Here is a 144179-nt window from a genome sequence, read left to right on the forward strand (position 1 = left end):
CGAGTCACCTTGAGGTCGCGCTAGGGGTATGACGCCAGAAGGGAGAGCTTGTTAACTAGGTCAGGTGTCCTGGAGAGGGTCTGCACTAGGCTGACTAAGAGAGGTAGACGCCCAGTACTGCATGGAAGCCCCAGAGTACTCTAGCCATTCCAGATCACTTACCGAAGGGAGCACAGACTGGGAGGAAGGAGATACAGTAGACACTGAGAGAGTGAGCCTAGCCTGAGGTAGTGCAACACGAGTTAGACATATGTTAGGTACACGAGGTGGTGCACAAGGCATGTTTATTGTACAGATGTGGTAGCTGCCCCGCAGAGCGGAGCTCCATGTACAATAATCCAGTATACCGTGAGCAAGAAGTGACAGTCAGAATGGAGGATCTGCAAGAAGCAGAAGGTCCAGGATGGCGGCCGGAAGAAGAACAAGCTGCAGGAGAGACTCTTGTGTGTTTGTTATGGAATGGCGTGAAAGCCGTGGCTGCGCCGTGTTTGTCATGCCTATGTTCTCGGGATGATACCCCTGAGAATAGTGAGGACGACAGCCTTGCGAGATGGGAGGAACGAAATGGACTTTGTTACACACCAATTAACAAACAGCCAGACGCTACCTCAAATACAAAGAAGGACAGTGCTTACCAAAATGGCGGTTCCCGCGTTCCCGGGACACCGCGTGGGCCAGCTGCAGAAAGTCTTGCAACTCTGCGATTTGCAAATTGTTGGCCCGGATTGGCGGCAGCGAGGAAACTCCACCCAGTTGGGGAGTTTGGCGCGAAAGCTGGAGCCGCGCCCTCATGGACTATGACTCACTCTGCACCTGTGCTGGGTCAGCCTACAAGTCTACGAGACATCCCCCTAGTTTCAACCAGGGGGAGTGGTCTGCCGTTTCACCGGAAGCTGATGGAGGAAGTGAAGGGAAGGTTTGCTCAACCATCCTCCGCACTTCAGTTGCGAAGAGCCATTGATCAATACAGACCGCTAGGACGAGTGCTGCCGTTAGTGACCATGGCTGAGCAAGCGGAGAAAATGGAACAGAGTCCCTTGATCTCTACCCATCCCTATTCGGCTCCAGGAGGCTTCCTGATTATCTGAGTAGAGGGTGTGGAGACAGTGGTCTGTCTCTGCCTGCAGTGCAGACTGCCGGGTGGAGCCGTGCACAGCGAGGCCCGATGCCCTCATTGTGGACTGCAATATATGTGGCCTATGACGACCTTTGTGCCAGTACAAGCCGTGGGGATGAAAGATTCTACCCCGAGGCCGGTAGCGGAGCTTCCGGGTGCACTGTGGAGTGCGAGTGCATGTCCCGCGGAGCCGGACTCAAGCCGAGTTATTAAAAATGAAAAAAACAGTCATCGGAGGGGTGACCGAAAGGGGGCCCATCGGCGGTCTCCTAATGCAGGGGTGAGCAAACTTTTTATGCCGAGCCCCCCTTTTAATCCATAAAATTTCTCGGGCCCCCCCTGCCTTATGTAATCAAAATCACATGACGTCAGTGCACGTGAGCTGGTTCAGCCATTGAGGGCGAACCAGCTTTGTAACGCTCCCGCCACGCGTCTACAAAAAAAGTATTTATAGCTGAAACTACATAACTTAAAAATAAATATTATAATATTTGTCTAATAGCGTTCCCATTTCTGCTGTATTATTAATCTCTCTCTTCCCGCCACATTAGAACCTCTCAGGACCTCTCTCCCCTCTTCCAGTCTCTCCCTCTCCCTGTATTTCTCACTCCCCCTCCAGTCCCTTTCTATTCCTCCCCTCAGTGTCTCCCCCTCCATCCCCCCAACTCTCTTTCCCTCCAGCCAGTGTGTCTCTTTCTCCCTCCACCCATTGTCTCTCACTCTCTCCCCTCTTCCAGTCTCACACTCCTCTTCCAATCTCTCCAACTCCCTGTATTTCTCACTCCCCCTCCAGTCCCTCTCTATCCCTCCCCTCAGTGTCTCCCCCACTCTCTTTCCCTCCCCGTGTGTCTCTCTCTCTTTCTCCCTCCCCCTAGTGTCTCCCTCCCTCCATTGTCTCTCACTCTCATTCCAGCCATTGCCTCTCCCTCCAGCCATTGCCTCTCCCTCCAGCCATTGCCTCTCCCTCCCTCCAGTGTCTCTCTTGCACTCTCCAACCAGCTATTGTTTCTCCCTCCACCCGGTCTCTCTCACACTCTCCCTCCAGCCATTGTGTGTCTCTCTCCCTCCTGCCAGTGTCTCTCTCATCCCCATCCCCATGTAGCTCTTTCACCCCCCCTCCCCATGTCACACTCACTCTCACCCCCCTCCCCATCTCACACTCTCACCCCCCTCATGCCACTCACACCCTCCCCATGCCACAGTCTCACACTCACTCCCCCATGTCCCAGTCTCACTCTCCCACCCCCCATGTCCCAGTCTCACTCCCCCCCATGTCCCAGTCTCATTCCCCCCATGTCCCAGTCTCACTCCCCCCACATGTGCCAGTCTCACTCACCCCCCATGTGCCAGTCTCACTCACCCCCCATGTGCCAGTCTCACTCACCCCTTCTCCCCATGTCACACACGCTGATACAGGAAGCAAGGAAATGCTGCTGTGTACTGTAGCACAGCGGAGCACAGCGCCACCTAATGGCCAAAAGAAAAATTGCAGCTGCAGACGGCTTTTTTTCCTCTGCTACTGGCAATATCGCCGCTGCTTCCTGCACCCCCCCTAAACAATCTTGCGCCCCCCCAGGGGGGCGCGACCCCCAGTTTGCGCACCGCTGTCCTAATGGAATACCCCGGCCGAACGCCAAGCTGGAGTCCTCGGACGAGGAGTGTGCCCGGTTGGCGGATGCACAGGACTTATTAACGGAGTACCATGCCAGTGGTACCCCTTAGCGAGATGCTATACCTCGTGGTGCGGAGACGCGGAGTCGGGTGTCTCCCGTACCGCGCCGATCCGATCAGCGGAGTACCACGGCTGTGGTGACTAGTGGGTCGGAAGGAGGTCGTTCTACACCAACCCTGCGCAGTGTTACCACAAAGATAGGCTTGTCGCAGGCTCCGGTGGTGATTAAAGAGGAGCGGAACCAGGCCCAGACGGGATCGCGCCGAGGCAGGGCGTTGCCGGATATCCTCGTGGAGGAAGAGGTCTCGCTTGGGGACCCAACCCAAGATGGCGTCGCAGCACGTGCGGATCCCGAGGCAGTTCCGGATGACCTGAGTGGTGTCGAGTGGGAGGCGATTGCACCGCTGCGGTCGAGCAGTGGGAGTCGATCCCCTACGGACAGCAGACGGAGTGGGCGCTCGATTCGTAGAACGAGAGGATCCACTACTGAAGGACAGAGCGAACATTGTGGCGAACGTGAGTCAGGTGTTGCGGAGGAGCAGGCCGTGACCCTGCCGGAACCTACCGTCCAGCCCCGTTCCCCGACACCGTCCATTTCCAAAGTTAGCCCCAAGGCCCTAGTTCAAGCCCCTGTCCCGGTCACCTGTTCCTTCGGGTCTACCTCTAGTTTGGGGGTGTCAGGGGATTCCCGGGGTCCAACCACTGAAAGGACTGAAAGCCTGGACTGGGGAACTTCGGACGATGGATCGGAGGGTGGAGGGAGGATTTCGCGACGAGGGTCGATAGTTAGTGAAACACATAGTGTGCTGAGCCTGCCGTGTGGACACTGGTCACAACGCAAGGACAAGGTTACGCGATCGGAGGGTACTTCAGGGGTATCATCGGGCGGGCCTGAGGAGGACGAGCCACTAGAACCTAGCTCAGACGAGGTACGGGAAACTAGGTGGTGGGCACCCTTATATGTCGCCTGGATCGACCGCACTATTCTAGAGAGGGATGGGGTGGTTGACCATTGGTGGGCCCCTGGGGAGTTTGACGATGCGGCCTATCTCAAGGAGCTACGAGTACGGTGGGACCGAATACAAGTAGGTCTTATTACCCCAAAAGGATCGGAAGGGTTAGATGATCCGGTGGAGCCAGATGAGCCCCTATCATGGGTGTTGCCGGGAAGGGCTGGGCAAACTAAATTGACCCGGGCATGACGAGCTGAACGGGCTATTGCGGCTAAATATAAAAGATCCCATGGGCTCGAATACCCATATGTCCCTGAACCTCTGATGAGGGAAATAGAGGACAATCGAGAGAGGTGGCTTCGCAATGATATAGAATATTATATCGTGAATAAGGGAGGTGAAATTAAGGGAGTTCAGGCAGAGCAGAGGGTGTCCCAACTCATGCGGGTCTGGAAGATAGGGCGCAGCGTGTATATCCACAAGGTGGTGTACTGCAATGAGCGAGGATTACCCCGAGAATTTAGTGTAACTGTCTATGATGCAGCGGGGCGGGAGGTGAAGAAACCAGACCCTCGACACTACTATTAGGTCCGTCAAAGAGTGGTCTGCCTTTCCCTTTGCTGCTTACTGCTGGTCAGTGAGCGGATGTTCTGTCATTATTATGTGACTGTGACAATGTTTAAACGCTAAGTTTGTGTGTTCTTTTTCAGTGTTTCCTGGAGCAAGGTACACCAAATTTAGGCCCAGCCGGGGCGGTGGGGATTCACCAGGGGGAGTATATAGCATGCATAATAATGGTATATTGCTTTCCTCTCTGTTGGCAGTAAATCCTGGTAAGAACAGGTCTGCCAGCAGTAGTTATGGAGGTTTTCCCTCACCCAAAGGTGATGTGCCCTATGTATGGAGGGGAGTGGCCGTATGCTCTGAGTCCCTGGATAGTGACATCAGGGATGCGCCTGCCTCCTGAAGTATATAAGGCACAACAAAGTGAGTGTCAGTGTGTTCTAGCAGCGTGGAAAGCTGTTGGGAAGTTGTAGTTGCCTGCATAAGGGATTGTAGGAACACTTTGTGACCCTAGTGACGTAACTAGCGGTCCAGGTTGACCAATCAGCCTGTCTAAGCCACTCTGTGTCCAGGGACCTGGCACAGAGAGGATCTCCCTAGGAGAAGAGGGGATCCCACGCCAATTTGGGAGGGCGTACCTGACGAAGGGACAGCACGGAGAGATGTGCGGCTAGAGCCGGCAGCTGCATGGGGCAGTCTGCTACATCACCGTCTACAATAAAGATGACCTTGTTAACGATATCCCCACTGTGTGAGTGTGAAATTACTCCGCAGTGGATGGCTCCACCAAGAAGGAGTTCCTCACCAGGACCATCTCCCTGCGGAAGCACAGACCCTGATGAGGTGGAGGCGCTGCACATGATGTAAGTTGAACTCGCACCCACTACCTCAGCTGCTTGTTCTGATGACATCCCCTACTAACATCAAGCGGGAGACTCAGGAGTTTTGTTGCCTACAGGTGCACCATCAAACACAAAACGTAATGGGGGTTGGTTGTTAGAGTACCCGGGCCAATGTGAGATTGGGGGGGGGAAACCCGTTACAGATATAAATAGCACTTGGGACTCTGATAGAATATTTAAGGCGTAGCACTGGGTTAATGTTATTTGCTTTATTGCATACAGTAGGAGTTATGATTAATCTCATGTTAATTTAGGTTAATATTAAGTTAAATAGCTTAACAGAGCTTAGTACATCTGGGCCTAAATGAACCAGGTCTGAATGTTAAACAGATCATGTGAGATGTAGCAAAAATATTATTACGTTAATACCTGTAAGTTACCTTATTGCACTTTGCTAGCTAAATGGCAGATGAAATTATCTCTCTATACAGTAAGTCACATATTTAAAGGTGGATTTTCGCCTAGATTTTTTTTTGTATTATATGGGAAGCAGGGGCTTTCCGAAGTTGAGCCACATTAATTTCAACTCTGGAGAAGCGAGATCTTTAAACATGAAGAAGATACTTCCTGGAGAAGTTCATCTGAGTATCCTTTTTGTACAATTTTCTTTTAACTTTTTGTCTATGATCTAATAAAGTACCACGCCTTTTCTCATTGAAGTTGGGTTGCCGTGCTTGTTTTTACCAGCTGTTGCTCCGTATTTCTCTTCCTACCTGCCAATATCTCGGGAAGCAACCATTTTCCAACTTTAAAAAAAAAAAAGGAAATGCTTCTTTAAAATGACTCTTGTTTTTTTTTTTTTTTACTAGGTTTGAAGCACCGGGTACCCCCTTCTTCCTTAGATATTTACATCTGAAGGGGCTGCCGGTAGGCAGCAGCTTTGGCTGGGCACAGATAATGTCTGCTTAAAGGACCCGCGTCCCTCAGGCCAATAGGAAGCCAAGATGTCATCTCTTGTGGATTACTATTGTCCCTTGTGACGTGGGACCTTTAAACAGATGTGAGATACCGGGCATCACCTTGAGATGTAAGTATCTTGGGTAGCAAAGTGTCCCCGGAGCTGAAATTAACATAGATTCATCCGAGACCCCCTGCTTCCCACCTAGATGGAATATATATAATGTATATATATATATATATATTTTTTTTTTTAATTTTATTTAAGGCAAAGCTCATTTAAGACATATAACTTTTTCATTGCATTTTAGAAAATTTAAGTAATGATGGCTCCATCCCGGGTCCTTCATCTGGACACTCAGCAGTTTTGCTTGTAAGTAGATATGATTAGCAGAATATGTATATCTAGTTGTTGCTGTTGGAAGACAATATTTTTGTAAAAAGGCATAAGAAATCAGTATGCAAAAATATAATATTACCACAAAAATATAATATTACCCATGCTAAACAAAAGAAAATAGCAGCAACTATTTTGTATCATAAAAAAAAAATTCAGGAAACAGTATAGGTCTCACTCAAAGGTGACAACATTTTGGAAATATTGTCCCATAAGTATTTGAAAATACTACAACATGAATGTGAACGATCTCCGCTATAAACCTACTGCCCTTCAATTTAACATTGTATCACAATTCATATATAAACAAAACATTATAAGTTAGGAGCACTCAAATAAATAAGAAAAAAAAATTTAAAAAAAATATCAAACCACTTATTTTTCTGGTCCAAAAAGTAATACAGGAGTTCAAGGAACCACTGCACTCACCAATAGTATAAAATGAAGATCTGTGACGTTTCAAGTCTACATGGCTCTTTGTCAAACATACCTTTGACAAAGAGCCACGTAGGCTCGATAAGTCACAGATCTTAGTTTTGTAGTATTGGATGGAATACATTTATATTTTTTACAATTTGTGAGTGCAGTGGCTTCTTAGACTCACAATTCACATCACAGATACACATATTTCTGAACATATAATTTTAGCTCAAATTTAGACCGTTATAAATAGAAGACATGTTAGGCATTAGAAGACATAATGGACACTAGAAGACATGATAGACACTAGAAGACATGATAGACAATAGAAGATATGATAGACAATAGAAGACATGATTGACGTTAGAAGGCATGATTGACGTTAGAAGGCATGATTGACGTTAGAAGGCATGATTGACGTTAGAAGGCATGATGGACATTAGAAGGCATGATAGACATTAGAAGGCATTATTGACAATAGAAGACGATTGACATTAGAAGACATGATTGACATTAGAAGACATGATTGACATTAGAAGACATTATTGACATTAGAAGATATGATATCATCAAACAATTCCAGAAAACTATTAGGATATTATTGTAGTTCTTGAGACCCACTTTTAATGTATCTAAGTTTAAAGGTAACTAGAAGAATGATGTTCATAGGGTCATACAATATTTTCTTTCTAATTTCTTATGAACTTGCACTTTCCATTCTGTATCTGCTTTGTTTAAAGGTTTTTACAATTTTAATACAGTAGTTTTTGAATGATGTACTGGCTTTTTAATTAAGTTGAAACAGGGTAACAAACAGGAAATGTTGAGAAGGAATTAATAGATTCACAAAGTGATATATATTTTACACCAATGAAAGAAATAACACCACATGTTTTATGTTTTTTAGGAAAGTAATTATAGTACACCATGCAAATCACAAAGGTAGGTATATTGATTAAATATTTGTGAAAAATGAATGTTAAAAACAAAATTGGAAAAGGCTCACTAGAAACAAATTTAGGGTGAAATACCATATGCATTAATGACCTGGTAAAACCCTGTTCTTCTGGGATTATTACCTAAATAATGTTCACAGGATCAGTATATAGTACAGTGGAGAATCCATAGTTACTCACTATAAAGCAAATTCCCATTGTTGTGACACTCTTTAAAGTACATACCTATATTTGAAAGCAAATATATAGTTATGATGTCAAAACATGGCAATCCTATAACAAAATAAACTGTTAAGCACCACCCAAATAGCTGTACCTACTGGAGGGCACACATACTGTAATGCTAAGCTGTTTATACTGAAGTTATTTTTTCTTATGTGATTCGGGTCCCTTCTTTCACTTTTTCTTTTCATATAATTTTATAGTTGCGCGGCAGAGGCAGGACATAGAAATATCAATTAGTTTTGTGTGTGTTTTATTAGCAAGAAACAAAAATTGGCACGTGGCTCTTTAAAAAAACAAAACATAAAATAAAAATCCAGCTGTGACGGTGAAGGGGTACCCAGGCTCACTAATAAAGGTTCAGCCCACTTGGGTACTCCTGATCTGTGTGTTGAGGTCCTAGAGTGTCAGCTCTTGGGCCCAGATGTCAGAAATGCATTACTGTGACTGTGTGCAAATTTTGCGACATTAAAGATTTTTTCTGTGTTTTGCCTTTCTCGGGGTGCTGGGACCAGGAAATTTCTAGGCTGTAAGTTTCAGGGTGGGTTTGCCGGAGAATGTCTTCACAGAATGTGTCTATGTATCAGGGTTCCGGAGTTATAGGATACCCCAAAAGTTGGATCTGGGAATCGAGTGAGATTCTCAGATACAGCCAATCACATTGCTCCGGGCAAACTCCTATCCTGAAAACGTCCTGGCGACCGACCGCCAGGATTCCTGCTGCAACATAATCCAGACAAGGTAAACGGGGCATGAAGAGGTTAATGTAAACCTGCAACATACAGGGGATCCCTAGTATAAGGAGAGGTGCCCAGCTACATGCCCAGGTACCCTGAACCTAGTATAGGGGTTCAGGGGATGCTCCAGCTATATGATAAAGCTGAGAGTGTTTTTTGTGTGTGTAAAAAAAATAAAAGTTATTGCTAGAGTGTGGCAAGGATGAGGCTAGTGAGTGTAGACAGTATATACCCTTACTCCATCCCTGACACCAGAACAGGGACTTACACATATTTATCACTCAAGCTACAGGACACAGTATATTTTATTAAAGGGTTATGTTTAATAGGTATATGTACTGATAACCTGTGAATGAACTGTGGGATTTCCAAGTCATGGATTCCGAGGGACCAGGTAGCTACCAAGCTTGGTGCCTATGGGTCTGTTCGGAGTCCGGACTTGAAAGCCTCAGGGATGCCAAGGTGTTAGACCAGGAGGGGAACTACAGTCATGCTGAGTACCTGCATCCTGGGCAAACACAGGGCTATCCGGCCACCATTTGCTAGAGCCCAGACTCTTTGGAGCCACGGGGGGCACGGTATGCATAGAGGTGCCAGGTTGGCGCATGCCCCTTTGCAGAATGAAAAAAGGTGCCCACCCGGCTTTACAATACTGGCAAATCAGTGATTGGCTGGCAGGAGAATTCCCATGCTCTGATAGGCTGTAGAGGTTTGTGAATGGGACACTGAAACCCATCAAAAACACTGCAGCCAATCAGGAGTGCAGATTCCAAGCACCAAACCAACAGAGGCAAATTCAAAGATGCTCTGTACTGAATAGACGAGAGCCTGCTTCAAAGATTTTGAGTGAGAAATCTACAAACATGACTCATTCTGTGAGTACCCCTACAGCCCCACCCTTTCCCAGCACTGCCCAGAGATTACACAAGCGCTCCTCAAATTAACTATTAACTCTAATAAACTAAGCAGCCAATGTGGACCTGGCCTATTGCAATCTAAGTTCCTACGACTTGGTGCCCCAGCCATTGCCAAGCCGCTTGCCTCCGTAATCAACTGTATTTTGGCTGCAGGCTATATCCCTAAGACCTGAAAAACTGTCAATCTTCAAAAGTGAGGACAAAAACACTCTCAAACTACAGGCCAATCTCTCTTCTCCCAATACCATCCGAAGTCATGGAAAAATGTGTTCATTCCCAATTAAAACTGCAGTTCAAGCTCCCGTTTTTTTTTTTTTTTTTTTTTTTTTTACTTCAATAGTTTCATGTGGGCAATCTCTACTTACCTAAAGAACTGCATAGCTGCCGGTCAATTCGTTCTCCGTCTATTGATCGGCGAAGTTTGGCGACATCTTTAGATCTGGGGAATGTAAAGGGTTGCTATAGGAACAAACATGCTTGTTAAAATAGAATACAAGAAAATTGGTCTTTCAAAGTTTTTGTTTTTTTAAAACAGAAAATGCTAAAAGTATTTTTTCTTACTACAGAACTGATTTATTTAAAAAAAACCACATGCAGGATATTGCTTGAACTGCCGGGACGGTGCTGTGGGGGGCTGCATTCTTTTCAATAGTACCTCCCACAGCGTTATTCCTTCTGGGCCACAATCTGGGCAGCCACGCAAACGGTATGGCTGGCTACATCTGCAATGTGTTCTTTAAGCTAGATGTGCACAGAACTTTTTTCTTTGTATACTTTAAGATGCCGCATTGGAGGTTAATCTTCTACTGGCGCTGCTTTCTAATTTGTTGGTAATACCCACAGGGGTATCGCACCAGAGCACACTAACCTTGACATTCATTTCTACAGTACATTAAGCAGTAGTTCGGATTCAAGCAATTCCTTGTTGACTCCGAGATCAACAACACCTAAATTGACGTACGTCACTTCCCTAGGTGGTAAGTATATACTTTTCCAGTTCTACTTAGTCCATATTCAGTTCTCTGTTTGTACAGTAGCGGCCGGGCTAACTCTAATGCGGCTGCCCCCTCAGTTTAAAAATAGCGCGGGCTGTCTTCGGCCGAAACCCGACCGAAGCCGGCCGGGTTTTCCCGCGCCTCGGGCGCTTTCAATAGTAAGCGCAATTAGCACTTATCTATTGAAGCGGCCGCCGCGCGGTAAACTCAGTTTTTAAACGGAGAACAGACCCACGGCTAGCCCGCTACGCTGCCGGCCAGCTCCCAGCAAGCTTTAGAATGAGCTTAGCCGGGACAGTATGAACATGGTTTGCCGTGTGTGGAAGGGCGGTTAAAAATGCCAACCTTTGAAGGATGGGCACAGGTCTCCTGCCATAAGCATGGCAATTCCATGATGAAGAGACCACTAGCAGCCAAGAAGCACATTTGTAACAACGTGTTCCTAGTATTGCATTTTAGATAAAGCATGTCCGTTTTTAAAACTCCAGAACAATATGGTACGTTCTATGAATTAGGAAGGGAGGAATTATTTTCATCTTGCAAAAAAATGTACATTCTGCATTGCAGTAATAGCGTGTGTCTCTATGCACTTCCATCTCTCCAGAGTTCCTTCTTGGAAGCCGCAGTGAGGAAGGGAGATAAAAAATCCTGCACACTATCAGGGCTAAATGTCCAAAAACAACACATAAGAGAAAGAACCCTTAGCGATGCACTCACCTCTACTGATATTTCAAAAGAAATTAATTTTAATTACATATCAAAGAAAACACTAACTAATGTTAAAACCTCAAAAGTAAACGCCTGTGTGTTTCACCATTAATGAAGAAAAAGATAATTTCCCACATATAAAGGATATAATCCTAAGTACATTCACTGGACTGAGTCCTGTATGAATAAATATACATATACTACTTTGCATAAACACAGGGGGGTGTAATCCCTATGTTTGTATGCACTGAGAGCGCAGCTATGAGATTTGCACATAAAAGCCTGATGTAACTGTGAATGGCTACAGTCTAAACATATATTGTTATCAGCAATAAAGAAAAGAAAATGCCTACACACATCCCTTATATTCCATGCAATGCTGTGTCTCACAATTAACTGTACTCATATAGATCCACAAAGTATTAGTATAATGTGACTTCCTCAGAGCATCTACAAACGATACATAAATGTGTTGCCAAAGATTCAGCTGGGAGAGCTGCACACAGAGCTACAAACTGATACCTAGTGCCGCTATTAATAGCTACAGTACAATACAGTATAGCATCCCTGGTACAGTAGATGCAAAGCAAATAAAGTTTTCAGCAGTAAAGGAAGGAAGTGCCCTCGTATACATAGGTCCTTGCTATAGCTAGATCCTGCACCTCTCTCTGAATCTAGTGGGTTCCTTAATCGGCCCACATCTTTGTGAAACTGGTTAGGATATTTACAAACGGTGCACGGAGCAAGTTGCCCAGTGTTCTCACACACATCCGACTAGACCTTTTGTCTTAGTCGCGCTACTGACGAACTACTGATGTCATCACCCGACCGCCGTTTTGTTCCATATTCTGAACTTCTTCAGGGGTGGGCGGGTCACTGCAACTGGCGGCTATTTAACTCCACCGTCGCCATGGTAACCTCCAAACAATCCATAGGAGCATTTTGGCGTGAAGGAGTCAGCCAATCGGAAGGTTTATCAATAAAGGAATTGACACATCGCGCCGTGCGTGCCCTTAAAAGCAGAGGTAAACTAAAAATCATTATATGCATATTAAAATATGAATGAAACGGCCTACTGCTTATGTAGGCTAGAATTTGGGACTATGCGTTTTTGTTTCTTTCTTGCTGGAAATTCCCATACTGTGTGTATATGATTGCCCACATGCCCCACCACTGTTTCACTGCTACCAGTGTCAGTGCATGGTGACATATAATCACTAACAAATATATTTATAATTATATACGTTCTTATTGTGCATTATCCATGTGGGTAAAGGTGTCACTCAGATACCTCACTGTCACTTCCAAAACACTGTCATTGTAATTCTCATATAAGGAGTCATGATGTTATGTCCTCAATATACACTTAATCAGCTGCAGAGATACTATGCTGAGATGGCTATGATTTTTTGTTCGAGTATACAAGCCCAAGTTGTTCCCATATTTATTTTGGACTACAGGAAAGTGGAATATACTGTACAAACCCTTCATTCGGGCCTTTGGGTGATAGTGTCCCTAGGCTATACAGTTGTGTGAAAAAGAAAGTACACCTTCTTTGAATTCTATGGTTTTACATATCAGGACATAATAACAATAGCAGTTCCTTAGCAGGTCTTACAATTCGGTAAATACAACCTCAGGTGAACAACACATGACATATTACACCGTGTCATGATTTATTTAACAAAAATAAAGCCAAAATGGAGAAGCCATGTGTGAAAAACTAAGTATACCTTATGATTCAATAGCTTGTAAAACCACCTTTAGCAGCAATAACTTGAAGTAATCGTTTTCTGTATGACTTTATCAGTCTCTCACATCATTGTGGAGGAATTTTGGCCCACTCTTCTTTACAACGTTGCTTCAGTTCGTTGAGGTTTGTGGGCATTTGTTTATGCACAGCTCTTTTAAGGTCCAGCCACAGCATTTCAATTGGGTTGAGGTCTGGACTTTGACTGGGCCATTGCAACACCTTGATTCTTTTCCTTTTCAGCCATTCTGTTGTAGATTTGCTGGTGTGCTTGGGATCATTGTCCTGTTGCATGACCCAATTTCGGCCAAGCTTTAGCTGTCGGACAGATGGCCTCACATTTGACTCTAGAATACTTTGGTATACAGAGGAGTTCATGGTCGACTCAATGACTGCAAGGTTCCCAGGTCCTGTGGCTGCAAAACATGCCCAAATTTCAGATTTCTAATCAGTTTGTAGCTCTGTGTGCAGCTCTCCCAGCTGAATCTTTGGCAACACATTTATGTATCTTTTGTAGATGCTCTGAGGAAGTCACATTATACTAATACTTTGTGGATCTATATGAGTACAGTTAATTGTGAGACCCAGCATACCTTGAGAAAGCGCTCTGTGAAGCGTGAAACGTTGGTAGGGCTCTCCATTGCCCTGTTTTTCCATGACCAATAAATAATCTTTTTATGGGATACGCACCCTCGTATCTACTTTTTTGATACCTTCAGTAGTGCTCTTCCAGTTTTTCTCCTTCTCTACTAGCCTACCCCTTGGACGGAAGCACACCTGGGGACCCCTCACCTTTGGATCGCATGGACTGTGCAGCACTCAGAGTGAGTCAATCGCTTGCTACATGTTTTCCTGTTCAGGACTTTATTTAGACAATTGGTACGTTATAGGGTGTTATTATGCTCAATCTTCCTGGTGTTATTGTTAACAACAGCGTCACTTATTAGTGAGCTTTCCATCCGGGACTGCAACCCAGTACCTCTCTTCTATCAAGTTTATGTTTAGGGGTCCCCCCTACAAGTATCTGGTTATTCATTCATTCATTTATCCTACTGTTGGGGTCTTTAGCATTACGCAGTCACATGGTCTACTTAAAAAGTGGGGAGGAGTGAGTTTAAACCCAGGGAGGAGGGGCCACCAACCTCCAAACAACTGATAACAGTTGAAAATGAAAATCAATGAACACACAATTCCAGCAAGCTCTAACCCCAGAACCCATCCACCATAACATAACTGTGTGGTGGATACTTATCCAAAGCTTCAAATTGCAAAGCCAGTATAACCAGCCTCACACTAATGAGACCCAAAAGGTCGAAACAGCTGTCTGTTGGTAGGTTTACTGGCTATGCATCTAGTCGGTGCTGAAAAGCTGTGCAATGCAGAAGAATAAGCTTATAGGGGACCATGTCAAAATGGATTTGAATCAAAAGGTGGCACTGTGTTCTCATTTGCATGTAATTTCGCAGAATCCCTTGCAGTGGAAACGCCGTGTGCTGGGTGATAATAGTGAAAGATAGTAATTCATTATCTGTCCCAGAGATTCAGCCGCAGGGTCCTCAACTCGATAGGCGCTGAGAGAATAAGTGATGAGAACAGAATGATGTAGGCGCAGACCAGGAGACAAAAAGAAGAAAAACAAACATAGGGTAGTATATCTATACAGTTGCAAAGAATCGATCTGTGATTGGTAACAAACTCACATTTTATAGCATAAAGGAATGCATTTCTCCAAACATATGTTGTAACTGGAATCAAAGATATTCTGTAATTCACCACCGCAATCTGGATATTTTTCGGTTCTGGCCGGAAGCCCCACTCCAGAACCGTCTATGTTGAGGCTGTATCTGGTGTTCTCTCCTGGGTATGCAGATTCATTGGCTTTGTGATCATGAGTCTCAAATAGGAGTGCTACTGAGCGTGGCCAAATGTATACAACAAAAGACAAAAATACCCAATGCTACATCCAATGTGATGAAATACATAGTTAAATACTTCAATGTTTATACCTGTGCAGGACAGATCTACCAAGACCATTCTGAACACTCTGCAGCTGGGAGCCTGGGGTGTACCTGATTCTTATGGTGACAGCACCTCCACCTGCAAGGGATCCCAACTTGGTGGGATGTGCCCCTTACAGGAACAATACGAATAATACACACACTCAAGTATATGCTAACAACCTTTACTGAACAGGATAATACTGGTACCATGTACTGTACCACACAGTAATATGGACCCAACCTGATGCCAACAGTGAATGTCCCCAAAGTACATTGGGTGCCAGGCACCAATACTTTGATGTCCCTTTTCCCAGCACTGCTCCCTGGACACTACCTGCTCTTCAGAGGTCCCTCTTCCGACTGGCGTGGCTTGCAGCACACCAAATGTATCTTTCTTGTTTCAGGGGATTGTGGCAGCCTCATTGGTTGTTGTGCACTGTAGTCCCTGACACAATGAGCCTTCCCCTATTTGCCTCTGCTTGCCCTTTCCTGCGCATGCGCAAAGCTCCTCACTGGCCACTGCACAAAGGGCATATCTCCGCATGCGCGCATGTAGCAAGATGGCGCCCCCGCTAGCCGGGTGCGCCGCGGACATCCGGCGACCCGGTCGCCTTGCCTGACAGCCTCCAATTCTCTTTGCCACTACCAGCGCTCGACGGGTGCACGCGCACTCCTCCGCCGGCAGCGGCGCACCCCCGCAGCACTCCCGAAGGTAAAGGGCCGAATGGGGGACCAGGGCTACATCGGTATGGGAATAAATTTGTTACCAGAGTTTAGCAGCCTTTTCTGGATCTGGGCCATAGTGTTACAATTCAACAAACATTCACAAATGTGTTTGCAGTCTGTTCCCTGGGCTTCTATCAATTTACGCGCATGCTTCAAGGCATCTGTTGAGCTCCCGCTACCTTTCAGCGCCTAATGGAGAAAACCATCAGCAACATGAACCCTCGGGAGTGCTTGCTTTACCTGGACGATATCATCATCTTTTGTAAAACCTTGGAGGAACATGAAGAACGGCTGCTTAAAGTGCTGGACCATCTGGGTTGAGCAGGCCTGATACTGTCCCTTGACAAGTGCCGATTCTGCCACACTTCGGTGACCTCTGTGGGACACATTGTGCCGCCAATGGGATCTCCACTGATCTGGCCAAAGTGGAAGCTGGGGTGAATTGGCCATGACCTGGGAACGTTATGGAACTACGCTCTTTCCTGGTTTTCTGTGGCTACTATCGCTGCTTTGTGGAGGGGTATTCAAGTAGAGCCAAACAGCTCAACAATCTCCTCAAAATATAACCAGAGGATACAGGGCAAAAGGCCACCTCTGCTCAACAACCGTTAGACGATAAATGGACGACTGACTGCGAAAGGGCCTTCCTGGGCCTGAAGAAAAGCTTACGGAGGCACCCGTCCTCACTTATGCAAATCCGGAGCACCCCTACATTCTTCATGTAGACGCAAGTCTCAATGGTCTAGGTGCAGTCCTGCACCAGAAGTATCTGGCTGGCCTCCGACCAGTGGCTTACGTCAGCCGCAGTCTGACCCCCAGCGAGCAAAATTATCCGGTATATAAGCTGGAGTTCCTCGCCCTCAAGTGAGCCATCGGGGATAAACTCCATGACTATCTTTATGGCGTCACTTTCGAAGTGAGGACGAATAACAAGCCGTTAACATACATATTAACCTCAGCCAAGTTGGATGCTACCGGCCACCAATGGCTGGCGGCTCTATCAAACTACCAGTTCACCCTGAAATAGAAAAACCAGGGCCTCTGAATATCGGAGCAGATGCCCTATCCCGAAGACCTGAACTGAGCACTGCTGTAGATGATGACCTCTGGGAGGAGATCCCTGGACCAGAAATGCGAGCTATGTGCAACACGGCAGCTATCATAAAAGATTGAGAAGGCCACTCTGAGTTGAGGGTCCCAGATTCCTTAGGATGTCACTCCAAGGCCATCCTTGCCATGTACTGTGACCCCGAAGGGATGAATGTCACCCAAGACAAGATCATTAGATGGAAGGATATGATAATATATCAGATGCAGGATCCAGTAGCCGGCATTATCCGACAGGCCATTCAGAAAAACAAGCCTGAAATCCTGAAACATGGTCGCCATACTCATGCGAGAAACGGATAAATTTGAGATCGATAACTGTTTACTCTATCGGGTGGTACAGTACCACAAGCACCCAGATAGAAAGCAACTGGTCCTGCCCCGGAACCCACAACATATGGTCCTGAAAGCTTTGCACGACAACCATGGCCACCTCGGCGTAGAAAAGACCCTCGGACTGTGGAACGACTGGTTCTTCTGGCCACAGATGAGAGAGGCCGTAGAACAGCACTGCCGCCGATGCTCCCGGTGCATCCAGCACAAGACCCTGCCTACTTGAGCCACACCAATGGCTCATTTGAAGAGTTCGGGCCCCATGGATTTAGTGTGCATGGATTTTCTGTGCATTGAACCCGACGCCCGAGGCATCGGCAACGTGTTGGTCATCACGAACCATTATACACGATACGCTCAAGCCTTCCACACCATAGACCAGAAGGCCATCACGGTGGCGAAGATCCTGTGGGAGCGATACTTCATCCATTATGGCCTGCCTAACCGCCTTCATTCAGATCAAGGCCGGGAGTTTGAGAGAAAATTAATCCGGGAGATACTCAAGCGCCTCAATATCACTAAGTCCCGAACAACCCTGTACCACCACGAGGAAGACGCTCTGCCGGAGCGATTTAACAGGACACTGTTAGACATGCTCGGTACCCTGAAAGGCGCAAGCATGTGGAGACCCTGGTACATGCGTACAACTGTACACGCCACGAGTCCACAGGATTCTCCCCATACTTCCTTATGTTTGGGCGAGAAGCCAAGCTGCCTGTGGATGTGCGGCTGCTGGAGTCAACAGATGGGATACACAACGCGATACATTTCAGATACGTGCAAAGACTCCAGGAAACTTTACAACAGGCTTATCAATTAGCCGATAAAGCGGCCGCTCACCTGAACGCCAATAACAAGAGGCGATGCGACCACCCGGACATTCAGCTTGGAGACGCAGTGCTTCTCCGCAACCTTGGAATTCCCGGGAAGCACAAATTGTCCGACTGTGTATTTGAGGTCGAGTGGCAGATGCCAGGCCTCCCGGTCTACTGCATAAAATACACAGACATCCAGGTAAGGGTCTGGCACCGCAACCACCTTCTCCCTATTCCGCAAGTGGGAGATGACAAGCCAGAAATACCGGCTACACCACTGGACGGTGAGCCAGAACAATCAGAAACTAACAAAGAGACTATAAATGAGACCACCAATGATCATACAGACAGTGAAGAACCCGTCAACGAGACTGTAGAGGATCCTATGGAGGTACCCTCTCAAAGGGGACCCCAAAGTCACAGAGATAGTACCTCCCAGAGGAGCTAGGGGTGAAGGGCCCTGACGCACAACGCCTACTAGGGATCCAAGAAATCCCTGTTTTGTGCCACAAAGAGACTTTTCAGAGACATTTGTACCCTCAATGGGAGAGGCTGAGCATCAGGACTATGTATATTACTCCTCAGAGGGAGTAGAACAAGAGCTTTGTTGAAGCCAAAGAATGAGGTACCCTCCAAACCGGGTAGCCTACGATTAATTTGGGGCACCCCACTGTGAGGCTCAGCAGTGGTCTCAGAGTAAGATACACTCCATTATTGTAATGTTCACTGAAATGTACAATTTAATGTAGAGCATTGCAATGTGTTAAGTTATATACCTGTACCGTATTTTTATTATATAATTCATCGTGTGTATACAGTAGTTATGTGTTACGCTGTTTGCAAGAGGGGTATTTTTCACCAGGGGGAGAGTGTAGCCCTTGTCCCCCATTCATCCCTTTACCTTCGGGAGCGCTGCGGGGGTGCGCGGCTGCCGGCGGAGTGCGCGTGTACCCGGCAAGCACCGGTAGTGGCGAAGAGAATTGCAGGCTATCAGGCAAGGCGACCGGGTCGCCGGAGGTCCGCGGCGCACCCGGCTAGCGGGGCCTCCATATTGCTACATGCGTGCATGCGGAGATATGCCCTGAGTGCGATGGCCGGTGAGGAGCTTTGCGCAGGAAAGGGCAAAGAGAGGCAAATAGGGGAAGGCTCATTGTGTCAGGGACTACATGTACCATGAGCCTTAGGAACAGACATCACGGGGTGAACAACAACCAATGAGGCTGCCAGAATCCCCTAAAACAAGAAAGATACATTTGGCGCGCTGCAAGCCACGCCAGTCGGAAGAGGGACCTCTGAAGAGAAGGTAGTGTCCAGGGAGAAGTGCTTCCCTGGACCAGGCCAGATCTTTCCCGTTAAGCCCCAGCTAGGCCCTGACTCACTGTAGTTTGTGGCTGCTATAGAGAAAGCCTATAGTTAGGGACCTTTCCCCAGTAGCTGCATATAGTCAGGTACAGCACCGGTGATACGCCACGCGGTGACTGCGGCCTGTGGTCTGGGACCAGACCACGTAAAGGTTATAGACGGTAAGGTGATATTATCCACACCGGAATTCACTCCACATGGAGGAGGACGCCATCGCAGACGACAACGTTGGATCAGACAGATCCTCTGTTCTTCTGCATCACCCGGATGCTGGAGCCCCGGGCAAGTACCCAACTAAGTGCACCAACACTACAAGGGATAGCGCTATCTCCGACACTTTGGGTGGGCCTTGACACTGGGAAATGGGACCAGTGTATTGGTGCCTGGCACCCAATGTACTTTGGGGACACTCACTGTTGGTATCAGGTTTGGGGCCTATATTACTCTGTGGTACAGGGTACCAATATTATCGTGTTCAGTAAAGGTTGTTAGCATATACTTGAGATTGTGTATTATTGGTATTGTACCTGTAAGGGGCTCATCCCACCAAGTTGGGATCCCTTGCAGGTGGAGGCGCTGTCACCATAAGAATCAGGTACACCCCAGGCTCCCATCGGCGAAGGTTCAGGCCTTCTGTGAGCCACAGGTAACGCACCACCCACACCGTAGCCACAATATCTCGCATGGGGGGGGGAGAGGGTTGTGCGCTACACTGATATGCATGGGAGTAAGAGAAAGCTTAGCACCCTTTTGTGGATCTGGGCCTATGAATTTCAACTGCAGACTACAAACAATGACAAATACAACATTAATACAATCAGATAACGTGCAGGTTGTAGCACTTGATTAATAAACTTTTACCTCAAGACTTAAGGCTTGATTCAATATTCAATGAAGATATTAAATTAGCCCCCTAGACTTCAATAAACACCTTAACTTTAATTTATAAATGAACAATCAGTAACATAAACTGGTATTTCTAATGGCAGGTGGCAGAAGACCTGGGTCCTGTAAAGATAGAAGAAATGATGATCTATTCTGAGCCCCGTTTGGCGCACAGCATAGGTAAGTCTTAATCCTTATGCATCCTGTTGAACAATATTTATGAAATTCAGGCAGGGCCGCAAACAGATTTCCCGGGCCCCAGGACTACAGTTCTGACCGCCCCTCCCCCCAAAAAAACCTTCCGATACCCCAATGCAAAAAAAAATCCAACAACCAAATGTATACAACCTCCCCCACCCCCCAAATACAAACAAAAAACCCACCTAACCAATCCATATAAAAACAATACATTTAACCCCCCATACACACACACACACACACACACACGCACGCACGCACACACACACACACACACACTCACACACACACACACACAACAATAGATATACAAAATAAGCAATACATATACAAAAAAAGCAATACATATAAAACCCACCCAAATACATCTAAAAAAGACCCCAATGCATCAAAAAAAAAATACCCCAATACATCTACAAAAGATCCCAATACATATAAAAAAAAACAACCCTCCCCAATACATATAAAAAAATACCTCAACACATATAAAAATACCCCCAAGCCCCCCAATACATATAAAAATTTCCCCAAGCCCCCTAATAAATATAACAATACCCCCAAGACCCCAATACATATAAAAATACCCCAAAGCCCCCCAATACATATACAAATACCCCCAAGCCCCCCAATACATATAACAATACCCCCAAGCCCCCAATACATATAACAATACCCCCAATACATATAAAAAAATCCCCCGAGCCCCCCAATACATATAAAAATACAGACTTACCTTGGGTCAAGCCAGGCCCAGTGTCTGTGAGGGTCCGCTGGCTGGGGATACTTGGCCTGCGTTGCATATTTACCCCGACCTCTGGCAAGACCCTGCTGCCGGTCGTGGCCGGACCCCGACTCTCGCTGCTTGGAGGACCTTTCCTCTCTCTGTCTCACGCCACCGAGCTTCCACTGCCGGCACGCACCGGGGCTCTGACGCGCACTGGCAGTGGAAGCTCATCGGCCTGGGAGAGAGACAGGAAAGGTCCTGCCGGCAGCTAAGAGCCGGGGCCCGGCCGCAACCGGCAACAGGGCTTGGCCAGAAGTCGGGGGAAATTTGCAGCGCCGGACGGCTGGGCCCCCCAGCCAGCGGGCCCGGGACACCAGCCCCAACTGTCCCACCCTCTCGGCGGCCCTGAATTCAGGAGCATGCCTTAGATCACGGGTGCTCAAACTTTTCAGTCTGCACTCTCCACCTGTTCGCGCCCCCCTCACCTTGTCTCGGGCATCACGTAACCCCGTGGTGGCATTTGACGCTACGTTGCCATGGCGGCGTGTCACTGAATACAAGGTAAGGGAAGTTCCAGAGGCCTCACACGATCCCCCTCTATTAATTTAAATGCCTTTGGGGGACAGCGCGGGCCCTCTGTAACTACCGTGCCCCCTGGAATATCTTGCCCCCCCTTGTTTGCACACCCTTTTGTTTTCAGAGTGGCAGGGATAAAAAGGCAATGTCTTAGGGGGGGGGGGATTAATGCAAGGACGTATAAGACCTATCCATTATGAATTCTTATATTGAGCTGGTATATGTGGGCAGTAGTAAACACAAATATCTGCTGACCATCAAACAGTACATTTTGATTAATATATCCCTGATACAATACAGCAAAGTCATTAATGCTCCCAATTACTCACTTCTCTTTGCAATCTTTCTTCTCCACTCTCCCTATTTTATCTCCATCCTTACCATATTTTCCCCTATCGCAGCCTACATAATCTACACCATTTCCCAATTTTTCCTACCTCTTACCTATTGTTCACCATCCCTTGCTTATTTCCTCTATGATCTGTAGAAATAGGGCCCCATGCATACAGTACACAGCAGATAGGAGAGAGGCCATCAGTCAGAAGTATCCTGCAGTTTATTCCTGTGGGCTAGAATGATAGAATTTCTGCAGTTATGTCCGGATTCTCCTTCTTGTGCCTATTAGTTCAGACAGAGCTCAAGTGATGGAGAGGAAAGATTAATCCACATGGACTAGTAGTTTTACTGTGATCTGGCCCATAACCATGGGTTGCCAGGTGTCCGGTAATTCAGATGCCTGCTGTCCGGTATAAAATCGGATGTGTCTGATATTACCATTTTTGCGGTGGCAAGCGTGAGGGCGGCGGTCGGATGCGGCGGGAAGCGCGAGGGCGGCAAGCGCAGCTGGAAGAGCTGGCCTGGAACTGACTGAGGCAAGGGCGGGCCGCGGTTCGCGGACAGTGGCCGGGGGCAGTCAGAGTCAGGTCAGGAGCACTCGTGAGTGACATCATGTGCAGTGCTGCTGTCCCTGATTGGAAAAGAGGATGGCAAATCAGAGGACATCAGGGGTGGAGCCCACAACCCGTCGGCTCAGAGACAGATTCCCGAGAAGTCTGAGTCCTTGTGTTTTATTAAGTCTGAGTCCTGCCAGGAAATAAGGTAAGGACAACATGTTGGGGATTGGGGGGAATGATGATGTTGGGGCCAGCCTGGGGAGATGATGATGATATGGGGGGGATAAAATGATGATGGGAGCCAGACTGGGGAGATTATGATGATGGGAGCCAGGATGAGCTGAGGTGATGATGGGGGCCTCCCTGGGGCAATTAGATGTTGATGGGGGGGCCAGGATGAGATGATTATGGGGGGAGGTGGGGGGATATTTGTTATGTATTGGGGAGGTGGGGATATTTGTAAATGTATTCGGGGGGCGTGGGGGTATTTTTTATATGTATTGGGGAGGTGGGTATTTGTTATATGTATTCGGGGGGCGTGGGGGTATTTTTTATATGTATTCGGGGGCGTGGGGGTCGCATCTTTTACCATTGTATCCAGCATTTTTGGACAAGCCACCTGGCAACCCATAAGTAGAAGGCAAAAAACAAACCAAGGTTTTGCCTTCAACAGGTATTGTTCTTTGTAATGCAATATGTTTCCATTCTGTTTTTTTGCTCTAGTTTTGCCCTAATTTTGACTTTGAGATTATTTGCTGATTTAACACTGTCAAAAATGTTGTTGGTTGAGCAAAGGTCAACAATCATTGAAAAGATGATTATAGCACCTGCAAACTAAAAAGCATTGACTGCATTTCAGTGTGATAATATATCTTAAGGCTATGTATTGTGCATTTATTATTTACATATACCGTGTACTGTATGTGTCTGTCTTCTTGATTACCTTGCAATACACACAATCTTCATTGGTAATATATTTGGTACATCACACACCTATAAGCTTCTTGTGCAATATTTGAATATTTTTTACTTGCATAAGTAGAAGAAATTATCACACAATTCCTATGTCTAAATTTCTTCTAAATGAGCTGGGCAAAAAAAAAGTATGATAAAAGGAACAAAGGGCACAACGGATTTAGAATATCCAAACTCATTTATTGAGCCAACACAATGTTTCGACCGTACTGGTCTTTATCAAGTGACATAGTGGCATGACTGCCACTATGTCATTTGATAAAGACCAGTACGGTCGAAACGTTGTGTTGGCTCAATAAATGAGTTTGGATATTCTAAATCCGTTGTGCCCTTTGTTCCTTTTATCATCTATCCAGGACTGATCACAGGCTTTCGTACAAACATTGGAGCACCGGTAACTGTATCTATTTTGTTTACAATTTAAGGAGTGCAGCATTTTCCCTATCTGTCAAAAAAGAAGTATGACACGCTTAGGAGAGTGTGCCTCTAAAGTACAAAATCCACACTAATAACCTCAAATGTATTAACATTACTGCAAAATTACCTTACTTATGTGCGTGTATTTTTGTGTGTACAGTATGTACAAATGTGATCAGCACCCTTGTCAAGAATAACAGTGACATCACATGCAAAATCTGTGTAAAAAATAGTGATTTGTTGGAATACCAGTGTAACCAATGCCATATTCCATACAGTAGATGTGTATTTCTTCTAATTAATATACAATTGAAGTCCTCTACATTAGATACAGTATGTGCAAATGTCTTCAAATTTGTTTTGCAAAATTTTTGCAGTTTTAATTTCAATTCTTCAGTGAGATTTTCGCAAAAAAATTCACATTGATGAGGAATACACGAAAATAAATTTAAGAGCACCATTTTCATCAGATTGCAGTAAAAGGTAAGTATCCTAACCCACACGCCTAACTGGAATGATCCCACATGCTTCAGTGAAGATGCAAACGCAGACTTGTGTCCAGAAGAATGGTGTGTCTATAATAAGGGTCAGGTCCTGAATAATATCAGTGTGGATATATTATGTGACTCACGTGACCTTTCGGAGTCCAAAATAGAAATCCTGTTGTCCTGAGGTACCCGGTGTGCAATTCGCTGAAGGTAGAACTGGAAATAACGAGAAAAACGGAGCACTACTCAGTGCAAGAGGTCAGAGAGATGCGTATCCTAATAGTGATAAAAATATATCACATTTATTGGATCATGGAATAAAGGCGATAGGCCCAAACCAACATGTTTCAAGCATGTTTCATTTTAGCGAAAACTACAGTAAATGTCAGTATATAAACGGACCACGTGACCTTGCACATGGACTTTTAATGTTTGCTCAATTCTTTTTGCACTAATTTCACCTGATCTGTGAACCTCTGAACATTGTGCTCATCTTAACTCTCCATACCCATTTTTGGGTGGCACACACATTTTCTCGTCCATGGAAGGGCATTGATATATGGATGAAAGAATGTATTTGTCCCACCCGCAAATGAAAATGGTGAGAAATGAACTTGTGTATACAGTATGCGGAGAGATACTGGCCCACATTTACACAGCTATATAAGACATCTTCCTGACACAGAAGATAACTTATGTGAATGGGCCATAAGGGGTCTTCTCGGGCCGGAACTTGTCTTATGGAATGCACAGCATAGCATAGCAAGTTTGGGCCAAGAATTCTAAATGAATTATTTGTAAAATATCAATTACCTCTTTATATTCTTAGGAAAAATAAATCGAAAAAATATTGTGAAAAAGCGCTAAAGTGTCTACAGTTAAATAAATAAGTTTTTAAACAGTGATAAACTCTTATATAAGAATAGGCTGCCTGGTAACTACTGCCCTGTACAGACAGAATCAGAACAAACAACAAAATAACCTGGCGCCAAATAATGTCCAATAGTGATAGGTCTTGAGATCTTCAGTGGATATGCACAAGTGCTTGCAGATCATGAAACGAGAAAAACAGAGAAGGGATAAAACAGCGTAAAACTGCTGGGTAACGTCAGCCTACACTAAAGACAAAACATACACACTCTTAGTGACTGACTATAAAATAAATTTAATAAAAATAATGAACTATGTCAATAAAACAAAGACCACAGAACTGACAATGGAGGACAGCTGGTCATCCGAAGTTGGTAAAATCAAAACCCTATGTAGCCAGGTCACCTTTTTCCCCCTTCGACCTCCCAGGGAGCCTCCGTGGCCACGGACGCTGTCGGGTACTGCCAGAGGCCAGCGGCAGACCCGCCGGCCATTCCGGAGGGTGGGGGCCGAGGAGGGAGCTCGCCGGAGTGCAGGAGACCTCCGGCGGCTCTCGCATAGGGCGCCGCCATGTTGCGCCGGTTTGCGCATGCGCAGTGAGTCCCCGGCGGCCCGAGATAGTCGTGCATGCGCAGAAGATCGCGCGAGAGTACGGACAGGGATAGAAAGGTTGCGGCGGCCATTAAGGGTTTGTGTAGGCAGAGGGAAGGCACGCACGCGGCCCCAATGTTATTATAGGTGCCCCGGGACTACAATTCCCATAGTGCCTAGCGAGGGAGGCACCAGGTGCCTCATAGGGGCCAATAGGGCTGCAGGACTGCCAGGAGAAGTGGATACATTTGGCGGGCTGGCAGCTACGTGTCAGTCAGAGCAAGGAGGCAGACAAGGGAAGGAGGTAGGGTACAGGAGAGAGGGATCCCCGGTACTAGGCCAGCACCCCCTTGGCCCAAGATAGCTCTGAGTTACCCTATGATAGGAGTGTTGCCAGGGACTGCCCTAGAGTAAGGGACCCTGTCACTCAGGTTAGTCAGTTGTTAGTGGGAGTCAGGACTGGGAACAGTTAGGGGAGTAAGCAGGCTATTAACCCCTTAGGTCCCAGATAGGTCTCAACCCCCAAATGGTGGTACTACAGGGACAGGCCCTAGGTGAGGGTACCTGTCACGTTAGTGCCTAGTGTAGTTAGGGACTCAGCGGATGCTGCGGTTCGAGTGACGGAGTTCGGACCCACGTTGGGGTCCACAGAGACTGTTCCAGAGTGGGACCGCCCTAGCGGTCCGCACGTGCAGGAGTTCGGTTGAAGGAGTCATCGCCGACTGAGCCTTTGCGAAGACTGCTGACCCGAGCATCGGAGTGCTCGGCAGGTATCAAATATATATATGTGCACCACCGGGCCCTTAGCGTAATTAGTGACTGCGCAGTCACCCATTGACTCTCTGTAAGAGTAAGGGACATTGGGTGGGGTTCTTTGGACACTGGGTGGGATCACCTAGTGTTGGGGAAGCGTCCTGCGGGATGTCGCAGTAAGTGTCTCCTCTAGAGAGGGACACCGGTTATGTAAGACAGTTGGTATTATGATGTCATGATGTGTTATCTTATGTTCCTAATGTTCCTTAGTAAATAGTATTAGTTATTATATATCCCTGTGTGTGTGTATTGATTAGTAGTGATTGTCCTGCGAGGAACCACTCCCCCTCTGGTGGGAGCCATCGCAGGTGGAGGCGCTGCATTGTGTAAGTGAATACCCATAGTGTTGTGTTATGCCCCAGGTTCCCCGTGGCGGAAGCTCAGCCCTCCTGCGAGCCAACAGGTAATGCACCACACCGATGGTAACATTGTATGTTCCCTTGCACCCCACACCATATCTGCGATTGGGGGGGGGAAAACCCGTTACACCTACTTACAAGAAGCAGGGTGACAACAAGCGAAGGTGGATAGAGGTAAGTGTCCAACAGGCATCAGGAAAAGTTCCAACAGAGCTCTACTCTGTGACGCTGGTGCTGTCACCGGAATAGCCTGATGCCAATCACAGGGAAGTGCCGGTGGGGGAAGCAGGCTCACTGGAGTACTCACGACAACACCGCGTGGAGCTACTCCTCCTCCCTCACTCCTCTCCTCCTCTCCGCCTGGCTTTTGATTTTACCAACTCCGGATGAGCAGCCGTCCTCCATTGTCAGTTCTGTGGTCTTTGTTTTATTGACATAGTTCATTATTTTTATTACATTTATTTTATAGTCAGTCACTAAGAGTGTGTATGTTTTGTCTTTAGTGTAGGCTGACGTTACCCAGCAGTTTTACGCTATGTTTTGTCCCTTCTCTGTTTTTCTCGTTTCATGATCTGCAAGCACTTCTGCATATCCACTGAAGATCTCAGGACCTATCACTATTGGACATTATTTGGCGCCAGGTTATTTTGTTGTTTGTTAGGAAAAATAAATGTTTTTTTTAAAGTTTCACAAATGAGTGTGCACAGTTAGCAGTACACACATACAATTGTGATTTACCTATGATATTCTTCTCTTGAATAATAACAGATTCTGCAAACTGTGACGTCTCGTCTTTGCACCTCAGTACTGATCAAAAAGTAAGAAACAAATATTCTCTTTGATTTCTTTATCAATGTTAACAATGAGGAAAAAAACAGCTGTATAATTAACAATTTGTATATTTCTCCATCTGGGTACAATTAATATGCAATGTTGTGCTTATTATCAATTTGTATTCATTTGTTTGACATGAAAAACGTCATAATAAAAAGGGGAAGGTTTTCTAAGATTCAAAATGTTAATTAAGTCGTATTTTCTACAGTGGATGTCTGAAACAAAAGTGGTCTTTGAACAAGAATGCAGTGTTACTATACAACTCAGTAAGATAGTGCCTGTGATACTTTTTAATGGACCAACATATCAATCTTTCAAGGTTATGTTGTGCATAAGCTTTAGAGACTGTAGAAACACCTTTATCAGAGACCTCAGATTACATCTAATGGCGACCTCTCCAGTCTCTCATCAATAGTAAAAAGTTGTCTTGGGCATATGTTGTTCCATTAAAAGGTACACACAGCCCCTGTATGCTCAGAACCAAAATCCACCACAATATATGTGTGTGTGTGTGTCAACAGGAGCACTACTAGGATTGTGACCTCATGTATAGAACAAAGGCAAGAACGCCTAGTGCTACATCTAACTTGACAAATTATATAGTTAAATACTTAATTGTTTATCTTCGCATAAGCAAGGGTCATTTAGGTAAATTCTTTGGCCAAAGTATTTTAAGCCTAAAACCGCGTCACGGTATGGCCCATCTGTGGGTCCTTATGAAAAATGGTGAATGCTGCACACCAAATAAGAATAAATGTACAGTAATTACCGGTGATCCTGCGTCTGGATAAGAGCCTGCAGCTGATCCAACAGTACAAGAGGAGAGGATACGTGGGCACAACGGATTTCCAAATGATCTTATTTATTTAGCCAAACAGAAACACAACGTTTCGACCATAGGATAACGTTGGAGCTAGGGCTCGGCTCCAGCACTACAGATCGTGAGTTAGATGTAAACAAAGGACTGGATTGGATTATAATGACTGTCATGATCGGGGTATAAGGGGTTAATGGGATCTGTGTATATGTTGATCTGCATCCTCCTGCTTCAGCAGAATTGCCCCAGGTCTGAGCTGTATTCCCCCAGCAGTCTGTGTTATATTCCTGTATGTGTAGAAATCATGTCGGGAGGGAAAGGGTTAACCATATTGTGTATATGTTGATCTGCATCCCCCTGCTTCAGTAGAATTAATTGCTATGTTATGTATTAACATGGAGAGAGGGTTAACTGTGTATTTGTCATAATGTAAACCCCATAGAACCATATCTCTGTATGTGTTTGTGCTACAAGTCTGAAATTTGGATATGCTTTCCTATGCAACTAACGCAGGTTGCATAGATATTGTTAATCTGATTTAAAATATGGGAGAAATAGTTATGTTATCACTGTTTTTACTATAACTTTAGATATGTTTGGAGGCTCGCCAAATGGCCCCTTTGATATGTAATTGTACAATCAAAGGAGGCCACTTGAAAGGCTTCATTGCATATGCAGCCAGGTCCCACAACTAGGTGATAACCATTTCACCTGTCAAAAGTGACACCCTACATGAATGACCCCTGCCCCATAAGCATTTTTGCTAGACAGGATGGCAACGAAGGCATCATGTCATAGTTTTTTATAAATGGGCTGGCCAAGTAGCCACAGGGGAGGGTTGTATTAATGAGGAGCTGGGTAAACCCAGCTTTTGCGTTACCTGGCAACCTGTGATTGGGTCAAGATTTGTCTTCACCAATAACTGAACTGCCATGGTAGGAATGGGGGTCTGCGTCTATATAGTTGCGTGCACCCCTTATTCCTGTGTTGGTTGCTTGTTGCTGTCGTTTTGTCGTGCTTGTTGTGACCTATAACAACTAAGGAGCTGTAATTCGGCTGAATATCTCCTTGTCCAACCTCAGTAAGTGTAAATATTTCTGTAATGTTATTTGCTTGATGTATTGTCTATTCTGCTCATAGGAAATAAACTCATTCAGTTTACTATATCCTAGTCTTGTTCAATCTGGCCCGGTTATTGTATATATGTGCTGTTCTCTCGTGACATGTATATATAAAAAATGGTCGCAGCGGTGGGATACAGATTGAACCTGTGTTTGCAGTTTAATGCGAGACTCTGCAACACAGTGGTAGCCGCGTAGATTGCGAGCTCCTATGACTAGTGATATCAGACAAATACGTTTTGCAAGATATAACAAGAAATATTACACTGTTTCCCTGTATTCACCCCTGAGCCCTTCATCCCATCATGCGTGATCGGGCTGAGCAGTACCATGCTTGGACTAGAATCCAGGTAGTGGAGCGATGTGACGCTTATGGACTGCCGGCGGGACACAAGAGCAAAACACAGTTGGAGCTGGACATATTGGCTCATGAAGCCCAGATGACCCCACCGTTAATGAAGGGGGACCACCTGAATATTGGTGGCTTGACATCAGTGGAGGCAGAGAGACTGGCTGTTACAATTGCCGGACTTGCCATCCCTGAGCTCCTAGCTTTCCTGGCTGTATTGGGAGAGGGAGCTACGCACGCAGAACGTCTCCAGCTGCTGGCCCTGGTGAAGGCCACTCCAGCACAGCGTATCCAGATACTGGACCAGCTGGTGGGAAAAGCCTCCTACTTTCCCCTTGTAACAGAGGAGTTCAAGCAGGAGAGGCTGGCAGAGGAGTGTGTAACCAGCAGAGCCTTGGTGAGCAACGCAGCAGTCCCCAGAGAGGTAGCCATTCCGGCTAGGGGGGACCAGTCTGCACCTCAGCGGATTTCCAAACATACAGTGGGTAGCAACACGCCCTATACTGGGGAGTTCAAGCTTGAGATAAGATGCCATCATTGCCACAAGGTGGGCCACATCCGGCCACATTGCCCAGACCGTGAGCGGTCTGGGGGACCCCATCAGGGGCAACGTTCACAAGCTGCTAAGGGGTCAGGTGCCCGTGCCTGGCTTACCCCCACAGAGGATGCAAGCCCATCCGTGGAAACAACCCCCAGAGGGACGTCCCACGGAGAACCTGTCCTTGTCTCCCCCGTGCCAGCCACAGTGAGCAGAGGATGTCCAAGTGCATCAGTCGAGATGCAGCCTGCTGATGTCCTGAGCAGGCACCCATGGAGGGTTACCTTTGGTGACCGGCAAGCAGGGAGCTTGCCAGATTTGTGTGCTGCTGTTATTCTGGTGCGGCCAGAAGATTTTCTCCCGGGCACCGGGGTGCAAAGAACCATGCCTGATGGAGGGCTGCGGTCAATCCAGGGTGCCCAGATCATTTTGGATGGGTGTGCCAATCATGGCATGAGGGAGGTGGGGGTTTTGTCCAGGGTAACTGCTGAGGTGCGCCTTAGCAATAACCTGGAGCTTGTGATCTGTATGTTTGCTGCGGAATTGCCTGCTGTTGCGGCGATTCCTAGGAGCCTGTCATCAGGAATCACAGCAGAATCAACCTCTGTCCCCCTGCATTTGGGACCAACGGTTCCAGTGGCCTCTGCGGAGACCAGACAGGTAAGCCAGACAAAGTCGCAGACTGATACTGACTTATTGTTCCCTTTACCTGTTCCTGTTCCCCCTGACTTAGAGACTAAAGGTGGGGGGATAGTGTTAGGAGCAGACTTTAGGGATGCGGTGCGAGCTGACCTCAGCTTAGAAGGTAGGAGACTGCGGGCGTCCGCGTCTTGGGGTCAGGCCACTGGTTGTGGCACTGGTGAGGGGTCAGGCCACTGGTTGTGGCACTGCGGGCTCTGGATGAGGGAGCCATAATCTACCAGGTTAGACCGAGTCTAGACAGGTAGAGGAGAGCTAGTGGTAGCCAGGGAGGTGAGGCAGCAGTTAGAGCAGTTAGCCTTTCCAATTGCCCTGGCTGAGCGTCAGGGGGTTTCTTGGACTAGAGCCCCGCTGTTGCAGCCTTGCTCTGAGCTGGAGGCATCAGGGGCGGTAGCAGAGTTCTGCCATCCCAGTGAGGCCTGTCAGCCAGGGGGTAAGGCGGGTGCTTCTGCACAGATACCCCTGAGTTTGTCCCTGGTAATGGGGAAACCTCTGCATGGGGTTGGGCAGGCACAGTTAGTCACCTTGGCTAGGATAGGATTGCCTAGGGGGGGCTGAGTGAGCTAGTGGTAGCCGGGGAGGTGAGGCAGCAGTTAGAGCCTTCCCCATTCCACTGGCGGGGCATCAGGGGGTCTCTCGGACTAGAGCCCAGCTGTTGCAGCCTTGCTCTGAGCTGGAGGCATCAGGGGCGGTAGCAGAGTTCTGCCACCTCAGTGATGCCTGTTGGCCAGTGGGTAAGGCGGGTGCTTGTGTACAGGTATCCCTGGTCTCGTTCCTGGTAATGGGGAAGCTGGGGCAGGGAGAAGTGCATGCACAGGTAGTTCCCTTGGCTAGGTTAGAATTGCCTAGGGGGGGGCTGAGTAAGGTAGGGCTGTGGGTATGTAGGCAGCCAGGAGCAGTAGCCAGAGGTATCTGCAGAAGGATAGGGCAGCATAGTGAAGGAGATGTTGAGGTATGTAGGGATATACCTGCAGGAAGGGGCTGGATGCAGTCAGCCCAAGGATTTACAGGCAGCCACAGGGCAAGCGCAGAGGGGGTCCCTACTAGCTAGGATTGCGACTCCAATTTTGACTGACTTGACTCAGGGGCGACGGTCTGTGCTGCCTGTCTGGTTTCCTGCCTGGGGAGGGCGCTCCCAAACTCTGAAGCTGGCCCTGGCCAGTGAACCCCCTGGGGTGTATGTGAAGTGCACCCTATTTCACGAGTAGTGGCTTATGCCACCTGGGGAAATGCCACCCTGCCGCGGTGGGGCTGGCCTCTACAAGACTCAGACTTTACCATCCACCCTAAGAGGAGCAGAGGGCATAGCCCTGTTAATGGCGTTGCGCGGCAAAAGAACCCCTCTGACTGTGAATCCTCAAAAGCTGCCATGGCCCAGGCTGAGGTATCTGGCCCAGTGGGCACCGTTTGAGGAGGGGAGGTGTCATGATTGGGGTATGAGGGGTTAATGGGATCTGTGTATATGTTGATCTGAATCCCCCTGCTTCAGCAGAACTGCCCCAGGTCTGAGCTGTATTCCCCCAGCAGTCTGTGTTATATTCCTGTATGTGTAGAAATCATGTCGGGAGGGAAAGGGTTAACCATATTGTGTATATGTTGATTTGCATCCCCCTGCTTCAGTAGAATTGATATGTTATGTATTAACATGGAGAGAGGGTTAACTGTGTATTTGTCATAATGTAAACCCCATAGAACCATATCTCTGTATGTGTTTGTGCTACAAGTCTGAAATTTGGATATGCTTTCCTATGCAACGAACACAGGTTGCATAGATATTGTTAATCTGATTTAAAATATGGGAGAAATAGTTATGTTATCACTGTTTTTACTATAACTTTGGATATAAGTTTGGAAGCTCGCTAAATGGCCCCTTTGATATGTAATTGTACAATCAAAGGAGGCCACTTGAAAGGCTTCATTGCATATGCAGCCAGGTCCCACAACTAGGTGATAACCATTTCACCTGTCAAAATTGACACCCTACATGAAAGACCCCTGCCCCATAAGCATTTTTGCTAGACAGGATGGCAACGAAGGCATCATGTCATAGTTTTTTATAAATGGGCTGGTCAAGTAGCCACAGGGGAGGGTTGTATTAATGAGGAGCTGGGTAAACCCAGCTTTTTGCGTTACCTGGCAAACTGTGATTGGGTCAAGATTTGTCTTCACCAATAACTGAACTGCCATGGTAGGAATGGGTGTCTGCTTCTTTATAGTTGCGTGCACCCCTTATTCCTGTGTTGGTTGCTTGTTGCTGTCGTTTTGTCATGCTTGTTGTGACCTATAACAACTAATGAGCTGCTATTCGGCTGAATATCTCCTTGTCCAACCTCAGTAAGTGTAAATATTTCTGTAATGTTATTTGCTTGATGTATTGTCTGCTCTGCTCTTAGGAAATAAACTCATCCAGTTTACTATATCCTAGTCTTGTTCAATCTGGCCCGGTTATTGTATATATGTGCTGTTCTCTCGTGACAATGACACTCCACCCCCATGGGTTCCCGCCCCCTTCTCTTCCCCTCATTCATCATTATGTACATCACGTGAGGGCAGCAGCATTGGAGGAGTTGCTACTGACTATGATGCAGCAAAGAAGGAACGTCTAATCACAGCTGTTTGAGATCAATGATAATGAACACAGGGTGTTGTGGGTTGGTGAGGGGTAGTTAAAGACTCATTATTTACTTTATTCACTATGCCATTATACCTCACTTGAAAAAGACCTTATGGTCGAAACGTTGTGTTTCTGTTTGGCTAAATAAATTAGATCATTTGGAAATCCGTTGTGCCCCCTCGTATCCTCTCTTCTCCTTCTGTAGGTCCTAACACTGCTGTACCTGCAAAAAGCTCTCTTAACCTCTCTAATAGAGTGATCACTGTCTTTATAGGCTGGTCATTCCCAGGTGCTTAGCAAGTGTTTGGTCATTTTAGTTGAAAAAGCAATTTGGAGGTTTAGTGAACCCCTCATCCCTTGTTTCCAACTCACCCATTCCACCTTTTTAATTACAGTTCTTGCTATAAGCACCTATGAATGACCAGTCTATAAAGACAGCTCTCCTTTCATTAGAGAGGTTATGAGAGCTTAGTGCAAGTACAGCAGTGTTAAGACCTACAGATGGGCCCTACCATGAAGTGGTTGTAGGCGTAAAATAGTTTGGCCAAAGAATTGTACTAAATGACCTTTGCTTATGAGAAGATAAACAGATAAGTATTTAACTATATAATTTGTCAAGTTGGCTGTAGCAGTAGACCTTTTTGTCTTTGGTTCCATTAAAAGGTATCACAAGTCACAGCCTGCAAAGTATCTTCCTCTTTTTGGGACCAGTATGGCTAGTAGCACTATACTACTCTAAAAGTCCTAAATCAGACTTATGACAACTCAGTCAACATACTGTACCTAGTTTTTCAGAATAAGGAGAACTGAATGGTGTGGTTAATAATCACACAAACCAGAATCTTTTTAGAAAAAGTATTTTATTCTCCGATTAAGGTCCTTCTGTGCCAGAAAAAGGCATGGAACTGTTGTGGTGGCAAATTTACTGGGCAGCCTTTTCCAATAAAAGTTGACACAGCACCAAACATGAAGAGGCTCAGTCAGCATCACATGGAGAGGGAGCCCCTCCCCTTAAATATAATTGGTAGTTATCCTAAGTAGACAACTGTCTGTGTGATTTCCTATAGCTGAACATGTCCCTGCACATTTTGCACAATGTACGTAGCTACACAGAGTTGCAGGAATTCCTGCCCTCTCTCTGCTATTCAGTGTATGGGGTCTGTATACTGTAGTTGCACCACACCTCTTTAGATTATTTTTTTAATGCTTGGCGAAGCCGTCCATTGCTAGTAATGCGAGCAAACACAGTTTAAAATGTAAAAAAATCAAAAAGGATAGACACAAGAAGAATGAAGCCAGGTAAAATGTCATTATTTCAGATAAGTAAGTGGGGAGGAAGAAGGCTCTACCTACTTACAGGTACTGTAGGACAAATGGTCTCTATCTGCAGATCATCTTATAGATATCTATGCCCTGAAACCTTTCTCTTCCTATGCAATGCATTGTAGGCTGTCTTGGGAGCAAACAGGTTACATTTTAAATTCTTAGGAGTAGTATCGAATTGGAGTCATAAATATAGATGAAGAACTATTTCAGAAAGCTTCCTCACATGTGTTATTTTTGATTTTACTTCCTCACAAAGTAGTCTTTTCTTTGCAGTGTCATGTTTTAAGTATAGAAGTGATTCTGATTCTCTAATCTAGATTGAACTTTTTATTGAATACAAGAAGATTCAAAAACAGATATCCAGTTCAGGAGATGGTGGCTTTGAAGCAGGTAGGTCCACCTGATGGTCCTTATGTATTTTAACCCTTTCAGTGCCAGAGTGCTACCCCTTGGGCAAGTCACAGCCATGTAATTGCTCCTCTGCCACCAATGGGTGAACGGAAGAAGAGGTCCCTCCTCTTCCGTTCAGATCGCGTTCACTGAACGTGATGTACCTTAGAAAATGAGCAAACACTGAGTACATGATGATCGCCTGGGTGCTGGCCCCCAGAATGTCCATAGTCAAGCAGTTAAACGTAAAGCAACTCAGGATTACAGGAGCCACTTTATAGGTAATGTATAATAAGCTTGTACAGGTTATTTAGATACAGTCTGATGTACTTCCCAATTGAATAGTTATAACCAGTTTGGAGAGAGCTATGACACGTGTGCATTTATTGAAATATTCTGTGGTGTCTGAAGTTTGTCCTTTCGACTGTTCTTTAGTATGACTTCTTCCTTAACTGTAACCAATGTGGTTTACATTATCCAAAAGATGAAATAACATTATATATTACAGTAGCTGAGAAACTGTGTGAAGTTTTCTACACAGAATATTTGCATACAAGACATTTTTAATTTTAGTTTCACACAATTTTTATTTCTCTAGTTTTTTATTATTTATTCTTTTTTTTCTACGGAGTTCAGCCAAATATATTTTTTAACAAACCCATCTATTTCGTTGAGTAACAAGCCGCCTGCCGATTGTCCTTCCTTTTACAGGAACACTAGTTATTTATAGATTTTTCTATGTGAGACTGTAAGATCACAGAAGCCTCTTCTACTGAGGTAACAGTGCGGTATAACAAGGGAAGGAGGGATATAATCACATTTACGTGTTTATTATGTATCTATAGAGGGGTAGAGATTTTCGAGATATACACACTAACTTTCTCTCTTAAAGCAGCGCGTGTGCTGATCACCATTTTTTTAATCTTATTATTTTATTTTAAGAGATCACTTTGTACCCTTTACAAAGCCGTTTTATTTTTTTTAAACTGATGCTTTGAGAAACAAGCTTTTAAAATATTAAGTGTTCGGTAGATAAAATGAAGTTTCCTCAGAGCTCATTGCTGTCTAAAGGTTACCATTGTAAAATCTAAAGATAGAAATGAAGACTAAATTAAACAGAGTAGGTTTCTGTTACCTGCCTTCAATTTTATTGCTTCAGTTTTGTAGTGTATCATGGCAAATGTCTGTTTCTCAACAAAGTAATAAAAAAATAAAAATTCCCAACTGATGTATATTTTTATAAGCGTTATATTTTTGTTTGCATTTGGTTAAGGTCCCGCAAAGACATTCTGGAACATGTGCAAAGAGAAGAACTGTCTGGAGGATTTGCTATTGCAAATTAAGTGTACCTTAAAATCAGTCTCACACAAGATACTTAGTGGGAATGCTGTGGACCAAGGTATGTGAAACTTAACATGACGATGCATACATGCGATACAGAGTTTAATGCTGTTCTGCGCAATGAGGCTTCAGCAACTAAAAGGCTAAGGAACATTGAGACGTTTGTACTATTTAAGCCAGAGCAGCTCTGTACATTAAAGATAAAGGATATCTACTCTTGTGTTCTAGGCTATATGCCAATCAGCATGTAATGCTTATAATGTCTTACACTTATGTGTGAAAAGTAGGAGTATTATGCTTTGGAGCATTAAGCGCTATCCTTGTTCAAGGCTACTGGTTTCTAACCACTGCCAAGAAAATTACTGCCCTGGAGGTTCTTTGCAAAACATGAAAGTATTATTTTAAGTGGAGAGTATTAATGTATCTGCACTAACAGGTTAAGTGCTCATTGCCCGCTGTCCTCATTGTATCTGTGTGTAATACACAGAACAATGCTCGACAAAACACTCCTGGAAGGACAATAATACATTGTCAAGCAGTAAGCAGTGAGCTTCAGGAGGACTCACAGTTCATGTGTTGTCAGTGCGTATCTGGTCCCTCCAGAAGAAAGTATAGACAAAAAGACAAAGAGTAGAAGTGCTTGTGTATGACTTTGTGTCAGTGTTATAATGCTAGTTTATAGGTAAACTGATATCTTCTGTTTTTTACAGACTATGAACAAGCATTTGCATTTCTGTCGGGAAGCAGATGTCTTGATAGAGTGGTGTTAGAAGAAAAACACGGTAAAAATACCTTTACATGTATTTTCCAGGATCTTGTAGGTTACGCTTAAAACATAGACTTTGATGGAAGATAAAACCACTTGACCCACCTTGTCTGCCCATCTTTTGTAAAATCTTGCACTCTATTTGATCCTTGGGTTTCTTTCATATCGAGGATAGGCTTATTTCTAACTGAACCATGTTTGAATTCCCTTACTGTATTAATCTCTACCACATCTGCTGGGACGCTATTCCATGAATCCACTACCCTTTCCATGAATAAGTACTTCCTCACATATCCCCAAAGCCCACCACCCACCAGCGTCAGAGCATGTCCTCTTGTTTTAGCGCTCCTCTTTCTCTGAAATATGATGCACTCCTACTGAACCGCTTTTTATATTTTAAAGTGTCAATGATATCCTCCTCTCTCTCAAGCTGTATATATTGAGGTTCCATAAGCTTTACTGGAAAGTTTTATGCTGTAGACCAGTGGTTCCCAACTCCAGTCCTCAATAACCCACAACAGGTCAGGTTGGTGATATTCCTGCTTGAGAACAGTTGGCTCAAGTCATTTTAACAGAACCACTTGGGCTGAAGCAGGGATATCTTTAAAACCTGACCTGTTTTGGTTCTTGAGGACTGGAGTTGGGAAACACGGATATAGACCATGCACCATTTTTGTAGCCCTTTTTATTTTTTTACAATCTATACTTTACTTATGTCCTTTTGGAGATATGGTCTCCAGATCTGAACACAGTATACTAGGTGAGGTACTAATAACGTACAAAATGGCATCACTAACTCTCTCTGACTGCTGTTAACAACTTTCCCTCTAGCATGCTGCTGGCTTTCCCCATGGCTTTGTTACATTGTTTGCCTACTATGAAGTCAGGAAATTATGACTCCCAGGTTGCTTTCATCTATAGCAGTTGACATTATAGTGACATTATTCCCCAACATATTTGCCTCCTCTGATCACCCCCCACCAGACCCCATTGATCACTGGAGCAGAGGGCGATCCCTATCAGACACGTGCACTGTCTTCATGTAGCGTCTGTGACCTTCAGAAGCTGCCTGTGGCACTGGCTCAGCCCTGGGGTTGAAAAGGTCTGAGCCAGCACCCCACTTCGCGTATTTGTGGGAATAGGCCAGTGAGAATTAGATTGTGACTGCAAGAGGGCTCCTCAGCTATGTGTAAATGTGCACGTGAGTTACATAATTTAATTGGCATATTTAGCGTATCTCCCCATGTGGAGTATAGGTTAATCTATTTGGAGGTATACAAGTCAATGGGCCTCTCATACATTAGTCTCACTCTCTCCTCTCTCCCCTTCTCGAAAAAGACTTTAGTGGTCTGGAGAAACACCACTTTTAAGTGAGATTCAATAGCATATTAGTATTTCCTGGTATTAACCTTAATGGTGCTTAGTAAATATTTAAAAGCGATTTTAGTTTTTTTAATTACTGTATTAACATACTATAAGAAATAGCTCACTGAATGATGATGTAACATTATACTAGAAATCAATACGCTGTCTCTCTTTTTCTTAGCCATCCAAAACAAGATTCAAGCTCTTGAAGAGGAGAAACAAGAACTGGGCGTGGCAAAGACATTGCTGGAGCATTTATTATGCCAACCTCAGTGATCGATCACACACGCACCTTTTATTTATATGTTGCAAACATATTCTGCAGCGCAGTACAATGAGGGGTTAAGAACAAAACATAAAATACACATAACTTAAAACTTAATTAAATAACACGGAAAGAGGTCCCTGCTCCAAGAAGCTTACAATATAAAAGGAATGGGAGAGTATTGCTTATTGCAACGTTCTTTTATCTGGTCTACCTGACTCGCACATCTCTCCCTTACAAACCATTCAAATGTTGCTGGAATCATTTCCTTTTCTTCAAGGCGCATATCTGCTTCGGACCTCCTGAACACTCTCTGCTGGCTTCCTATTAATCTCTGTATAAACTAGAAAATGATTCTCCTTTTCTTTAAAGCTCTACACATCTCCATATATCTCTACTCTGACCTCCCGCTACACCTCTACCCCTCTCTTACGCTCAACCCAAGGTTGTCTCACCGTTGCACCATTTATCTCTACTGCCTTATCCAGTCTTAAAGAAAACAAATATTCAAACCCTGAACTTCTCCCTTTTTGGTGTATGCAGCTAGGAAAATAGTTGCATCTTTATTTTTTTATAACTCAAATTTTATTGAAGTTTACCACCATACCGCAGGGGAGCAGAGGCAGAGACGGAGGAAGACGGAGAGTCTTGGGATGGTGAGCCAGCTGGCTGATGATATCCTCCTGTACACTTAAGTGTGACATGCCCGTTTTTATTCAATATATTGTGAGTGCATTTTTTACCTAAGATAAAAGTTTTTTTATACCTTGGTTGATCTGCGCTATGCAAGTTTGTCTTCTCTCTTTTAATTGGGACATACCCACCTGAGTACCTGAACTGCCGTGACGATTGCCACACTCAAACATTCACCACTGACTGATTGTCAACACTGCTGATATTATGCTTACATTTTGTAAGTAGCCATTTCTCAGGAGCCAAGATTCAAAGAAACCCTTTTCCCATTGCACTTAGATCTGTTTTTGTTTCTTCCCTATGCTCCCCCTGGATATCGTATCTACTGCTGCTTACTTTGGGGAGGAGTGAAGACTACCCTTTCCAGTGGGTCTGAGCAGGGGGTGATACTGTATATATTTCATATTGATATCACATATTCACTTTGTGTTGCTTGATTGTTTTATTTACTTATTAGAAGTATTTATCAGTTTTTTCACTTTATATATAGTGAATACCCTTTTGTATCTGTTTGCACCTTTTTTCACTTTACCACTATACCACCATACAACATGACATAACTTTTCATTCATATGAAACACAAATGTTATAAAAAAATAAATACGTACAAGGGCTCTTATTGTAGAGGCTAGTTTATTTTCTAAGTCGTCAGTCCGTGTCCCTATGCTAGAGATGTCCCGTCTCAGTTCTTGCATCTCCGACTGAAATAGGGATTTAAGATCTATAAACAGACTCTTCAGGTCTTTCTTCAGGTCATTTTTTGTGACCAACTCACTTTCTAAACCGACGCTGCCTTCCCGCCCCGATTCATGTTCTGAATCGGACCCATACTGTGGTGCTGCAGCCGCCTGTCTCCACACACAAGCCATTCCTGGTTTATGGAGGTAGTTTTTCAGTTCCGATTTCTTCCTTAGGGATCTCGATGGCATCCTGGAGTGTTCCGCTACCGGGATCTATGTTTTTTCACTATTTATTTGCAGTTTATTGGATTGCTTTGATGTTTAATTTCGCTAGGTCAGACAGAGCTTTAGATCTTTGCCACTATACCCTTAATAGCCGTGCATGCACCTCTAGTAAATATACGTCTCCACTTAAGGGAGCACTACAATACTTTACAGTCAGTTTGAGAACAACTAAAATGAAATACAATTATTTTGTTACACAAGAGTCGAACTGAAATAGCCAGAATTATCATAAGACATGGTTGCACTAGATGAACAGAGGATATACATTCAACTTCAAAGGTTGGACATCTTTTTAGAAAGGAGAGGTATACAGGCATATACCACATAAGTAAATATGGGAAGGATGTTGATCCAGGGAGTAATCTGATTCCTTCCTGACTCCAAGAATTGGCAATGTATTTTTCCCCTTATGAAATATCACATCACATACTGAGGACTTTGATGGTTGGATTCTCTTATTTGCAAGTGCAGTATACAGCCCCTTGTTGGATCGGGACTATGCTCTTTTAGCCTGTACTTGTTTGCATTTATATCAGTATTATCAATCTGTATTTGTAGGTTTGTGTAGTTTGCTGGGGATGCAGGGTTTAGGGAAGTACCTTTGGTTCTATTGGGTGTGGGGAAGGGGTCTTTACCCCAAAACTTTGCCCCCCTAATTACCCTCTTCTCCATTTAAACCCCCATACCCCCCACCTACATTCATACACAGAGAAGTCCCGCTGCCAGAGTTCATAGAGGTGATTCAAAGTCCTCCACACAATGTCAATCAAGAAAAAAATGGAGTCCTCCAGCGAGTGGTTATACTCGTGGTTCCCAAGACATGTAGGGAGAAAATTAAAACAACAAACCAAAGAGAAGGGGTGGTTAAAATGGAATTAATATGCCGCCTAATGTTGATTGTTATTAGACAGAAGAACACTTACATAAACTGCAGATTCTTGAGAAGGAGATTCTTCTTAAATGTGAAACGACCATAGGCATATGGCATTGAAAGGGTTTTCACTCTGGACACCACAAGCCACTCCCTTGTATCTCAAGGCGTCGGTGCGGCGTTTGTCTCGGCGTAGGAAGTGATGTCAGCTGTCGTTGTCAGCGGGGGACTCGCCTGGGGTCGTGCACAGCTCTGGTTGCTCCCTTCACTGACCTCCTGCTTCAGCTCTGCTCCTGCACATCGGCAGTAGTTCAATCCTAAAGCCGGGTAGAGCTTTTTCCTTCCAGCTACGGTGGCCTGGAATGTCCAAATTCTGTCAAACTAGTTTCGCCTTTGTCACTGAGGAAAAAAAGATCTTCAGCGTTGGAATGATCTACAGATCTCCTGGATAGGTAGAATAGCCACAGTAAAAATGAATATAGTACCAAGATTAGTATACTTATTTCAAACAATCCCGGTAAAAGTCCCACTGGTGGAACTTAAAAATATCCAGAATAGAGTGTTCCAATTTATATGGAAAAATAAAAGACCAAGAGTGGCGAGATCAGTAATGTCATCTTCTAAAGATAAACCAAATATTATCTAGCGTCCCAGTTAAAACAAGTGGTGTCATGGAATAATGACCCCACATCCGCATGCTGTCTGGAGATGGAGTCGACCTACGTGTTCCCCCGCTACCTGGTAGCGACTCTTTGGGGTGGGGCAGGGAGTGAGGGACCTACTGGATGGTTTGAGTTGGGATCGATGAGGTGTACGTGGTAAATGTGGTCCAAAAATAAAAAGAAATATTCACTTAATTTGATTCCTTCATTGTTAACCCCTATATATAACAACCCCGAGTTTCCCCCAGGGTGTATAAAAAACTCCTTTATTAAAGAAATTAAAAGAACTCAATATTGTAAGATTAGATGATCTAGTGGACGGAGGAAAACCAATGACATTCCAAGATGTGCAAACAAAATACCAGGCACAGGATATCCCAATTTTTGGCTTCCTACAGATTAGACACTTTCTGCAATCAGTATCGCAGAACAAGAGCTTTCCGAATTTAACAACATTTGAAAGACTATGCAAATTAGGGGTGCATCAGAAAGGACTGATCGAGGATATACACGGGACTGACTTCGACGTCAACCCCTCAAAACCATAACTATATGTTGAAATAGGCTGAAGACCTCGGGATAGAAATAGATAGGGAAGACTGGGGGGGATGTCTGGGAATCGGCAGCTAAAACTTCAATTTGCACGACCATGAAAGAGAATATTTACAAAATCTTATTTCAATGGTACCTAACCCCGAGTAGGCAGAGCCAGAGCTTCCCAGGCACACCAGATCTATGCTGGAGGGGGTGTGGTCTGAGAAGAGATATGGTGCACATATGGTGGACCTGCCCAAAGATACAAAAATTCTGCACGCATATCCAAAATATGCTACAGTAGTCCACGGAGCTGAGAATCCCTTTGGACCCTTTGATATATCCATTAGGTAAACCTATTGAGGAGGTTCCCTCTTCAGTGGGAAAATTGATTAGATTCATACTAATAGCAGCTGCTTGGAAAAATATAAATGTGCCATCCAAGCAAACAATAAATAAAAGATTGAAAGGAGTCAAAGTGATGGAACAATTGTCGGCCCAACTTAACCAAAAACTAGAGGAATTCCACAAAGTTTGGGATATACAGTATGGACCCCATCCTAGCCTCAAATCAGAAGGGGGAAAAAAGGGGGGGGGGGGGGAACTTGACGGGCCTTCAGAGGGTTATGAGATCAGAACCCTGGATCCTGTTTGTATGTGCCTCCACCCCCCCCCTCTTCTCCCATACCTCCTCCCCCTCTTTATCTATCCCTAATCTTAATCTTTCCTATCCGACAAAATAAGTATAATTTAGGAGATGGAAAATTTAAAGGTACAAATCTGAAGTCACCTCAATGCAACACACAACATATGAAGAGGTACACAGTTAATATAAAACATTAGGCTATGTTAAGATAAATGTGAAGTTATGTTTGTAAAACAATAAAAAAAATTGAAACAAAAATTGCCTCAAGGAGCTTACAATCCATAAGGCCGGGTAAATTGAAACATTGGCTACAAGGGATAAGCGGGCTAGTGAGTTTCAGATTGCTGTAGAGCAACATTACCAAACATCAGCGGACGGCAGCAAATGGAGACACCCATTGGCTGCCGTCTTTTGGGTCGATTTAGGTGTTATGTCCTAGAGATCCTTTGGTAGAAAAGTATTCAAGCACACTAAGGCTGCGCTTATAGTGCCGGCTACAGCTACGGATGACGTCTCCCGTCTCCGTAGCCCAAGCGAAAGCTGAAATTTGAGTTTGGGAGACGTCTCTAGCTACTAGAGGAGTGACAGAAGGCAAAGGGGTGGGGACAAGAGCAAGGGGGAAGGCTGAAATGGAGAGCAGTTGTAATTTCTGTTTGTATGCTGAATTTACAGTACTTTTACTTAAAATTACGGGAGAATCTACTATTTTAAAGTTGTTTATATAGTGTGTTTCACTTGACAAACACACACACACAATCAGAGCCACCAACAGAAATCATGGGGCCCAGGACAAAGTGAAAGCAGAAACCCCCTCCCCCCCCAACCCATAGCGCACCTACCACAGAAAAACACATTTTAGCGCACAACTTTTACTTAACCCCCTATACATATAAAAATGCACCCCCCCAATACATATAAAAATACAACCCCAATAATAAAACGTTCTGCAGCGGCGGACGTCAGCTGGGCTAAGCTTCCGCCTCGCCGGCGTGAGAGGGAGGCCCGGCACACACACGAGCAGCCATTGTGGGACTGAGAGGTGCCTGCAGCAGGGCAGGGCCGGCAGCAACTGCTGTGGCCTGAAGCCGGGCCCCTGCCACCGCCAGCCCCCCGCTGTCCCACCAGCCCCCCGCTGTCCCTCCAGCCACCAGGCTACCGCCACCCACTGGCCCCCCGCAGTTTCGCCAGCCACCGTGGCCTCTCCCCTCCCCACCACACGGCCCTCCCCACCACACGGCCCTCCCCCCTGCAGCCACCGGTCCGACCTGTGATAATCCCCAAGGCAAGCCTGATTTGTATGTGTATTGGGGTGTATTTTATATATGTATTGGGGGGAGTGGGGTATATTTGTAGATGGATTGGGGGGGAGTGGGGTATATTTGTAGATGTATTGGGGGGGGTGGGGTGTGTTTTTGTATGTATTGGAGGGGTTAAGTAAAAGTTACGCGCTAAATAAATATTTCCGTGGTAGGTGCGCTATGGGTTGGGGGGGGGGGGTGAGGGGGGCTGCTCCTTCATTTGTCCTGGGCCCCATGATTTCTGTTTGCGGCCCTGATCCCACACAATCACACTCAAAATCTCACACACACACACACACACAATCCTCCCACACACACACACACACACACACACACACACACACACACAATCCTCACACACACACACACACACACTCCCACCCCCCCCTCTCCCTGCACTCACACACACCCCTCTCCCTGCACTCACACCCCCCCTCTCCCTGCACTCACACACAGACACATTTCCCCTCTCCCTGCATCAGATCAGAAGCTATCTGATTGGTTACAGCCTGTCACATGAGGAGACCGTCTCTGTAAAAATCAAAAATTCTACTGACTACAGAGATTCGTGTCTCTTCGTCGCCCCTACTATAAGCGCATGCTACAGATTCAATGCATTTGTTTTGAAGTGACGTCGCTGTCGCCGATGCCAGCACTATAAGCGCAGCCTAACCCGGGAAGGTAATCTCCATTTCAGCAGGTCCTTACAGTGGTGAGAAAAAGTTTGAGAACCCCTTAGGATTTTCACACATTTCACATATTTCAAACCTAAAATGTTAATAGATCTTAATCTAAGTCGTAATAATAGATCAAGATAACCTGATCAAACAGATAACACAAAAACATGATACTTTTTCAACATTTATTTATTCACAAATTATTCAATATTCAATATACTGTACATGTGTGAAAAAGCATGTGAGCCTTTAAATTCCGTACCTGGTGGCACCCGAGCAGCAATGACTTCAACTAAGCGTTTCCGGTAACTGCTGTTCAGTCTCTCATATTGGTTATGAGAAATTATGGCCCATTCATCCATACTGAACTGCTTTAACTCCGTGACATTTTAGGATTCCTTACATGGACAACTGGCTTTAGATCCTGCCACAACATTTCAATGGTGTTTAGTTCCAGACTTTGACTAGGCCATTCTAAAACGCTGATTTTTGAAGTGAAACTTCTTTGCTGGGACCAAATCTCTTTTTCTTGAGACGGAAGTGGGTTATGGAAGTGGTCACTGCTGGCAGAAGAGGCCGTCGGGCCGTGCATACGCAGAAACTGCCCTCAACATTGAAGGGTCGAACATGCGCAGATGTGTCCATCGCCGCGATCAAGAGCATGCGCACTGCACAGAAGGGTCCTCGGGCCTTTGCGCATGTCCAGAAGAATGCTCTGGCCAGTCTCCGGCGCGAATGCGCAGAGGCCTCTGGAGTTCGGCAGCCATCAGCATGTCGCACTTAGGCAGCAGCAGCACCAGAGGAGAAGAGACCACCCACACACTGTCACACACCCTGTCACATACACAGTTGCACACTGTCACACACACACACACACACACACACACACACACACACACACACACACACACACACACACACACACGAGGAATTCACAGTTAGTGGTAAAATATTTTATAAATAAATAAAATAGCTAATACAGCTAAAATAGCTATTATGCGACAAGTACGCGGGTTCTAAGTCACATTTCTTTGCGTTTTGTCAATGAAATTGTATTCAGATTTTTAATTAAAAACATCACAAACACAAATTCAATTTCTGTAACAAAACAGTGACAAAAGACAAAGTAGTTTAACTTCAAATGCGCGTGCTCGGCACACGCACTTTTCTTTGTTCTGCAGCTATTCATTTGTAGATCTGCTTGTATGTTTAGGATCGTTGTCTTGCTGCATTATCCACTTTTGCTTCAGCTCATGGATGGATGGCCCGACATTCTCCTCTAGAATCTTCTGATACAATGCAGAATTCATGGTTGTGTCAATGATGGCAAGCCATCCAGGTCATGAGGCAGCAAAGCATTCCCAAGCCATCACACTCCCACCACCATGCTTGATGGTTGGGATTAGGTTCTTCTGTTCAAACGCAGTGTTTGGTTTTCACCAAATATAACGTTTCTCATTGACGCCAAAAAGTTCTACCTTTTACTTGTCTGTCCAGAGTTTATTGTTCCAGAAGTCTTGTGGATCATCTATGTGCTCTTTTTGTCGTACTTCAGACAGGCAGCAATGTTCTTTTAAGAGAGCAGTGGTTTCCTCATGAACACAATTTTTGTTCAGTCTTCTTCTGATAGTTGAATCATGAACACTCACAGCCAAGGCAAGAGTGGCCTGCAGATCCTTGGATCTTACTCTGGTGTTCTTTGTGACTTCCTTAATGATTTGCCAGTTTGTTCTTGGAGAGATTTTGGTAGGACGACCGCTCCTGTGGTCTTGAACGTTCTCCATTTGTAGACTCTCAATGACAGTGGATAAATCCTTAGAAATGGGTTTGTAACTCTTTCTAGACTGATGAGCAGTAAGAACTGCTTTTCTGAGGTCCTCAGAGATTTATTTTGACCGTGGCATGTCGTGTTTCCACACATGGAATTGGTTAATATAAACCCTATTAGATATTTAAGAGAAGACTGGTTTTGATACAAGAAGGTTATCATGGAAAAACTATGGAATTTCTGTAATTATCCTTGGGGTTCACAAACTTTTTGTCGCCGCTGTATACTTAAAGTATATTTCTTATTGTCCTGTGGACTGAACTTCAAATCTGTGAAAGTGCCTAAAGGTTTAAATGAATGAAGCTTAATGCCATCTGTGATGCAGTGCAATAAAAACATTACAAAATCCAGAAACAAGGTTTCTTGAGTCACCTAACGTTATTCCAATGAAGTACGTTTGACATACGAAAACATGTTATGATGTGTGTTGACGATCTGGGTCATATGTTCCTGGTCCGGTCCTTGGCGATTCACACACCCTAAATATCAATTGAAGCTTCACCAACTGCATGCAACCATATTTTATATATTTTTTTCTTCAATTTTTCTTGAGTAGCATGATATTTATCATCTAACTTGAACGGGACACGAAAAAGTCTACAAACCCTGAATAAATGTTATAAAACATTAAACTAAACAATATGGTAATAAAAAAACTCCAACAAATAATTCATTAAATATAAAATAAACTTTGGCCTTGTAGACATAACCTTAAACACATCCTTTTGTCTTAAGCAAAGAGGAGGGAGGTGTCATCTACCACCACTAACTGTCCCGTAGACAGCAGGTGCTGCCTTACTGCCACGCAACAGCATACCTTCTCCAAGAGGTCCAAGGCCCCCAAAATTACATTGCCAAACACCAAAAACCCTTGCAAGGCCCTGCCATTGCCCAATCAAATTGGCTTCAGTCACCCAAGAAATGACAATTGCTTCTTGAAGGCCCACAAATGTTTCAAGCTACATTTGATAAAAATGGACTCTATTCCCTCTAAATAAACCCCTACAACCATCCTTGATTTCACAGTGCCTTGCCACAAAACCACTGAAACTGAACAAAAACTGCTATGTTTAGCTTCCTTTGGCAACATTGCAATACTTTACAGAACCAAATACAAACCCACTTATGCCCGAGTACTACTTCCGACTAATGCAAAGTTGTTATGGGAAAAATGATGCACATTGCATTAAATCCTTACACACGCTACAGATTTTGTCATCTGTTTTACCCCTCCCCAAATCATTCCCCCTGCATGAATAAAATAAACAGCATGATTAGCTTTGTAACCAGCCAACTCTGGTCAAATGTAATCCAAACATAAACCTCTATGACTCAACCAACAAACTGTGGAACTCGACCTGGGCAACCCCTGGCAGTGGGGCGGAGTGGTACAATAGAAAAGAATAAACCCTCTTTCCCCTGCACATTAACACACTCACAAAATCACATTAAAACATCTCTCACACCATCAGTTGTGCTCCACTGATCGTCTGGTTCCGCCTCCAGCACTTGCAGCATCACACCCATCTAGAAGAAATTCTTCTTACCAGGGACTGCATGTTGGGAAATCGGGGTAGACCCGCACAAAATGAAACTGTTGGACGGAATGGTTTGTTTTCTTCTAGTTGATATGAAAAAGCATGTATATTTTCCTTTTTTATTACAAAGAAATAAAGTTCTGCAAACATCTGTTATACATTTCTGCCTTGTTGAAGACCATTTAAATATTATATAACTGGAACAATGAAATGTATACATGGCATTATACAATAAAAGTGACAATTTATTCTATGTTGATACCCTTTTCATGAAGTGTAACCTAGACACAGAACCTACCTACCATGAAGAGATTACAATATAATTCTTGGTACCCGACATGCAGGAAGTAGAAGCATCGTGGCCTCTGAACTCTTGTTCTAGATCCAGCAATTGTTCGGTCAGACATTAGGGAATTTATATTACCGCCGTGGCTACCACAAATAAACCAAACTATTTGGAACAGGGATTTGTTGTTCCAGTTTTGACATTCTATGTACAAAGTTACACACATTAGCAGTGTTATACAAAAATCGATAGTGGAGATAAAACAAAGTCTGTGATCTTGGATTTTTAAGTCTAGGACTGGCTAGTATTTCCTGAAAATTGATATTAAAAAAAGGGAACAGAAAAAATACAATAATGCACAGTGTACAGGTGTATTATCCATGATAAAGAACACTTATGGTTATGAGCATATTCACGTCTCAGACAGGTCCCCAAACCTGTTTGACAGCATAATCACACAGTATACATTGCTTCCACTGAGGCCAGGGTTTCTGGGTAATGACATGCGAATGAGTACTCTCAGTGCATCACATTTTGCTTCTTAGCCACATTAAGGTGCATATCACATTCTAAATATCTGCAGCTTATCAATGCAAAGTGACCAACATGCCTGTACTGTAGAATGTGTGAAAGGTTCTCTCTTCCCCGGGACTTTTTTTTAATTTTATTTTTAGAAATTATGCTCAAAATAAGTGTTTAATATAAAAATGTACTTTATACCATTACCATTTTCTTTAAATACCATGTGAAAAGTGGAGTAGAGATGTGTATGTGTGCGGTCTATTAACCTACCAGCCTTTGATTCCACTTTACGCTCATACCTCTCCTTTCTGTTCTGCTCCAGACCCCGACAACCTAGTCAGGAACTACACCTCTGCCTTATCCTCCTCTCTTGATCTGCATGCCATGCTTTCTCTCTGCCGTCCTCGCCCTTCTAACCCCAGACCCTGGCTAAATTCCCACACGAGCATGCTGCGTTCCTCCACTCGTTCCACTGAACGCCTCTGGAGGAAATCGCAGACTTCCTTCACTACAAATTTATGCTTTCCTGTTTCAACTCTGCCCTCTCTCAGGCAAAACAAACCTACTTTTCTTCACTAATCAACACGCACAAATCTAACCCACACCGACTCTTCTCTGTCTTTGACTCTCTACTCAGACCACCCTCAGCAGCCTCCTCCTCTTTCTCCATCTCACCTCAGGACTTTGCTGACTATTTTAAGGAAAAGGTAGAATCCATACTTCAGAACATCCCCTTTGTTTCCTCCCCCCATCCTCCACCGCTTTCAAACTCTCCTCCTGCCTTCCTTGACTCTTTTTCCACTGTCTCAGAGGAGGATGTGTCACTGCTGATCTCTTCTCCCTCTTGCCCCCATTCCCTCCCATCTCCTAAAACCTCTTGCTCCTACTATAATCCCTATCCTCACACACATTTTTAACTCCTCCCTCTACTCTGGTACCTTTCCATCTTCCTTCAAACTTGCTACATTTATACCATTACTCAAAAATAGCAAGCTTGACCCTACCTGTCTTTCTAACTATCGACCCGTCTCTCCTGCCTTTTGCCTCTAAACTCCTTGAACTTGTATTCTCTCACTTGCTTCACTTTATCAACACCTATTCTCTCCTAGACATTCTACAATCTGGTTTCCACACTGCTCACTCAACTGAAACAGCCCTCACTAAAATAACTAATGACCTCCATGCTGCCAAAGACAGAGGCCATTACACTCTGCTCATACTAATCGACCTCCCTGCAGCATTTGACACCATGGACCACCCTCTTCTCCTTCACATTCTCCATACTCTTGGTATTCATAAGAAAGCTCTATTCTGGATCTCCTCTTACCTCTCCCATCGTTCTTTCAGTGTCTCTTCTGCCAACACCTCCTCCAATCGATCTCTCTGTGGGGGTAATCAGCAAAGAGATTTATGTGATTGGAAAAAGATCAAATTCTGAGTTCTTGTATTATAGATATCAAATTCTTGTACAAAATATTAAAGTCAAATCAAGAAAAAAAAAAAGTTGTCTCCAACATGCTCAGCTGAGATACCATCCACATGAACTGTGAAAATATCTGTAATAGGACTGTGCACCCTGAAAGCAATCTTAAATGAGGCTAGAGGAAGTTTTGATCCCTTGAGGATGTGCCAAATGTTCAGGAACCACATTTTAGATGTCCTAGTTGGGTAAACTAGCACTAGTACTTTGACCTAAACTACCCTGAGCTTGTGAAGTACTCTCTGTAAGAGGGATGGTGGGAAAAGGCATAGGTGCCTATTCAGTAAGCGTTCATAAGCCACTTGTCAAGCACTTATCACCCAAAATGCCTACTCCTATTCAGTAAGCGGTGATAAGTGGGTGACAAAAGACTGAATCGCTCCCAAAAAATTGCTCATAAAAAAAAAAAAATCACTGAGGCAACGGTGATAAGCCACTTCTCACCTCTTTTCGGCATGTTCATAAACTCGTGCAATTCTAGTAGCAGTGATAAGGCTATGAACGCCTATCACCGCTATAGAATGGTGATTTTATCACAAAATCCTCACGCCAGAAAAAGTTGGTGTAAAGGTGTTGGTAAGCTGCAGAGAAGCGGCGAGATGGGACTTAGAAAAAAAATGAATTTTTCCTGCATAGGATTGATGCTGGGAATTGCTGGAGCTGATATCCATTAATATTAGCGCCAGAGACCCCTGGCATGAATCCTATGCAATATAAATGCATTTACAGAAAACTTTATTACCATAGCGGATAGCCTCAGGGACCTCCTTCTTCCCGAGATACAGGCCCCGTTATGGGGTGTCGGTATCTCCTATGCATTTAAATGCCCGCGTCACGTGATCATGGGAATAAAATGCATAGGAGATAACGGCACCCCATAACGGGGCCTGTATCTCGGGAAGTAGGGCGTCCCTGAGGCTGAAACCAATGCAGTTCGGCTCAGGAGACCCCCTGCTCATCTAAACTATTAACAAAATTACAATTTATACACATACATTTCGGGCGATATTTGCACAGGGAGAGACGGCTCTCTCAGAGCAGCTCTCTCTGCAGCAGAAACAACTTGCCGGGTTAGGCCTTTTCAGAGGGTCGTTCATCAGATCACCGGCTAATCGCCTGTTTTGTGAATTTTGCCATGACAGGTAATGAAGGCTTTCTGAATACAGTGACAGCAACGCTCATAAAAACGGTGATTAAAATGGCCCGGTGATTTTTTTTATATGAACCTTTAGTGCATAGGCCCCATAATGTGAAATTAGGTCAGTCTATGGGAATGAGAAGCGGACCATACTATATGCCCCTGGAGTTTATACTGTTGACACAAACTCTGGAGTCAGGGCAACAGATTTAATGACAAATACAGTCCAGTTCCCTCTTGCCAAAAATCTTGAGAGATATGCTAAATGTTAGCTTCTGTTGTGTTAAGGTGTCTGTTAGCTGGTTGGACTTCCCTGCGAGAACGATTGCTGAAAGTCATACCTGTCTTGAGAGCACAACTCCAATTTTCTAGAACTTCCATGCAAAGGATTTTGGATCGTGTTCCGCCAATCCGGTTGATATGAGACTGCTGTCCATTTGTAAGACAAATGAATGATTGGTGAAATGTGTGGGAATTACAGCTTGAAAAACTAACTTGGCTGCTCTTAACTATAATAAATGTATATGTAAGCCTGTCTCTGCATGAGTCCTCGCCCCGTAGTGCCTTGTCCTGGGGAAAACTTACCCAGCCTAGTACAGTCGTGTGGCATATGTGGTCGTGAGGATACGCTATGAGGGTATTATGGAGGCTTATTTTTACCTGGTAAATGTGTGAGATTGCCACCAAATCATTGTTTTTAATATAGAAATTCTGTACGATATACACTATGTTCCGTCTCTTTACTGGAGTGATTGGTGGTATCCTATGCCAGTGTGGACCTAGGGAGACAGAAAATACTAATCTCCTGCCACTCTAAAGCTTGCAAACGTTCTACCTACTACATTGCGAGTTCATGGAGAAGGGCATTTTTTTTAGTTTTATATGCATCACAGGTCTTCACTATAACAATTATTTTGGAACTTTATTTTGCGCTTCATCAACCCCAATTGCACGTCTATTATCTAGAAGACTGAACAAAGTCTGCTAAAGGTTGGAGCAAGAAAAAGGACAAAAATACCCAATGCTACATCCATATTGAAAAGAAGAGGGAAGACAATGCCCACTTACAAGATGAATAAAATAAAGGTACATTGAAAGGTTTCTTTGATACCGGTGCCGCTGTAGTTAACAACCGTCTGCTAGGGGAACCTCCAGATGGCATGCCTGGTGGAGAGTTAGAGTCCAAATTGCCTCCTGCTAGTAAAGCCTGACGCTGTGAGAGTCCTCAGAATCCAACATCAATAGCAGCAGCAGATGTAAGTAGCAGTATAGGCACGGCTCAGACACTCACACGAGCAGCTGTGTTTGGAGGAGATCCCGATCGGTAGTATACAGCTGAGCCAAGATAAGTGGAAGTACTATAGTAATGTGTTAGATGCACACACATTTCTATTTAGCAGAATAAATATTTAGTAGATAAAAAAAAAAAAAGTTGCAGTAAATAACGAAATGCTCCTCGAAGCACAAATAACCTATTCCTTCTATCGCGTACTTCTGTTAAGACCTCACTTGGCTCATACAGGTCAACTTCGTTAGATCAAAACTAAAACGTTTGTGCGGTTTTAGTGATCGGGACTCTTTAAATGGCCAAGTCATTCAATACAGCAACAGTCAGGACTAATGTAGGTGGAAATGTATCATTTTTTTTATAAGAGGGACTAATGTACAGTAGGACAAAATAAAGACATACAAAAGATTTACTGGCTTTATTTTAATCAAGTTACATTTAACATGAGTTAAAGTGCAATAAAAATGAACAAAAACAACACAACACATTTTCTGCCCATACAGGTAATTGCATTTACTGATTTGCTATAAAAAAAAGTGCAAAGGCTGATTAATATATAGGTTATAAAGTTTTGTAATGGAGTGCTGATGTTCCCACAGATTTTATATGGAAAAATACCTGGTTGGGTGTGTGCACCCCTACAATTTTACACGTTTGAGGTGTGGGATGTAACAAACCCCCAGAGAGAAATCTGAGCGGGTTTATAAAAGTATCCTATTGCAAGTACAATTTTGGTTACATCTACACAACCATGTTTTATTTGCTTCAATTACTGCTCAACACTACTTTAGAACATTGGGTTAAAAAAAGCAGGTAGCTTTAGTGACTGCAAATGGCGCAGAAACTTTTTTTGACCAGATAATACAAGACCAAGGCTGGGGTTTTCTGGCCACCGAGTAGAGCCCCTGGTTGCAACAGAGATGAAGGTATTGGAAACAGGAGACATGCTGCTCAAACATCCAACTACAGTAAAGATGTACAGCAGTTTCTCACAACAGTTAAGCTTAAAATATAATGGCAAAATAACCGCAGTAGGACGCATTAGGATCACGCAGACACACAGATAAACAGTAAGGTGGGCATAATTTTCTGCTTCCTTTTATATTTACACTCATTTCACATTCATTTTTTGCCCCTTGTTAGCACTCTCTCGTTGAGGTTTTGAGTGTTCATCAAATCCTTTTGGCTTACAACTGTATTTACACACTTGGGATTTTCACACCTTAAGGCAATAGCTATTGTAGCAAATTTATAATCTCATTAAAAGATGCAAAGATTACAACCTAAATATTTATGGTGGCCAGTAATTAAAAATACTATCCAATCTCTATTGTTGTTATCGGATACATGGGGGGGATTCCAAGTAACTGAAGCCAACAACAATCAAATGATCCTTTATGAAGATCTATTAATATATTCGATTAACTAAAAAAATAAACTAGAGAGGTTATTCACTGAAATGCTTTGGCAAGCAACTATGGCAGAACAGCTTGGCGATTACCTTTACAAACCTTTCGGTAAACTTCCACAGCAGTGCCCAGTACCACAATGAAAGTAATGACATGGATTCATATTTAATAGATCTTGATTGATAATTAGTATGTCACATAAATCTTTTTTTTACACCTTTTCACATGGACCTTAGTAATAACATTTTTCTTTTTATTTAAAAACAAATATGTTTAGCTGAGCTTACCCAGCAGCCAATGATTTGACGTTAAACAGATCTCTGTGTAGAGGACCTTCATAATGACCCACTGTGACGAAAACCGTGTTTAGTTTTTTTTTTAACAGATAATTGTGCATCTGAAGTAACATGTTAACTATACATAACTTGGTTCTTAGAAATATGCCGGTTCCTCAAGATTCACAGGTCTGAGAATGCTTCTACCAACAAATGTATAACATAACAGGTAGTATTATCTGTCTCTTGTATGTAGAACACCTTTTACAGCTACAGGTTTTTAAAAAAAAGCTCATCAGAAAACTACTTTTTTTCATAGCTATACATTTGGATAAAGACTAGACAATGCCCAATGCACAAAATGTGCCTACACAGTCCTCCAATATGGAAATACAGTACAAGTGTCAATTCTTAAAGCCTCCATTTTTACCGGCCTTCAAAATGAAGTCCTTCAGCAGCAGTCCATCCATTTGCCAGAATGCTGAAGTTTGCGTGACGTCTGTCAAATGATTGACACAAAACTTGAAGCAAAATTCTTCTAAATCCTGAAGATGGAGGCGGGGGGGGGGGGGGTTAGGGGGGGAGAGAAGAGGGAGAAATAAAATAAATTTTTAAATGGTTGATCATACAACGACAAATAATTTTGACAAATGTAGGTTTTCCCAATGAGATTTTCTACAATGGCTGCAGAGGCAAGTCAGATTGCAGTTCCCTTAAATAATTAAAAGGTGCTGACATAACTTGCTTTTAATTTCCTTTGGCCTCCCACCCATCTGCCCAGCAAGTGCAAAAGTCTACAGACCTGCGACACTGTTCATATCAAGTCATACTCCGAGCAAGACACAAAATAGTGGCCTGCAAACCCTCCCTGGTAGGCCAATTAGAAAAGGTCAGGAAAGCCTTCCAGTGTTTGGCCTTTTAATTCAGGGGGATAATACTTTGCCCACTGATTACGAGGCAGCTGGCACTGCATGCATGTTCTTTCAAACTTATGCGGGAAGGTATCCGGGTGGAAACATACTGATGGAGCGGCCGTTATTCGAACACATCTCGGCGCCGATTTTGAGTTCTCTGCTGTTCCTCACGCAGCATGAAATGCGGCCAATCGCCCCGGGCACCCGCGCTTATCGCGGATGTTTTGTTTGAATTTCATGGCTTCTGTTTCTTTGTTTGCAATAAAATGGATGAATTGTAATGTGTACAGTACAGTGCTACTGTGTCAATTTCATGTTTTTAATAGCCAGAACACTCAAATTCGTTTTTCTGCTCTCGCATCTTAGTGCGGGAAGGCTGGAATTCATCCCGCGGTTTCAAATCGGGATTCCGATGTACATGACGCGTGAAGTGTTCGAATAACGGCCGCTGCATCAGTACACTGTACACAACCTTATGTCTCTAGTTTTGAGGATTGTATAACTTGTCTTTGAAGCTACTCCATCCAGTTAAGCATCCCCCCTATTGACAACTCTGGACACTTGGAAACAATCTTGTCACTTTAATATAAACATTTCCCTGATTGTGTCATTTCTACTTAAGCCATGAGACAATAACTTTTTAGGATCCAGTCCTTCATGCGAGGCAGAACTTAGTCAGATTTTGCATGAAGATGAATTATACAATCACTGTTTGAAACTGTGTATACAGTACATTCTTTTGTATGGCTTTACACTCAAGGATGCGCCTCTTGACAACAGAACATCTCAAATGAGAAAGGTTTTACATTTGGGAGAGCACAAAATGCTTGAAGCGAAAAACTGTAGAACTGTCCGAGAATGGAAAGGGCATTAAAAAAATAAATACATTCCTGTCAGCCTCATACAATTGCAGTCATGAGTGGAGAGGATTTTTTCATTAAAATTTGCAATGCTGCCTGAAGTACTGAACACTGGGGATAACAGCATGCAACACAGTAAGCTGCAACTCCTAATGTTTGCCATTGAAAAGCTTATTTGGGGTTTTGATTGGCATAGTAGGAGCAGCTGGAATGTTCTTGGGGAATGGAGTTAAAGGTTTACATTTTAGAGAATGAGCAAAAATGAAGCGTTTTGAGCCGAAAGGATATACAGAGAGAAGGACAATATAACGTGGTACAGAATGCCAAGGAAGAGATGATTAAAAAAAAGAAGACTTTTGCAGAATACTTTGCACTTCTGTGGTATCCCCCTGCAGATTCAAATAAAAAGCAAAAACAAAAAGAAAGCGCTGCGCAGACAGCTTTGAAGCGGAGTTGATGGGAACAGTCCATTAAATGAATATGAAAGGGATAAGAACTGGAAATTAGAGAGGGGAAAGAAGCAGACCAAGAAGGCAAATGCATTTCTTCAAATTCCGTATCCGAGAATGTCAAAAGTGACCGATTTGTCAAAAGACGAAATACATTTGGAAGGATTACCTCTGCCTCATATTTGACAGCAGCAGAAAGCAATAAGAAAGCATTGTCCACAGTTATTCCTCTTTTGATAATATGCTGACACAACTTCTTCAGTCTGTTTTCGCAGTAAGATGTAGCTAAATCCAAAAGTCCTAGAAATGCAAGAGACAAAATGCATATTCGGCACATAAATCAAATAAAATAAAGGCACATTTCCAAATAGTCTTTAGTAAGAAAGTAGAACTAAACCCAAATGCAAACAAGCGTTAGCTGGAGGTAAACCTGTACCTATAGCATCTTCTGGTGGCAGGTCAACGTTATCTGTATACAAGTACTCAAGAAAGGCACGGTACACGGGATACGAAAACTGGTCAATTTCTATCACCTCCTTGGTGTTTTCGTTCCAATACGACTGGAACATTGTACGAAAATGTTCACACCTACAGTAAAAACAGTAAATTAACTCCATTTAACAGACTTAAAAAAAAGGTGCAAACTTTGGAAAACCATTATATATAGTGTGTGGCGTAAATAGTAGTCATTTGTTTTCATCCCCAAACAATATTTTTTTCCCCCTTAGATCTAGAGCAGTGGTACTCAATTCCAGGTAAAGACTGAGTCACTGATTGAGCCACTTGTGCTGAAATTAGGATATCCTTACCTGTTGGGCGGGTCCTGAGGACTGAAATTGAGCACAACTGCTCGAGCACAAACGTAAATGTTAACCTTGCTAATACACCGTATAGTCATTCCAACTGAAAGGTATCCGACATACACCTTTGAGTGTTTTGGAAAATATGAAGTACAATGTACTGACTGCTATTTTTAGCTCCAGGAAATGCCTGGTTTCCAAAATACTTACCGTTTTAGTTGGCGGGTTTGAAATGAGATTCGGAAAATAAAAATGTCAACCAAGTTAGCCTTGGTCCCGCGGACCAATAGAAAGCCGTAACGTCATTGGGGGAATAATGTTGCGACTTCCTATTGGAGTGCAGGTGCCATCTCAAACTCCCGGAGTCGACACAGGCAACTAAAACGGAAAGTATATCGGGTACAGCGGGAGAAGCCCCAGGTTCGAATCCTGTATATTTTTTTTATTATAAAATATACATACAGTACAGTATACAACAAAAGGCTGTATTGCTGCCTTAAAGATGTACCCCATCTTATGGCCAAGTCATTTCAGGGACATGTACAGTACTTTGTCCAAAATGAATTAATGAATTTACAATCTAATCTGCTTTTTTTTATGGTGTGTAAATTACTGGTTACCTTGGTAAATTGTCGATCCAGTTTCCCTTTTGTTTAGCTTTATTATTAGTTTAACAAGATATTGGGATTCAGGGGCGAACAATAATTACCAGATAAGATTATAATGTTGAATCAACCAGAAATGCACTGATTTTGTACACAAGTGTGAGAATACTAATTTAAGGAAGCCAATTATATTCATATCTGGTTTTAAATAAAGTGGTTTGCTAGGGTGGAACTGCCAATTTCAATTATTTGAGAGTTGTATGTCTTTGAGTTACACTGTAACCACTCAATACATCTTACCCCTTAAACATTTTGACCACAGAATACTAGAGCTACTGAAAAATATATAAACAATCTACAAGGTGGTAAATAAAAAAAATATATACCTTATTTTCAAGACTGCCTTATGCACATATACGTCTTTTCCATCAACTCTGAATTTTAAGTCTGATGTTTCTTCACTGTCAAATTCCTTTTTTAACGACTCTGCAACTGTTAAGAAGTCTTCATGCTCTACATGAACAAATTGAAAGCACAGAGCATGAGCAGACTGAGGGCCAGAGGAAGACAGGTAGTAACCACCATTTATTGCCTCACAAATTCAGCAGATGAAAAGGTACTTTTCCCAGATTATACAAAAAAGTGGACTCGGCTTAGATTTTTTTGGGGGGCCATTACATGACAAGCAAGAGTAGCATTTCTGCATGGATGAATCTGTACTTAATATCATTCTCTTCCTCAGTAAATTGTTTAGGGGGTCACACCTTATTTAACGAACGTGCCCATAACAGTAAAGTCCTAAAAGGGTATGATATTCTGGAATGTAAACACACAATATATACATATACACACATATACATGTGTGTATGTGTGTGTGTGTGTGTGTGTGTGTATGTGTGTATGTGTATGTGTGTGTGTATGTGTGTGTGTGTGTGTGTGTGTGTATGTGTGTGTGTATGTGTATGTGTGTGTATGTGTGTGTGTGTGTGTGTGTGGTGTGTATGTGTGTGTGTGTGTGTGGTGTGTATGTGTGTGTGTATGTGTGTGTGTATGTGTGTGTGTATATATTTTATGTATTATACATACATTTATGTTTTATACATAGATACATACATAATTTTAATTAATCTTAAAACAGTCCTCTCCAGCTGTACTGATGGCAGGTTTTAGATCCCATTCTAATCGTTAGACCCTCCCCTCCCCCAATAAATAAGATACAGACACCCCTATGAAGAGTAAGAACCAGAAGCTTGACAAACAGAAGTTTGAAAAACAGATTGATATATTCAGTACATTCACTGCGTACGCTCCCAGTGCCATCTGTCAGCTGATATTTGTATATGATCAACTCTGCCCCGGAATTCAGACTCTGGTGCTCTCATTCAAGTTATCAGAACAGTCAAAACATTTTTCGTAATTGGTACTCACCTACAGAGAGAATACGCCACATTACAGGTGGGTTAGAAAAACAGGCAAACACATCATCTGTGCAGGTGAAGTGTGTGAGGTGTGGAACAAGGACAAGCTGCCCCCGACACAGTCCCCACATGTAAACCTGGCCACTCTGAGACTTGGCAGCAGATGTGTGGGACGAGTGACACGCAGCTATTTCCACCATCCTGCAAAAAGAAAGCAAATTCTACAACCATATTTTACAGAAACAGCTGTATTTTGTTAAAATCCACATTATGGAATTGCCAATGTCCAGTATTTGATAAACAAATTGTATTCCTAAACTTCATACTTTAGGAGGGGTTTTGAGGCACGAGTTTGCATGCAAAAGTGCAGTTAACCAAGGCGTACTGAAATTGCCCCTTCATTTAAAAGTTGAACAAAAACCTTCAATTATAATTATCCATTTCTTGTTTCTAAATTCCATTTGGCATCATTAACCTTTTTAGATTTGTTACTTTATATAGGGGTTCTTTAGTTGTACATTTTGGCTAAGAAAATGACAATTCTGCCACAGCACCAAGTTCATTCTACACGATCTTTACCTTGTCTCAAGTTGATTTCATTTTTTGGAATTAAGAGTTCAGACTTCAACAACAGAAGTCAATGTCTGTGTAGGTTTAAGAGGGGCTCAAACCAACATCAGGTCACAATTCTCCACTGCATAAATCCAGATTCCAGTTTATGGCCACACAGTATAACATTTTATGACTAAGGCTCGGGTTGGTGCCACTTTACTAGTGCTATCGTTGTGACCTCGTATACGAAAGTATGGAGTTCAGAAATTCCAGTGGTGGAAGTTTGAAAACCTAAACAAGTTGATTAAACCAACTCTTTAACCCTTTGGGTGCCCTATAGACATAGGTACTACGCAATGGGGCATGGCACTACAAAGGCCTCATAACGTACCAGCTACATCAATTTACCTGCTTGTATTTGTAGAGGATCGCGTCTTACGCGATCAGGAAGTGGTCGTTGCGACAGAGTGACGAGTGCCAGAGAGGCGTGACACTGGTGCCGTGGCACATCCGGCCCTCTAGGCATTTAGCCAGTATTTAGGATATCAGAATATACATTTTTCTTTAGAATACTTTTTTTGATGCACATACATTTCACAGTATGGCTTCCCACCAAGGGTCTTGATTAATTCTGCTCTCTTAGGTCGATTGTGGACATGTACAGCTGCTCTAGTTTATGCACAAGAGACGACAATGCTCTCATTTATAACATTTGACAAGCTGAAAGTTTATAAATGACCAACAGAAAACTTTAACTTGGCAAGGTAAAAGTATCTGGAAGTACTTTGTTTTGATTGGACATTGGATACACAGTTAACTCCTGTTATTCCATACATGCATGTTAAAACAAAACAAATTATACAAGTACTCTAGTTTTAAAGTGAATTGACGTTATGAACAGGGTATTTCATTGGAAATTAATTATATCCCGCTGCGCCATTAGTGACAAACAGAATTTGGCACGTAACAACCAGAGAAGTTAACCTACTGCTTAAAAGGGAAATGTGGTGAAACTTCAAATAGTTTTGGCCCTGTGGTAGATTTCGAACCCTTTAGAGTAATGAACCCGACATGCAGTACTTGTTCATAGATTGTTGAGACCTGAGATCATGTGCACAGGGCGTTAGGCTTCTTTCTACTAGTAGTAATCCGTTGCTCTTTCCCACGTCGCATTTCTTTCCACTTACACCCCTCCCCCACCAAAAAAAAAAGTTGGCCGCTGATTGCTTCAGCTCCTGAGTGGATAAGGGTTATGTTGAAACCACAGTTTGGTAGGAGCAGCTGAGACAGATGGTATTTTGGAAAATAAGAGCTGAAGTAACAGTAGGTGAATCTTGGCAGACTCTACAACCCCCCCTTCCCCTTCAGAAGTAAAGGTAAAAAGCAAGGGACATTTTCAGAGCCCTTGGTTAAAGTCTCCTAAGGCCACATGGTGCGAGTGGGAAGCCAACAACTGGTAGTCTGGTCCCTCTTCCTAGGGCAGCACGGTCTAATCTATGAGGTGGGAAGTGGCCTGCTGACCAGGGCTGTGCCTAGATGGATGAGCCTCACCACGGGTGGTGGTTGGTCGTCTTCCAGTAGCAAAGGGGGATTCAGTCAGAGCACTGGTGTCTCGTGACCGGCAGCTGCTGTCAGGAGCCAGACGATCCAGATTGATGCATGCAGAGGGAAAGGAGTGCTACAGAGACCAAGTGGGTGTTGGGGATCCATCTCCTGTCTGCACACAAGTACCATGGGGGGGGGGGGGGGGGTGTCTCTGGCATGGCCTCCAGTCAATTAGGGCATGTGTTTGCCGGTCAAGCACCCTTCAATGGTGCAGCAGAGAAGAAGAATATGGTGTCTAATCTGATGAGGTAAAGCTCTGTCCCTCGTTGAGCATGTGGAGGTATCGCCCGCCTAAATATTGGCAGCAAAAAGGATACCTGGGGAGGAGACACAGGGAACCAGTAGTAAGAGCTAGCAAAATAGGCATAGCCTAATGGAAATAAAAATTATCTTCACACAATTTAGGCAGGAAGTTACTGACCGCATGTAAGTGATCAAGAAATTGTTGGGAGCTTGGGGAAAGCCATTTTTTTCTATGCAGATATAACAGAAAGAAGAATTACTCGGTTTAATAAATTTTTAAAAAAAAAAGTATTTAAACAATGAATCACCCCTCAAATGATAGCGAACTCCGTTAAATGGAAACATTCCTATAGTAAACACCTTTGGAGAGTAGACTGCATGCAGAAATCTAACAAGTCTGAAAAACACTAAACAAATTGCATCTGAAAATTCTAGTCACAGTCCAGCAGAATCTGAGGTACATCTTGAATCTACTGGAGGGGAACCCATTAACCCGATTAAAAATCAGAAACTAGAGAATTCAGAACTATTGAAGATTATATAACCAAATTAAAGATCTCTGGTGAGTGAGCTCACCTCAGTCCAGAGCTTCTGGAAGGCAAACGTACATCTAGAAAATAGACCCAGTAGCTGTAATCTGAAATCTGGATATGGCCAGGAATTCCTCCAGCAAGAGGTGTCGCGTTCATCTACAATAGCGGACGAAATACCTTGTTAATTTGACCTAGACCCCAAGGGACTGCCACGAACAATTGACTGTTAGAGTTGACTCCCCGAGCGACCCAAAAGAAAAAAATAGTCATCCGCTGCCTATCACAAAGTTTACCAACTATACAGACAAGAAGGCCCTGCATGGCTACAGAAATAGTGGAAAACTGCAGATACAAGATTCTCCAAAATACGTTTTTCAGGACTTTTGATGGACTTTCCAGGTTTGGTAAATGTGGTCCAAGTTGTGTGTAAAAAAAATAAAAAAAATTCGTACATTTATTTTACCTTATCTAGCCAAACTGAACATTTTCACGCAAAACAGGATCACCGTTATTTTACACTCGCAAAGAGGAGGCCTTCCTGAACCCGATTCCACCTGCCACTTTGGAAGATCTGTCATAACTTCAGCGTTGAGCAGCCGGATTGATGTGTTCATGTGGACATCTCCAGACTTTTTTTCCTTCTCCACATAAATCGCTTTGTTTCACATAATTTAGACAGGAAGATACAGTTTAGGTCCAATGACGAGGGGATGGGTTTGTGTATTTTCATGGATATCAATTTTTTGTTTTGCAGAGTGGCAGATCCTGGAATTCAGACCCAACTTCTGGTATCGGAGCACTGGGGCTGATGTCCCTACTTTCTCTGTCGGCAGGAGACAGCTGATCTCCACATTCCCCATCAGGCTGTGCCCGGGGGAAATTGCCCTGCTGACCACGCCCTACTTCCACCTCTGCCAGCACAACTTCAAAAATGCATTCAGGACAGGTATCTAAAATATCTGATCTGATGCCACTTTTATAGATGTCTCTGGAATTATGGTCAAAATCATACATTCCTGGGAAAATTAAACTTGTGGGCAAATTGTTAAATATAAATTGAGATACAGGTTATGGTCCTCTCGTTTTGATGTCACGTCTACCTGGTCTAACCATTCAAGCTTTGATAGATATGATCCTTCTAATCCCCAAAAAATGCATCATTGATTACAGGATTAGGCTCAACTAATGCCTCAAACAAATACTGTAGGTCAATAGCAATGCTCAGCTGGGAGTTTTTTTTAATTTTTATTAAAACAAGCATAATAGTTTAGGCTTAAATTATAAATGGTCTGAAATTAAAGAAAGTTGAGAAAGCCCATAGCAGAGAAATTGTTTTGTAGCAGGGTCTGAGAGACTATGGATAGGAAGTGGATTATAATTCATGTACAGTAGAACTTTTGTTTTTTTCTTTTTAAAGATGTGACAACAGCACCCAATCTCCACGGAAACTAAAAACAAAGGGCAAATTAAAACAGAAAATAAGATTAAATCATATCAATGTCACAGTATATTGAAATTATTGGATTTATTGATTAAGATATTTATTTACGTCCTCCCTTAGATGCCATCTATGCTCAAGTATTGGTTTATATTGTTTTACTATTATATTTGTTCTATATCTATGTAAACATAAGTTAATACGTGGTTAATCAATCATTAGCCTTGGGCGAGAATAAAACAAAAACATACATATATTACGTCGCTAAATGTTTGATGCAACTAAAATCTGATTATTTGAGGTTAAGTATATGTTTATGATATAACCATGTGTACGTATGTCATGATAATATCATGCGACATTGGGTATTTTGATCAATCTGGTGCTTCAGGGGGTTAGTGTGGGTACAGTTTGATTTAACAAATACAAAGAAATGTTTAATGGCCTGCTTGCCCCTTGACCAGGCCTGGTTATAGGACTGTTATAGAATATAGAGATGCAAGTAAAATGATGGTTCTCCCGACACCAACGTAAACAGAACCCTGGCTCAAAGTATTTCAAAGCTTAAAGTCATTTGGTAGAAGAGTTTTATTTCCCTCCGTCATAAAACGGTCAATCTCACAGCCCATTTACCACAGGAGTCGGGTTTATGTTGTTGCAAGGGGGGAAAAAAAATACTACAAAAGAGAGCAAGGTTTTATGAAAAATCAGATTCTAACAGAGGTGTGTTTGGACTAAACACGTGATATCTCATATTCCTGAACCAGTGGCCTCCCTGGGAAAATCTATGGCATTTGGAAATAGGGTTTCAGTCTGTTTATCCTTTTTATTTTGAGAAACTGTTCTGCAATAATAGGTTTCTTGTAATCCTTTATTCTGTAACCTAAACACTGTATGTTTAGATATATTAAAACATTTAATAAGTAATGCTTTGGGCTCTGAATGAACTGTTGCACGCTCTGGAGAGCGTATTTATGTTTTTGGACACATTTGGCTACAACGTATTGTGTGTGTGTGTGTGTGTGTGTGTGTGTGTGTGTGTGTGTGTGTGTGTGTGTGTGTGTGTGTGTGTGTGTTAAAGTGCATTCTTTTTTTTCTATAATAAACAGGGACCTGGGGCCTGGCAAATATTAATTTTACATATTATTTGCATATTTCAGGTGCTGGCAGTGGATAGATATTTGTCATCGAGTAAGGGGTTAATATTAACTTATTGGAGGTACCTTTGCAAAGGGGAAAGGCAAGTTGGCTAGAGTAGCTGTGTGTATTAGCCCTAATTGCATATCTAAGTCATGTGCTCCTTTATGTGCTTTTCGTGACAGTTGGTATATTGGGACAGCTTTAGGGGAGACGTTAACTCATTTGAGGACCTTTGCGAAGGTGAAGAGTGAGGCAACTTGTGAGTTGTGCATTAACCCTAGTCCTGTAAGGGAGATATTGTCCATTTGAGGGGCCTCTGCGGAGGTGAAAAGTGGGACCGCTTGCGAGCGGAGTATTAATCCTTGTCCCGTATGCAGGTCATGTGCTCTCAGGTGGGCCGTACGTGACAACTTACAACAAAGATTGTTTGGTTTTTTTAAAGTATTTTCCGTTAAAATTGAGCTGGTTCTCTCTAACCTTTGTTCACCCTCGCCTAACTTTTTTTGGCTTATGTAACCCATAACTTCTAAAAATCAATTAAAAAAAAATATGGCTATTAAAACTGCATTAAAATTACACTTTACAAACACCCTCTTTCCATTACCAAATGGTCCCTATTCAAAAGGTAGAGCCGTGATTGGCATCACAAATGACAATGCGACAGCAGAAAGATGCTGAACATGGCAGTGCAGAGAGGAAAACCATGTCCATTATTCTTTAATCCTTACTTGACATACTAAAGAACGTTAGCCTAAATGAAAATATCCAGATTCAAGTTTCTTAATTAGGATGTAGCCTACCTTTAATGTGACAAGGCTGTAGGGTTAGAATAAAACACAAGGGTGACACCCCCCCCCCCCCCCCATTCCAGCACTCAAATATAAAATAAAATCACCACGTTAGGATAAGCCAAAATAACTTTTCTTGTGAGATTAGAAACAGGTAAACCTAGCCATCAGATGCGAATACATAACATAAAACAAGATTTATCATAAACGAGAACAGCATTAACCTGAAACATCTTGTATCAGAATAGGTATTGGAAGAAGCATGCTATATACAACAAAACTGCACCCAAGTATATAGTACTTAGTAGAAAAATAGTCAAGGCAAAAACCAGAACACATGAAGAAATACTATATACAGTACAACAGTGGAAATTTATCCCTCATCCGGAGGCCGATTTTTCCTGAATCAATGGATGACTATTGAACTTGCCTAATCTCCATTACAGTGCTGGGAAAATATGGAAGTACAGAGTATTTTGACACGTGGGAACAGGCCTGAAGAGGGGCTTCCATCCCAAAAAATTGCAGGTGCCCCCCCCCCCCTTTATTTCTCTTCTATTTCCCTGTTCACCTTTCTCCCCCCACTTGATTTCAGCAGAGTGGATACTTTTTGCTACAATTGCTTCAGTCTGTACCTTTGCTGATATCTCTGCTCCGACTCCGGATGGGGGACTAGTATCCAGTATTGTATATATTATTTCTTCATGAGTTATGATTATGTTGCTTTGACTGCAATATTTTTCGATTAAGTACTATATACTTGTGTACTGGGTGCAGTTTTGTTGTATATAGTATGCTTCTTCCGATACAAGATGTTTCATGTTACTACTATTCCCGTTTATGATGCATCGTCTTATGTGATGTATACACATCTGACGGCTAGGTTTACCCCTTTCTAGTCTCTCACAAGTAAAGAATTCTTTATTTTAACTTATCCTTATGATGATTTTTTTCTATTTGAGTGCTAGGTCACCCTTGTGCTTTGTTCTAACCTTTAAAGGGAATTGGGGTCCCTTTTAGTTGATGTATGACCTATACCTTACAGCTCTACTTTAAAGCTACACTGCCTGATCTCTATATGTTGGTTAAAGCTGTGGGGTTACCCAAATTTTGTCATCAGCCCAAATATTTAGCAAACATACCAACATTTGATAGTAAAACTACAATTAAGGTCTGTCTAACCACACAGTAAACGCTAACAATTATGAGAAATCACACTCCCAGAACCAGTGTTCTCCATATAAACGTATGTTATATCCAGCTACATTACCTTTCCTTTGTAACGACTTTTACAGGGGAAAATTGGTTGCTTTTATTGCCGATTCCCAACTGCCCGTGTGCATTTGTTCCCCAGGTATACAACACACCCTGATCGGTTAGTCCTAATGTGTGGGAATGGCCAAAGACAATCTGCAAGTAAAATCACAAGGTCACTTTTAGAAGTCAAACATGCCTCTGTGTACACTTTGGAGATTATTTGAAGACTGATGCTTGAAATATGGTCTGAATAAACATTGCATTTTTATTTTGCCAAACTTGGGTGAAAAGAAAGTTGTCCATCCTTACGGGGTTCCTGTGAAGGAACCAAAAAGCCAAGCATGACAGCCATGTTCATTCATTTGTATGCTACTACAAAGAACCTTTTGTTCGATAGCCAGTTACAGTCTTTAAAGATCCCCGAGATTTCAAAAGCTCTAAAAAACTACAAATGTTACTTTATCTATGAATGAGACACATTGACCAATTGAACATTTTAAATGTTTGAGAAAATAGTTATTTCTAGCTTACCAGAGCTTTCTTTTCCTGGTTAGTCCATCCATGACAATGCACACAAAATAGTTACGTTTCACGCTTAGCCGTGATGGGAGAGAAAGAAAAATTCTACCTGGAGGACGTATAGTCAACTTTCCAGGTAGTCTTGTAGTTCCCAAGCTGAAAAATAGTTATATTAATACATGCCAAAACATGAAAATCGGACAGGAAATTGGTTTGCACTGCCATAGATGGACTACCCAGGAAGATAAATTACAGCAAGATAGAACCATTTTTTCCCCCTGGTCATCCCATGGCAGTGGGAACGAAAGGGAACTGCCCAAGCAGGGTAAAGTAATAAAAGGAGAACCAAATGGCACTGTAGATCGTGTTCACATTTATTTGTAGCTACAACACACTGGAGGACCTTTCGATCAAAGAATATACATCCATTTGATACTTTAGTAATGTATTTATGGAAGTCCAACCTGCTGCCCTGCATATTTCTAGAAGGATGTGGCCATGGCCCTGCCTCTTGAACGGTATAAACTTGATACCCACTATGACACAATGGCTTATATTTAAAAATAGCCTGTCCGACTGCTCCCCATCAATAATAGAGAGCCATAGACATCTCAACGTCCAGTAAATTAAGGATGTGTTCCTTATTTGACGGATTCTGGCAAAAAATAGAATTTCCTGAGTTAGACGAAAGATGGAAATGACTTTAGGCAAAAACCTATCTTGATGGAAAATAAGAAAATGTTCCTTAATAGAGCACTTAACTCACAGATTCTGCATGCTGTCATAGCTACTAAAAGAATATTTTTGACAGTGAGATTTGTATCTGACATTTGCTAAAGCGGTATGAACAAAGATCTAGTAAGGGCTTGTAGGAATAAAGATCTCAGGAGGAAACTGGATCATTAAATTGTGGTTTAACTATGTATTGCCTGAAAGAACGGTGTTACCAGATCCACCGATGCCAGATATCTCCCCAGTAATTCCAACAGTTGTTACATTGACCTATAGGGAACTGACACAAAGTCCCAACACAAGGCCTATTTGAAAAATTCCAAACTTTATAGAATGGATGGGTTATATAAAAAATAATATATATATTCTGGACACCGAGACAGGAGATCTGGAGACACTGGCAACCGCCATGGCTGGGCCTCTAGCATGCCGCTAAGCAGAGGGAACCATGTTCTAGGAGGCCAAAAGGCGACTATAGCCACAACCTCATTGACCTGCCTTCTCTTCAGTACCTTTGGTTTAAAAGGTATTGGTGGCAACACCCAATATAGATGTTCTGTCTATCTGGACGAGAAGGCGTCTATGCAAAAAGCTTCTTGAAGGAAACTTCTTAAAAACAATTTTCCCAGCTTTTCATTCTTGATGGAGGCCCTCATATCCATTTGGGGTAGACCACATTTTTTTAATAAACTGGGTGAAAATTTAATCTACTAGAGCCCATTCTCTGCAATTTGTTTCCCGACTCAGGAAGTCTGCTTCCATATTGAATCTTCATGGAATATAGATTGCCGATAGGTGTTCTAAAAGGTGCTCTATTTTCAGTTGGGCAGTGCAACAGTTGGAAGTGCCCGATTTCTTGTTCCGCCTTGCTTCCTAATGTAGGTTGCAGTGGTCAGATTGTTTGACCTAATCTAAACTTCCTTTAATCCCTGCTGAGAAGATGGTCTGCATTACTGCCTTTAATTATGGATTTGCTGCTGCGTCGCGATACATAATAGGCCATTTGGCCTAAGCTACTTTTGACCCGAGATGGGCATCCCATTCTGTGCCACTTGCGAGTAGAATCCAATTCTTGCATAGAAAATCCTAGTTTTAGATTCTCATTTTTCCAATCACAACAAGCAATACCCTGCGTGTTTTGAAATCCAAAATTTTGATGAAGCTCTCTTTGTTTGTCCCACTGACAAATAAAAATATATTTTACACTCATGTGTTATCTTACCCACTTTACAACCTGAATGGTTGAAGGTGGCCTATTAGCTTCATGCATTGTAGATCATTGGATTTTTCTTTTGTTGTGGGGAACGGTGACTAAACCCCACACAATACTGAACTGTACTCTTAAGAATCTTATTTTTTGAGATGGGACGATGTGACTGGTTGACTACCCAGCCATGGAGACTCAAATGCTAAACTCTTGAAAGGTGCTGCAGCAAAAGATGTTTATTTATTTATTTATAAAATATTTTACTAGGAAGTAATACATTGAGAGTTACCTCTCGTTTTCAAGTATGTCCTGGGCACAGAGTTAAGACAAATAATACATGTTTACAAATACAGTTACATAATGAGCAGGGTATACATTATATACAAGACATTGCATGCACAGTTAAAGATAATTTGTATTATGGGCGTATGGTTACAGACCACATTAAAATGTGTGACGGCCTTAGATTTGAAAGAACTTAGACTGGTGGTGGATGTAAGAATCTCTGGTAGATTGTTCCAGTTTTGGGGTGCATGGTAAGAGAATGAGGAGCGGCCGGATACTTTGTTGAGCCTTGGGACCATGAACAGTCTTTTGGAGTCTGATTTTTGGGCCTTGGGCCTTTGTCAAGATATCGTTGAGTTCGTGAAATATCTGAATGGACTGTTCTTATTTCAATCATTAAGGTTACCAAAACCTCTGTGAAAGTCCTCCAAGAGGTTGCAAGGCCAAACAGAAATTTGAAATATTCCTGTCCCACTGCAAAGCTTAGAAATGTTTGCCGACTGTAGGACATTGGTATATTAAAGATAGGAATCCTTTACGTCTACTGACCTCATCCGGTTTCCTGGTTCTACTGCTGCAATGACCATATTCAGTGAACATTTCATTACCGTTATTTTTCTTGAGTGCCACCATGACAGTGGGGTAGAACAATTATTCCAACTTAAAAAAAAAAACACGACATAAGAACCTAACACCTTAGTTGATTACACGTCTAGACAAGCTACATAGGTATCCAAACAAACCCTTATGTCAGAACAAACAATCTTAATTTCCCATAATTCCTCTTCGAGATGGGATAGTGCACGGTCATGGAGGGATTCAGAGGAAAATAGCGGCAAATCTCCCTTTTCTCAGTCATCCCCCATGACAGTGCACACAAATGGGGGTGTACTCAAGTATCCCCCCCTAACTAGGGTGGGAGTGATCTGGAATCACTGCATGCAGAACATTGCTCCCACTGGAGGGAAATATGGCCAACTTATAGTGCCTTCAAATTTATTTTGGGAAGCCAATGTTGCTGCCCTGCAAAGATCTTCAGAAGAGGCTTGTGCTCTTTTAGCCAATGACGTTGCCATGGCTCTTGAAGAATGCGCACACCAATTGTTTTGCCTTGTAAGCTCTCCGAAAAAAACAGATACAGACCGGCGCCTTATAGTCCAATTGGATGGTAAATAAAGTCCAATAGATGGCTTGAAATGTCCAATAATTGGTGTTCTAGTCCAGTGGACAGCAGATTCCTCAGCAGCAGAAGTAATATGCCATGCAGGGAAGACAAGAGAACAAAATCATAGTGTAACACAGTTGGTTAAAACTTAACATATATAGACATACACAGACAAACACAAACACTTAAACAACACTAAACAATAGGCTGACTAATATTAATGATTTTAATGAACACAGTAAAATCCAGCACACTGGTGACGAGCGGATTCGGGTTCCGGTGTTTTAAAACCGGAATCCTACTTACAGCAAGTCCACAGGATACAGGCAAATGGATATTGAATCGATCATCTTTCGGTAGATGCTTGTGAGCTTGTGAGTCCTGCAGGTCACTCCTCGTGCTGATGCCGAAAATGGCGACTCTGCCTCCTACTCCACAAGACGCCTTCCGTTTTCGCCCGGAACTGCGTCACAGCAGGCGGGACAGGGATACCGGATCGCACTCCAAATGCCAGCTCCTTAAGATCTCAACTCCAGAAACTGCTGCAAGGCTCCGCTCCTCTCTCAGTGATGCTGGTAATAAACTCTCAAAGGCCCAACGCGTTTCGTGCGCATGCGCACTTCTTCAGGGGATAATGAGCACAGTTCATGACGGCTTGATATACAGACAAAGCGCTCACCATTGGCTCAAAAAGATGTCACTCAAAACAAATTGGTGTTAGCCCTAATTGGTGTCACATTCTGTCAATCATGTCCTGTGTAAAAGGCAGCCTTAACACACAAATATAACTACATAAACACAACAAACATATATACATAAAAACATATATCATTTCAATCATGTTACTAAATATACCTATTACATCTTATTCTAACAGACTGAACTACACATCCTAAATTAATGATGTAATCTTATTCCACATTGATGTAGCACACTCTGCACACAAATGGCTTTGGGAATTGCAGCAGCTATTATGAATTTAAATACCCATTATATTAGAATGTTTAAAATTTATGATGTTAAAAATTAATTAAAAAACTATCGATTAATTTATCTAAAAATGTATACTCATAATTTATTTAAAAAAGGTTTAAAAAGGTCTTTTAAGAATCATTTAAGAAAAACACCTAGATCAAAATCAATGTTGAGACCGTTAGGTGAGAGTGTTTTTAATTCATAGATCCAGTAGGCTTCACGCCTACTGATCTGTTTAAGTAAATTCCCTCCTCTCCAATGTGTTTGTACGGTTTCTATGGCTTGACATTTTAAACCCATCGGATTCTTATTATGATGAATTTTGAAATGATGTGAAACACTGTGTGTATCTAAACCTCTTTTCATGTTATAAATGTGTTCATACACTCTTCTCTTATAACATCTTCCTGTTCTGTCTACATATTGTAGGCCACAGGGGCACTGTAACAAATAGATGACAAATGAAGTGTCACAATTGATATATGTTTTTATAGTGTATATTTTTTCTGTAACATTTGATTTAAAGGTATCGGTGCTTCTACTAAATGAACAGGCCATACATTTGGTGCATTTAAAAAAAACCTTTCTTTTGCTATTTATTTTTAATTTTGTATTTTCCAATGGGCAACTTGGTGCTAGACGCATTTTAATATTTGGTGCTTTTGTAAAAATGATTTTAGGTTTTTCGGGGAGACATTTAGATAAAGTTGTATCACACAAGAGCATATGCCAGTGTTTGTTAAAAATCTGGCGTATTTTTGGCGCCATCTCATTATACTGGGTTATAAATGAAACTTCAGTGTTTTTATTTGATGTATTTTTATCTTTGTATTCCAGTAATGTATCCCTCTCAATTTCTTCCACCTGAATGGATGCTGCCTCAAGTAAATGTTCTGGGTAACTTCTATCGCGGAATTTATTTTTAAGCTCATTCGCCTGAAGCTCAAACTCCCCAGGATTTGAGCAGTTGCGCTTCAGGCGTGTGAGCTGACCCTTTGGGATATTCCGGATCCAGCTAGGATTGTGCTGGCTGTCTGCCCTTAAATAGTTATTAGCCTGGACAGACTTAAAGAATGTTTTAGTTTCTATTTTATTGTTACTAATATACATTTGGAGGTCTAGAAACTCTATATGTTCCTTGTGGTGGTTAAAGGTAAATTTCAAATCCCTGTCATTGGAGTTTAAGTATATAAAAAATGTCTCCAACTGTATCTGGCTGCCAGACCAAACAAATATAACGTCATCTATGAAACGGCGCCAGAGCACCAGGTATGCCCCGAGAGGACAGTTGTTCCAAATGTAATCTTCTTCCCAACTGTCCATAAAAAGGTTGGCATAACTCGGGGCAAACCTCGTGCCCATCGCCGTTCCACAGACCTGTTTGAAAAATTGTGAATTAAACTGAAAGTGGTTATGCGTTAAAATAAATTTAATACTATCTACCAAAATTTTTTTTAGTGCTGTTGGTGTGGTGTTATCCGATTCTAACCTGCGTGCAATGGCCTGACATCCTTTCACATGATTAATGGTGGTATACAATGATGTCACGTCTGCTGTTACCCATGTATATTCGGGTTTCCACTCCAGGTCTCTTAGTAACTGGAGGACATGTGTGGTATCACGCAAGTAGGATCGGATCTGTTGAACCAAGGGTTGAAGGTGGTGATCTATAAATAAAGATAAATTTGAAGTGAGTGACCCTATACCTGAAATGATAGGCCTACCAGGGGGGTTCGTGATACTCTTGTGTATTTTAGGGATGAAATAGAAAATGGGAGTGCGCGAAAATTGTGTGTTTAAAAACTCTAACTCTTGTTGTGTTATTGCTCCACTTTCCAAACCATTATCTAGCATACTAGTTAACTCAATCTCAAATTGGTTCAAAGGATTACTGGCAAGGGGGAGGTATGTGGCTGTATCTCCAAGAAGTCGCATTGACTCCCTGAGATAATAATCAATATCCATCACCACTATACCCCCCCCTTTGTCAGCAGGTTTTATAACTATTTCCTTATTTGCTTCCAGTTGTTGTAGAGCTGCTTTTTCTTGAACATTTAAATTATCTTTATGTATTTTATAAGCCCTACTGGATTCTTCCAATTCTCTGGTTACTATCTCTATAAATGAGTTCTCACTAACTGTGTTTGGGTTAGATGTTCCTGGCAGCCTTGTTTATTAATTAATTTAATATTCACACTGTTGTCCTTACAATCACTAATATATTTGTTTCGATTAGTTTTTAGCGCTATCCACACCACTCTTTTTTTCTTGTACTGTTTTTTCCATCACAGGTGTAGCTGCTTTAAATTTATAATATTTATTATTATATTTATATAATCACATTCATATTTATCTTAATATAGTTTATATCACGTTTTTGGTAATCACTATATATTCAATATGAGTACATTATTTCACGCAAGATCCCGTAGAAACATCAATGTGGATCTGATTTTTAAAGACCCCCATACTGTCCCTTTAGTGGAGCCCAAGGTGGCAGACTTTCATCCAATTATGGTTGAATTAGAAAAAACACTAGTCACTGAGAGCAGACAGTGGTGGGAGGTTACCACTCTAAGTAAGTACTTAGAAAATCATAGAATCCCACGTGGACTTCGTGTCCAAAAGGTACCAACATTTGACACAAATAATGTGCCATTTATGCAGGAATGGAACGACATTTTAGATCAGTGTTCATTTGCGCTGATGAAAACATTAATACATCAGCGTAAGAAGACACTGATTGAATTAGACACTGAGATTGAAAATCTAAAAATAAAATTGGACCCTTACCTTACTAATAAAGAACTTTTAGATATGGAGCCTACGGTCAAAAAAAGACTTGATCAAATTGAACTAGAGATAGTGGGCACCAAACAGAGTAAGTTTTTTAGGGATAAAAATGACTACGATACAGGTCGACAGAGAACCTGGAATAAAAAGAGTAAAGAGGAACAGATTAAAAAACAAGAACAGAGGAATAGTAATCCATCTGTAGGGACTAAGAGGATGAGGACGGATAGGGGAAACCCCATTCCGAATAATAATTCAACTAGATCTAGAAAACCACATACTCTTCCCCTTATACCTATTCCTGTTCCCATCCCCCAGCCACAGAGGGTATTACCACAACATGATACCAACCAATACCTTAGACAAAAAAAAGCTAAGGAGATGTATGACGCACAGATAGCACCTAAACATGATGTCATTTTGACTAACAATAAATATCATGTGCTATCAGAAATTGAATCAGAGAGTGAACCTGATAGTGCATCATACACCCCCCTACCGACACCGACAGTAAAGACTTCTCTTTTTTAGAATGGAGGAAGGAAAGAGAACATATCTTTCCTCAAATAGAAATAAGGAATCCCAGTGTAGAACTTCCGCCTCCCACGAATCACAAAAAAAGAAAAAACGCACCAGAGGGAGAAGAGGAGGTACTAATAGAAATAGGTTAGGTGCCAATAATGCCTATTTAAACATCTTCAATCTCAGTCGACACACCCTTACACCCGTGGAAAAGAAAGTGTTAGGTAAGGGCCTCACTTTTGCGCCAATATGTGGCCCTAACAGTTTCAACCTCCATATTGATGTTCATAAGTTTGCACGCAAATTGGCACTCAAAAAATATTTTTTGAAAGATGCAGTAACCCATCAGCTAGATCAGAAAGCTTTCAGTGTTGAGGATAATAAATCGTGCACTAATTTTAAAGTTAAATCTACATTTTACCCCAAATTTGCGCAGGGTCACCTGGTGAACTCATTTATAGAGATAGTAACCAGAGAATTGGAAGAATCCAGTAGGGCTTATAAAATACATAAAGATAATTTAAATGTTCAAGAAAAAGCAGCTCTACAACAACTGGAAGCAAATAAGGAAATAGTTATAAAACCTGCTGACAAAGGGGGGGGTATAGTGGTGATGGATATTGATTATTATCTCAGGGAGTCAATGCGACTTCTTGGAGATACAGCCACATACCTCCCCCTTGCCAGTAATCCTTTGAACCAATTTGAGATTGAGTTAACTAGTATGCTAGATAATGGTTTGGAAAGTGGAGCAATAACACAACAAGAGTTAGAGTTTTTAAACACACAATTTTCGCGCACTCCCATTTTCTATTTCATCCCTAAAATACACAAGAGTATCACGAACCCCCCTGGTAGGCCTATCATTTCAGGTATAGGGTCACTCACTTCAAATTTATCTTTATTTATAGATCACCACCTTCAACCCTTGGTTCAACAGATCCGATCCTACTTGCGTGATACCACACATGTCCTCCAGTTACTAAGAGACCTGGAGTGGAAACCCGAATATACATGGGTAACAGCAGACGTGACATCATTGTATACCACCATTAATCATGTGAAAGGATGTCAGGCCATTGCACGCAGGTTAGAATCGGATAACACCACACCAACAGCACTAAAAAAAATTTTGGTAGATAGTATTAAATTTATTTTAACGCATAACCACTTTCAGTTTAATTCACAATTTTTCAAACAGGTCTGTGGAACGGCGATGGGCACGAGGTTTGCCCCGAGTTATGCCAACCTTTTTATGGACAGTTGGGAAGAAGATTACATTTGGAACAACTGTCCTCTCGGGGCATACCTGGTGCTCTGGCGCCGTTTCATAGATGACGTTATATTTGTTTGGTCTGGCAGCCAGATACAGTTGGAGACATTTTTTATATACTTAAACTCCAATGACAGGGATTTGAAATTTACCTTTAACCACCACAAGGAACATATAGAGTTTCTAGACCTCCAAATGTATATTAGTAACAATAAAATAGAAACTAAAACATTCTTTAAGTCTGTCCAGGCTAATAACTATTTAAGGGCAGACAGCCAGCACAATCCTAGCTGGATCCGGAATATCCCAAAGGGTCAGCTCACACGCCTGAAGCGCAACTGCTCAAATCCTGGGGAGTTTGAGCTTCAGGCGAATGAGCTTAAAAATAAATTCCGCGATAGAAGTTACCCAGAACATTTACTTGAGGCAGCATCCATTCAGGTGGAAGAAATTGAGAGGGATACATTACTGGAATACAAAGATAAAAATACATCAAATAAAAACACTGAAGTTTCATTTATAACCCAGTATAATGAGATGGCGCCAAAAATACGCCAGATTTTTAACAAACACTGGCATATGCTCTTGTGTGATACAACTTTATCTAAATGTCTCCCCGAAAAACCTAAAATCATTTTTACAAAAGCACCAAATATTAAAATGCGTCTAGCACCAAGTTGCCCATTGGAAAATACAAAATTAAAAATAAATAGCAAAAGAAAGGGTTTTTTTAAATGCACCAAATGTATGGCCTGTTCATTTAGTAGAAGCACCGATACCTTTAAATCAAATGTTACAGAAAAAATATACACTATAAAAACATATATCAATTGTGACACTTCATTTGTCATCTATTTGTTACAGTGCCCCTGTGGCCTACAATATGTAGACAGAACAGGAAGATGTTATAAGAGAAGAGTGTATGAACACATTTATAACATGAAAAGAGGTTTAGATACACACAGTGTTTCACATCATTTCAAAATTCATCATAATAAGAATCCGATGGGTTTAAAATGTCAAGCCATAGAAACCGTACAAACACATTGGAGAGGAGGGAATTTACTTAAACAGATCAGTAGGCGTGAAGCCTACTGGATCTATGAATTAAAAACACTCTCACCTAACGGTCTCAACATTGATTTTGATCTAGGTGTTTTTCTTAAATGATTCTTAAAAGACCTTTTTAAACCTTTTTTAAATAAATTATGAGTATACATTTTTAGATAAATTAATCGATAGTTTTTTAATTAATTTTTAACATCATAAATTTTAAACATTCTAATATAATGGGTATTTAAATTCATAATAGCTGCTGCAATTCCCAAAGCCATTTGTGTGCAGAGTGTGCTACATCAATGTGGAATAAGATTACATCATTAATTTAGGATGTGTAGTTCAGTCTGTTAGAATAAGATGTAATAGGTATATTTAGTAACATGATTGAAATGATATATGTTTTTATGTATATATGTTTGTTGTGTTTATGTAGTTATATTTGTGTGTTAAGGCTGCCTTTTACACAGGACATGATTGACAGAATGTGACACCAATTAGGGCTAACACCAATTTGTTTTGAGTGACGTCTTTTTGAGCCAATGGTGAGCGCTTTGTCTGTATATCAAGCCGTCATGAACTGTGCTCATTATCCCCTGAAGAAGTGCGCATGCGCACGAAACGCGTTGGGCCTTTGAGAGTTTATTACCAGCATCACTGAGAGAGGAGCGGAGCCTTGCAGCAGTTTCTGGAGTTGAGATCTTAAGGAGCTGGCATTTGGAGTGCGATCCGGTATCCCTGTCCCGCCCGCTGTGACGCAGTTCCGGGCGAAAACGGAAGGCGTCTTGTGGAGTAGGAGGCAGAGTCGCCATTTTCGGCATCAGCACGAGGAGTGACCTGCAGGACTCACAAGCTCACAAGCATCTACCGACAGATGATCGATTCAATATCCATTTGCCTGTATCCTGTGGTCTTGCTGTAAGTAGGATTCCGGTTTTAAAACACCGGAACCCGAATCCGCTCGTCACCAGTGTGCTGGATTTTACTGTGTTCATTAAAATCATTAATATTAGTCAGCCTATTGTTTAGTGTTGTTTAAGTGTTGTTTGTGTTTGTCTGTGTATGTCTATATATGTTAAGTTTTAACCAACTGTGTTACACTATGATTTTGTTCTCTTGTCTTCCCTGCATGGCATATTACTTCTGCTGCTGAGGAATCTGCTGTCCACTGGACTAGAACACCAATTATTGGACATTTCAAGCCATCTATTGGACTTTATTTACCATCCAATTGGACTATAAGGCGCCGGTCTGTATCTGTTTTTTTCTGTGTCTCACTAACTGTGTTTGGGTTAGATGTTCCTGGCAGCCTTGTTTATTAATTAATTTAATATTCACACTGTTGTCCTTACAATCACTAATATATTTGTTTCGATTAGTTTTTAGCGCTATCCACACCACTCTTTTTTTCTTGTAAGCTCTCCGATACAAAGTTTAATCCATCTTGCTATAGAAGATACTGAGGCAGCATGACTCTCCTCTTTCCAAAGCGAAGTATAAATAATTTCTGAGATATTCTATAATTCTCCATATGGTTACCATAATGAAAGTGTCCTAACCACATCCAGATAGTGAAGCTTTTTCCCCTTTGGGATTGGGACAAAATGAAGTCAAATATTTATGGATTCATATGAAAGTATGATACCACTTTAGGATTAAATTGTAATATTGTGCGCTTGATAATCTTATGTATTCTGAAATATGGTGATCTGCAGGATAAAGCTTGAAGTTCACCAATTCTTCTGGCTGAGGTAATGGACGTAAGAAACACCTCTTTCAAAGTCAGCCATTTATCTGACAAATGCAATGGTGGCTCATAGGGAACATTCAGTAAAGCATCAAAGAAATATTCAGATCCCAAGCTAGAAATTAAGGAAGTATGCTGGGCCTCCTTTAGTACATCTGTATGAGGCATCTGAGGGAGCAAACTTGCTACAGAGTGGTAGGACCGAAAATAACAAAGGTTATTTAGTTCTGAACTCTGAGGTCTATAAGTTAGGACTGTCTACCCCGAATTTGGAGAAGTGAACTCACCATGTGTGCACTGTCATGGGTACGATAGAGAAATAAACCTTTACACAACTCATGGGCCTTACCTCAGACTTGGTGACAGCATTGTATTGAGGCAGTATGCACTACAGAAATAACTTTGGGCGTGTCCAAGGGAAAGGCAGGGCAGCAGTGTAGAAGTCAGGCTTGCTGTCTAAATACTTCTGCTCCAATCATGTGACGTCGCTTCACATGCCGCAGAGGGGGAAGGACCGCGCTATAAATGCAAGCGGCAGATCGGAGGGGAACACTGAACAAGCACTATCACCATGATGAGGGAACGGCCTAATCCACGCCATACAGCTGCCACGAGAAATACACCCCCATCCATCCAGGGCAACTCTGAAGTGTGACTGTCAGTGCTTCAGAGGGAGAGGGGCGCCAAGGACTCCCCTGAATTGAGTGCCAGGGCAGTCAAGTAAGCCCAAATCTTTCAGGTGCCATCTCAGCTAGATGGTGGGACCTAGCCTTTTGGTGCCCACAGCCATGGGACAACCACACAAACATTTAGTAATATACATAAAATGTATGGAAACAAGAAACTGTTGAGTGAAGAAACTGTTGAGTGAAATAACAGATGTTCCATTGTGTTTAGGGGAAATGCACCAAAGTTGTCAGATTCTTTGGCCAGCTGTGTCAGATACTTAAATGCATTAGTGTCTTTTTCAGGTGATCCCAATTGCATGAAATCCACACTGTTTGGAGTTCGAGTTTCTCTTCTTAAACACATGAAACTAAAAAGTATCTACATTCATCATATATTGGATATTGTGCTATATATGCAGCAAAACATCCGTTCTTACTGCAATGTAGAGATGTGTAACCTTTTCATATGCCGAACTTTACAAATGTCACCCTTTTTAGTGAAGTGAAAATGTTTCTTTGATACAAAAATTTCACAAGTTTGCTTAACACTTAAAAGGGCAATGCATATTTCGATTAAATCGGATTAAGTTTGCTTTTTAAATTATATAACATAAAAAGGTAAAAAAACATTTTTTTAAATAGCTGAAGGGCTGCCATTTTGTCACTTATGAAAGTGAAAGGAATCAAACAATTTAGGTGTCAAAAGTTGTAGCAAAATTTTTGCCGATTTTGCAAACATTTCAATGTTTGGTGGGGACACCCGACGACCCACTCCCCCCCGGGACAACCACACACATACTGTACATTGAGGCTGCAAACTTACTCCTATACATCTTCTGCAAGCATGGACCTTCTTTCCTATTGGACAGTTTATCTCAATTTACATGTACTCTGTTTATTCATCTCCCTCCCATATTACACTGCAGAATACACTATAAAAGATAATAATCAATCACAATGGATTATGTCTGCATAGGGAGTACTCTTGGGACCACTCAGAGGGGACATAAATGAAAAGGTTTTAAAAACCCACAATGCCTACTTTAAGGATGCAAACACAGATTATGTTAGAAGTGAAATGGAGCTACTGTAGCTGCAACTAATCAGCCACCTCTATTCTGTCTTGATGGACATGTGGACAGTCAATGTATAAAACTGAAAAACGTATATATATATTTTTAAATCATCACGTACTACATTTGTTAGTTGTAATATGTTAAACCTTAGAAGTATATAAAAACAGTTCCACAAGCTTACCTGAATTACACATTCTGAATGTAATAACACCATTCGGCAAGGCGTGAGTTGGTTTCCAGTACTTCCCACTCCTAGCTGACCTGAGCCATTATACCCCCAGCCATAAACCTTAGAGCGAAAAAGGAAAACCACCACATTACAAACATTCCACATTTCCAGATATACAGTGACAGAATCAAGCAGTTTAGATACAAACACCCCTCTCCACAGAGAACAGACATGGGAGGAAAGGAAGATCTCTATTGCCAGATTGTCTCCTTACACACTGCATTACTGTCCGATACTCTCCACAGGCCTTCATGGTTCCTCATGACTGGTCTTATTCTCACAGCTCCAACATTTTGAGAAGCCAATTGTGAAGACTGCACTGTGGAGATGGAGAACTCAAAATGGATACCAGTTCGAGAGATAAATCGGGCGAGAGTCTGAATGTCACTGCAGAGCCCATTCTAGTCTATACAACAATCATGCTAGAGGTAAATGGCGTCCATTATGCTGCACTAACCTGTGATTTGGACAAAATATTCTTCCCAATCAGGAATGCCCAGATGTAGCCAACGTTATTACAACCCGTGGCGCTGTAGTGGACTATATACACAACGCGCCAGTTGAAGCAGCCATTGTTTTAAATCATAAAAAGAGAAATAAACAGTGTAAAATATCAGACAGTAATTCCGTTTTCACTTAGACGTTTATATAATGGAAACATTTGTAGACAGAAGAGTCCAATACCAGAATTCAGTGGTTTTTAAATCACCTTGATGGTATAATAAAGGATATAATTACACCCTTAAAATGTGAAGATCCTCTTTATCCCACCTTAACCCTTCTGTATTTCACACTGCAGTTAATGACAATAGTGCTCCTGAATTTGAACAGACTCGCACCTATGTTGCAAATTGATAGGATTCAGGGATCCTTGTGCAGCAGTCAGGTCTATGTACAAAAGCAAATGTAGGAGAATGTTCACCCTACGCGTTTGACTCTATGGCTCACTTCCTCAGGGGTATAGCGTACGGTGAACATTCTCCTACATTTGCTTTACAACTTCCTTCACTGCAGCCTCTCCCAAAACTGACTGCACAAAACACTGAAACCCTGAATTGACCCTAGCATTGCAATGCAGCAAAACACTTGACAAGGTACAGGCCCACCCCTGCTGTTTAGTCTGCTCACACTCACTCTGCTCACAACAGCTCCTTGCAGCACTGCCTACCCCTGGCATCATGAACCTGCTATGTCTTCTAACTTTTTTCTTTCTCCTGGCCTCATGGAGATGTTACTCCCTCTATCCACTACAAACTCCTCCATCCTTGCCCACACCCAACATCACCATACACCCTGGACTACTCAAAAGCCTTGCACTATCTACTGAATGTTGGTGGAGAACTCTAAAAACCAGCACACCAACCACTGCTCACTCTAATGGAAAACACCACAAATTTACAACTTGCAAACAACTACCCAATTTTCTACTCATACTATTACTCTCTCTAGCAGGTGATATTGAAACTAACCCAGGTCCTCCCATTTCAGCTCTGTCCCATACCCCTGAGAATTCCACCTTTAAATTCCAAAAAGGGCTATCTGTCGCCCATATAAACATCCGGAGCCTGCTGCCCAAACTGGATGAACTAAGGGCATGGTGCCTTATGCATAAACCCAAAGCCATCGTTCTTACAGAAACATGGCTATCCTCTAAAACCCCTGATGCAAATATCGCCATTCAGGGATACTCCATTTTTAGGAGAGATAGGTCAAAGAGAGGAGGAGGGGTGTTATTTTATATTGCAGACACCTTACAATTTACACTGTTACATTGCCCACCAAGTCCACCCTCTTTTGAAACTCTAGTTGGCAAAATCTGCCTCCCCTTTTCTAAGCCCATCTTGCTTGCTGGCATCTACCGCCCCCCTAAAGCCCCTCTACAATCCTTGACTGATATCACCCAATTTGTTGGCTCCATTTCCTCTCTGAATGAGAAGAGTGAGCTGCTAGTTCTAGGGGATTTCAACTTCAATTGGCTTGACCCTAAAAACCACAAAATCCAGATACAACTCAAGTCACTTAACCTATCGCAACTCATTTCCCAACCCACACCAATAAACCTGAAGTCGCATAACCATTCCTTGCTAGACTGGATTCTCTCCTCAAACCCCAGCAGAATCCAATCCTCTGGCATCCTTCCTGATATTTTCAGTGACCATGCAATAGTGTACTGTGTAAGGAAAATTAAACCGCCCCATTCAAGCCCTAAAGTTCTCCTCACTAGAACATTTAAAAACTTTAACCCACAACAGTTTCTGGATGACCTTACCAACTGCCCTTGGCACAGAATCGATTTAATTCCCGACCCTGACTCTGCGCTCGACTATTTCCAATCCGAGTTCTTAAAACTCTGCGATACCCATGCTCCACTACGCAAAATAAGGGTACAGGGGGGCCCACCTTCCATGGGTTACACCTGACCTTATAGCACTCTACCAGTTCAGGGATGCCTTGTGGAAAAGCTACAAAGTAACTGGCACTACCAAGGATCTCAATCACTACAGATGCCTGCGGAACGTGTGCACAAGGCAAACAAGGTATGCAAAAGCACAATATTACTCTGACAATCTCCACCAAAATACATCAAACCCAGCTAACTTCTGGAAGGTTATCAACAATATATTCCAGGCTCCTAACCATCAACAACCAAGTAATATCACTAAGGGGGATATTACTCTGACAAACCCCACTGACATTGCAAATGCATTCAATGATTACTTTGTGGGGTGTGCCACTAACTTATTAGCGAAACGCAGCACAAACCCCAAACCTGAATCTCATCCTGGGAGTACCCCTATAGTCCCACCCCCTCCCAACACTGCCCACAATTTTCAATTTAGCCCAGTATCTGAAGAGGAGATTACACAAGCGCTCCTCAAACTAAAACTAAGCAGCCAATGTGGACCCGACTTACTACAATCTAGGTTCCTACGACTTGGTGCCCCAGCCATTGCCAAACCAATTGCGTCCATAGTCAACTCTATCCTGTCTGCAGGCCATATCCCTAAGACCTGGAAAACTGCCAGAGTTGTCCCAATCTTCAAAAGTGGGGACAAAAACACTGTCTCAAACTACAGGCCAATCTCACTTCTCCCAATTCTATCCAAAGTTATGGAAAAATGTGTCCACTCCCAATTAAGCGATTTCTACACCAAGATAAATTTCCCTAGCCAATTCCAGTCTGGGTTTCGTCCCAAACACTCCACCGTAACTACCCTGCTAAAGGTTTGCAATGAAATCCAGTGCGGAATGGAACGGGGACAACTCACTGGTGCAGTATTCCTAGATTTTGCAAAGGCTTTTGACACAGTTGATCATGTTATCCTGCTTAACAAACTCCAGAGCTCTGGAATAGGGAAACATGCTTTAAACTGGTTTCAGTCCTACCTATAAGGAAGATCCCAACATGTGTCCATCTCAGGCTCTAACTCCAACCCCCTGGAAATCACCTGTGATGTCCCGCAAGGCTCTGTTCTGGGGCCCCTACTCTTCTCAGTGTTCATTAATGATCTTCCCACAGCTTGTAAGGAAGCCTCAATACACATGTATGCAGATGACACAATCCTGTATGCACACAGCCATAGCCTCTCTGACCTTCAACACATACTTCAGTCTGACTTTTTGGGACTCGAAAACTGGATTTCCCAAAACAAACTGTTTTTAAACACTGACAAGACGGTAACAATGGTATTTGGGACCAAGACTAAATTTGTAAAGCTTCCAGTGACTGAGCTCCTGATTAGAACCAACGCTAAAACCACCCTAACACCTGTCACTAGTTTTAAATACCTGGGCTTATGGTTTGACTCCCACTTAACATTCGGGATGCACATTGATACCCTGACAAGCCAAACTAGGGGTACTTTACAGGAACAAATCCTCCCTAAGTCTCCTGGTCAGAAAGCGTATTGCACAGCAGATGCTAATGCCAATTATTGACTATGGAGACATAGTATATGGCTCGGCTCCTCAAACCCACCTTAGCAAACTTGACACCCTCTACAATTCAATTTGTCGTTTTGTTCTCCAATGCAACTACAACACACATCACTGCGAAATGCTCAAAGAACTAGATTGGTCATCACTAGAGTCTAGGCGCAAAGTTCACCTTTCCTGTCTCACCCTCAAATACTTTCTGGGCAAGCTACCCAGCTACCTGAACAAGCTCCTCACCCCTACCACATGCAGTACCTATCACCTGAGATCAGACTCCAAAAGACTATTCATGGTCCCAAGACTCAACAAGACTCAACAAAGTATCCGGACGTTCCTCCTTCTCCTTCCGTGCACCCCAAAACTGGAACAACCTACCAGAGGCTCTCATATCCACCACCAGCTTAAGTTATTTCAAATCTAAGGCTGTCTCACACTTTAATCTGGTCTGTAACTGTTTCATACGCTCATAATATATATTTTCTTTAACTGTGCATGCAATGTCTTGTACATAATGTATACCTTGTTCATTTATGTAACTGTATTTGTAACCATGTATTATTTTGTTTTACTCTGTGCACAGGACATACTTGAAAACGAGAGGTAACTCTCAATGTATTACTTCCTGGTAAAATATTTTATAAATAAATAATTTGCTCTTATATGTTGACCTGCAGGGACCAGCTGAGTCGCAGAGGGAGCCGGAGATCAAAGGACCGACTACGGGATAGCGCTAGGAGGCGTGGAGTACCCGCACGGGCAGCAACCAGCAGCTGACATAAGCATGGGAACGTGTGACATCACGACGCCAGGCGGAGCTCAGTCGAACCTGGAAGTGGTGAGGACGCCACTACCCAATTCCAAAACGTGTGGTTGCCTGCGATCAAGGAAAACTGTAGAGGACCAACTTATCCCAATCCTGAGTGCCCATTACTGTACTAAATTGTACACAACGTGCAAAAGGGAGAATGTGAGTGGCACCCAGGTGTCTGTTTTATGCGTTTTAATAAATTGTTTTAGTACATCTGTACTATGTTGCTTTCTCTTCCTATTTCCATGTCACTGATGTAACCATTGTATGTCCACCTACAACTGACGGCTACACAAGGAGCCCAGAATCCAATCAATTTGCAACATTGGTGTGAGCCTGTTCTTATACATGAGCACTAGTCATTAACTGCAGTGTGAAATACAGAAGGGTTAAGGTTTGATAAAGGATTTTCACATTTAAGGGTGTATTATATCCTTTATTATACCATCAATGCGATTTAAAAACCACTGAATTCTGTTATTGGACTCTTCTGTCTACCAATGTTTATTGTTATACAGTATGAACATCTAAGTGAAAACGGGATTAGTGTCTGATATTTTACACTGTCTTTTTTTTAATTTCTCAATTATTTATTGCACTGCACACTAATAATTGTAGACCAGCAACAAAGAGGATAGAAATGAGAAATTCAGCGCTTGTGCTGCAGATGTGTAGTTTGCTGGAAGCACTAATTCCCTTGCAGCATATATGTGGAGCGTCTCCCCAACTAACTCCTATAACAAGGTAACACCTAGGATAGGGGACACCTTGTGAAAACAAGAAAAGAATGCACACAATGCGCACCAGGGATTAGAATAAATAAAAATATATATATTTTAAAACAGAATGAAAAGGGAGCATCAACTGAGGGGATCCAACCCCACCTCAGTGTGTATGTACACACACACACACACACACACACATGTGGATCTAACTATTAGAATAGATCTAAACACTATAATTACAAATGAATAAAAAAAAAAGGACATGAATGCTCAAAATCGTGGATTATAGTAACCCAGATAATGCTAGTAGCAAGGCTAAACATAAGTCTGAAAGGGGGAGGCGGAAACTTACACTTAAGTGCCGAACGGGTCCCGCTGGTGAACGTAAGGGGTCCGGACCACGCCACCGCAGAAATGTTACCACCGCACGGACTTCCTGCAAGTGCCGCCTCAGCCTAGCAGCATTACGCGCAGAGTGACCTGTCGTAACCTCTACGCGTTTCACACTACGTGCTTCGTAGTTAGATAGATCCACTCATGATTTTGTTTGGGAATTATTTTGAGCAAATGTGTGTGTATACTGAGGTGGGGTTGGATCCCCTCAGTTGATGCTCCCTTTTCATTCTGTTTGAATAAATATATATTTTTACTTATTCTAATCCCTGGTGCGCATTGTGTGCATTCTTTTCCAGCACCAAAGAGGACAATTTTCCACCAAGACAAGTAGAAAGATTTGGACAATCCATGTGACCTCAAGGCTGCAGGACTTCAGAGGTGGTAAAAATACCATGTACCACACAATATACGTTAATTCATGTTATTATTGTTTTTCCCCACAGGTTCTCAAGTTATTTAAATTCACTTACTGTGGGTATAGCTCTGAGGTTGTTTTTTTTCTATCCGTTGTTTTAAATCAGCCGCGCACGAGGAAAAGGCAGGACTATTGCGTCGTTTCACCAGCAGGCTTGCACCACGTGTTACAATAACATGGGTTACATATGTATGTTTATTTTTCTCACATCTTTTGTTGAAAGCTACACATTAACCATTAATTACGAATTCAAATTTTATAATTATTTATAAGTATTTGTTTTTTAAATGTGTAGCTGAAAACACTGACCTGTTGCCAGCACATAGTATGGAACTTACATGTCCATTGTCTGTTATGGCCATGGAACAGGTCTGACCAGAAGTGATGGATACCACTAGCTTGTTCTGCAAGGAATTGCACACTTTGCGAGGAGCCACTTGGTTTGCTGTGGTACCTGAGCCAACCTGACCACAGTTATTATAGCCCCAAGCATAAACCTAAACAAAAAAAAACAAAAATAAAAAACAAGTTATCACATCTTTTTATGCCTCATTTCAACCTGATAAAGGTCCTTATTGGATATCTGACAACTACTGCAGATGTGGCACAATTATGTCAAGTCTGCAATTAGGAGCAATGCCTGATGTTTCTTGGTACACTACATCACATGATATTCCCTACAACATGGAGCACCTCCACTTAAGTACAGGTATTTAGCAATTTGGAGGATTTGAGTGTGTCACCTACATTTGTATTTTTTAAATCTTGTAGCAAACCATGTTCTATGCATTTCCTTAGAAACTTGTGCCAGTCATTAGTCTATGCAAAAACCCTTATTTCACCAAAATTACTGGCCAGTAAATGAAAGGCATCACAGCAACACTGCAGATACCAAGTTCCCTACAATTCACTTTAGGCTGCAAACTATCTCCTAGGAAATGGCCGCATATTCGCACCATACGATCATACTGTATTACGTCTGCACTGAAGGGGTGGTTATCAAATGCTCTTATAGCCACTCCCTCCGATGGGAACATACATATACTCTGTTCAGGAAGAAAAAAGCAGGACCCCTTTCATTTTGTCATACCTTGCAGAAAAATCACTACATTTTTCCTTGTTGCGCCTCACTAACTATTGCTGAAGAGTAGAGGCATTTTGTATACATGTATAAATATACATATGTTTTATCTTGTACTGCTACAATCACAGTAGTTTATCTTGTATATTGTTATATTTGTGATAGTTTGCCAGATCTACAGTAAGTTGATAGTATAGTAGTTAACATGAATAACCAAGACTTCCGACGAAGCAGCATGCCGTGTTGCGAAATAGATAAGGTGACCATTTCCTGGAGGTTTTTAATATTTAGTATTTCAATTAAATAAGATTTTTTTTTTTTTTTTTTTTAGACTGCTTGGGTGCTTTTGAATTTGTTTTTATCAAACATTTGAGAAAGGGGAAGATACAGAAGCTTGCAGTCTTGAATCCTAATGCCTCCTGGCCATGCCGTTATCACCATAAGCCAGCATAAAAAAAACAAACATGCACCAATATCTACGGGTTACATTTTTATGCGGGTTGGCGTCATACAGTAACTGCTAAATAAAGCATTTTTACCAAGAACTCCTCGAATAGTATGCACAAGAATGGTTTTATAGAGAACAGCTATTAACTCCCTTGCTACTAGAGCAACGCAATATCTTGCTGGCCTTTCCGGTAGTGAATGGACTAAAAATGAGCATGCATGCAAAACATGAACCACACAACTATTCATGCAAACGACAGTATAATGCGTTGTATTTTTCTACTTCATTTTAAACACAGCCCATACTGTAAGTGTTGAAATAAGTCAGACAGAACATACACGGAACTATTTATATACGAAACTCCTACCTCTGTCTCTTACTACTTACTGTAAGTTAGACACTTTCTCTTAAATAGAAGAAAAAAAAACCTATAATAATAATAGCAAATATAAAAAAAAATATATATATATATGGATATGCAAATACAACTGTATGCTCATCTGTATGTCTTAGGCAGGTCTGCAACCCCGCCTTTCCCCATTATCACCCAGCATACAGCACTTCCACTGCAGTAAGGGATTCTGGGAAATGTAGTTAAAATCAACCCCACACTGATGAGACCCATCAAGTTCGAAACAGCGGTCTGTGGGTGGTTTTCTGGGTATGCACCTTAACCCTGGCTGTGCTCAAAGCTGTGACCATGCAGCAAGCTTAAGCCTATAGGGAACCATGTTAAAAATGGTTATTGAGGCAAAAAGTGACACTGTGTGCTCATTTGCATGTCATTTCCCAGAATCCCTTGCTGCAGTGGAAGTGCTGTATGCTGGGTGATAATGGGGAAAGGCGGGGTTGCAGACCTGCCTAAGACATGCAGATGAGCATACAGTTGTATTTGCATATTTGCTTTCCTGTGGAGGGTTTTTGTCACTTTTTTTACTCACCATAACTTAACTCAGTATTATGATATATATATATATATATATATTTATATATATATATATATATATATATATATATATATATATATATATATATATATATATATATTTATTTTTTGCAAAAGGAAGCACGATTGGATGGAGTTAGTTTATAATTGTGCCATAAACTGGTGTAGTTTTATTTCCATATTTTATCGTTTGAATGTGAGCCATGTTATTAGAGCCAAGTTTGTAATGGGCAATAAAAAAAGTCTGACCTTCATAGTGGTAGATGGAGAGCCTGATGGGCACTCCAAGTTATACTAGAAGACTTTAAATACATCACAATTGGCTCAAAAAATAAATAAAATAAAAATCTATTTTAAGTAAATTTTGCATTATTTGTAACGATGAAACAAATGTCTTACCTCGCCTTCTGATGTTAAAGCCATGGAATGATGGTAACCACACGACACTTGTGTCACTTTCTTTGAAAGCAGATCCATGCAGACCTGAATGGGAGCTGCACCCTGACTTGTAGTGCAGTTACCAAGTTGACTATATCCATTATGTCCCCAAGAATAAACCTCTCCATCTGCACAAAAACACATACTTAATTAAGGCCTGAAACAATGCAGTCATTTCTGTTTGTGTAATGTTCAGTATAAAAGCAGTGTGTTCAACAGCATACAAGATTACACCGTATTTATAAAACAACCTACCTAATCCTGAAATTGTTTGCATAACACAGACTTTAATGGTCAAATGAATATAACATGGGGGGAAAAAAAATTCTTCCTTAGATATGCCTTGGTATTACAGGGTAGTCATACAGAATTACTAATTGAAGAAACAGAAGTAATTCCAAATTGCTCACAAACAATTTAAAAAAACGTATTACAAATAATTAAAGTTGTTTGCAGACATTAACTATACAAACATCTAAAATTAATGGAAATCTGGTGTTTGTACAAATATTAGCTGTGTCAGTATGTACTTGCATAAAAAACTGCAGACAAATACATATTGTGGAAGTCTACTCAGCCCCCGAAGAAGCCATGTTAGGCAGCGGTTGTAACAGGTATCTGGAGTTTTCATTAATACAACTTTATGGAGGGCTATTTACTGGATGCGCATAGTTATAGATGGACTCCTTTTGCTATGCATCTGTCAGACACGATACGTCAATTATATGACAAGTGAATGATATGCTGCCTATGATCGTGCACTACATAGACAGTGACACTGTATATGCAGTTGCACACTGTTTCGTGCAGAATAGCTGAGGGTTTTGACTGAAGAGAATTTACAACCTATTATAGACTCATTTCTTTATTAAACATTTGATTGATTTTTGGGGATTTATGCGTTTTTACAGTCATTGCAAGTGGAGTCGCAGCAGCAAACAGGCTGCATAAATTGCATGCAACTATCCTAGTACTTTACAGCTCAGTACGGATTCTCAGACAATGCTGTACTGTTGATATTCGAGACGTCGGACAAGTGTCTTTTGCAATATTTTTCTGCTTCTGTTCCACTGATTTATTTATTTCCATGTAATTATGCCAGTTACTCCACACTGGCTTCCTAATTGTGGACGTAGCCTAGTGCCCCTGGCCTCAACACCAAGTCCTGATAGCAACAGGCAGTGTTGGGGTTAGTCTCCTGCACAGGGCCCAGCCTGCAGTTGCAAACTGGATGGTTACAGTGTTGCCATATCCAGGAGCAGGTCTACCGGCAGATTGGAGTTTCATACCTTGGATGGGTACTGACTGGGTCACATGCAGATGGTGTTATGGGGCAGGGTTACAAGCAACTCCCCCAGGTATAAAAGCTGGCACTCCACCAAATTGTGTGTGTGTTTGTGTGTGTGTCTTCCCTCCCTCAGTGGAGTAGGAGTGATTCCCTTTGCCCCGTCAGAGGGTGAAGGAACGGAGGAGGGACTCTTGGGGCCTCAAGCTCCTTGGGTCTGCTCCAGGGAAATTATTCCTCCTCAAAGACCAGTTGTACCATCATGAGTCTCTGTGTCTTGGAGAGTTATGTGCCTGTGGGGACCAATCCTGCCTCTGCCAGGATAATCATGGGAAGGGAGGCGCACCACCAGTCTAAGAAGGAAAATCCTGTCCTGTTGCTGCTCCCATACACCACCAGCAGAGTCGTCAGACAACCTATAAGACCCCAGGTGAGCTAACAGCATACCAGGTAGCTGCCACATCTCCCTTAGGGGGGGTGGTGGGACTAGGGTTGGCAGGTGTCCGGTGAACCAGACTGTCCTGTATTTAGACACTGCAGTAAAAAAAAAAAATTAAAAAAAAGGGGGAGGTAATACTGGACATTACGGTATTTCCTCTCTCACAGTGACCTGATCGGCTTGGAGGGCCAGCGGGATTTCCCAAAGCATGGAGAGGCGGGTTGGTTTCTAGGAAGTTGGCCAACTTCCTCCATCCCGATTGACTGCATTACCCAGCAGCAGCCAATGAGGTGGTGTCAGGAGCCTGGGGATGGGGCCAAGGAGGAGAGAGCATGGAGGTGTGTGTGTGTGTGTGTGGCACGTCGCCCCTTTCAACATTGTGTCCAGTATTTTTGGAGACGCCACCTGGCAACCTCTAGGGGGAACAGGTGCAACATGAATATATTTCCCCCCGCTACCATACATTTACCAGATGCCTTTCACTTCTACACAATTACAGTAAGTGAATGCTAAACATTATTTCATTATCTATGACGTTTATTGTGTAGTCATGTTTATTTATTGACAATGAGTCATTTACATTACACAATCTTCGATATAGTACTCTTATTTGAAATATCTGAGAAATTACAACATTATTCACATCCCACTCGGAAGTAGAAAGCTGGTTTTGTATAACCACACCCAGAGTTAGGTACGCTCCACACTATATTAGGAGACTACTCAACTACATACAGAGGAGGATTGGTATGACTCCCATAATATCTATCCAACAACGCAGTCTTTGATTATTAATAACATACTGACAGCTAATATTTGTACCAACTCTAGATCTCCAATGTTAGATGTTTGTCTTGTTATTGTCTGCAAATTGATCATTTTAAATTAAATACATCATATCACAACAAATCACCATGACTCAATATTTATAGGATTTAGCTGAAACCACGTTGCGATTGTATACCCCTGAGGAAATGAGCCAGTGGCTCACCAAACGAATAGGGTGAACATTCATCTACATTTGCTCTTGTACATTGACCTGCGGGGACCAGCTGAGTCGCAAAATGCGCCAGAGATCAGAGGACTGACTGGGATAGCACTAGCAGGCGTGGTGTACTCGAACAGCCAGCCTGCCAGCAGCCGCCGCAAGCACGAGAACGTGACACATCACGACGCCAGGCGGAGTTCAGTTAAACCAGGAAGTGGTGAGGGGAGGACGCAGACGTCACTGCCTAATTCCAAGACTACGTGTGGGCACCTGCGATCAAAGAGTGCTGCAGAGGACCAACTTGCCAAAATCCTGAGGGTCCATTAGCATACTAAAGTGTACACAACGCGCAAAAGAATGGAGAATGTGCGAGTGGCTCTCCAGATGTCTGTTTTATGCGTTTTAATAAATTGTTTTAGTACATCTGTACTATGTTGCTTTCTCTTTCTATTTCCATGTCACTGATGGAATAATTGTATGCCCAACACCAACTGACAGTGACACAAGGAGCCATGAATCCTATCAATTTGCAACAGAGTGAGTCTGTTTCAATACTGAGCACCAATGTCATTAACTGCACTGTGTAATACAGAAGGGTTAAGGTGTGATAAAGAGGATCAATAAGGGTGTATTATATCCTTTACTATACCATCAAGGCGATTTATAAAAAAAACAACAAAAAAAAAAAACACAACACTGAATTCTGGTATTGGACTATCTACTAATGTTTACTGGTGTATAAACGTCTAAGTAACAACAAGAACACTGATATTTTACACTGTTTTTCTCTATTTATATTTTTCAATATGTATTGCACTGCACACAATTAATAATTGGAGACCAGCGCCAAAGAGGACAATTTGTGTTGCCCCAAAGGCGCACAGCCTGATGGGGCTCCCCAAGAGCAGCACCCCTCTGCAAAGGACCAGCGTGCTAAGGGTTAACATTTGCTTGTTCTCTGTGAAACGCCAACCCCACCCACTGGAATGTTAATGAGCCATGAGGACACAAAGAGCTTTTGTTCACAGCTGCATTGCTTCTCAGCCACCCACCCCAGTGTGCATCTGCGTTGCCCCAAAGGCGCACAGCCCTTGGCGCAGCGCCCTTGGCGCAGCTGAACGGTGTGAGCCGTTTGCTGATGTAAAAGTGATGTTTAAGCTGCTCTATTGCAATCTAAAACCCACAAGCCTTTTAGCCCCTGTACCCATTTTTCCAACTCTATCTGTCCGTGATTTGACTGTATAACCCCTGTTCTTTAAAGAAACCATGTATTTTTTTATAACACTGTGCCCAGGACATACTTGGAAACGAGAGGTAACTCTCAATGTATTACCTCCTGGCTAAACATTTTTCTAAATAAATAAATAAAATAAAAATTCCACCAAGACATGTAGCCATCCGAGATGGAATCTGGCTCATGGAACCACATCTATGAGACCCGAGGCACAAATTGTAGTCAGGATGGACTTTAGGAAAAAGTAAACTTTTCCAATGTTGTTTACTTAATAGGGGTAAGGACCCCAAGAAACTGAATAATTTGAGCAGGAACCATAATGAACCTTTTTTGATTTATGATCCACCTGTAGTCTTCTACTTTGTGGACTAGCTGGACATGAAGTTGTGCCAGGTGTTAAGAGTTAGCCTTGATTAGCCAATCAAATAGATACGGAAGGACAAATATTTTGTCTTGTTTAAGCTTTGCTGCAATTACCATCATTACTTTGGTAAATGTTTGAGGTGCTGTTGCGAACCTGAACAGCAGGGCCTTGAACTGAAAAAGTCTCGTCTCCTAGACAAAAATTAAAGAATTTGTGATGAGCCTGGCAAATCGGTATATGTAGATAAGTCTTAGAGTGATCGATTCAAAGTAATAACATTGCTGTACTGCCGACATGACTGCCTTTAAAGACTCCATTTAGAAATGATGAATTTTCAAAAAGTGATTGATTTGTTTTGAGGCTTAACACAGCCCCTAATAACGTGGGGGAACAGAAAGAATAACAGCATCGACCTGCTCAATGGCCACATTGACCCACATTCCCCGAATTGTCACTGGGATGGTTTGTCGCCCACCCCAGTTTTTTTTTTTAAACACCTGCCCAGTGGCGTAGCTAGACATGCACGGGCCCCCCTCTGCCGCGTGTTGGCTGCCCTGCGAGCCCCCCTCTTTTACACCACACCTATTTCTCTACCCCCTCTCCCTCACTCCCCCCTCCGCTATCACTCAGTAACCCTCCCTTTAAACGCTCAATCCAGCTCCCTCAATCCTCTCCTCACATTAGTTTTCCCCCACCCATGCCACACACATACAATCCCCCTTTATAATACAGTACCTTCCCACCACAATACACAAGTTGGAATAACCACATACATGCACACTACAATAACCCTGCCACACACAAAATCCTACACGCAAACTGCAATACCCACACACACTACATAAACCCCCCACACTAAAAATAACCTGTCCATCCGCACACGGCAATAGCCCCCTGAGGATGAGTGGGGGGGGGGGGGGGGGAGTCTGACGGAGGATGAAGAGTGGAGCAGCTGAGGAGCGGAGGGGGGCTCTGACCATGCGTCTGAGGAGTGGAGATCTGACTGAGCTGCTGTTCAGGCATCAGGTAATGTAAATATGCATAAACACAGGAGAGCAACTTGGTGTTTTTGCACCCGGAGCAATTTCCACTCAATTATTGCGAAAGCCTAGGACCTCACTGCCAGATGCAAGAAATAAATGGCATCTATTAGGTTAGAAAAGTCTCGTAAGATTCTGCCTGGAAGTTACTGATTCAATTCGGTCTTCCAAATCGAGGATCCAGATCATCACTGTGGATACACTGGCTTTATGGACATTCCCAGTGTAGTATATTGTCAACACGCTTCTCCACTGGATCATTGAAGGAAGAACAATCTTCGAAGGGAATGGCTATTTGCCTCGAGCAATTGCTGCGTGAACTTTAGGATGACTCCACATGTTGCATTCTTTCTCCTGGAACAGGTACATTTTATCAGAGCGTCTTATCACCAAGTCATGTCTTTCCATAATTTCCCACTCAGAGCTGATATTCTGAATAGGTCTGTTAACTGGAAAACATCTAGACGTTTTCCTGGGACCTAGAAACACTTGATCGAAGACCCCCAATCTTTAAGGTGTTCAATATTTAATGTGGTGCACATTTTCATTTAAAATTACCTTTTTAAAATTCAATCTATTTTAAATGATCCTCGATTTCCACTTAGTGTCGGAGACCAACGAGGGATCCTCCACACACAGTTGGTTGTTCATGGAAGTTAAAAGACCCTGTCACTTTCACAATGTTAGTGGGAAGGACGTCCAGCTCCAGCTTATGTTGGGTAAGAATAATGGACATGGGATGAAGCCACATCTCCTTTATACCTGCAACAAAACACTCTTGATGCCACAGCTAGCAGAATAAGCTATATCCCAGCAGGAAAGGCTGCCATAGAGGATAATAAAAAGTTATATTTCATGAAGATGAAACATGGCAATTTTACGATTTCCTTCAGTAAGAAACAATGTATGGTAAACAATACACAACAGGTCAAGCTATAATATAATGTAAATACTAGAGCAATGTTTCAGGTACTTCTTGTTAACCCCCTTTATTGCAGGATAAACAGCCTGATGAAATTCTAATAAAACAAAGACAACTGAAGGACTCCAAAAACAATGCATAGCCCAGGTTTGAATCACCAAGACAATTATGCAGTTTCTTGAAAAAGGTTCTATTGCGAGCAACAAAGTCAGACAATAAATTCATCACTATGATATTGGAGTGCCTGTTCTCTTTTGCTACTTACATGCTCTACAATGAACCATATAGTGCACCCACACTCTTGCCTCGATATTGGGAGAGATATATACTGTAGATATACAGTTGGGTCCGGAAATAATTGGACACTGATACAAGTTTTGTTATTTCGGCTTGTAAGAGGACATGTGCAGAGGAACGCAATGGAGACTGTTTTAAGGTGAAATTAAAATAAGGCTTTATTGTGCCTGTCGCTTTAAACACAGCAAACATAAGAGAAATAGTGAGCCAAACAAAACCTGCTCCACTTTGGCATACATGTATCCTTACACTACCGACACACTTTATTGAAGTGTGGTCGGTACCGCAAGCCGGGAAATCTCCCGGCTTGCTAGTGGCCGCCCCTCGGCGTGCCGCGCGTCATAGACGCGCGGTCACGCGTCATCGGGAGCGTGCGCCCCCTGCACGCGTGTCCAGGGGCTCCCCGAGGGAGCCCTGGTGTCCCGCGATCGCGGGACAGCGGCAGGGGGTTCCGGGGGACCCGGCGGACCCGGCAGCGGTAGGGAGAGCGCCCCGATCGGAGGGCGCTCTTCCGCTGCTTCGGCGCGCGCCCGTCACACTCGGGCGCGCGCCAGGCTACTGCTGCGGCACAGAACGGGCAAATGCTCGAATAAACTGTGCCGCAGCAGTATATTCCAGCCCTTTTTAACGGGGTGGCTACCCAAGCTATTCATCAGCCCAAGTGATATATAGATATATAGACAACAGTCATTAGAAAATAAAGTCTTATCTGTTTGCTGGGTTGCTGCCCGTTTTCCGGATAATCAGCAACCAGGTTTAGAAGTCTTATTTGCCAGCTCCAGCCATTTGTGTTCCCTCGGTCAGTTTCACCTGTGAGACTCCGGAACCTCTGCTCTCTTTCCTAGTTCAGCTCACGTGTGAGCTCAGGAAGAATCTCCCTTCCTGTCTCAAAGGCACGCCTTTCTATCAAACCTCTAATCAGCCAGGTGAAGTTGGTTAACTGCTGGATCCAATTAACCAACACACTGCTGGATTAGCGGCATATTCTGACCAGGGATAAGTTCCCCTGTTACACGGCTGTGTACCAAAATAAATTCAAGTTACAGTTAAATAATGAATATGGGCTTAAAGTGCAGTCTATCAGCTTTAATTTGAGGGTATTCACATCCAAATTGGAGGAAGGATTTAGGAATTACATCTCTAATATGTAGCCCCCTCTTTTTCAAGGGATCAAAAGTAATTGGACAATTGACTCAAAAGCTGTTTCATGGACAGGTGTGGGCTATTCCTTTGTTATTTCATCATCAATTAAGCAGGTAAAAGGTTTGGAGTTGATTCCAGGTGTGGCATTCGCATTTGGAAGCTGTTGCTGTGAACCCACAACATGCGGTCAAAGGAGCTCTCAATGCAAGTGAAACAGGACATCCTTGGGCTGCAAAAAAAAAAAAATCCATCAGAGATAGCTAGATAGTGGCCAAATCAACAGTTTGGTACATTCTGGGAAAAAAAGAACGCACTGGTGAGCTCTGCAACACAAAAAGGCCTGGACGTCCACGGAAGACAACAGTGGTGGATGATCGTAGGATCCTTTCCATGTTAAAGAAACACCCCTTCACAACCAAGCCAACAAGCCAAGTGAAGAACACTCTCCAGGAGGTAGGCATATCATTATCCAAGTCTACCATAAAGAGAAGACTTCACGAGAGCAAATACAGAGGGTCCACCACAAGGTGCAAACCATTCATAAGCCTCAAGAATAGAAAGGCCAGATTAGACTTTGCCAAACAATATCTAAAAAAGCCAGCCAAGTTCTGGAACAGCATTCTTTGGACAGATGAAACCAAGATCAACCTGTACCAGAATGATGGAAAGAAAAAAGTATGGAGAAGGCTTGGAACGGCTCATGATCCGAAGCATATCATATCATCTGTAAAACACGGTGGAGGCAGTGTGATGGCATGGGCATGCATGGCTTCCAATGGCACTGGGTCGCAAGTGTTTATTGATGATGTGACAGAAGACAGAAGCAGCCGGATGAATTCTGAAGTGTATAGGGATATATTGTCTGCTCAGATTCAGCGAAGTTGATTGGACAGCGCTTCACTTTACAGATGGACAATGACCCAAAGGATACTGCAAAAGCAACCCAGGGTTTTTTTTTTTTTTTAAGGCAAAGAAGTGGAATATTCTGCAACGGCCCAGTCAATCACCTGATCTCAACCCCATACCAGCGTTTGGTGATGTCCATGCATTCCATTGCCTGCAAAGGATTCTCGACAAAGTATTAAAAATGAACATTTTATTTATGATTGTGTTAATTTGTCCAATTACATTTGAGCCCCTGAAATAAGGGGACTGTGTATGAAAATGGTTGCAATTCCTAAACATTTCATACGATATTTTTGTTCAACCCCTTGAATTAAAGCTGAAGGTCTGCACTTCTATTGCATCTCTGTTTCATTTCAAGTCCATTGTGGTGGCGTACAGAGCCAAAATTAGGAAAATTGTGTCAGTGTCTAATTATTTCCGGACCCAAGTGTATATTCAAGTAAAACTTTTGCAGTGCATACATTTTCTCCTTCTAAATTCAGGTTTCATACAGCTGCCTTTAAATACACCAATATTCAAAAGGAAATTACCTCAGCAGTAGGAGTTTCTCTAATGGTATTTATAAAAAAAAAAAAAGTGTTAGTAGCATTAGTATGTTGGGAGAAGTCTAGTTGAGAAGATAATTACAAAAAATAAAAATAATAATAAAAAGGTTGTTAATAATTTTAAGTCCAAAATGGAAAGTCTTCAGTTCATTGCACCAGGAGCCATCACAGGACATCCCACCGCTAACCTTGGGGATGAGCAACTACAAAGACTTACATCTGCAGAAAGATTGACTCATGTTATTTAGTAATTAGAATTTTAGAGCAGCCTTTTTTTTTTTGTATAGTATTGTTCAAAGTGAATTTATTTATTTTACAAGTTCTCATACCTTCGCAGCAGACGAGCACATGCGGGCCATTTCCGTAACTTAGACTAATGATCTTCTTGCCACAAAGAGCTTCTAGTCTTTTCGGGACTATGGTGCTTTGATTGTCTCCAGTTCCCAAACAATTGCTAAAATTCACTCCAATTGCAAATACCTGGAATACAGAGAAAGTCTACTCAATTCAACCATTCATGCAGAAGTTTTTTGCACCTAGGCAATAGATTTAAAAAAAAAAAAAAAACAGCCCCTTTTCATGGACCAAGTAGCCCCTAAATAAGCTTATTCAAACTAAATAGTTTTATTTTGTCAATGGTAATTTTTTTTTTTTTTTTTTAAAGCAGTCTGTTAAATATTATGTACTAGCTGTTTACCCTCAAATTCACTCTTCCGAGAAAAGGGAAATGAGAAGCAAAGTCTTCTAATTATTTTTAACAATATTTAAAATAAGCAGGGACCTTTCAGTGCACGACAGCACCAGTCACTCTGCCTAAAGACATCATGCTGGGGAAATAAAAAGGCGACAAGGATTGGTCTCGGATAACTAGATTAGCAGCAAGGACCTGGTCAGTAACCATTTTTACTTGAGCAAAAGTCACAAACACCAATATCAATTTATTTTCAGAATGAGAATAGATCAGTGAAATTACTAGCAGTGCCAAACCTCCACCCCCCCCCCAAAAACAACAACATTAAATATTGCTACAAAGTGTACAAATGTATATGGATGCAGACCGCTTTCAAGATTTTGCAGTGCTAATATATTTTATAGCAAGAACCTAAAATGATTTCAACTGTATGTGATAAGGCTTTAAGAATTCATTTAAAAAAATAAATTAAATAAAAAACAGGACGTGTCAAAAAATTTTTTTACATTTGCAAACCAGGAGAACTTTGCCACGTTTCCCCCCACATATAGCCACCCTGCAGATTTTCTTCCGATGCCTGTGCTTTCTCTGCCCAGGACGTTGCTACCTCATGTAGAGTGAGCATTTTAGGGCTGTTGGTATCTGCATGTTGGATTTTTGATACGCCAAGCATATAGTCTATATAATCCATCCTGCAATAGTTCTTTTGGAAGCCTTCTCTCCTTTGCTTTTCCCAGAAAACCAAATGAGTGGATTTTCTGACTGAGTTCTCAACATGTATTCCATCAGACATCTGTGCACATCCAGTGAATGTAGGTTCTGTTCCTGCTCTTTTTTTGAATGCAGACAGTGAAGGTAAAAAAGGATTGTGAAAGGACACTTTGGGGGGGGGGGGGGGGGGGGAAGAATGTAAAAACCAGGAGGTATAGTCCTCAGCACCACGGTCTTCATGAATTGCTGTACAAAATTAATTTATTGAAAGTCTGTATTTCACGGACTCGTAAAGCAGACATAATTGCGATCAAGACCGCCATCTTTAAAGACAAGAAGCTCATGTCTGCTTCCTGCAAGGGTCCAAACGGTGCATCAGAACTTTTAGTACCAGATTCAATTCCCATGCTGGAATTGTATTTCGGATTCTAGGTTTAATGTTCTGAATAGCTGTGATGAATCTCTTTATCAGAGGCCTATGTGAAATTGGTTGCATTCTGAATGCAACTATTGCTGAGATCTGAACCTTAAATGTGTTTGATTTTAGACCTTTCTGAAAACCTGCCTATAAAAAAATAAAAAAAAAACACATCTAGGATCCCATTAATGGGCGTTGTTTCTGGACTGCTGCATTTTGCTCGGCACCATTTACTGAACTTCTACCAAACTAGAGTTCAAATATCACCTCTATGCTGATGACATTTACTTTTTAACCCCTGACCTTACACCTGCTGTACAGACCAAAGTTTCTGAATGTCTCTCCGCCGACTCAAACTTAACAAGTCACAAAATGGGGCTCCTCATTTCCTCCCAAGCTTGGCTCTACTACCTCCTTCTACATTACTGTTGGAGCACTATCATACACCCAGTAACAAGCACGCTGCCTAGGGGTCCCACTCGACGCCGCTCATTCAAAATGTAGCGAAAACCTGTTTCTTCCTCTGCAATATTACAAAGATACGTGAATGGCTATGTACATTACTGGCGCTATAGAAAAGATATACAAATGTTGGAGGCCACCTTTTTATGGGATTGTAACAAAGTCCACCACTGGTTATGATAATCCTTGATGCTTCCTTATCCACCTTTCAGCTTCCAGGCTGTCAATCTCTGTTTTTCTATGCTGGGGTGGTGTACCGAACCATGGGAGGTCATCCCTGTTGGGTAATATCCAGACTGGTTCTGTCAATTGTTCACAACCTGTTGGATCCAAGTCCTTCCGGGCCAAAATGGAATTATCACAACCACCATCGCATGGTCCTGTTTTATCTTTTTTAGGACTCTAGGAATCATTGGGATACACACACACATCATTGCGCCAACATGTTCTGGACAGTCTGAGATAGGAAAAAGTAAACTAACTGACTCTGTTCCCTCTTTCTCCTTGGCATCCGATCGATCTGTGGTCACCCCCATTTGCGAATTACTGGGGGGTGGGGGGGGGGAGGAGAGGGGGGGGGGAGGGAAATAGAGTGGGAAAAAAAAAAAACACACCACACAACCTTCCTGAGAGATCACTCTGCACAAATTCTTGACAGCAGAGTTTGCAAAGACATTTTCTTTCCCCCTGCTGATATTGTGAAAGAGTTGCTTTCTGCCAATGATTGTATCATCATAGGCTTATGCCTGGACTTCTTGTACCCCCCTTGGCGATTTATGTATTTGTGTCACCACGTTGTCTGCCTGTTTTCTGATAAGCATTCCTTTCAACTGTGCTTGGAATGCTTCCAGCGCTTTGAAGACTGCCCTTCGTGCTAGCAGATTTTATGGCACTCCTTGCTGCATGATGTCCTTGAATAGTGTATTTGCCAGTGTACTCTCCATCCGAACTGACTGGCGGCTGTGGTGAGCACTGTCTTCTCTGGATTTTTCATGGTACTGTATGTACTGCTAGAAGATTGCTTTTCTATTACCATCTCCGAGAGGTTCTGGTTCATAGAGGATAGCAAGAAGTGTTTCTCTAGTGACTTTGCATATCCATCCCAATCCTGTAGAACTGCTGCATGAAGCAGATGCATATGCAATCTTGCCCATGACACAATGTCTCTATGGACACTGATATACACGTCCTAGTACTCATTGCTTCACAAAGCAATATGGTTTAAAGGAGTTCTAAGGTGTCCCATGTGTGGTAAGATTCTGTTTTGTCTGGTGGCAAAAAAATTAAAAAATTCACACCATTTCTGAGGACTGTAAAATTGTAGCCCTAGAAAATGGATGTGTTGGTCTCAACATGCTCATCTCCCAATTGATGACCCAACTTAACTCCTGTACGAAGTCCGGTACATACCAGATGTGATTTTCCAGGCGTTGATGTGAAGTTCATTTTAGTAGCCAATCGTCCAGATTGGGTACTACAGATATACCTTGTTTTTTTTCTGGAAGTTTGAGGCACCAGTTCTTCCACTTGTGGATCTTCTCCCTAGTGCTGGAAGAGGACAGCCTTCTGAAGCTCTTGTATGACCAGTTTTCTTTTTCAGGTGGTCTTGGGTATGTATATCGTTGGCCACACAAACACACACACACACACACACACACACACACACACACACACACACAAAAAGGCAACACTTTCACCTTGTCATGTGATCATTTGGTCAACGTTTCTTTAATTCTGCTTCAAATAATGATCCCTCAAATGGCTTGAAAAACAGCTTGTTTTTGGAAGCTGCATCCACTACTCAAGCTTAAGATACAATGCCCTGCGGGCTGCTGTTGAGCCCTGCACTTACTCCTTAGGTGGGTGGATTCCATAGATGCATCGTATAAGTAGTCTATGCCCAGTTGAATCAAAAGTTAATAGCTTCAGGATTTGATCTCTTCAAAGCTTAGTTGTTAATCCTACTTGCGCCAGCCATGCTTTTTTTTTTTTTTTTTTTATGTTTCCAATGTTTTTATTATGTTGGTGAAAATAACATGGGTGTTATATGAAATTATCTATACTACAGCACAGTAAATGCCACTTTTAACATTTTTCTTTTTCAAGCTTCTGGAAACAAACAGTGATATTAGATCAAAATAATTTTCAAAAAAAATAAATAAATAAAAGAAGAAGGTTAGAACTTATTTGTGCCATTTTCTCCTATTCACTTTGTTCTTGTAATTTGCGTATTTTCCCTCTATTAAATTAAACATGGATGATATTATAAAAAGAAAGGACAGAGGAGAGGGGAAGAAGAGAGAGGGGAGAAAAAAATAATAATAGGGGGGAAGGTCCCCTCTCCCCTACTATCTGAGTCAGCCATGCTTTCAATGATCTTGCAACGCAGGCTGATGCTACATTTGGTTTGCGTAGGAGCACCTGCATTGAAAATATTCTCCTTAGTGCATTTTCCACTCTTATACATAGGGTATCGGAAGCTTGATCCATTCAAAATGGTATGGCTGATGTTCTGGACAGCTGTGTCTACTTTTGAAGGATTATCCAAAGTCTTGGAGACCTGAGTCAAAGGAATCCATCTGGTTACATTTTCTTGACAAGGATGATTTCTTGTCCGGATACTTCCATTCGTCAGCTTCTTGATTGCTGAATGTACTGGAAACAGTCCAGACTTCCTTTGTGACCCCATGAACAGATGGCCTTGTTTTCTAATCGGCTCTTTTACTTCCGCTATTTCCATTGCGGTTTTTACCAGCCACAACCATATTGTCCATTGCGAAGTTTGCAAGTTCTTCCCTTACTTAACCTTCAGAAGACGTCTGTAAACTCTGTGCCTGCTGAGGCTTCTCAGTCAGATTTCTGTGAAGCGAGAAACGCCTCCGAAAGTCTCTTTGCTCATAAGATGTCCTAGGTTCTTTTATTTGCATCAAAGTTCCTGGCGCTGTTTGTACATTTGTTGATTTTAAAGCCAACAAATGTCTGCTACATTGCCGACTGAAAACATTTCAGAAAGCCCTGGATCTGGATGGGATTTTTTCCATTGCCAGTTGCTTTATGCAGACATTGTATAGTTTCCCCTTATACTTTTCAGGTCAAGGTTGTTCACATCCTGCACATGTTAGATGTTTAGGACGTTGTAGTTACTTTCTTGGGTCCAACATTTCCTACACTGGGCTCCTGAGGGCTTCAGGGCCTGCATTGTGAGGGGTCTGACATCTGTGGGATACATAATATACCATAAGAAAATGTTACCCCCCTTCTCCCAGGCTTACCCGATTCAGAATATTTCCAGTGAATGGTTTCCCTTTCATTACTTGTCATAAGAGAAAATGGTAGATGGCAGTGCAGCTGCCTTGGAGGAAAATATGAACCAGAACTGCCGATGTACTAAGTACAAAAGTTTATTAATGGCACATTAAAAACAGCAAAGTAACACTCTTACCCGTTTCGCGTGGTCACCCACGCTTTGCCAAAAAAAAAAAAAAAAATACTTGGATCTCTGGGCTTATTAAGCTGATATGTTTGGAAGGAATGAAGATATCTTTATATTGTGAATTTATACATGGACGTTTCCTGGTCAGCATCGCTGGGGGCTTGTGCCTCTACCCTTTCACTGTTATTACTTGTCATAAGACCATAGAGTTAAGGGGTAAACCTGCACTTGTATCTCCCGCGTTTTGTCTCGCGTCATTGCTTGCCTGCCAACCGATTCATTTTTTTTAGAATGCTAGCCAACCACGTGGTGTGCGTCGGTCACGTGGTGCGTGTCACACCATTGTGATGTCAGTTGCTCTGCCAGCGGTATCTCCGATCGTACTACACGGCCCACACACTGCAATGGAATCCTGGCTGACTCCACAAGATCTTGCCTGTGAGTCGATGCCAGATGCTACTTCTCCGCCCGATTGCTTCCTGCAACACACGCGAACGCAGAATCCCAGCGGTGCTGCGTGAGGTCCTGGGGACACTGACCAACATCCCTGCCACAAGCCCGCCACAGAGGCAAGCGACATCCGCCGCCTTGTATAGGGCAAGCAGCCTCAACTTATGACACTTTTATGGCCTAGATAAAGAAAGAAATTGGTCCCTTTTTCCCCCAGGTAACCCACCCTCAGGTGGTTACCTATTGACTGAAACAACCAGAGGATGTTTCATAAAACAAGAAATAAAAACTCTTCTCATGCAAGCTCCTACTACTAGGTAGAACAGGAAAAAACACTGCACAGGTAAAGGGGGAGGTGCTCTTTATAGGGCACATGCATGTTTGATCCTGTCTTACCTCAGGAGGTGGAGCTTACTAACCATGGTGCTGCTAGAAGGACGGAAAGGAAAATTCACATATGTAGATACATTAAGAAGCTTATACAATAATCATATTGTATTTAGGGAGGGCGAGAACATCATTTGGACATGTTTTGTTTTATATGATGCAAAATAGAGAGTCATATGCAGCATGGGGCACTGCAGAAACAAAGGATTCAGGGTATTTATTAGCAAGTACGAAAATAACATGATATATATAAAAATATAGATATATATTTTTAATATTCACCATACACTTGTGTTTATTTTAGTGGAAAAGGTTTATTTCATAACCTGCGTCTGAAATACTTGTAGTATGTAGCGGACAATTTATATTGCAAAAAAAAAAAAAATAATTAAATTGTGGTTTATAGCCTTACCTCATTATTATGAGTGCAGTATATGGCTTCATTGGCCGATGTGCCAAATACACACGCCTGCCGGATAGAGGACACTTCCTGGGGTGGAAGCAAGGTGAAGATAGGCCACTTCCCAAAATCCACCATGTCTTTATCTTGGCTCATCCAATTTGTAGTTTGTTTACATTTCTAATGAAAGAAGAAAAATCTTAATGGCAATGCCAGATTAGGCTCCATATTATTTCACGCATCAAGACATTAGCAGCTGTCATGCTTACAATAAAGGACTGGCCTGCATACTTTTGGATTTTAAAGCAACAGTCTGTGCCGATGTTTTTTTTTTTTTTTTTTAAAGGATGTAAAAAAATAAATTGCAAAGGCGTGGTTCGGCTTAGGGTTTTTTTTGTCAAGATATGATGTAGGGTGATCCCATGAGCTGCGTTCATTGCAACTCCAGGAATCCCCCCTGCTTCCAAAGATAACAATACTCATTTAAGATATATTTTTCAGATTTTACCTTTTCCAAATGCCGTTTTTATTTTTACGATATGATGCTTCGTTCAGGAGATAAAAAGTTTTAGATATTAAGTGTCCATTAGGTTAAAATGAAGTGCAGTCCAAAAGTTACAATGGTAACTCAGAAGCTTAAGAAAAACATGTTTAACACTAGATTTTTTTAATTTTTATTATTAAAGAGCGGGACATGTTCGTAACATTATAAGAGTTAATCTCAAAGGGTTTCCGAGGAGGATTGCCGCTTTAAATACACAGTACAGGTAGTTCTCGTTATCCAACATTTCACTTTCCACAACTTTACAGCAACACCTGTTTAAATGCCTGTAGATGGCAGTGGCCATTTTAATTTCCCTCTGATGCAAATTTTCAGCAACTGACATATCCAGGAAGCAACTACAGAATGTAAAAATAGTGACATTGATAAAAAGCATCAGAAAAAGTAGCTCATATTTACTTGGACTACGCTCTTTGGGTAAGATCTCCTTTAGTCCTATGGTATGTGTCTGTCTATCGCGCCATTAATGTACATAGCGCTTCACAGTAGTAATACACTTGACAATCATAAATAACAAATAACTACAAATAACACATCATGGGAATAAGTGCAGACATAAAAGTAACATTGTGGAAGAGGAGTCCCTGCTCCAAAGAGCTTACAATCTAATTGGTAGGGAGAACTTACAGGGACAGTAGGAGGGCAATCTGGTAAGTGCGGCTGCAGGGGGCCAAGCTTTATGTATCGTGTATGGTATTAGCCACAGTGCTACTCATATGCTCATAGGGAGAGGGAGCGGCTCAGTGAGTAAAGACACTGACTGGCACTGAGAGTTTGAAGCAGGGGAGCCTGGTTCAATTCCCGGTGTCGGCTCCTTGTGACCTTGGGCAAGTCACTTTATCTCCCTGTGCCTCAGGCACCAAAAACATAGATTGTAAGCTCCACGGGGCAGGGACTTGTGCCTGCAAAATGTCTCTGTAAAGCGCTGCGTAAAACTTGCAGCGCTATACAAGAACATGCTATTATTATTCTTCTTTAAGCAAGTGTGTCTTAAGATGGTTCTTAAAGGTGGATAGAGAGGGTGCTAGTCGGGTATTGAGGGGAAGGGCATTCCAGAGGTGTGGGGCGGGATAGGGTTTTAGATACAAAGGGGGTAGAGAGAAGACATCCTTGAGCAGAACACAAGTCGGGATGATGTATAGCGAGAAATTAGGGCTGAGATGTAAGGAGGAGCAGAAGAGTGTACTGTAAAGTTTTAAAAAAGTGAGGAGGAGATTTGAGCGTGATGCGGGATTTGATAGGAAGCCAGGAGAGGGATTTCAGCAGGGGAGATGCCGAGAAATTTAGGAAAGAGTAGAGTGATTCTGGCAGCAGCGTTTAGGATAGATTGTAGGGGAGACAGGTAGGTGAGAGGCAAGAAGGCCAGACAGCAGGAGGTTACAGTAATCGAGACGGGAGAGAATGAGGACCCGAGTCAAAGTTTTAGCAGTCTAGTAACAGACGAAAGTGCGTATCTTTGTAATATTGCGGAGGAAAAACCGACAGGTTTTAGATACGTTTTGAATGTGAGGGGAGAATGTGAGAGGGGAGTAGAGTGTGACTCCAAGGCAGCGTGCTTGGGCTATTGGGTGAATGATGGTACTTCCAACAGTAATGTGGAAGGAGGTTGTAGGGCCAGGTTTGGGAGGAAGTATAAGTAGCTCTGTTTTTGCCATGTTAAGTTTAAATTGACCTGTTTTATCATTTACCTGTTGAAATACATCCATTGCATGTAATTAATTTACCTTATATTGTAATTTTGTAAAGCGCTGCGTACATTGTTGGCACTACATCAATAAAATTATACACACTAGCAACAAAAAAAAAAAAAGAGAAATTTGGTTATTTATATAATGTTTTACCAGGAAGTAATACATTGAGAGTTACCTCTCGTTTTCAAGAATGTCCTGGGCATAGAGTTAAGATGACAAATAATAGGTGGGTTACATATACATAGTTACATAAGTGACCAGGGTATACATTATATACAAGACATAGCATGCACAGTTAGAGATAATATATGTTAAAGGCGTGTATGTAACAGTTACAGACCAGATTAAAATGTGAGACAGCCTTAGTTTTGAAAGAACTTAGACTGGTGGCTGAGAGTCTCCGATAGGTTGTTCCAGTTTTGGGGTGCACGGTAAGAGAAGGAGGAGCGGCCGATACTTTGCTGAACCTTGGGACCATGAACAGTCTTTTGGAGTCAGATCTCAGATAATAAGTGCTGCATGTGGTAGGGGTGAGGAGCTTGCTCAGATAGGCGGGTAGCTTGCCCAAAAAGTATTTGAAGGCAAGACAGGAAAGATGGACTTTGCGCCTAGACTTAAGTGATGACCAATCTAGTTCTTTGAGCATTTCCCAATGATGTGTGTTGTAGCTGCATTGGAGAACAAAACAGCATATTGAATTATAGAGGGTATAATGATTGCTAAATTGTATGGTAGTTTCGGTTTTAATAGATTAAAGGAAAGCTTATGAGGTCTATACTGTACACCTGTCAAATTATTTCCATAGAGAATTCTATTATTCTACACAGACGTCACAACTTGCACAAACCTAAATGACACCAGGACCAATACAGGTACAAAAACTGCATATTAATTTAGTAATCTATCAGACCTAGAGCCACAAAAGGGTGCCAAGCTTTGACCCTTCTTCACACTCACAAACAAGGGCATAGTTGCCCTGCGGAGGGTGGTTAGAACTCCCGGGGTGGCAGTGGGTTAACCCTTTCATTACCTTAGTGGTGGGCGTTATGTATTTGTCAATGTGTTTTTTTTTGTTTTGTTATTACAGCTTAATATTGATTGCCAATGTAGCTATCTAGGCTCTCCATTGAGAGTGTCTAGTAATCCACAGTGACAATCAAAGTTTTATGTTCCAAATGTATTTTATTTTTTGGTAGTTACTGTAGGATTATTGTATTTTGGTTAATCCCCAAAACCAGTACTAGCCACACTTGGCTAATAGGGACATTAGTCTAGAGGGGGGGTGAGTGGTTAGGCAGGGTGGTGGTGGCAGTGAGTGCGGTTTACAGAGGCCCCACGCGCTTCCCGAAGGCACTTCAATTAAGTGCCGGGGGAGCTGCAGGGCCTCTGTAAACCTTTAGTTAACTTGGCTCCACACGTGTCGCCATGGCAACGTGACGTCATGACGCCAGAGCCGAGGGGGGGGGGGGAGAAGAGAAAAAAGAGTGGAGGTGAGGTGACCGTAGGCAGGGGGGCGCAGGGGGAAAAAAAGTTTGCGCCCCTTGTTTAGAGTTTTAATTTGTTTGCATTATCGCAGATATCACTTGGCAAATTTATTTATAAACATTTTTTGCATAATCTGCAAGTGCCCCTTTTTTTGGAGACTCTAGGACCCCTTCTTTTGGGGTTTCCTTCTCTTGTTTCTTCAAGGTACCCGCCTACCAGAACTAGCTCCTCACCCCTACCACATGCAGCACTTATCACCTGTGATCCGTCTTCAAAAGACTGTTCACAGTCCAAAGTTTCAACAAGGAATCCGGACGCTCAGCCTTCTCTTACCGTGCACCTCACCACTGGAACAATCTACCGGAGACTCTCACATCCACCACCAGTTTGGGTAATTTCAAGAATTCGGCGTTTTCATTTTAATCTGTAACATATGCCCATAATCATATTTTCAACCGTCCATGAAACGTTCATGAATGTAATGTATAACCTCTGTTCATTTAATGAAGCCATGTATTGTCTTTATCTGTGCCCAGGACATACAGGAAAACGAGAGGAAACAATGTATTTCCTGGTAAAACATTTTATAAATAAAAGATACGTTCTTTCACTTTTGGTTGTACACATCTGCAATGTTGCTCTCCAGGAAGGTACAGCATGTGCCCCGTGTGGTTCCTGGACTTTCACCTCTTTCCACTCAATTGCCGCTTCCTCAACCCCCAAATAGGATTTCCCAAAATTATCCCACAGCAGGGAAATGTAAATCTACCAAATGTTCCGGATTAGCGAGGTGTAGTTGAAGTATTTGACAGGACAATAAAGCCCAAACTGGCACTATCTGCAGTTTTAAAGATTTTATTTCTGCAGCAAACAGCCGGGACAGCCCCAGTTTGCACAGATCTGCAGATCACACCTAGGCCAGCGGCAGCAGGATCTAACAGGCACCGAATTCACCTTTACCAGGAAGAAGCTGGCGTGTGTAGGAACATAGGACATCAATATATCATTAGCACCCTCACTACCAAGGTGACAGCGCCGCCCTACATCCCAGGATAGTGTTTAACCCTTTCACAGTGGGTGCAGCAACCGAACTGGTCAAGAGTGAAAGGGTTAACTCTCCCCCCTGTCTCTCTCTCTCTCTGCACACTGCAGCGCATCTCTCAACGTGTCTCACTGCAGCGCATCTCTCAACGTGTCTCACTGCAGCGCATCTCTCCCCCTGTCACTCTCTCTGCACACTGCAGCGCATCTTTCCCCCCTGTCACTCTCTCTGCACACTGCAGCGCATCTCTCCCCCCTGTCACACTCTCTGCACACTGCAGCGCATCTCTCCCCCCTGTCACTCTCTCTGCACACTGCAGCGCATCTCTCCCCCCTGTCACACTCTCTGCACACTGCAGCGCATCTCTCCCCCCTGTCACACTCTCTGCCCACTGCAGCGCATCTCTCCCCCGTCACACTCTCTGCCCACTGCAGCGCATCTCTCCCCCCTGTCACACACTCTGCACACTGCAGCGCATCTCTCCCCCCTGTCTCACACTGCACACTTCAGCGCATCTCTCCCCCCTGTCACACTCTCTGCCCACTGCAGCGCATCTCTCCCCCCTGTCACACACTCTGCACACTGCAGCGCATCTCTCCCCCCTGTCACACTCTCTGGACACTGCAGCGCATCTCTCCCCGTCACACTCTCTGCACACTGCAGCGCATCTCTCCCCCGTCACACTCTCTGCACACTGCAGAGCATCTCTCCCCCGTCACACTCTCTGCACACTGCAGAGCATCTCCCCGTCACTCTGCACACTGCAGCGCATCTCCCCCCCGTCACTCTCTCTGCACACTGCAGCGCATCTCTCCCTCGTCACACACTCTGCACACTGCAGCGCATCTCTCCCCCCTACAGCGCATCTCTACCCCCCGCAGCGCATCTCTACCCCGTCACGATCTCTGCACACTGCAGCGCATCTCTCCCCCCTGCAGCGCATCTCTCCCCCCTGTCACTATCTCTGCACACTGTAGCGCATCTCTCCCCCCTGTCACTATCTCTGCACACTGCAGCGCATCTCTCCCCCCTGCAGCGCATCTCTCCCCCCTGTCACTATCTCTCCCCCCCTGTCACTATCTCTGCACACTGCAGCGCATCTCTCCCCCCTGTCACTATCTCTGCACACTGCAGCGCATCTCTCCCCCCTGTCACTATCTCTGCACACTGCAGCTGGCGTCTCTCCGGGACTGCCCTGCTTTCCTGCGGCTTGAGACACCGTGCAGGTACAAGAAAGGGTCTCGAGACACGTCTCGCGCACGCGCCCGTTACCAGGAGTCCCCGGCGTCTGCTCCCCTCTCCCAGCCTCGTGCCGGCGGCGGCGGCCGCGTCCCTGTGCGGTTCTCCCAGCTGGTTCGGTCGGCGAGGAGCGCGCAAGGAGCTGGCAGATCTAGAACAGGAAGGCGCCAGGCGGGGGCGGGCAGAGGCCATGTTACAGGAGGCGGGGATAACGGAAGGGGCTGGGATGAGAGCGCCGCTGAGAAAAACAGCAAAGTGGGGGCGAGGCGTGGCTTAAAAACCAAGGGTGACGTGACCAGCACTGGTGGAAAGAATTGATTGGTTGGTTACATGTCCCGGCACCTGAGGTTAACCTGTTGCCATGACGTCAATGAGGAAGAGTCGCGCTGTTTTTAGTGCAGTGCAGTGCAGTGCAGTGCAGTGCAGTGCTGTGCAGTGCTGTGCAGTGCAGTGCAGTGCAGTGCAGTGCAGTGCTGTGCTGTGCTACTTCTTTAATAGAAGGGTTCTGACTTTTATCAGTGAGTGCTTGTTAAAGTCAGTGATGCTTTTTAGATGCTGATGCATTAACCCCTTTGCTGCCAGGCGTCCTGCAACACACTGCAGGCGCTGGTAACAGTGAGGCAGGCTATATCATATATAAGAGACAAGGGGGGTTATGCACTAAGCAGTGATAAGTCTGTTTTCTGGGTGCTATGCACAAAGCAGTGATTAGTGCTTTTAAGTGAGATAACTGCCTTTATAGCGTGATACTGTCTGTTGTGAGATTCACAAAGCAGTGATAACAGTGCAGTATCGAGCTATACTGGCTTTTTATCCCATTTAAAAGCACTTATCACTGCTTTGTGAATCTCATAGCAAACAGTATCACGCTATAAAGGCATTTATCTCACTTAAAAGACTTGTGATTGCTTTGTGAATCTCACAGCAGGCAATATCACGCTATAATGGCTTTTTATCTCACTTTAAAGCACTTATCACTGCTTAGTGCATAACCCCCAAGGAGAGATGAAAAATAATAATAAAGTCAATAAAACAAACAATGTTAAAAGAACGACGGAGCAAGTAAGGAGAAAAGACAGAAAGAGACATTAAAGATCTATACAGAAAACTAAGAATCATTGCCACGAGAGAGAGATTAAATAGGAGTAACATTGAGAAGTATCCACACTTACTGTACTGTATGTAAGAAAAAAACTTCACCAGCAAAGACAACCCAGGTTCTGAGTAGTAATAAATTACTAGTGATACAACTTAAATAAGCGCAGTCACACTGGGGAATATTAACCACAGGATATATACATTCTCTAAGGTAATCATATATGAGTATATGAACAAAACTTTCTACTTAAAAAAGCCTGGTCATGTCTCAAGATCCCCGTAAGGAAACATCCTTCAATGGATCCATAATGTAGTGCAACAATTATGGGGGAAAGATATCTATCATAGACATATACAGATGAGGACACCAGTCTTGAAAAAAATTCAATTTGTGCTGAAGCATGCATAAACAAAAATGGAAAGCATACAAACAGTTAATGCATAAAAATGACCTAGTGTAAAAACAAAACAAAAAAACACATACAGTAGCTAACACTCGCTTGAAGAGACTCGGGCAGCAGCCCTTTGTCAAGTCTGTGCTGCAGAAATAGCGAGACATTAAACCATACTAATTGATAGTATATAATATTATAGCGATAGTGTTTTCTTCTTTTTTTTACTTTTTTTTAACGGGATTAGTAATACACTGATCAGTGAAATGTAAAGTTATTCAAGGTTTAATTTTGTTTTATATTGTTTTCTTAACTATAGTGTATTTATACTGTAAGTATTATTTAAAAAATAATATTATTTAAATGAATATCATTTAATATATGTGTAGCAGGGTTCCCCCTGGGCCCCCCTTACCTCCGCTTAGCGGGGGGACCCCTGCGTTGTGTCGGAGCTGCAGGGGTGAGCGCGTTGCCGGGGGCTCCCGGTGGCATCTGCAGTTAGGCGCCGCCATTTTATGTGCATTCGCGCATGCTCGGAAGCTCGCGCCTGCGCAGTGTAGCCCCAGGAGATGCGGCGGCCATTACAGAGAGGGAGGCAGGTTGCAGATGGTGCTCCATAGTGCAGGGATCCCCAGAAGTCGCACATGCGCAGTTAGGGCGATGCGGCGACCATGACAAAGTTGCGCAGGCTCAGTGGAGAGTAGCGGCGGCCATTACACATCGCGCACGCGGCCCCAATGCTAAAGAGGTCCTGATTGGACTACAACTCCCAGCAGCCTCTGGGGACTGCCCTTTCAGTATAAAATAAGGGGGACGGGGGGGAAAGGGGAGGGGAAAGGGAAAGCTCCCGCATCAGCTAGAGTACATTAGGTAGTAAATAGGTAGGTAGTCAGAGATCGTTTCTGGTGCAAAAAGGGACAAAGAGATATGCAAACAAACAAACGAAAGGTTCCCCCTTGAATGCACTCAGATCGATCTAATTGATATGATGTAGTAAATTAAAATAATTTAATGTATCAATAATAAATATAAAATAGTAGTTGTACAGAGGGGTGTGGTAAGCAAGTCCAGGGCCACCCCCGAATTACATACCAAATAAGTTTCCGTATTAAGTGCATATAAGGAAACAAAAGGTAGAGAGAAACACTACACCTAAACACACTGGTGTATAACCACAGTATATGTAGATCAAATCCTGCAGAACAAAGTGCTAACCTATAATAAGGCGGCACTTATATCTAAAGAACCGGCAGTCTCAAGAGGTGTAGAACTGTCGATACTAAATCTGGAGGAGATGATTACGAAAGGGTAATCTAGAAGTACCAAAATGTACTAGCAGCAGTAAATAGCCAGACCAGCCTCAGGGCTATACATATGCACATTTTGTGCTAGCCCTTTCTAGGACTTTACACTTTTGCTAGTCGCTCCTCCCATTTCATCATGTTGACTATACAGATTGATTTGGGTGTGTTGATACTGTGATTTCACGCTGATTTCTGTACCTACACCATCACACTTCACTGGTCTGGCTATTTACTGCTGCCAGTACTTTTTGGTACTTCTAGATTACCCTTTCGTAATCATCTCCTCCAGATTTAGTATCGACAGTTCTACACCTCTTGAGACTGCCGGTTCTTTAGATATAAGTACCGCCTTATTATAGGTTAGCACTTTGTTCTGCAGGATTTGATCTACATATACTGTGGTTATACACCAGTGTGTTTAGGTGTAGTGTTTCTCTCTACCTTTTTTTTCCTTATATGCACTTAATACGGAAACTTATTTGGTATGTAATTCGGGGGTGGCCCTGGACTTGCTTACCACACCCCTCTGTACAACTACTATTTTATATTTATTATTGATACATTAAATTATTTTAATTTACTACATCATATCAATTAGATCGATCTGAGTGCATTCAAGGGGGAACCTTTCGTTTGTTTGTTTGACTGCCCTTTCACCCAGATCACATGCAGCCAGACAGCCACTAAGGCTGACAGATTCTCATGCTGCATTTGGATACATTGTTGTGTGCAGAGTCAGGAAGCAGAGTGTGAAGCATATGAGTTAGTCAGAGCTGGGAGCAGGTTGGGGTAGGGTGTGTGTAGGGAGCAGTAGCCCCTGCATACTAGGCCAGGTTACCTCCCCCAGGTAGGCCCTGAGACATAACCCAGATTGTTGTTGCGACAGGGACAGGCCCTAGATAGTTGCACTGCCCCTTTAGTTATTTGTTACGTTCAAGGACACAGCTGCAGTGCTGCGAGCCACTGACAAGTGTGAGCTGGGACCAGACCTACCTCACTCACGATAGAGACTATCTGACGGTGAGATCACCCAGATGGGGAACCTCCGTATTGGGAGGACACCATTGCTGCAGATTCAGCGCTGGACGCAGACGGATCCTCTTATCGTTATTCTGCTGTACCCAGGTGTAGGAGGCCCGGGCAGGTATACACCAAGTGCACCAACTATACACCATCTAGTGGGCAGCACTGTCTCACACTTTTGTGGGGTTGTGGAACATTTGGGACACTTGGGTATATGCTGGGGGGTTGCGGCCCAGTGAGGCCAGGTTAAAAGGGTGACACTGCTGTGTTGCTATTGTTGATCTATTGTGATGTGTTATGTTTTAGTGCATATAGTAAACTGTTTTATCCATACCCTGGTGTAAGTACTTACTGTTTGTGGTTCCTGTTTAAGGGGTTATTCTACACACTAGAATCCCTGCACAGGTGGAGGCACTGTAAGCAGTACGTTCCAGGATACACCCCAGGCTCCCAGTGGCGGAGGTTCAGGCCTCCTGTGAGCCTCCAAAAAAGGCCAGGGGAGCGTGTCTCGTAGTCATAAAAAATAAATGAAAACATCACATAGTACAGTAATGTTAAAATACAGTGATTTTGTGTGCGAGGCTCAAAAATGACTACTCACATGAAGGTAGTCAAAATCAAGCAGCCTTCCAACTTAGGGGGTGGATGTACCCTGTGAATATGCAGCAGCCACCAGCCACCAACCTCCAAGGAAGAAAAGGAAAAAGACCATATAGTGTAGACGGTATTATATTCTGTATTGTATACAAATGAAGGCTTACACTCTGTATGATCAAGATAGGCGAAAAATGGATAGCGGGTAACAGGTATACAGGGAGTCGCGATCTCCTGGGTTCCTCGTTGTCCTCCGCTTCACCAGAACACTGTATCCACGCCGGGGCTCCCGTCACGTCACTTCCGGTGCGTCGAGAGAACCGCCGGGCCTGATGGTAGGAGGGGATTCTCGGTGTTCCTTCTCTTGGGTATTGCTGGACTGAAACACTCTGTCTTTCACTCGGTGTTTCAGTCCAGCAATACCTAAGAGGAGGAACACCGAGAATCCCCTCCTACCATCACCCTGTTACCCGCTATCCATTTTTCGCCTATCTTGATCATACAGAGTGTAAGCTTTCATTTGTATACCTATTGTCAGAATATAATACCGTCTACACTATATGGTCTTTTTCCTTTTCTTCCTTGGAGGTTGGTGGCTGGTGGCTGCTGCATATTCACAGGGTACATCCACCCCCTAAGTTGGATGGCTGCTTGATTTTGGCTACCTTCATGTGAGTAGTCATTTTTGAGCCTTGCACACAAAATCACTGTATTTTAACATTACTGTACTATGTGATGTTTTCATTTATTTTTTATGACTACGAGACGCGCTCCCCTGGCCTTTTTTGGAGAAACAGTTGATGCAAGACAAGTGGAACAGTCTTTATCCAAGGGTTGTAGTGTGTTTGCAGTCTCTTATTCACTTTATTCAATATAGTGCACTTTGTTATTTTAGGCACGATTATTTACAAATGTTTATATCACTTTTCACGAATTTACACATTATTAAGTGGTTGTTTTATATATTTTTTGGGTTTGTTAGAGCGCTATCGAGCACTTTTTTTTCTCCTGTGAGCCTATCAGGTATTGCACCACCCCTGGTAACATATGTAGATTTCGCCACATGGTCCCTATCTGCGATTGGGGGGGAGGGGGGAATATGTGTTACATATGTATGACAGTTGTGTAAGTGTGTTTATGATCTAGAAGTTCATATATGTGGACACATTCTTAAATATTTATAAAGTGTAAATAATTGTCTCGGTGCATAGGCATAAACATATGTGCGTAAAAGTCTATGTGTGTTCTATGAATGATCCAATACGCCCAGAGTCACTCACTCCTTGAGAAAGCGCATGGCAGGACCTTTTTGTATTCTTCAGTGTGTCCTGAATAAAGTTTTTGTTTATTTTTATACCAATTGAGTTTCCGCGGGATCTGTTGACTCGACGTATTGGATCATTCTTCTGATTCTATAGAGTTTGGAGACACGCTGGGGGGGGGGGGGGGGATCAAGTAGCTACGGAATCAGAGCTATAGAGATTGTCGAGATTGCAGTGCTATGACACCATGGTTTATCCGTGACGGTTTTTCTATACCAGCGTCGGAACAAAGACCCCACAGGCCACCTACAATCCCGGGTCCCGGGTTCCACACGGAGACAGATGAGCCTTTCTTATCACAGGATCCAGGTAGGTGAGTTTATTGATGGTATATGTCTTGCCCTTGATGCTATTGGATTTATATGTATTAATCCCCACTACAAGCAACTTTTAAATCAATATATTGATACACCGTTTTCCTTAAGCTTAGGACAGTCTTTGATTACTTTGCTATGTGTGTTATATGTCTGTGTACAGTGTATATAAGGAAGTGGGTTGATCGGTTGGGCTGCTATCCTAGGAAAACATGTGGAAAATCACCAGCAAAATGAAATTAAAAAACGATTTATTTGACTATGTGAAAAACATGATCAAAAACAGGAAAAGACTCTCCACCCACGAATTTCATGCCCCCTGCAGCGCTTTCTCAGGGAGGAGAGTCTTTTCCTGTTTTTGATCATGTTTTTTATGTAGTCACATAAATCGTTTTTAATTTAATTTTTTCCTGGAGCGGCAGTCCAACCGAACAACCCACTTCCTTACCTGCACATCTGATCGAACGGACACCATCGGGGGACACGGAGGATTTTCCGAGCATTCAGAGATATATCAGCTGGAGGAGTAGGACGGTGCTTGATCGTGAGTAAACAGTTACTCCACACCGGGCACGCCGGTTCCCGGCGTCAAATGAGGTCGCGGTGTCACGTTGCCATGGTGACGTGTCGCCGAAGAAAAGGTAAGTTAGTTGCAGAGGCCTCACACGATCCCCCAGCATTCATTTAAATGCTTTGGGGAAAAAGCGCGGGATCCCTAAAATTTGATCTTTAGAGCTGACAGCTGACAGCTCTCCTTCCATTAGTGAGGTTATGAGAGCAGTGGGGTAGCTAGACATTTGCGGGTACCTGGGCAAAAAAAAATTCAGGGCCCTATTAATATTAATACTGACTGCAATTTTTTCTCCCTCCCCATCCTCTATTATCTATCTCATCTATCTCATCATCCCCATGTATCTCATCTCTCCTCATCATCATCTCCCCTCCTCCTTCTCATTTCTCCCCCTCCTCCTCCTCCTCATTTCTTCCCCTCCTCATCATCAGCTCTCCCCCCTCCTCATCATCAGCTCTCTCCCCCTCGTCATCATCATCATCATCAGCTCTCCCCCTCCTTAGGGTGACCAGATTTAAAAATGTAAAAAACCGGGACACATGCGCACACCCCCCCCCCTTTTTTTTTTTGGTTTCCTCCCTCTCCCCAATCCTCACTCTCTCTCCCCCATCTTCACTCTCTCCCTCCCCCATCCTCACTCTCTCCCTCCCCATCCTCACTCTCTCCCTCCCCCATCCTCACTCTCTCCCTCCCCCATCCTCACTCCCTCCCTCCCCCATCCTCACTCTCTCCCTCCCCCATCCTCACTCTCTCCCCCCATCCTCTCTCTCCCTCTCCATCCTCACTCTCTCCCTCCCCATCCTCACTCTCTCCCTCCCCCATCCTCACTCTCTTCCCCCATCTTCTATCCTCCATCCACCCAATCCTCGCCCCCCATCCTCTCTCCTCCCCATCCTCTCCCCTCCCCATCATCCCCTCTCCTCCCTTCTCCCCTCGTACACTAAATATACAACATATATATGCCATAATGCATGAAACACACATATGCATTACAAATACACACTTATAAACACACAGACACACACACTTACCAACACACACACACACACAAGGAACCAGGAGATGTAGAGAGGAGCAGCTATGGAGAGCTCTGCATCGCCACCTGCTGCCCGCAAGTGGTTAAGCAGCCAGACAACTCTGCTCTCCTTCTCCGTCCTCCCTCCTCCCGCTGTTCTGTGATCTGATCCGCACTCCACAGCCGTCATCCTCCATTCTCCTCCTACCTGCCCAAGCCTGTCTATCTGAAGATATGAATAACGTGGATCCGGAGCTCAAACAATCAAATGTCCCATGTAGTAGATAAACAATCCACGTGCTTGAAAAAATGCCTCCCTTTATTTAAATATATAAATCCAATATAGAGTGCCTGGAGAATGGTGCTGTAACGCTCGTGCTGCCCGCAAACGTGACAAGACCCCGGTACTGAGGTGGAGAAGGGAGGACCAAAAAGACAAAAGGAGAACCCACACACCCGCAGCAGCGTGGGCGTGCCCGGAGTGTGGTATTGAGCGTAGCCGGGTCTTGGGCTGTAGAGAAAGGTTAGTCGGGTTCTTGCCGGATCCTCGGTTCCAGAGGGAAGCGTAGTCGAGTCCGTAAGCCAATGGTCTGGGAGTAGAGAGAGCCCAGTAGTGAGTGTCCATTTGCCGAGTCAGAGGAGAAGAGAGGTAAGTGTAGTTGAGTGTCCGTTTGTCGAGTCCGAGGAGAAGAGAGGGAAGCGTAGTCGAGTCCGAAGCCAGGGGTCAAGATCCAGAGAGGGTACGTAGCCAGGTCAGGAACAAGGAGACTGGAAATCACAAGAGAGAGCCAAGCATAAAACCAGACAGCACGAAGCTACAGATGATTATGCTGAGCACTGACTGAACACGGGGACAGGAACTAATTGCTAAGCAAAGGCCAGTGGGAGAAGGGGAGGAGTGGAGGTGCGTCCCCAGAGCTGCAGGGATAGGGAGAAGGAACAAGAGGGAGGATTAGGGGCGGTTGCGCTGCTTGAGTGCTTTGCGCGGCATCCCACGATGGCTGGGGGCGGGGACAAGCACAGGAGACTGCCCAAAAGATGCACGGGTCCGCGCGCGCCGGCCTGACAGCATTACAGGGCGCAAGCGGGACCCGGCCGGCGCAGGGAAGAAGGAGGGAGAACTGAGGCAGCGACGGCTGCGGGGACCGGGGTGAGTGAGGATCCCTTACAGGTGCCTGGTGTCTCTTGTGGGTTAGACACATAATCTCCTTACTGACACACTGTATGGCATGCATGCTGAATAAAGTAATAGGAACAAAGTAACTCACTTCAGTCATGTTGAATCCTGGAGGAAGTCTTGGGATGTTCATCCGCTGTAAGGAAGTAGCAGGAAAAAGGATAGAAAAAAAGGAGCACTATCCAATAGAAAACATCTGTGTAACATCTTAAGTGTCACATTTAAAGTGCCTGGCAGAGTTAATTTTGGAGTTATCATCTCTGGATGTTTTCTTCTATATCTTTAATCATGGATGCATTCTGAATATCTAGACTAATATTCTGATTAATTTCTTCAAACAGGTACGTTTCTGTGAGCTGAATTCTCCTATCAATTGCAACAGAACTTAAAATTTAATTAACAACTATTTGGTATGTTTCTGTGAGCTGAATTCTATCAATTGCAACAGAACTTGCAATCTAATTAACAACTTTTTGGTATGTTTCTGTGAGCTGAATTCTCCTATCAATTGCAACAGAACTTAAAATCGAATTAACAACTATTTGGTATGTTTCTGTGAGTTGATTAGGCAAACCCCTACCTTAATTGTTTGTCAAATGCATGTGATCAGAGTATTTAAGACAGTCTATCTTGGCTGTGAGCCATATGGCTTTGTCAGATTTAAAGTGTCTGTTGAGTTAATTTTGGAGTTGAAATTGGAGGTGAAGATTAGAGGAAGATTTGGACTCTGCACAACAACTCTGCAACTGTGAGAACTTGACATTCTAAATGCTGTGATTATTTGTACTCTTCCTATCTCCAATAACTGGGAAGTATCTCCTCCTGCATCTCACTATGCCCTCCCTATTGCTTTTTCTGTTTACTGTTCCCTCACTCCTTTGTCAACGTCTCTGTTCTTTCCAACTTCCCCACTCCCCACGGCACCATTGTTTATACACAACAACTTCTTTACCCCTCAATAAAAAACACACAAATCCTCTATTCACATCCTCTATCTACTCCTTCCTGCTGCTGGGGATCTCCCCTAAGCCTGAACCCAGACATACACACCTGATCTCACCCACGCCTCACTGCCATCTCTCCCCCTGTAAATGTTGTTAACCTTCTGATTTAATATTCACTAACCTTAAAACTCGCCCCACAAATCAAGCATCCCAATAGCCTGCACTCATGGCCATTGTCCCACACCCACAGTCACTCTGACCACCAATTGTTGCCAAGCATTGCCATCTAAAGCACTTATTTCCTCACCTGCTGTCTCTGTAAGTTTCCCATCATACCTCTTAGGCTTCATCCAGGGTGGCGCTGAGCGGGCGGGCATGCTCACGCTCGCCACGATGAGACACATTGTGACAATGTGTGTGGCCAGCGTGAGCGGGTGGGCGGGCTCGCCTGCTCGGCGCTTAGCTGCTTGCCGAGCAAGCAAATTTGAATTTGCTGCTTGCAAGCGCGTCACGTGAGCAGTTCGCCCAATGAGGGCGAACCAGCACCGTGACATTGTGGCTGCGCCCCCAGACGCGCGTGCACCTAGCCGGCCACAAATCGCCCGGCGAGCAGGGCGCAGTGCATGAGCACCAAGGCGCCCGTTCCCTACCGGCCGAGGCCTAAGACTGAAACACACAAGTAATTGCAGGATTACATAAAGCTCCCATACATAGCACTCATGATAGATAACACTATAGGTAGAAGTGTTATTACAATGGAAGCCACAAATGGCCAAATCCCACAATGGGGTCAGCCGCAAAGGTCAAACACAACAAAAATAATAAAGTTTTAATAAAGCGCGCTATGACGCGCGAAACGTACATCGGGGTACGCGTGATGTCATCACGTTGACGCTCACGTGATTCAGTGTTTGGAGGTGAGATCAGTCCGGGACACTTCCCAGGGCTGCAGCTGACTACTTCCTAACTTAGAACACACTATTTCAGGTCGTATATTTACTACCAGAATCATTTATTTAGTGTTTTGGGGAGTTGTTAAGTTCCTTCTCCCCTGCTGCACGTTTTGGCATGAATTTTGCCTACACAGCCTCACAGGAAGTTGATGTGAGACTGGTGTTGCAAGTACAGCTTATCACTATTTTCTAGTGTGATTTAGGCATATGATATACTACACTGCCTATTTCTCTCTCCACCATACACTTTTGGGGACTTTTAACTATGCATTTTATTGCATTTTTATGGTGTATCGTCGGGTTTTAATTGTTTATTAAAACTTTATTATTTTTGTTGTGTTTGACCTTTGCGGCTGACCCCATTGTGGGATTTGGCCATTTGTGGCTTCCATTGTAATAACACTTCTACTCATAGTGTTATCTATCATGAGTGCTATGTATGGGAGCTTTATGTAATCCTGTGATTACTTTTGTGTTTCATTTTGCCTTTTTCTCCTAAGCACCAGATAGCTTATGTTTCTGTTCTATTTGTGTTGTTGTGCGACGTGTTTTCTGTGTGTTAAGCGAGGCCTAAGACTGTAAGCTCTTCGGGGCAGGAATTTCCTTTCCTATTGTATGATTTTGCTGCGCTTATTGTATTATTATAATTCCCTGTACGGTATCCTGTGTGAAGCGCTGAGTACACTTTTGGCGCTTTATAAATAAAGACATACATACTGTGACAAACGCCCCTCTTTTGTAGTGCTGACGTCTGTCTGGGTTCTTCCCGACACAGTCTTCTAGGGTTATTTAATACAAAAACAGGATCATGCAAAGTATTAAGCTGCTTAACTCAGGCTTCTGCCTGCTTTATTTTCATCCAAGTAAGGTACTGCAGCTTTAACATGTGTAGGTTAGAGGTACTCAGATACTTTCATTCAGCAGTTCACTCATTTCATTGTTACAGTATTTCCCACACTGTTATTTCAAGTAAAAAGAAACCAAATTATATAAACAAAATCCTATCCCTTTCAGGGATCTAACTACACATAGAATCAGTCTCTCTAACAGCTGCTGGCCAACTAACCTGGTTCCCCAGCTTAAAACAATGCTCTCTCATTTAGGGTCACTTAGATACAGCACAGTCTTTTAGCAACAGCAGTAAACATTTGTTTGGTCTTATCTGTTCGTGGTGGGAACTCGGTCCCGTGTCCAGGCAAATCCTCTGGTACTGTGATACGTGGAGGGGCCGTCAACCCCGATACTGGATGCAGGGGAGCAGCGATACCCCCAGCCTCCAGGCTCCAAGGAGAGAGAGAGAGAAATGCAAAACCTCTCTGCTCTAAATACCTGTGCATGTGATTAGAAGAGCAGGTGAGGGAGAACTAGAGCCATGGTAATCTGTGGTCTGGATTTTCCATCCAGCTGCCTGAGTTAATGGGAAGCTGTGGAACGGATCATTTGTAACTATTCCTGCACTTTCTGCTCTAAAATGGGGCAAAAAGCTGCCTAACATCTTTGGACTATGTCACATATCCCCCTCCCCAGCTCACACCTACTGGGGTGAGCGGCCATGGACCTCACTGGGGTGAGCGTCCTACCTGAAATACTTGAGCTAACTCCTCAGTACAACATTAAGTATTCACATGACACGAATATGAACTTTTTCCACGGCAATTATGGACAATAGGTTTCGTCATAAGAGACTATACTTGGCAAACATATTTTTTTTTTTTTGTTGCTCTCTATTAGGGAACTATTTTGAAAAATAAATGTCTAGCACACATTCTTGCAACCCAGGATCTGCTAAATATATTCACAAAACCAGACAATTTCTATTACCTCCCTGGGTTTTTCTACTCTAGAATATGAACCTCATTATAAATTTACCAACCGAAAAGGGCATTTTTTTTTTTTTTTTTTTTTTTTCCATATTGTAAGCAACCAATATTTTTTTTTTTTCTTATACTACAGCCTTGTAATCTTAAGGGCCATCAACCCTGTATATTAATTTGTAGTTTAGCTACATTTTCAACACAGAGAACCAATATAACATTGTAATATTGACAAAAATGCTTATTTGCAAAGTTAAGTGTCCGTGACATAGTCCACACGTGTAATAAAAAAAATAAATCGGTCAGTTCCCCCAAACATTTTTTTTTTTTTTTTTTTGACTTCCAGTCTATTGCATCCTTTGACTTTATTTCATAGCCTGCTGCAACCTGCAAATGACTGGACTGTTTCTTTAGCTTCTGATGAGACCCTTGGACCGGATTCTCCTTGGCTCCACAGTGTGGTCCAGATTGGTGAGATATGGAACTATTCAGGCGCCGTGTTAACCTTCGTTGTTTTTTCTTTTCAATCTTTGATTTCCCTTTTGTGGCCATTATCAGGCCTTTGGGTTTTGGAGACCTAGTTGCCTCTGTACAAACGTAGTCCATATTAACCACGTCATCAGGATCTGTCAACAAGTTTGTGTTTTCAGGAACTGCCACCCACTTGGCTAAAACATCTTCTGTGGTGTCCTGGGTGTGTCCACTGGTTTGATAATCTTCTGGACAACGTAAATGAAATTGAGGATCTGGATTTTTGAATCCCAGATCAGGGAGAATATTCTCAGGAGGGTGCCTATCTGTTTCTGGAATAACAGCAGCACAATCAAAGTCAATTCTTTCTCCTTCCTCTTTGTCATCAGTGAGGGCATTGAGTTTACGTTCCCTGGTCTCCTTTTGTGACCGTGTCTCTTTTAGCCTTGGAATCTCTTTCTCCAACTTCATCTTTATAGCAAATCGTAATATTGCAACAGCATTGAAGATACACGTATAGGAACGTACAGCTTGCTTGGTTAGGAGGTAGGATTGATAGCCCGACTGAACCACTTTAGCCGCTTCTCCCATGTCCGTCATCTGTTTCATAGCGAGGTTTAACTCTGTTTCATTTTCTCTATTCTTGACCTGCAGCTGCAGGTGCTCCTTCCGGGTCTTGTCCAGCTCCAGCTGCAGCCGGGCCCCCTCATTTGCCGTGTGGTCCAGCTGCTTGTAGATATCGGCCATCTCGCTTTTATAGCGCAGTGTCAGGCAAACCACCTGACGGACGGACACCTCCTCTCTCTTGGCGCACTGTATCTCGCGCTCAGCCATCTGCTTCTGCAGCTCTTCAACCTGATCGTGCCAGACCTCCCTCAGGGTCTTCACCTCTTTCTGGTGCTTGCTCTGGGTTTGCATCAGCGCCTCCATTTTTTGGAGCTCTGCAGTTTGTGTCGCCTGGATCGCCGCTGATTCTGTATTCTGCAGTGCTTCCTGCATTTCTAACTTTTCCTGGATCAATTGCTTCTCCACTTTTTCTGCTTGGTGAAGCTTCTCATCACCTTCACTGATCTGGTCAGTCAAGTCTGAATTTTTCTGTGTCAGACTTACATTCTCTCTTTTTACAGTCTCTAAATTACTCAGGGTATTCTCATAGGTTTTCTTCAATGTACACAGCTCTGTGCTGCGAGCGTAGACCTCATGGCGTGAGAGTTCCAGCTCTGCTTTAAGCGCGCTAGCCTCTTGCCGAGAAACCCCCAACTCTGTGATGAAGTTTTGCACATCTTTCTGGGACATTTCATAGCATAGTTTCCAGTCAGTTCTTGTTTTCTTTGATTCGCTTGGCTCTCTGCCTATGATGGTAGCAGTAGCCTTTGTCATCTCTAGGCGTGTCGTCATTCCTGGGACGATTGCGCCAGGCCCTATGGGCTGTTGCTCATCTCGGCGCCTTTCTGACGCATGTCCTGACAGTGCAGGTTCAAGTGGCTCGGTCACTTCCCCTGTGACTTGAGGAACAGTTTTCTTTCTTTTTGCTTTATTAGCTCCAGAGATATCAGTGGTCCTGGGCACACACTCACTGTTATCAGCTTCCACATCTTGCTTGCACTCACAGGGCGTTGCTTGCTTTTGCAGCTGTTTGTCTTTGAAAATTTTGGGGCACACATCTTCCATGTGACCTACTTCACGACAGGCCCAGCATACTAAATTCATCTGTGGGTACGGCTCTCCTCCAGGGTCGTGATCATAGTATGGCCTGAAGGGACACTGTTTTGTATGGTTACGTACATTACACAACAAACATTTCACGTCGGCCATTTTAGAAACCCGGCAGGGACAATTTGCTAGCTGCAATTTCACTTACTTCAGCAGCTTACATACAGCACTTGCTAGCTGCAAATTCACTCACTTCAGCAAAAGGCATAAGCTTTACAAACAGCACTTGCTAGATGCAAATTTTTTTTTTTTTTTTTTTTTCTTCAGCAAAACATTTTGGTTTTCTGTTTGGGTTCAGGGTGCTATTGCATCCACACTTCGCACATTCTCTGTGTATGCTAGAAGCACAACTGATATACACAGCGGGACAGACTTCACTCATAGCATCTGTACTTTAGTTCAGCTGGGCGGCCATTTTAACCCCCCGCATTTATTTGCAAACCCACAGACTTTTTAGTGTCTGCCCGCATTCTCCACCATATGTGACAAACGCCCCTCTTTTGTAGTGCTGACGTCTGTCTGGGTTCTTCCCGACACAGTCTTCTAGGGTTATTTAATACAAAAACAGGATCATGCAAAGTATTAAGCTGCTTAACTCAGGCTTCTGCCTGCTTTATTTTCATCCAAGTAAGGTACTGCAGCTTTAACATGTGTAGGTTAGAGGTACTCAGATACTTTCATTCAGCAGTTCACTCATTTCATTGTTACAGTATTTCCCACACTGTTATTTCAAGTAAAAAGAAACCAAATTATATAAACAAAATCCTATCCCTTTCAGGGATCTAACTACACATAGAATCAGTCTCTCTAGCAGCTGCTGGCCAACTAACCTGGTTCCCCAGCTTAAAACAATGCTCTCTCATTTAGGGTCACTTAGATACAGCACAGTCTTTTAGCAACAGCAGTAAACATTTGTTTGGTCTTATCTGTTCGTGGTGGGAACTCGGTCCCGTGTCCAGGCAAATCCTCTGGTACTGTGATACGTGGAGGGGCCGTCAACCCCGATACTGGATGCAGGGGAGCAGCGATACCCCCAGCCTCCAGGCTCCAAGGAGAGAGAGAGAGAAATGCAAAACCTCTCTGCTCTAAATACCTGTGCATGTGATTAGAAGAGCAGGTGAGGGAGAACTAGAGCCATGGTAATCTGTGGTCTGGATTTTCCATCCAGCTGCCTGAGTTAATGGGAAGCTGTGGAACGGATCATTTGTAACTATTCCTGCACTTTCTGCTCTAAAATGGGGCAGAAAGCTGCCTAACATCTTTGGACTATGTCACAATACATACAATGAAATAAAGATCCAGAGGGGGCTACCTCATAAAAAAGACTTTATTTGGTCATACAGAAAATGAACCCCTAATTGGTAGGGGAAACACACTGCGTTTCATGCCTTTAGCGCCTTATCATGGATGCCTGATGAGGATGCCTGGATGTCCATAAGAGTTGGTAACTCTAGATAACCTCACTGCTTATACACTTCACGGAAAATGTGAGTGGATTATTCACAATACTTGATTCACACTGCAATTGGTTTTTTACTGTATTGCACTATTGTTATATTGACATGTCCTTGGACTTATTTGCGCTCCGGAATCCATTTTGTCAGGGTTCAATGAGAACAAGGAAATTTAGAGAGGCAGAGAGGAAGATGTCATGCCCAGTTAGAACTTTGCTAGAGATAGGAGGTAAGTGAGGATGAGAACAAGAAGAAATATGAAAGGGACCATGGCTAGGATAAATATGTCCAGCTGCAGGTAGCAGAAGGTGGGAAAGAGAAAGGAGGTGAGACTGGGACTTTTATGAGTGTTTCTTGCATGGAGGGGTAGACGGGGTGGAAGTAATGAATGTAAGAGGAGGAGACATGCACAGGAACATAGAAGCAGAGAAGAAAGGAGTAAAGATGTGGTGTACATAGAGTAAGAGTTATACAGCAAATTGAAGGAAGAAGAAAGCTTGATAAGCAGTGAGAGAATAGGCACAAAGTGGTGTATAAAAGTCAGGCTGCAGAAATGTATGTGGGAGATAAATCAAGGTAATGCAGGGTAGGAAGGCAGGCTAGAAAATTGTTGTTCTGCTTTTAGTATCCGGCCGCTCCTCCTTTTCTTACTGTGCACCCCAAAACTGGAACAACCTACCAGAGACTCTTACATCCACCACCAGTCTAAGTTCTTTCAAATATAAGACTGTCACACTTTAATCTGGTCTGTAAGTGTTTCATACGCCCATAATATAAATTATCTTTAACTGTGCATGCAATGTCTTGTATATAATGTATACCCTGTTCATTATGTAACTGTATTTGTAACCATGTATTATTTGTCTTAACTCTGTGCCCAGGACATACTTGAAAACGAGAGGTAACTCTCAATGTATTACTTCCTGGTAAAATATTTTATAAATAAATAAATACTTGGCAGGTAAACCTTAGGATGAGGATTTTCTCCTTTTTCAGAGGCAAGGCTTAGTAGACACCTAACAATTGACACTGTTAAATTGCCCCCCCCAAGCCCACTCTCTTTTGAAATCCTAGTTGGTAGAATCTGCCTCCCCTTTTCTAAGCCCATCTTGCTTGCTGGCATCTACCGCCCCCCTAAAGCCCCTCTACAGTCCCTGACTGATATCACCCAGTTTCTTGGCTCCATTTCCTCTCTGAATGAGAAGAGTGAGCTGCTAGTTCTTGGGGATTTCAACTTCAATTGGCTTGACCCTAAAAACCACAAAATCCAGATACAACTCAAGTCACTTAACCTAACGCAACTCATTTCCCAACCCACACAGAGAAACCTGAAATCTCACAACCATTTCTTGCTAGACTGGATTCTCTTCTCACATCCCAGCAGAATCCAATCCTCTGGCATCCTTCCTGACATTTTCAGTGACCATGCAATAGTGTACTGTGTAAGGAAAATTAAACCGCCCCATTCAAGCCCTAAAGTTCTCCTCACTAGAACATTTAGAAACTGCCCTTAGCACAGAATCGATTTAATTCCCGACCCTGATTCTGCGCTCGACTATTTCCACTCCGAGGTCTTAAAACTCTGTGATAACCATGCTCCACTATGCAGAATAAGGGTACGGGGGCCCCACCTTCCATGGGTTACAACTGACCTTATAGCACTCTACCAGTTCAGGGATGCCTTGTGGAAAAGCTATAAAGTAAGTTGCCCTATCAAGGATCTCAATCACTACAGATGCCTGCGGAACATGTGCACAAGGCAAACAAGGCATGCAAAAGCACAATATTACTCTGACAATCTCCTCCAGAATACATCAAACCTAGCTCAGTTCTGGGAGGTTATCAACAATATATTCCAGTCTCCTAACCATCAACAACCAAATAATATCACTAAGGGGGATATTACTTTGACAAACCCCACTGACATTGCAAATGCATTCAATGATTACTTTGTGGGGTGTGCCACTAACTTATTATCGAAACGCAACCCAAACCACAAACCTGAATCTCATCCTGGGAGTACCAATATAGCCCCATCCCCTCCCAACACTGCCCACAATTTTCAATTTGGCCCAGTATCTGAAGAGGGGATTACACAAGCACTCCTCAAATTAATACTAAGCAGCCAATGTGGACCTGACTTACTACAATCTAGGTTCCTACGATTTGGTGCCCCAGCAATTGCTAAACCAATTGCTTCCATAGTCAACTCTATCCTGTCTGCAGGCCATATCCCTAAGGCCTGGAAAACTGCCAGATTGTCCCAATCTACAAAAGTGCGGATAAAAACACTGTCTCAAACTACAGGTCAATCTCCCTTCTCCCAATTATACCCAAAGTCATGGAAAAATGTGTCCACTCCCAATTAAGCAATTACTATACCATGACAAATTTCCCTAGCCAATTCCAATCTGGCTTTTGCCCCAAACACTCCACCGTAACTACCCTGCTAAAAGTTTGCAATGAAATCCAGTGTGGAATGGAACGGGGACAACTCACTGGTGCAATATTCCTAGATTTTGCAAAGGCTTTTGATACTGTTGATCATGCGATCCTGCTTAACAAACTCCAGAGCTCTGGAATAGGGAAGCATGCTTTAAACTGGTTTCAGTCCTACTTATCAGGTAGATCCTAACATGTGTCCATCTCAGGCTCTAACTCCAACCCCCTGGATATCACCTGTGGTGTCCTGCAAGGCTCTGTTCTGAGGACCCTACTCTTCTCAGTGTTCATCAATGATCTTCCTATAGCTTGTAAGGGAGCTTCAATACACATGTATGCAGAGGACATAATCCTATATGCACACAGCCATAGCCTCTCCGACCTTCAACACATACTTTAGTGTGACTTTTTGAGACTCGAAAACTGGATTTCCCAAAACAAACTGTTTTTAAACACTGACAAGACTGTGACAATGGTATTTGGGACCAAGACTACATTTTTAAAGCTTCCAGTGACTGAGCTCCAGATCAGAACCAACGCTAAAACCACCCTAACTCCTGTCACTAGTTTTAAATACCTGGGCATATGGTTTGACTCCCACTTAACATTCGAGATGCACATTGATACCCTGACATTCAAGACCTATGCCAAACTAGGTGTACTTTACAGGAACAAATCCTCCCTATGTCTGCTGGTCAGAAAGCGTATCGCACAGCAGATGCTAATGCCAATTATCGATTATGGAGACATAGTATATGGCTCAGCATCCCAAACCCACCTTAGCAAACTTGACACAGGGGAGGGGCCTGCTGAAGTCATAAAGAGCAGGACACTGCCTATTTAGTGTGTGAATTGATTCTGTTAGTCTAGGGAGTGAGAAGTTAAGAGTCTGCTGAGTCTGTCACCTGGCTGGCCAGGGGGACAGAGAGAGCCATATATCAATTGGCAGTTGGAGGATGAGAGCCATCAGCTTCTGAGTAGAGCTGATGCAACTTTAGTTAGGGAGGTGGACCAATTCCTCTCACCCTGTTTAGGGGTGAGGGAAGAGCTAGCCCCACCCTGGGTGCCCTTGACCTGGGATGGTGGCAGGGAAAAGAGACCATCCTGAAGGAGAGCAGTCCTGGGTGGAAGAAGACCCCCTATACCTGATTGACAGTCTTGTTGCTGTTGTTGCTGCTACTCTGCTGCTGTGACAATAAAGAGCTGCTGCTGCTTTTAAGAAAAGACTGTGTGAGACTGGAATCTCTCGTCACCGAGTGGGGGACTCTCTGGAAGGATTCCACCCCGTATCCTAGGGGCTTACCAGAGATGGAGGCGCTGCACCAGTAAATGAGACGGAGGCATTCACCCCAGAAACCTGATCCTGACATCCCCATGCCATCACGGGAGACTCAGGCCCTCCTGTTGCCAGCAGATATGCACCACACTAAGACACGTAGCCAGGCCCTAGTACACCTTAAGGGGTCTGATCTGCGACAGGGTGGGGGTCTATGGGCTACATATATATATATATTGTGACATAGTCCAAAGATGTTAGGCAGCTTTCTGCCCCATTTTAGAGCAGAAAGTGCAGGAATAGCTAAAAATGATCCGTTCCACATCTTCCCATTAACTCAGGCAGCTGGATGGAAAATCCAGACCACAGATTACAATGGCTCTAGTTCTCCCTCACCTGCTCTTCTAATCACATGCACAGGTACTTAGAGCAGAGAGGTTTTGCATTTCATTCTCTCTCCTTAGAGCCTGGAGGCTGGGGGTATCGCTGCTCCCCTGTTTCCAGTGTCGGGGTTGACGGCTCCTCCACGTATCACAGTACCAGAGGATTTGCCTGGACACCACAAGCAGATAAGACAAAACAAATGGTTACTTCTGTTGCTAAAAGACTGTGCTGTATCTTGTGACCCTAAATGAGAGAGCATTGTTTTAAGCTGGGGAACCAGTTTAGTTGGCCAGCAGCTGTTAGAGAGACTGATTCTGATGTGTAGTTAGATCCCTGAAAGGGATAGGATTTTGCTTATATGATTTTGGTTTTATTTCTTGAAATAACAGTGTGGGAAATATTGTAACACTGAAATATGTGAACTGCTGAATGAAAGTATCTGAGTACCTCTAACCTTCACGTGTTAAAGCTGCAGTACCTTACTTGGATGAAAATAAAGCAGGCAGAAGCCTGAGTTAAGCAGCATAATACTTTGCATGATCCTGTTTGTTGTATAATTAACCCTAGAAGACTGTGTCGGGAAGAACCCAGACAGACGTCAGCACTACAAAAGAGGGGCGTTTGTCACATATGGTGGAGAATGCGGGTCGACACTAAAAAGTCTGTGGGTTTGCAAATAAATGCGGGGGTTTAAAATGGCCGCCCAGCTGAACTAAAGTACAGATGCTATGAGTGAAGTCTGTCCCACTGTGTATATCAGTTGTGCTACTAGCATACACAGAGAATGTGCGAGGTGTGGATGCAATAGCACCCTGAACCCAAACAGAAAACCAAAATGTTTTGCTGAAGAAAAAAAATTGCATCTAGCAAGTGCTGTTTGTAAAGCTAATGCCTTTTGCTGAAGTGAGTGAATTTGCAGCTAGCAAGTGCTGTATGTAAGTTGCTGAAGTGAGTGAAATTGCAGCTAGCAAATTGTCCCTGCCGGGTTTCTAAAATGGCCGACGTGAAATGTTTGTTTTGTAATGCACGTAATCATGAAAAACAGTGTCCCTTCAGGCCATACGATAATGATGACGACGACTCGTATGTGGCCCCGGGAGGAGAGCCGTACCCACAGATGAATTTAGTATGCTGGACCTGTCCTGAAGTGGGTCACATGGAAGATGTGTGCCCCAAAATTTTCAAAGACAAACGGCTGCAAAAGCAAGCAACGCCCTGTGAGTGCAAGCAAGATGTGGAAGCTGATACCAGTGAGTGTGTGCCCAGTACCACTGATATCTCTGGAGCTAATAAAGCAAAAAGAAAGAAGAAGAAAAAGAAAACTGTTCCTCAAGTCACAGGGGAAGTGACCGAGCCACTTGAACCTGCGCTGTCAGGACATGCGTCAGAAAGGCACCGAGATGTGCTGCAGACCGGAGTGACTAGCAGAATTGTCACGGGAACAGTGGCAAAGGAAAAGGAGGAGAAAAGGGAAGCTGAATCATTGAACCAGGATAAAGAGGCTTTGGTTTCTGCACTCCAAGCTGCCCGCCATGATTATGAAGTCCTGCGGCAGGGATTGATGAAGGAGCGAGAATGTTGGAAGAAGGAACAAGAATCTAACAATAAGGTGCGAGAATGTTGGAACAAGGAGCGAGAAGCGAACGCCGAGTTACAGAGGTGTATACTTCCAGCTTTACAAGAGCACGAGACTTTGAAGAAAACAGAGTCTCTCTTACGGAGTGAGCTGGAAGAGGTGACGACTAGTCTGAAAAAGGCCAACACCGTAATTGCCACCATAGAGGAAAAACAGATTAAGTCTGACAAATCGATTGCTATCCTAAAACAGAAATACGGGAAGGCTCTGCAAGAGGTTCACACGCTCAGCACAGAGGTTCAAAACTCACTCCTGGAGGGCCACGGTCTGAACACAGAGCTGGGAATATTGAAAGAAACCTATGAGAATGCCCTGAGTAATTTAGAGACTGTAAAGAGAGAGAATGTAATTCTGAAACAGAAAAATTCAGACTTGACTGACCAGATCAGTGAAGGTGATAAGAAGCTTCACCAAGCAGCAAAAGTGGAGAAGCAATTGATCCAGGAAAAGCTAGAAATACAGGAAGAGCTGCAGAAGCAGATGGCTGAGCGCGAGATACAGTGCGCCGAAATGGAGGAGGTGTCCGTCCGTCAGGTGGTCTGCCTGACATTGCGCTATGAAAGCGAGATGGCCGATATCCACAAGCAGCTGGACCACACGGCAAATGAGGGGGCCCGGCTGCTGCTGGAGCTGAACAAGACCCGAGAGGAGCACCTGCAGCTGCAGGTCAAGAATAGAAAAAATGAAACAGAGTTAAACTTTGCTCTGAAACAAATGACAGACATGGAGTCGCAACTCAACTCCAAAGAAGTTGAATTAGCAGCTGCACTGAGTGGAAAAAGAAATAAAGGACAGCAACAAAGACGCTACCAGGACATGGGAGAAGCTGCTAAAGTGGTTCAGTCGGGCTATCAATCCTACCTCCTAACCAAGCAAGCTGTACGTTCCTATACACTTAAAGTCAATGTCCTCACTGATGACAAAGAGGAAGGAGAAAGAATTGACTTTGATTGTGCTGCTGTTATTCCAGAAACAGATAGGCACCCTCCTGAGAATATTCTCCCTGATCTGGGATTCAAAAATCCAGATCCTCAATTTCATTTACGTTGTCCAGAAGATTATCAAACTAGTGAACGCAGCCAGGCCACCACAGAAGATGTTTTAGCCAAGTGGGTGGCAGTTCCTGAAAACACAAACTTGTTGACAGATCCTGATGACGTTGTTAATATGGACTACGTTTGTACAGAGGCAACTAGGTCTTCAAAACGCAAAGGCCTGGTAATGGCCCCAAAAGGGAAATCAAAGATTGAAAAGAAAAAGCAACAAAGGTCAACACGGCGCCTGAATAGTTCCAGATCTCGCCACTCTGGACCACACTGTGGAGCCAAGGAGAATCCGGACCGAGGGTCTCGTCAGTGGCTGAAGAAACAGTCCAGTCATTTGCAGGCTGCAGCGGGTGTTGAAATAAAGTCAGAGGGTGTAATGGACTGGAAGTCAAGAAAAAAAAAAAAAGGAAAAATGTTTGGGAACTGATCGATTTTTATGTTATACGAGTGGACTATGTCACTACTACAGTATATGCTATACTATGCCTTTAGAAAAGCATTTTTGTAAATATTGCAATGTTGTATTTTTTTTTCTTTTCATTGAAAATGTAGGTAAAACTACAAATTAATATACAGGGTTGATGGCCCTTAAGATTACAAGGCTGTAGTATAAGAAAAAAAAAAAAAAATAGTGGTAGCTTACAATATAGAAAAAAAAAATGCCCTTTTCGGTTGGTAAATATATGAGATTCATAGAGTAGAAAAACCCAGGGAGGTAATAGAAATTATCTGGTTTTGTGAATATATTTAGCATATCCTGGGTTGTAAGAATGTGTGCTAGACACTTAGTTTTCAAAATAGTTCCCTAATAGAGAGCAACAAAATATGTTTGCCAAGTATAGTCTCTTATGACGAAACCTATTGTCCATAATTGCCGTGGAAAAAGTTCATATTCGTGTCATGTGAATACTTAATGGTGTACTGAGGAGTTAGCTCAAGTATTTCAGGTAGGACGCTCACCCCAGTGAGGTCCATGGCCGCTCACCCCAGTAGGTGTGAGCTGGGGAGGGGGATATGTGACATAGTCCAAAGATGTTAGGCAGCTTTCTGCCCCATTTTAGAGCAGAAAGTGCAGGAATAGCTAAAAATGATCCGTTCCACATCTTCCCATTAACTCAGGCAGCTGGATGGAAAATCCAGACCACAGATTACAATGGCTCTAGTTCTCCCTCACCTGCTCTTCTAATCACATGCACAGGTACTTAGAGCAGAGAGGTTTTGCATTTCATTCTCTCTCCTTAGAGCCTGGAGGCTGGGGGTATCGCTGCTCCCCTGTTTCCAGTGTCGGGGTTGACGGCTCCTCCACGTATCACAGTACCAGAGGATTTGCCTGGACACCACAAGCAGATAAGACCAAACAAATGGTTACTTCTGTTGCTAAAAGACTGTGCTGTATCTTGTGACCCTAAATGAGAGAGCATTGTTTTAAGCTGGGGAACCAGTTTAGTTGGCCAGCAGCTGTTAGAGAGACTGATTCTGATGTGTAGTTAGATCCCTGAAAGGGATAGGATTTTGCTTATATGATTTTGGTTTTATTTCTTGAAATAACAGTGTGGGAAATATTGTAACACTGAAATATGTGAACTGCTGAATGAAAGTATCTGAGTACCTCTAACCTTCACGTGTTAAAGCTGCAGTACCTTACTTGGATGAAAATAAAGCAGGCAGAAGCCTGAGTTAAGCAGCATAATACTTTGCATGATCCTGTTTGTTGTATAATTAACCCTAGAAGACTGTGTCGGGAAGAACCCAGACAGACGTCAGCACTACAAAAGGGGGGCGTTTGTCACAATATATATATAAACACGTGCAAATAAACGTTCAATGGCACACTAATAGATAGTGAATAAGTATATGCAATCAGTGACAATGAAAGTGTGATATGGCACTGTGAATAGACAAAAAGAGAGGGGAAAAAAATTAATCCCTGACTCAAACTTAGGGGGGGGGGGGGGGGGGGGGGGGTGTAGTCCAATATGTGGGAGAGGAGAAAAAAAAAACAAAAAACAATGGCGCAATACCGTTATACTAGGTATGTGGTCTGTGAATTCATCTGAAGTGTTTATTCACATTTAGTTGGATTAAATAAGCATATCCCATACTGTGGCAAACTGTGGGTCAATCTGAAAACTGCAATCGATATAGAAAAAACCTTTTAAAACATTGCAGAGAAAATCTCCAAAGTGACTCCCTCGCCGTGATCTTACCGCCTCCACTGCCTTTCAGCGTCACTGGGCTTCACACGTGACCAACACTTCTGGTTTTGGTCGTCCAGGAAACACAGACGCGTCTCCTCAGTTTTCCCTGCAAATAGGGTTGCCAGGTTGCTTCTCCAGAAATTCTGGACACAATGGTGAAAGGTGCGACACGCTCGAGACACACACACACACACCTTTCTCCACTTCATGATGTTTCTTCCTCTCTTTGGACCCACCCCCAAGCTCCTGACACCTCCTCCTGATTGGCTGCAGTACCCAGCAGCAACCAATCAGGATGGAGGAAGTTTCCTAGCCCTCTAGCAACATTCCTGGTCTGGGAAATCACACGGCCCACCCAAGCTGGTCAAGTCACTATGTCCAGAGTGATAATACTGGAAACATACAGGTCCAGTATTACCTCTTATTTTATACTGGAGAGAGTGTTAAAATACAGGACAGTCCTTTTCAACCTGCAAACCGGGAGCTCAGGAACTCAAGGTGTTTCGCTGATGCACTCAGCTTCCTCAGGAGTTTAATTGTTAGAGGGGTCTTTAGGACTAACGTCCGTTATACTAATACAAGGCCTGTCACTGCTGAAAACAGCCCTTAGCACTGCGTAAGTGATCTTTGAAGATACCTGTTAGTACTTAATGAGGCATTAACGTACTAAGTGAATGGCTAGTTACAGTAAGTCAATAACAGAGTTCTGTGTATCTGGGCCTTAGGGGGGCGCTGTCGCATTGGAATCTACCATTGAAGTCAATCAGCACGATCACAGATTAATGAATATTCCCTTTAAACTGACCAGCATTACCTTCTAGAGCAGGGTTTCCCAAACTTTTTTTTCCGTGACCCGGTTATTTTTGAACTTCTCCTTCGTGACCCACTAAAAATTTTATCGCCTATACTGGCCTATAGGGCCTGCACAGACACACACACAGCCACTGATACACACACACACACACAGCTACTGATACACACACACACAGCCACTGATACACACACACACAGCCACTGATACACACACAGCCACTGACAGACACGCAGCCACTGACACACACACTGATACATACACACAGCCTCTGATACACACACACGCAGCCACTGACACACACGCAGCCACTGACACACACGCAGCCACACAGAGACACTGCTACACACACACTGATACACACACTGATACACACACACTCTGATACACACAAACACACTGATACAGATACACACACACACACACACTCGCTCTCCCCTATACGCACACAGACACAAACAGTGAATTACAGGCGACGACGGATGTGAGTGACTGGAGAGGGGGCCAGGGGCACTTGGGTGGGAGGGAGGGGGCCAGGGGCACTTGGGTGGGAGGGAGGGGGCCAGGGGCACTTGGGTGGGTGGGAGGGGGCCAGGGGCACTTGGGTGGGTGGGAGGGGGCCAGGGGCACTTAGGGAGGGGGCCAGGGGCACTTGGGTGGGTGGGAGGGAGGGGGCCAGGGGCACTTGGGTGGGTTGGAGGGAGGGGGCACTTGGGTGGGTGGGAGGGAGGGGGCCAGGAGCACTTGGGTGGGTGGGAGGGAGGGGGCCAGGAGCACTTGGGTGGGTGGGAGGGAGGGGGCCAGGGGCACTTGGGTGGGTGGGAGGGAGGGGGGGCAGGGGCACTTGGTTGGGTGGGGGGCACATGAGGGGGCCAGGGGCACTTGGGTGGGTGGAAGGGATGGGGCCAGGGGCACTTGGGTGGGTGGGAGGGAGGGGGACAGGAACACTTGAGTGGGAGGGAGGGGGCCAGGGACACTTGGGTGGGTGGGTGGTAGGGAGGGGGCCAGGGGCACTTGGGTGGGTGGGAGGGGGCCAGGGGCACTTGGGTGGGAGGGAGGGGGCCAAGGGCACTTGTGTGGGAGGGAGCTTGCCAGGGGCACTTGGGTGGGAGGGAGGGGGCCAGGGGCACTTGGGTGGGAGGCAGTGACTGGCTGGGGTGACTTACCTAGCCGCCGGACGCTTTCCCCTGCTGCCCCCGATATCCCCTGCTGCCCGGGACGGGAGGTGGGCTTGGGGGCATGGGAGTTGGGCTCGGGAGGGGGTGCCATGGCAGGGGGTGCCACGGGAGGTGAGCTCGGGAAGCTGGCTGCGGGGGGAAGCTGGCCGCGGGGGGAAGCGGGCCGCAGTAGGAGCTTCTACTTCCCCCTCCGTCCCACGTAACGTGCGGGCCGCAGAGGAGCTGGTACTTCCTCCTCCGTCCCACGTTGGGAGCGGGCCCTGCGCAAGCGCGCGGGACCGCGGGGGAATCGCCGCCATTTTTTTTTAATTGAGCAGGGGGGACGGGAGACACCGCGCGGCCAGCCTCGCTGCGACCCGGCAATTTTGGTGCCGTGGCCCGGTGCCGGGTCGCTACCCACCGTTTGGGAAACGCTGTTCTAGAGGAATAAGATTTCTCATGTATAGCATTTATATTCATTATTAACATTTATTTTGTTTTATTTTCTTCTTTACTTTATAAATTATCCTTTTTCAAGAAATTGTTTGATACCCTGTGTTCGATAATACTGATAGAAAGCTGAAATCACTCCCAGTGAGAGAGGAACACCATTACATAACTAAAACAACAGCAACAACACTAGCAGCAGAATTACTGACAAATGAGGAACATACAGTATGAGGTTTTGGTATCAAGACTACAGAAGAAGACTCTTTCAACATAAAGTAAATGTAAGCAAATATTTACATACACTTCCTTAATTGGAGTACCCACCGCTCCTCCGATTATCACTAATGACAACAAGATTTGATGTTGTCCCTTGGAAAGTGAAGCAAAAAAAGAGATCAGGAAAAAGCCACTTGGAATGCCCCTACGACAAGGGGACTGAGTGAAAAACAAGGCTGAAATACTGGGTGCTTAAGGTTCCTTGGAATGCAAATGCCCCCCCCCCCCCCTAAGTTTAAGTAAATAAACAAAATTGGATACAAATGTGAAAGACAAAAATGATGTAATTTACTTGTATAACTCAGTTGCTTCTGCTTTCTTTACTTTTGATCACTTCCCTGTCTTCTTCCACCAGGATGTGTCGTAGTAGTAATATGCATAGGTGGTGATTCATTTAACTGCAATAGTTAGGGTGACAAGATTTTCAAAAGTAGAAATCGGGACACATAAAAAATACATTCTAAAACAAATGATATCACTTAAAATAAATATTATAATGGTATTTTTCTAATTGCATCCACATTTATTCTGTTTTATTGATTTATTTCAGTTTCCTAACATTACACACCTCCTTCCTCTCTCCCACCCCCCTTTTCTCTCTCTCCCTTTCTCCCATTCTCTCTCTCCCCGTTTCTCTCACACACACTCCCCACGCTGACCCCCCATTGTCTTTTCCCTGCTTTGTCACTCACACATGTAGCGCACTTTCCCCCACCCCCTGGGAGATGTGTGGCTACGGTGTGTGAATGTGGTGCAATACCTGATGGTGCCCAGGAGATCTGAGCCTCTGCTACTGAGAACCTGGGGTGCACCTGAGTGATGCTCAGTAGTGCCTCCACCTGTACGGGATTCTATAGTGTAGAATGACCCCGTTACAGGACACATATAAACAATACACAATTTTAAAGCAGAACAGTTTTACTAATGATATAAGAATAATTGTACACCACATACAATAGTGCCACAAACGTAATACTAGGCCTCGCATGGCCGTAACCCCTCACCGTGCCTCCTCAACACGGTGTCCATACCCCGGTGGGGTTTACCCCAATATACTGAGGTGCTCCTGGCAACCAACCGTCCCAGTGTCCCCCAAAGAGCCAACCCACCCAAATGTGTGAGACAGCGCTGCCCCACTAAAGTGTTGAGTTGGTGCTCTGGTGAGTTGGGTACCTACCGGGTGCTCCCGCACCCGGGCGCGCAGATGGTAACGATGGGATCCACAGATCCAGAGTGAGGAACCGCGAAGCCTCCGCCTCTACTTTGGGTGGTGTCCCGCCTGGACGTGTCACCATGAAGAATGTCATTTGCTGTAGGTGGTGGTCTGGTCCCAGGCCACCTAACACCAGGGCGCAGCCGCGTCCTGTCTGTGTCCCTATCTCTGGTGCTACTAGGGCAGTGTCCCTTACGACTGGGCCTGTCCCTGCAGCAACCACAAGCTGAAAGGGGAGTCGGGGCCTTGCTGTGGCCGACCAGGGGGTATCTGGCCTAGTGCAGGTGCCACAGACACCTGCACACACACCCTACCCTTTCCTTGTCCCAGCTCTGACTGGCGTGGTGTTCACAGCGCCAAAATGTATCTTATTCTGTGGAGGGGAATTCTGGAGCCCTATTGGCTCTATTGCGCCATGTGTTTGGCAGCCCCAGTGCCTTCTGGGGGCTGTAGTTCCCCATGCAGTGCTGTGTAATGGCCGCCGCTTGCAATGCCTTCAGACCGTACTGCGCATGCGCGAACTATACTGCACAACTTAGTCGGTGCTGAAACCTGCCCCCTGCCTCTGCTGCCTAGCGCACCCGCTCCAGGATGTAGGGGCTATGGGGGACCAGGGGACCCAGGTTACACACACATTCTCCCTTCCTACTGTACTCCCATTCTCTCTCCCCATATTCTCTATCCCTATTCACCCCCACACCCTCTCAGTTAAAATTCCCAACTTGTGGAGCAGGGGGGAGGGGTCGGTCCTGGCGGCAGAAACTGGAGGTTGTTATTGACTTCCAGGTCGGACCACTGTGACGAGCTCTGCTCCCAGCCCCCTCAGCCACCACCCCCACCCTCCTCTACTTCTGCCATCCTCCTCCGCTGCTCTCCGCTGCTCTCCTCTGCTTCCGTCACCATCCAAACAGGAAAAGGATAAAATCCAGGGCATTTGAATAATTGAGAAAATTGTTGAGACACTGGGATGTTTAATGGAAATCCAGGACTGTCCGGTTTAAACCGGGACTAGGGTTTTTTCTAAACATAGGGCACTTTTTCTAAAAATCACATGGAAACTCAAATTTACTTAAATGGGAGT

General features: G+C 43.4%; 2 protein-coding genes across 5 annotated transcripts in view; one reads left to right on the top strand and one right to left on the bottom strand.

The window, feature by feature from the left end:
- Positions 1 to 40534, top strand: part of PHF11 (PHD finger protein 11) — a 175048-nt gene extending 134514 nt beyond the window's left edge. For 2 of the 3 annotated variants that reach the window (XM_075591937.1, XM_075591939.1), the window contains 10 exons: positions 6417 to 6478; positions 7830 to 7864; positions 10643 to 10731; positions 13961 to 14031; positions 20540 to 20615; positions 28108 to 28157; positions 35955 to 36027; positions 37301 to 37426; positions 38079 to 38150; positions 39681 to 40534. In XM_075591937.1, coding sequence (XP_075448052.1) covers positions 6417 to 6478; positions 7830 to 7864; positions 10643 to 10731; positions 13961 to 14031; positions 20540 to 20615; positions 28108 to 28157; positions 35955 to 36027; positions 37301 to 37426; positions 38079 to 38150; positions 39681 to 39775 — 749 coding nt within the window. In that variant the 3' untranslated portion in view covers positions 39776 to 40534. The remainder of the gene's footprint in view (positions 1 to 6416; positions 6479 to 7829; positions 7865 to 10642; positions 10732 to 13960; positions 14032 to 20539; positions 20616 to 28107; positions 28158 to 35954; positions 36028 to 37300; positions 37427 to 38078; positions 38151 to 39680) is intronic. The other variant, XM_075591938.1, reaches the window with a different exon arrangement.
- A 14059-nt stretch (positions 40535 to 54593) lies between these two features.
- Positions 54594 to 114257, bottom strand: RCBTB1 (RCC1 and BTB domain containing protein 1). 2 transcript variants are annotated; one of them, XM_075591943.1, is made up of 12 exons: positions 114084 to 114257; positions 108044 to 108211; positions 101409 to 101559; positions 91878 to 92044; positions 89342 to 89500; positions 82676 to 82783; positions 68490 to 68629; positions 60931 to 61121; positions 59889 to 60015; positions 58534 to 58685; positions 58267 to 58397; positions 54594 to 56419 (listed from the first exon to the last, which is right to left on the bottom strand). In XM_075591943.1, the coding sequence occupies exons 1-12, from the start codon at positions 114240 to 114242 to the stop codon at positions 56279 to 56281; spliced, it is 1794 nt and encodes a 597-aa protein (XP_075448058.1). In that variant the 5' UTR covers positions 114243 to 114257; the 3' UTR covers positions 54594 to 56278. The 2 variants fall into 2 exon arrangements, with proteins under 2 accessions (XP_075448058.1, XP_075448059.1); XM_075591944.1 differs by lacking the exons at positions 101409 to 101559; positions 114084 to 114257 and having other exon boundaries at positions 108044 to 108175.
- Between the last annotated feature and the right edge of the window lie 29922 nt (positions 114258 to 144179).

This window comes from Ascaphus truei, chromosome 3 (genome assembly GCF_040206685.1).
Source record: "Ascaphus truei isolate aAscTru1 chromosome 3, aAscTru1.hap1, whole genome shotgun sequence".
Lineage (NCBI taxonomy): Eukaryota > Metazoa > Chordata > Amphibia > Anura > Ascaphidae > Ascaphus > Ascaphus truei.

Coding starts and splice junctions, on each gene's coding strand:
- RCBTB1 (XM_075591943.1), bottom strand. CDS start 114,242: ATGGCCTCTGCCCGCCCCCGCCTGGCGCCTTCCTGTTCTAGATCTGCC. Junction 108,212..114,083: donor GCAGACGCCGGGGACTCCTG/GTAACGGGCGCG, acceptor TTCTTTCATTAG/AAATGTAAACAAACTACAAA. Junction 58,398..58,533: donor GCCACCAGAAGATGCTATAG/GTACAGGTTTAC, acceptor TTGCATTTCTAG/GACTTTTGGATTTAGCTACA.